Source organism: Sorex araneus, chromosome 2, assembly GCF_027595985.1.
Source record: "Sorex araneus isolate mSorAra2 chromosome 2, mSorAra2.pri, whole genome shotgun sequence".
Classification (NCBI taxonomy): Eukaryota; Metazoa; Chordata; class Mammalia; order Eulipotyphla; family Soricidae; genus Sorex; species Sorex araneus.
In genome coordinates, this window is record NC_073303.1 from 242,531,502 (window position 1) to 242,674,347 (window position 142,846).

The 142,846-nt window shown below is 46.8% G+C and overlaps 3 protein-coding genes and 1 long non-coding RNA gene across 14 annotated transcripts in view; all 4 read left to right on the forward strand.

The window, feature by feature from the left end:
• Window positions 1-6,176: 6,176 nt before the first annotated feature.
• On the forward strand, window positions 6,177-75,751 carry LOC101545779 (zinc finger protein 26-like). Its single transcript, XM_055125362.1, has 9 exons — window positions 6,177-6,257; window positions 11,443-11,526; window positions 12,984-13,110; window positions 14,548-14,628; window positions 15,641-15,717; window positions 17,587-17,847; window positions 62,570-62,633; window positions 74,094-74,177; window positions 75,626-75,751. Exons 2-8 carry the CDS (start codon window positions 11,461-11,463, stop codon window positions 74,129-74,131), a joined length of 714 nt encoding a protein of 237 aa, XP_054981337.1. The 5' UTR covers window positions 6,177-6,257; window positions 11,443-11,460; the 3' UTR covers window positions 74,132-74,177; window positions 75,626-75,751.
• On the forward strand, window positions 44,686-50,845 carry LOC129401940 (uncharacterized). 2 transcript variants are annotated; one of them, XR_008628458.1, is made up of 3 exons: window positions 44,686-45,080; window positions 49,749-49,829; window positions 50,794-50,845. It is a non-coding gene; the product is annotated as an uncharacterized LOC129401940 (long non-coding RNA). The 2 variants fall into 2 exon arrangements; XR_008628457.1 differs by lacking the exons at window positions 44,686-45,080; window positions 50,794-50,845 and adding exons at window positions 46,610-47,977; window positions 50,036-50,093.
• Window positions 75,752-98,868: 23,117 nt separating the features above from the next.
• LOC101546310 (zinc finger protein 883-like) lies at window positions 98,869-113,724 on the forward strand. Of its 2 annotated transcripts, none has more exons than XM_055125140.1 (7): window positions 98,869-98,930; window positions 101,150-101,242; window positions 103,697-103,975; window positions 105,297-105,325; window positions 106,502-106,585; window positions 107,874-108,000; window positions 111,733-111,871. In XM_055125140.1, exons 3-7 carry the CDS (start codon window positions 103,942-103,944, stop codon window positions 111,762-111,764), a joined length of 306 nt encoding a protein of 101 aa, XP_054981115.1. In that variant the 5' UTR covers window positions 98,869-98,930; window positions 101,150-101,242; window positions 103,697-103,941; the 3' UTR covers window positions 111,765-111,871. The 2 variants fall into 2 exon arrangements, with proteins under 2 accessions (XP_054981115.1, XP_054981114.1); XM_055125139.1 differs by having other exon boundaries at window positions 98,879-98,930; window positions 107,874-108,056; window positions 111,733-113,724.
• A 3,338-nt stretch (window positions 113,725-117,062) lies between these two features.
• The window catches only part of LOC101542609 (zinc finger protein OZF-like), a 35,608-nt gene continuing 9,824 nt past the window's right edge, over window positions 117,063-142,846 (forward strand). The window contains exons 1-9 of one of the 9 annotated variants that reach the window (XM_055125131.1): window positions 117,063-117,642; window positions 117,916-118,364; window positions 118,570-118,667; window positions 124,403-124,504; window positions 125,050-125,118; window positions 129,897-129,997; window positions 134,759-134,852; window positions 138,380-138,463; window positions 139,741-139,867. In XM_055125131.1, coding sequence (XP_054981106.1) covers window positions 129,978-129,997; window positions 134,759-134,852; window positions 138,380-138,463; window positions 139,741-139,867 — 325 coding nt within the window. In that variant the 5' untranslated portion in view covers window positions 117,063-117,642; window positions 117,916-118,364; window positions 118,570-118,667; ... (1 more) ...; window positions 125,050-125,118; window positions 129,897-129,977. Of the gene's footprint in view, window positions 118,365-118,569; window positions 118,668-119,318; window positions 119,870-124,402; window positions 124,505-125,049; window positions 125,131-129,896; window positions 129,998-132,796; window positions 132,853-134,758; window positions 134,853-138,379; window positions 138,464-139,740; window positions 139,868-142,846 lie in introns of those variants that run through there. The other 8 variants (XM_055125128.1, XM_055125136.1, XM_055125129.1 and 5 more) reach the window with 8 other exon arrangements.

Here is a 142,846-nt window from a genome sequence, read left to right on the forward strand (position 1 = left end):
AGGATCACCATTGGGCACTATACCTTTATTGATTTTATTGAATTATGTAGTTTGGGGGATACAGCTGGTAATGCTCATGGGTGACTCCTCCTGCCTCTGCACTCAGGTGTCACTCGTGGCAGGACTCAGGGAACCACATGTAGGATGCTGACAATCAAACCTGTGTTGGACACATGCAAGACAAATCACTGCACCCACTGTTCTATGTCTTTAGCTCCTTTGTACAGAGCTTTTATTTTATTTTTTTAATTGTCAGTTTTGTGCTTCAGCATGCAGAATTCATATCTTACATTTGTATCTGAGCTCAGGCATAATTCCTGGCAGTCCTGATGTGGGGACCCTATGTGGTGTTGGGTATTGGCCCCAGCTTAACTGCTTGAAAGAAAAGCATCCTATCAATGGTACTTTCTTTTTTTTTAATTTTATTAGTAAATAACCGTGAGGAACAATTATAAACTTATGAACTTTCATGTTTCTATTTGGTTTTCATCCCTACACCCATGCCCATTCTACTCCACCAATGTTCCCAGTATCCCTCCCACCATCCTCAACCAACCACCACCAACCCACCCTGCCTCTGTGGCAAAGAATTCCTTTTTGTTCTCTCTCCTGTTGGATATTGTAGTTTGCAATAGAACATGGCCATCATGTTTGGTCTCTAGTCAATTTTTGGTACGCAGCTTTCAACCTGAATGGGTCCTCCCAACATTCTCTACTAGGTGTTCCCTTCTCTGTCTCTGCTGCCTTTTCTCCCGCATGTGAGGCTAGTTTCCAAGTGTGGGGTCAGACCTCTTGTTTGTAATCTCTACTACTCTTGGGTGTTAGTGTCTCATTCTGCTACTTTATATTCCACATATGAGTGAGATCTTTTTATGTCTGTCTCTTTCTTTCTGACTCATTTCACTCAACATGATGCTTTCCATGTTGATCCACTTATAAGCCAATTACATGACTTCTTTTTTCTAACAGCTGTATAGTATTCCATTGCATAGATGTAGCAACGTTTCATTAACCAGTCTTTTGTTTTGAGGCACACTGGTTTTTTCCAGATTTTGGCTATTGTAAACAGTACTGCAATGAACATAGAAGTACAGATGTCATTTCTACTATACCTTTTTGCCTCTCCGGGATATATGCCCCAGAGTGGTATTGCTGGGTCAAATGGGAGTTCAATTTCTAACTTTTTGAGAATCGTCCATATTGTTTTCCAAAAGGGCTGAACCAGTCGGCATTCCCACCAGCAGTGAAGGCGAGTCCCTTCCTCCCCACATCCATGCCAACACTTGCTTTTGTTATTTTGGATGTGGGCCAGACTCTGTGGTGTGAGATGATATCTCAGTGTTATTTTGATCTGCATCTCCCTAATGATTTGTAATGTAGAGCATTTTCTCATGTGCCCCTCAGCAATTCAAATTTCTTGTTTGAAAAAGTTTCTGTTCATTTCATCACACCATTTTTTTATTGGGTTGGCAGTTTTTTCTTGTGGAGTTCAACCAGTGCCTTGTATATCCTTGATATTAACCCCTTATTGGATGGGTATTGGGTAAATATTCTTTCCCATTCCTAGGCCCTCTTTGTACTTTGGTCGCTGTTTCTTTTGAGATGCAGATGCTTCTTAGTTTGAGATAGTCCCATTTATTTATCTCTGTTTTCACTTGCTTGGCCAGTGTCGTGTCATCTTTGAAGATACACAATAGTACTATCTTCGCAAACCCTATATGACATTATTTTTTCCCCAGAAAAAGAATTTCTGCATTAGCTGATAATTCTGAGCATTCCCCACTGTCCATATTTACCAGACCAAGGGCATCCATTGCTGTTGTGAATACCTGCAGAAAGGTGGTTTTCAGGGACCAGCTGCAACAGGTTTTCAGTGTATCACTCTAGGGGCCAGTGCAATAGGACAGACAGAAAGGCATTTGCCTTGTGCCCTGGCATACCACAGATGCCCCTCAGCATCATCAGGTATGGCTCCACTCCCAGCCCCCAGATATCTCCAGAATTTGTCTTGACACATGAGCATTATTTGAAATTTGGGGGCTGGAGAGAATCTCTCCTGCAATTTCTTTCCCCTATTTGCTATTAATTTGGAGCTGGTCAGGGACTCTGCCCTTCTTTTCATGTCTCTGAGATGCAGGGGAGCCCTGATGTGTCCCCCACCAGTAAAGCAGGTGCTGAGCCCTCTGAGCTCCTCTCCCTGGGTCTATCTAACTACCAGGGGAGCAGATGGAGTTGAAGTTGGGGCCAGATCTGGCAATGCCTGAGTGTTGCTCTCTTCTCAGTGCTCACGGAATTGGAGGACAGTGGGTACCATGGCTTCCAGCTGGCCAGTATATTCTCCTGCCTGGTGTGCGCTCTCCTGCCTCTATGTTCCTATCTTCATTGGTAGTTCTTAGATGTGAACATTCAGGAACACATTCAACAAAAGACTGTCAGGAGTAGAATAGAGACTTGTACGCTCTGAGCAAAATTATGGACTTAGACCATGAAGATTTGTGCTAGGATAAGTGTAAGTGATCTTCACGTTTTCCTTCATAATAACACATACCCAGAAGAGAAGTATCATGTATAATCACTGAAAACTGGCTGTAATCTCTGAGCACTTCCAGTGTGGGCCCCCTCCCCCAAAAAAACAAAGCGAAGACTGACCCTGGAGAATATACTACTGAATTTCACACCTGTGCTGCTCATGGCAGATAACTTTCTCTTTGTCTTTATTTTGGGGGCAGGGGCATTGGATGTGGGGGCTTGTGCCAAACTGTGAGTTCAGCATAATACAGCACATATGTCTACACACAACTTTGGGTCACCCCCTAGACATTGAATGTCCCCTTCTTGTCCCTAGTGTCAGGGGTTATGGGGTCCAGCGGAGGGTCGGGAGTGTTTAGTGTTTTGTGCCACATCCAATGCCGCTCTTTTGTGTCCCACTGAGACTGTGCTCATCTGCTACTCTCTGCAGTGCTGCAGTGCTTGCTGGACCAGTGGTGCTGAGATTGGCCATGGGGTGAGTGTGTTCTGCAAGGCTGGCACCTCCAGAATTGTCCTAATATAGCTTCCTTACATTGCAGCATAGCTGCCTGCCTTAGACTGATTTCTGGGGCCCCTCAGCTAGGAGTGTGCGTGGACCTGGTTCTATCCAAGAGGAGAGGCCCTAGTCCCCTCTGGGACCCTTCAAGGTCCTGTCCTTTTGTCCCAGATAACAAGTTGGGGTCATGGTCTAACTCCTGCCCCCTGTGTATGTATTCTCAGAACATGGTAATCATCCCTGTCTTGACCGTTACCTTCGTCCTGGAGGAGTGGACATGCCGACAAGCCTCTCAGAGAAAGCTCTACAGAGACGTGATGCTGGAGACCTACCAGCACCTTGGGCTATCGGTGAGAGCCATATGGTATATGGGGAGCATCCTGCCGGCAAAGACCTACATAAACTCCTGGGTTGCTGCCAGCATGTGTGTTCAACAGGGGTCGTGATCTAAATAGCTCCTTCCACTTCTAAATCAATTTACTTCTTGTAGTACACATTTCACTGTGTTTTTATGGGATTGGCTTTTGCTTTTGTTCTGGGGTCAAGCCCACACTCCAGCTCCCCTGTGCTAAATGATTGCTCCTTGGAGTGCTCAGGGATACTGGAGCTACTGATTATTGAACCTGGTTGCCAGCCTTCAGCGATTGATGCCTTACCCCCAGTACAATTATACCATGCCATCAAGTTCAAGAATTTTGTTTTCTTCACCCATACATAGTATATAATACCAGGAGGTTTTCTTCATGGCTGGGAAGCTGGCCTCACATGCTGTGGAAGAAGGCAGCCCAGATAGAGAAGGGAACACCAAGTAAAATGTGATTGGAGACCCCTCACGGGAAGGGAGATGTGTGTTGAAAGTAGATTAGAGACTGAACATGATGGCCACTCAATCCCCCTATTGCAAACCACAACACCCTAAAGGAGAGAGAGAACAAAATGGAATGCCCTTCCACAGAGGTGGGGTGGGGTCGGGGAAGTTTGATTGGAGGGTGGTATGGATACTGGGTTCATTGGTGGTGGAGAATGGACACTGGTGGAGGGATGGGCTCTTGAAAATTGTATGAGGGAAACACAAGCATGAAAATGTATAAGTCGGGGCTGGAGTGATAGCACAGCGGGTAGGGCGTTTGCCTTGCACGCGGCCGACCCGGGTTCGATTCCCAGCATCCCATATGGTCCCCTGAGCACCGCCAGGGGTAATTCCTGAGTGCAGAGCCAGGAGTGACCCTTGTGCATCGCCAGGTGTGACCCAAAAAGCAAAAAAAAAAAAAAATGTATAAGTCTGTAACTGTACCTCATGGTGATTCGCTTTGGAAAACAATATGGACGATCTGCTTCTCCCTGATGATTAGTTACGAAGAGCATTTTTTATGTGTCTTTTGGCTGTTTGTATTTCTTCCTTGAGAAAGTTTCTGTTCATTTCTTCACCCCATTTTCTGAAGGAGTTGGTGTGTTAGGTATCTGCAGATGGAGTTATTTCCACTTGTGCCTGTTCATTGAGTTTAAAAAATCTCTTAGGGGCTGGAGCACAGGGGGGAGGGCATTTGCCTTGCATGCTGCTGTACTGGTTCGATTTCTAGCATCCCATATGCTCCTCTAGCCCTGCAGGGAGTAATTGCTGAGTGCATGAACCAGGACTGACCTATGTGTACTGCCGGGTATGACACAAAAAAGCAACAAAAAAAAAAATCACCTTACATACAGGGTCCTTCGTGGTGCATTTTTTTTTAAATCAGGGACAAATTCAATGGCTCAGGCACCCATTAGTCACGTGAATAAAGGATAAAGTGGTGGCCCAGTGTGGCAGGGGGACTCTAAAGGCCCATTTTGATGCAAGACAGAGTGACCACCCATGTGCTTCCCGCACCTGCTCATATCCGCACTGTGTGAGGCGGGGCCACGCCAAGTTGGGGGGCTCTTTTGAGCTTGTTTTTCACTGGTGCCCCCATATCCAGGAGGTTCCTAGGCGTAGTGGAGGTTTAAGGAGGATGCAGAGCTTTTTTTTTTTTTTTATAATTTATTTACTTTTAATTAGAGAATCACCGTGAGGGTACAGTTACAGATTTATACACTTTTGTGCTTATACTTCCCTCATACAAAGTTCGGGAACCCATCCCTTCACCAGTGCCCATTCTCCACCACCCGTAAACCCAGCGTCCCTCCCACCCTCCCCACTCCCATCTCCCCCCCACCCCACCCTGCCACTGTGGCAGGGCATTCCCTTCTGTTCTCTCTCTCTAATTAGCTGTTGTGGTTTGCAATAAAGGTGTTGAGTGGCCGCTGTGCTCAGTCTCTAGCCCTCATTCAGCCCGCAACTCCCTTCCCCCACATGGCCTTCAACTATAATGTAGTTGGTGATCGCTTCTCTGAGTTGCCCTTTCCCCGGAACGTGAGGCCAGCCGCGAAGCCATGGGGTCAACCTCCTGGTACTTATTTCTACGGTTCTTGGGTATTAGTCTCCCACTCTGATATTCTATATACCATAGATGAGTGCAGTCTTTCTATGTCTGTCTCTCTCTTTCTGACTCATTTCACTCAGCATGAAACTTTTCATGCCCAAGGATGCAGAGCTTTGAGTGGTGCAGTGGGGACTGTGCCGGAGCGCAGGGGTCCCCCCATGTTGCCACTATCGCCTCCAGCTCTGCGATGGGGCAGCGGCGGGTGCAAGTGGGTCTGAACACGGCCCTTGGGTTCGGGTACTGCTAAGGGCGGGGTGCTTGGCCGGCCAACACTCCTGTCATGGGCTTCGCTGAGCGCTGTCCTGAAGCTTTTATACTTGACATAGATGCTGTAAAATCTGCAGATTCATGTTCGGGGACATGGCTACAGACCTCTAAAAGCAAGAGACCCTGTTGCCATCTGTCATTTTCATTGGCTGCTGTGATGGGCGGCACCTTTTCGGAGGAGTGGTCGGCTCCGCGAGAAGTTTTGACCCATGAAGATTTCACTTGGGGGTTATTTTTAGTTCCTTTGTGGTTTTGAGGGGGTAGGAAGAGAGAAAACACCCCAAGATGCTCAGAGATTACACCTGGCTCTGTGCTCGAGAATTATTCCTGGCTGATCCAACCCCAAAACCGGGGAAAACATTAACATTCCTGGACTGGACAACTAGGATCCTGGCCCTTTAAAGCTCCGACCGGAAGTGCAGTGACGTCACGGAATCCAGGCCTTGTTTCCTAGGAGTCTTCCGCATTCCGGGCTGAAATGCGTTTCTGCGGACCTTGCTGCTGAGGTGAGGAGCGGGAGAGCAGCAGGGAAGGAGGTACCAAGGGAAACAGGGGTTTTTCCATGCCGGCCGCAGAGTGGTCGCTCCGAGCGCCCAAAACCTCCGCCGTCTTTGCCTTGTGGGCGGCGGGGTCTATGGGGTCGCTCCGAAAATGTGGCCGGGAGTGGCGGCTCCTCACCCCGGACCCACCGGGTGCCTCTGCCGGAAGGTTTATCTCATTTATTCATTGGCTTTATGAAAACAAGGGCGTTTTTACTGAAGAGAGCTTATTTCTAATAACGCATCAGAGGGGACGCTAGTCCCGTGAGGAGGGCGCTGGACTTACATGCAACCGACCGGGTTCTACCTCCGGGACCCTACTGGGTCCTGGGATCACCACTAGGGATGAGCCCTGAGCTTCTCCCCGGCCCGCAATAAAAGATCCAGGCTGCGTAGAGGAGGCACGTGGTCCTGCAAGAGGAGTTTGAGTGGAGAAGCTTGTTTTAAAGTTAGGAACAACGGGAAAAAAACTATTTTTCTTTTTATTGTTTTGTTTTGCTTTTTGGGTTACTCCTGGCTCTGCACTTTATCACCCGTGGCGGTGCTCAGAGGACCGTATGGGGTGCTGGAAATTGAACCCGGGTTCGCTGTGTGCAAGGAAACGCCCTAGTCTCTTTGCTATCGCTCCAGCCCCAGCCTTTTTAAATGTAGATGTAATCGTGCTTGAGGGTCAAATCCAGTGTTGCTTAGGGCCTAATCCAGCTTCTTTTGTTCTGGGATCCCTCCTGAGGGTTGGGGCCCACATGGAGTATCAAGATGTGAGGCCAGTGCCCTTTCCTCTGACCTTTCCTCCTTAGCCCCAACCATAGAGAAAGTGTCAGCCAGAGGGAGCCTCCGTGTCCCCCAGATCTGAGGGGCCGCGTGCAGCCACCGCCAGGTTAGTTCCACTTGCAGCATCCATGTTGGTCCAGGGGTGGGGTAGGGGAACATTCAGGAGTGTCCCCAGATTGGCCCTTTGCTGGCCGCCTTTCATTCCTTAGGCTGAGTACAGACGGGGCTAAAGTGCCAATTTTTCTCATCAAAGGGACCTGCAGGCACCTTCTTTGCTTCAAAAGAAATATCTCCTTGAGCCACGGCCAGTACTGTTCTGGGGTCACTCCTGGCTCTGCACTCAGGGATCTCTCCTGTTGGTAGTCAGGGGATCCTATGGGAAACCGGGGAGCAATGCGGGTCAGGTGCGTGCAAGCAAACGCCCTCTCAGTCTAGGAGCCGCCTGCCCTAGGATGGTGGGGGGCGAAGGCTCATTTTTCACGTGCTTGGGATTCAAAACCATGTCCTGGATCTCTTTGATTTCCACGTTTTAACACATGTAGTAAATTCCCAGGGTTTGAGGAGATGCAGAACTTTTATAGAACACAGAAGTGGAGGTTGGGGGATGCATCAGGGTGGGTTTACTCCTCCTGCCTCTGCACTCAGGCAGCACTCCTGGCAGTGCTCAGGAACCTCTTGGGATGCCAGTAATGAAACCCGAGCAGGACGCTTGCAAGACAAGCACCTCACCCACTTTACTATTGTCTCCAGCCCCTTTGTTCAGGAAATTTTGAATTTATTATTGTTTTTTAAATGCAGTTTTGGGGCCACAGCACACAGTGCTCAGGGCTTATACACTTGGATCTCAGCTCAGGCATGTTCCTGGAAGTGCTGGGGGGAAACCATGGGCTTTTGAAAATTGAACCCAAGTTAGCTACCTGATGAGAAGCATCCTATCAACTGTACTACCTCTGCTAACCGTTTATGATTTTATTTTGCCCCAGAAAAAAAAAAATTCTGCTTTCCCTCCCGAGTTTTTGAGCACCATCTCATCCCCAGTGTTCATCTTTCCCAGCCCATGGGCGCCCCCTGCTGTTCTGGTGAATATTTGCAGAAATGGGGTTTCTAGGGACCAGAAGCTGCCACAGGTTTTTTTTTTTTTTTTTTTTTTGCTTTTTTTGGGTCACACCCGGCAATGCACAGAGGTCATTCCTGGCTCATGCACTCAGGAATTACCCCTGGCGGTGCTCAGGGGACCATATGGGATGCTGGGATTCGAACCCGGGTCGGCCGCGTGCAAGGCAAACGCCCTACCCGCTGTGCTATCACTCCAGCCCCCATGCCACAGGTTTTTTAAATGTCTCACTCTAGGGGTCTGTGCTGTGGTACAGACAGGAGGGCGTTTGTCTTGCACTTGCTGACTAGGTTCAATCCCCACCATCTCATAGAGTCCCTCGAGCCATCATCTCCATCTGTGTCCTACAAAATAAAGTGAAAATAAATAAAGGGCGCGAGTCATAGTACAGCAGGTTGGGCATTTACTTTCCAATTTGCAGAACTGGGTTTGATCCCTGCACCTCATAGGGTCCTCTGTCCATTGCCAGAAGTGGCACAGAAATCAATAACTATCCAAAATTAATGATGAGCTAGAGTGTTAGAAATGCTTGTAGGACACTTGCCTTACATTTTGTTGCCCCGCATTTTATAGTTTGCTCTGAGCACAAGTGGCTCAAACCACACAGCACCTGACCCCAATGTAAAAGTCTCCAGGATTCTAGAATTTGGCTTGGTATATAAGCATTCTTTGAACTTCCTTTGTGGGGGATTGGATTTATACGACTATTTTTGTTTTTGTTGTTAGTTTTTTCTTGTTGTTGGTTTTCCCCATTTTGCTACAAGTTTGTAATGGTCAGGGACTGCCCCTCTGTCCATGTGTCTCTGGATACAGGGGAGCCATGTAGCACCCCTGGTGGTAAAGCAGATTGTCAGGCCTCTGAGCTCCTCTCCCTGGGTCTATCTCACTACTCAGGGAGCAGATGGGGTGGGATTTGGGGCCACACCTGTCATTGCTTGAGGGCCACTCGCTGCTCTGTGCTCAGGCTACCAGAGAAAAATGAATACCAGGGAAGGCCCCATGCTTTCAGCTGGCCTGTATCCAATCCAGCCAGGTGTACCCTTTCATTCCTACCTTGCTTGAAGTAGATGTAAACGTTCTTGAATATATTCAACAAGAGTCTGTCAAGATTAAAAGAAGGAGTTCGAGACTGAACAAAATTCTGTGCTATCACCATGAAGCTTTTAGACCAAGTGTCATTTTCCTCTCCTTTTTCTTATGCAAAGTCACATACCAAAACCTGAGTCAAATCGTGCACTCTGAAAACCTGGCCTTTAAGCCCAGAGCTCTGCTGGGTGTGGCTGCAAAAGATAATTAAATCTCTAAACTGAACCTTGAGAATATGTCCCTGGATTTCACACCTCTGCTGTTGGCAGATAACTTCCTCTTTGATTGAGCTGGGTGTGGTTGGGAGTGGAGATGGGGATCTGCCAAAGCAGCAGAGCACATGTATCACTCCTCTGGGATTCAGGGTGTAGAGTTGAGTCTGTAGCATGCATGGGAAGTGCCCTGCCCACTGGTCTGTCTTCCTGGCCCCTGCTGGCAATTCAAACCTTCTGATTTGTAGCCTGAACTTCCAGCTCAGGGTCACATCGGCAGCTCCTCGGTGTCAGCAGCCCTGCCATGGCCTCTACCAGCTGAGCATCATCGCTGCCCCCTTCGTGCCCGTCTGTGTCCTTCTCACAAGGTTCACAGGATTTACATAGAATTAGAATTCCTGGGGTCAGAGAGAGGCCAGGAGTGCAGGCCCTGGCCTTGCAAGCAGCCTACCATGGTACAATCTCCAGCAAAACGCAGTGCCCTCAAATACCGCCAGTAATAGGCCCAAAGTTTTGCTACTTGTGTCTCCAAAACCCAAACCTGTGCACTATAAAACTGACTGGGAGGAGTTGAAGCATAAAATCCCTTTTTTTTCTGTTGGATTTGGAGCCATACCTTGTAGATGCTGCTTCTGGTACCTAGTGGGATGCTAGGGACAGAACCTTTGATCAGCACTTGCAAGACAAGTACCCTAGCCGACTGTCACTGTCATCCCATTGCTCATTGATTTGCTCAAGCGGGCACAAAAAACCTCTCCATTGTGAGACTTGTTGTTACTGTTTTTGGCATATTGAATACTAAAATAGCTTCCCAGGCTCTCCGACAGGAATGGCAAAGTTGAACTCGGGTCGACCGCTTGCAAGGCAAACGCCTTACCCACTGAGCTATTGCTCCAGCCCTTAGTTATACTTAGTATTAAGTATAAATTTATTAACATTTAAGAAAATGTATGATTATGTTTCTAATAAGTTTCCTCTTTGAAGACTGCACTACTACAATGAAGCACCAGTATGTCACAGTATGTGAATTTAGAAATACCATACTACTACTATTACAAATTCTACTACTATTATTACTACATACTACTACTGGCCTAGTTAATGGTCAGCAGACTATAGGTCCAGTCTTTCAAAAAAGTGACTTATTTTTGGTTATTTGACATACCCCATGATGTTCAGGTGTTACTCCAAGCTCCGTGCTCCCTTTATATCCCTTTATTCTTGAGGACCCTTTGAGGTGATTGCAATTGAAAGTAGGTCGAGCATGTGCCAGGAAAACACCCCCTGCTTTGTGCTGTGTCTGTGGATATCATTAAAGAACTTCTACACTGGTTAATTGCCAGGCAGTCATGAAATTAGATGTTCTTGGTTTTCTGTAGTACAGAACTTTTTTTCAATTTATTTTACATTGTTAGTACATAGTAACATTCGAGCGAGCACCAGTACATAAGTTTTTTAATTGGTTTGGTTTTGTTTATTAGTCTCAGGCAATTGTGCTCCTAGCTTACTCCTGACTGTCTTCTCAGGAATCACTCTTGGTAGACTTGGGGGATCCTATGGTGTGTGGGGTCCAAACTAAAGTCAGCTGCGTGCAAAAGCAAATGCTGTATCTGTTGTGATTTCACCAAGGCTCCAGAAACTAATTTTTATCTGTTCTGCTAGGTTTCTGTTTAGATGTTATAACATTTTCTCTTAGAGTGGACCCAGGGGCCTGAGAGACAGCACAGCAGCAGGTCAGTGCTTGCCTTGCCTTCCCTGAGAGCAATGGTCAGCCCAGATTCCAATCTGTTTCTGAATCCCCTAAAGAGGAAGGAGCATCTGGCAAGGTCTCTCCTGGGTGTTTCTGTAAACTGATGACCAAGGGTGAAGCCAGTCAGATCAGATTGTTTCTGGATCCAATGCAGGGACTTCTGCTCAGGGTCATATGAGTTTTGCTCCTCTCTGGTGCTCACAATTTTGACTTTTCCAGGTCTTTGTCAAAGTTTCCATGGGGATCCTCAAGAATAACAGCCTGAAGAAGATGGTGTTGCTCCGTGTGTCACACTGTTATAAGGTAGGAGAGAAACGCAGTAAGACTGTACAGTGACAGGAGCACACAGGCCTCCAGGGTGGACTATCTGGGAGTCGTTTCAAAAGGAGATGTGGGATGTGGCCCCAGTTGGAGTGCCCCATCCTACTGTCTGTGACCACTTTTCTTCATGTTCATTTGGTTTTCTGTGTTTGCTTTGGAGTGACACCTAGTGGCTCTCAAGAAGGCCTCCCAGTTTAGTCAAGGTCAATTGTCAGTCCAGTTCTCCTGTACCTTATGGATGACGGGCAAGTATGACTTTTTTGGGGTTTTGCCTTTTTTGTTGGTTGGCGGAGTGGTTAGTTGTGGGGGCCACACCTTGTGATTCTTGGAATTACCCATTCTGACATTGTACCTGCAGTGCTTGGGGGACCGTATGGAACACAGTTATTGACACATACCCACTGACTCTTACTCCAACCCTCTGCTTTGTTTCTTTTTGTATTTTTTTTCTGCCACAGTGGAGGGGCTCGGCGCTTCTAAGAGAAGGGCTTGGGATTCACACCGGGGGGGGGGGGCAAAACGGGCCCCAGGGTGTGCTGGCACCTATTATGATGGCAGATCCCATAATTTGCGATTCCCCTATTTTATTTTCCCACTCTGGAGAGCCTCGCCTGCTCCACCACAGTCTTGGGTTAAAACACTGCTGTGTGTTACATTTTGAGCATGTGCCATTCTCAGTGAGAGTGATCAGAACTTCTCTGGGGCCGATTGAGTTCTTGTGGGTCAAGTAACTTTTACCTCCTTCTAAAGGGATTTGGCCCAGCCCTGAATTGTGAGTTCAGAGTCCTACCGGCACATATTTCCAACCCATAGCTTTGACTTTCTGACTAGACATTGTGTATCACCTCATTCCTAGAACAGTAATGTGAGATGTATTGTAGGGCAGGGCGTGTCTAGTATTTTGGTCCAACCTAGTGTTGCTTCTATTTATTTTTTACTTTTTGGGTCACACCCAGTGATGATCGGTTGTGGCTTGCTCCTGGCTCTGCACTCACAATGGCTGTTGGCGGTGCTCAGGGGATCATATGGGATGACAGGGATCGAACCCAGGTCAGCAACTGGCAAGGCAAAGGCCTTAGTAGCTGTACTGTTGCTCGGCACTCCATACTGTTGCTTCTTTTCAGTCTTGCTGGGCATGTGTTCAGGTCTTACTCTCTGCAGTTCTGGGACCACTGGTCCACTGGTGCTGGGCTTTGCCACAGAGTGTCTGTGTAAGGCCATCACCTCCAGGAACCTTCTAGAGTAGCACCTTAACATTGCTGCAAACCTGGCTGCCTTAGAGTGATTTCTTGGAACCGTAAGCCAGGAATGTACCTGGTTACTTATCCCTCCCAAAGAAACGCGGGAGATGTCCTAAGCCCCTGTAGTGCCGTCCTCATGGCTGTGAAAACAGAGTGGTGACTGGCACTCTCTCCCATCTCCTGTGTCTGTCTGCTCAGGACATAGTGACCTTCTCTGATGTGTCCATGAACTTCACCCAAGAAGAGTGGACATCCCTGGATGCCTCTCAGAGAAAGCTCTACAAGGATGTGATGCTGGAGACCTACCAGCACGTGCTGGCCATTGGTGAGAGCCTTGTGGGGTGCACCCTGCCAGCACAGACGTACTTAAACGCCTGGGGTTTAGCCGGGTCTGTGTGTTCAACAGGGGCCATGAACTGAACAATTCATTCCAGTGCTAAATCAAGTTCTTCTTGTTTTACACACAACTTCACTGTATCCGTTTTGGTTTGATTTTGGTGCCAAGTACACATTCCACCTGGCTGTGTGTTAAATGATCATTTCTTGGGGTGCTTGGGAACCGTAGGGCTGCTAATGATTGAATTCAGTTTCCAGATTCAATAGTCAGAGCATTACCACCAGTACAATTGCACCATTACTTCAAGTTCAAGAATTTTATTTCGTGGGGCCGGAGCGATAGCACAGCGGGTAGGGCGTTTGCCTTGCACGCGGCCGACCCGGGTTCGATCCCCAGCATCCCATATGGTCCCCCAAGCACTGCCAGGAGTAATTCCTGAGTGCAAAGCCAGGAGTAACCCCTGAGCATTGCTGGGTGTGACCCAAAAAGCAAAAAAAATAAAAAAAGAATTTTATTTCGTTTTGATTTGGTTATGGGGATTCACTGAAAATGCTCAGGAATTACTGCTGGTTTTGCTCCGGGAGCATATGGGCTGCAACGGATTAAACCGTATTTGTGCAAAGCACAGGTTTCCTGCCCTCTGTAATATCTTCCCCAACACAGACCATATAGAATGGTAATGATGCCACTAGGATTGAGCTTGACCAAGGCAAATATCCACCTGATGGGCCCTGTCCAGGTCTGTTGATTTTTTTAACCTTTTTAAAAAACAGTGGGTCGAGCCATCTCTGTCTAATTTAGGGTTTCTTTTGTACTTGGACTTACTGCACTCACTGTCACTGTCATCCCATTGTCCATCGATTTGCTCGAGCAAATCGGGCACAGTGGGCACCAGTAACATCTCCATTGTGAGACTTGTTACTGTTTTTGGCATATCGCATACGTCACAGGTAGCTGTACTCAGTAATCACTTTTAGAGGGACTCAGGAAAATCCATATGGTGCCAGGATAGAAAAATACCTAGAGTGGAGTGCAATTGTCTTGGAGGAAGTAGAGGCAGGTTCAATCCCCGGCATCCCATATGGTCACCAAGCACTTCCTAGGTGATTCCTGAGTACAGATTCAGGAGTGACCCCTGATCATCTCTGGTGTGGACCTGACAAAGTTAAATACAGTGCTGGCATCAATCGCATGTCACCTATGCATGAGTCCAGTGCTATATTTCTTGCACAATTATCTGGTCTCTCCTATTTCAGTCTTAAATAAAAATCTGGGCTCTATGTCACTGATAACCAGTAATCTGCAGCACATTAAAAATGGTGATACTATTTCATTGCCTTTTGAGCAATTTTCCTGATTTCATATGGACACATGGGATTAACCTGTTGCCTTTTCCTTGTCATTGATCCTTGTCTCTGGGAGCAGGGCATTCCGAGGGGAAGCCTGCGGTGATCTCCTGGCTGGAAAGAGTCGCCCTGACGCCAGGGACGAGAGATGTTTATGCAGGTGGGTGTATGAGGATTCTCCCTGACCCCACTGCTTGGCAGTGTGTGGGTGTCCTGAGCGCGTGTCAGACAAGTGACTCTGTTCAGGGTTCGGGCTCCTCGATCCAGGTGTCTATGCTGCGCTCACGCTGCTCTTCTTCACCTTGGACTTTCAGTCACAGAATAACTGTGAACTTGGGTTTTTGCGTTTGTTGTTTTTCCTCATATTTCATGTATGTAGAATAGTCCACGGGATTCAGATCCTTTTTGATTCCCCGTCTGTGCCTCACCTGCCTCGCTGGACACCCTCCAATGTACTGCCTTGGGTGCCCCTTCCAGGATAGCTGGGTGACTCTCTGCCTTCTATGTCCTGTTTATCTTTGCCCTCAGATCATTACACTGGTTGTCAAATAAAATAAGAATTTTTCACTTGTTTTGTATTTGGGCTCCATGATACTCGGCTTTTCCTGGTAGTTCTCAGGTTACTTTTTCTTTTTTTTTTTTTTTTATAGGGGTGATACCAGGCTCTGCACTCAGGAATTACTCTTTCGGTGCTCAGAACACCATGTGGGGTGCTCCAGATGGAACCAGGGTCAGCTGCATGCAAGGCAAATGCACTACCCAGTGTAACCTCAGTACAACCCCTCGTGTTACTTTTGGCAGTGCTCAGGGATCACATTCACAGTAGGAAAATAACAGACTTGATTTTCTCTCTCAACCGACTAAGAAAAGTTTTTGCCTTTACGTTCAAGTTGTGAAGCACTGAACCCATAACAAAGCTAGACAGGACCAGCCCTGTAGAACAGAGTGGAGGGCACTTGTCTTGTGATCAGCTGACCTGGTTTCAATAAGGAGCATCCCTTATGATTCCCTAGAGTTCAGGGGTCTGGTCTAATAACAAAACCCCAAAAAAAGCTAGTGTATGATTGCCAAGATCCTCATGGAGATCCTCAAATAGTTCTTCCACCTCCTCTGCCTGTTCAGCTACTTTGCATTCAACTAATTCTTACCTTGTGGATTGTGTTTGATTTCAGAAATGCACCCCCAGCTTCAGGATGTGGCGCTGCCACAGTTTGATTTGGGAAAGGGATCATCTAATTCAAGTGAGCTGGTAAGATTGACACATTAAAAATAAGTATTTTTACACTGGCTGTATAGCTCAGTGGACCAAACGTAGGATTGGAATGGTGGAGGTTCAGACTCCAACGGAACACTATGTTTACAGTCTCCAGATACGACAGTGAGGAACGCAAAGCCAATTCTGGGAGGAAAGGGGCCATAGCCTCACTGGGGATAAAATCAGTAAGCTCAGAAACTACAGAAGTTTTTGTTTTTCACATTGGTGAAATATTGTATCTTGTCATTTGATAGAATGTACGCACAAGCATCAGATTGTTTCAAAGAACTTATTGGTTGTCCACTTCATCATGCAGTGGGAAGAAAACTTGCTTGACCGAGGGATAGAAATCTGGATTTCCAGCTCATAGAGTCCCCATAGCCCCACTAACATAGGTACCTAAGATCTGGTGGGTGTACCCCAGCCCAAAAATTAATACAAACAAGACTAAATGCAAACAAAACTGAAAGAACAAAAAAGTCATTGGTGCAATAGAGGAATCCTCTTGTGGCCACTGAACTGCGTCTCAGCTGTGTGGATGTAGTGTTGCCTTCAAACATGAATCCCCCGAATCAAACTGAGGTAGAACCGAACCCAGTTTTGGGCCCCTTTTATTTCCACTGGAAACTGGTGCTTCAGTTTTCTATAGATGGTGTTAACTACACTTAATTTGGTTGTTCATTGAAATAAAAAACATGTACACAACTTATGACCCTCATTGGTCAATTTTGCAAGTCAGCCTTGAAAAACGTTAGACCGGTTAATGCAAACTTTCTGAAAACATTCAGAGTTGGATTCATGTGTTTCAAATGTCATAAAACACAGCTGCCATGTTGGAGTATAGTTCTAAGCTTCTGAGGTTTCACATGTGTTTTTCTCCCACACAGAGAGCTCAGGGTATTTGAATTCGAGGCACACAGTGCTCCCCAGGCACACCCAATTCCTTGACGCTTTTTTCACATGGGAATTCATTGATCCCCAAAAAAATATGTGCTACACATAAGCCTCCATTGCACTTCATTCCTTTTACCCCAAAAGGCGGGTCGCAGCAAGGGACTTGGGTGGACCTGAGCAAGCCTTAAGCTAACCGGGTTTTGAAAAGGGACAGCCTGAGCACCAAAAGTAATATGATAAATGAAGAACACAGTCAATGTAACAAATTCTTACATGACCCACAAAGAGGTAACTGAATAAAGACCCGTTGGAGTTAGGGAAAAATAGCCTGGCCTTTGAAATGTGGAGTGTGAAATATAGAGAAATGTTCCCAGGAAAGGCCACCATTTTGGCTTGATCTACAGTATAGAGAAAAGTCTTTATCACTTTCTAGGGTCATGCAAAATAACTAGAAATATTTTAAAGAAGTAAATCGCATACAATTGTTTAAATGGATTACTTGCAAAGAAAATAAGAAAGCAATACACCTTTAGAAGGAATCTGGCCCTTTGACAGATCTCCAAGGAGGAATCTAGAGTGGAATCTAGAGTTCTGGAGCCCCCAGCTGATATTTCTGTCCTTGGGTGCATGTCATAGAGGAACTTCCCCTAAAGTTTCTTTATGTGTGTGCATTGATATATTAATGTTCCAACAAATGTATGTATAATTGTTGCCCTGCAAGCCTTCATGATTTCTCTATGATTAACACTATGATAGGAATAAATGGCCCCTGAATTTACAACCAGCCATGGCCCCATTGGTTCATCTAATGTGGGGTGACAGGTACTCATCAGCCCAGAATGTACCAAGAGGGCACAGGACAGTATGGTATGGTGAATCAGAACATGACACTGCCTGGCTGAATTGTTTTAGACATGGGGATTTGATGGGATAGAGCAATATTTGAAATCCTTCTCTTCTGTTCTGCAGAGAAGCAGCCGTTCCCAGTGGAATGCCTCTGATCCTGTGCACTGTGACAAATTTTCAAGTGAGCAATCCTGTCTTCATCCCCTTGGGGATGCTGAGATAGGCAGGATATCCTCTGAGGGTTATCGGAAGGAAGAGAGCGACCTCACTCCAGAGAAGCCCTCCCCTGGGAGAACCTCCTTACAGTCTACTCTGCACAAACCTCAAACACAAACCCAACCAGTGGCTCTGCGCATGGACAGTGGAAGAGGAGCACTTTTTATAGTAAGTCCTTCAGGCCAACAGGCCCAGATGCAAATCAACGATGTACTGAACCCGTCCAAGTGTAAGAGTTGTGGGGGAGCTTTCCCCTGTCCTTGGCACTATGGTGTTCCTTTTGAAACACTCAGTGAACAGAATTTCCAGGAATATCAGCAGTGTGGACAAAAGTTGGATCAAAAGTCATCTTCTGGTGACCATACTTCTACAAAAGCAGGAGACAAACCACATTCATGTGAAGAATGTGGGAAGGTCTTCCGTCAATCCGCACATCTTATTCGACATAGGAGAATTCACACTGGAGAGAGACCTTATGTTTGTAAGGAATGTGGGAAGGCCTTCCGTCAAGATTCATGCCTTTTTCAACATAGGAGCATTCACACTGGAGAGAGACCATTTGTTTGTATGGAATGTGGGAAGGCCTTCCGTCGATCCTCATATCTTATTCAACATAGGAAAATTCACACTAGAGAGAAACCTTATGTTTGTAATGAATGTGGGAAAGCCTACTATCGTTCATGGGACCTTTCTCAGCACAGGAAATTTCATTGTAATGAGAAACCTCATAAATGTCAGGAATGTGGGAAGGCTTTCACTCTGCATTCAGGCCTTAATCGCCATATGAGAAATCATACTGGAGAGAAACCTTATATTTGTAAGGAATGTGGGGAGGCCTTCACTCAACCGTGGTTCCTCGCTAAGCACAGGGTAATTCATGGAGTAGAGAAACCTCATCAATGTCAGACATGTGGGAAGACCTTCCCTCTGCACTCTTACCTTACTGCACATATGAAATATCATAATGGAGAGAAACCTCATCAGTGTCAGATATGTGGGAAGGCCTTCACTCTACGCCCTGACCTTACTGAGCATATGAGAATTCATACAGGAGAGAAACCATATGTATGCCAGGAGTGTGAGAAGGCCTTTAATAGTTCCTCAAAACTTTCTCAACATAGGAGAATTCACACTGGAGAGAAACCATATGTATGTCAGGAGTGTGAGGCGGCCTTTCATAGTTCCTCAAACTTTTCTCAGCATAGGAGAATTCACAGTGGAGAGAAACTATATATATGTAAGGAATGTGGGGCGGGCTTCAAATTTCCAATATCCCTTACTAAACATAGAAAAAATCATACTGGATAACTTGATCCAATGCGGTCAGAACAGGACCATTCATTCCATCAGATTTTCTCTGGACAGCTAAGATCTGGAGTGCTACAAAAGTACAGCAAAGGAGTTCCTATTCCTGCGTCCATGGGACAACGTTTCCATGAGGTCAGTCAGTTTTATAAGGAAAAGTCACACGCTGATTATCACCAGTGGGAAAGCTATAACAGTTGCCTTGTGTTTGAATTTCGTGTATTTTAACTTGTAAATAATGGGTCTTGGTGATGGAAGCAGGAGGAAGGTGACTAAATAAACAGGTGCAAAAATACCCCTTCCTTGGAATTTTCATGACTCACCACTACATCATTATTTGCTCTCACTCTGGCTTGGCCCAGATAAACAGGTTAGCGGGAATCATGGCAGAGATCAACCATGATGCTGCAGTGAATCCTTTGAAAGTGAAAAATGGGCAAACCTTCATTTTCCATGACTTCCTGTGTTAGGTTTTGGGGAGTCACACTGCATGCGTTCAGTCTATACTGTTGGCCCTCACTCAGTTATACTTACAGGGGCTTGAAATCCAGGTCCGCCATGTGCAAGCAAGCACATTGTCTTCTCTTATCATTTCTACACTTTTTATATACATAATTTTGTTTATTTACCTGTATGCTGTAGATTGATGCATTAAGTATCTAATGAATTGTCCTGGGAAGGCTCTTGAGTAGGGTGGGTTGGAGACAGTTGCAATGTAATTCATTGTGCACAGGAAGACTTCTTTTTTGCTGTTTTGGGTCACACCAGGTTATGCTCAGGGATTATTTCTTGCTTTTGAAACTCTGGAAGAGGCCCCTTGAGTTAAATGTTTTCCAGATGGTGGAACATGGAGAGCCCTCTGCTTCCCCATTTTAGCACACAATTCCATTCAGCTGTGATTCCTAACAATAAAAGTCGGTCACATTCCTGGACCCCACCCCTCTCACTTCAGTATTCTTAGGAGAAAAAAGAACTTGCATTTGGAAGCAGTTAAACCAAACCATCAAGAAGTCATCAGAATTTTAAAAATGAGGGGGCTGGAGCAATAGCACAGCACATAGGGCATTTTCCTTGCACGTGGCTGACCCGGATTCAATTCCCAGCATCCCAAATGGTCTCCTGTGCACCTTAAGGGGAAATTACTGAGTGCAGGGCCAGAAGTAACCCCTGTGGATCACCGGGTGTGGCCAAACCAATAAAGAATGTTAAAAATGATTAAGGTTGTCCAAAAATCCACATAAGGCTATAAAGTTACCATATTGTTTTGCTGTCCGTTACTTATATGTATGCCTGCATTCTTAGGATTCTTGATACCCTAGTATTTATTCACTGAACAATACTTTGGGGGTAGGGGCATACCTGTCAGTGATAAGGGGTTACTCTTGGCACTGCTTCGGCCACCATTTAGCATACCAGGGATGGACTCCCGGTGACCAAGATCAATGCAAGTGTTAAGCTTCTAGACTATCCCTCCTGGTTCAATTCTGATATTAAATTGTGTTTCTGAAACTGCCACTTGGGGTGTTCCTTGTAGGTGAGAGTTCATTGATCAAGTGTTGTCAATGGATAGCGAATTGACCGGACAGTGCTCTCTGATGTTCTTAACAGACTTTGCTCCTGTTCCAGTGTCTCTCCAGCTTTCTGGGCTGCTTGGCCAGTTCCTTGCATCTCCTGGGCTGGCTGGGAGTCACTGCTTTCACCACATCTCGATTGAAACTCATTGTCCCCTTCCCCATCCAAACTCGACCTTCCTCTTACTTTGCGTCAGTTGGCAGGTGATATTTCTTTTGGCCCTGTGGCAAAGCATTAGTTCAACTGAGAAGTTTTGCATCAGGCCTTCTTCCCACAGCCCCCACTGTGTGACCGACCACTCCAGCAGCAGCCTCTACACTCCTTTATCTGAACCGATTCCAGTTGCATCACAGATTCACTGGGTTGGTCAAAAATGTTCTCCAGCACCTAGAGCCTGGCCCTTTGAGAGCCTTGTAGAAAAGGAAGTGACAAGACATACAGGCCTGTGATTACCTGACTGGACTGTGATTAACTGACAGGAATGAGTGTGATATTATCCATGGTCACAGAGTGAGTAATATTTCCTTATCACTACATTATCACTAGTGGAGGAGGTCCCTGAAAAGATTGAGTAAAAAAATCACTTGTCATCCCGTTGATCTTCAGTTTGCTCGAGTGGGTGCCATTAATGTCCTCATCCTTCCCTGTTGCATGCTACTTTAGCCCAGTAGTATCTGCTCCCTCCAGCAACACAAAGAGCCTCAAACTTTTGCTCAAAGTTTTGACAAAGAAGTCTGACCATCTCAGACTTCTGTAGATTGTCTTTGTATTCTGGTCACTGTATCTTTTGCGGTGCAGAAGCTTCTTAGTTTAATATAGTCCCATTTGTTTATCTCTGTTTCCTCTTTGTTGGTCAGTTGCCTGACATCTTTGAAGAAACCGTTGGCTTCAATATCATGGAGAGTTTTGCCGACCTTCAATGTACCTTATGGTTTGTGGTCTGATGTTGAAATCTTTAATCCATTTTGATCTGACTTTTGTGCATGGTGTTAGTTCGAGGTCTAAGCCCATTCTTTTGCATGTGTTTGTCCAGTTGTGCCAGCACTATTTGTTAAAAAGGCTTTCCTTGCTCCACTTCACATTTCTTGCTCCCTTGTCAAAGATTAGATGGTCGTACATTTGGGGTTGTGTGTAGGGATATTCCACCCTGTTCCATTGGTCTGAGGCTCTGCCTTTGTTCCAGTACTATGCTGTGTTGATTATTACCGCTTTGTAGTAAAGTTTGAGGTTGGGGAGGGTGATGCCTCCCATCGTCTTTTTTCCCAGAATTGTTTTAGCAATCCGTGGGCGTTTGTTGTTCCATATGAATTTCAGGATTGCTTGATCCATTTCTTTGAAGAGTGTCAGGGGTATCCTTAGGGATCGCATTGAATCTGTATAATGCTTTTGGGAATATTGCCATTTTGACAATGTTGATTCTCTGTAACCATGAGCAGGGCATATGTTTCCATTTCCTCATGTCCTCTTTTATTTCATGGAGTAGCATCTTATAGTTGCTTTGTAGAGGTCTTTTACTTCTTAGTTAAGCTGATTTCGAGGTACTTGATTTTCTAGGGTACAATTGTGAATGGGATTGCTTTTTTCATGTCCCTTTCCTCTGTCTCATTGTTTGCATATAGGAAGGCCATGGATTTTTGGGTATTGATTTTATAGCCTGCAACTTTACTGTACAAGTCTATTGTTTCTAAGAGTTTCTTAGTAGAGGACTTAAGCTTCTCTAGACATAGTATCATATCGTGGGCAATAGTGAAAGTTTGATTTCTTCCTTTCCTATCTGGATGCCCTTGATATCTTTTTCTTGCCTAACAGCTATCGCAAGTACATCCAGTATTATATTGAACAGAAGTGGTGAGAGTGGACATCCTTGTCTTGTCCCTGAACTTAGAGAAAAGGTCCTTAGTTTTTCCCCATTGAAGATAATGCTTGCCATAGGCTTGTGGTAGATGGCTTCGACTATCTTGAGGAACGTTCCTCCAAAACCCATTTTGGTGAGGGTTTTTTCATCAGGAACAGATGTTGGATCTTGTTAAATGCTTTCTCTGCATCAATTGATATGATCATATGGTTTTTATCTTTACTTTTGTTGATATGATCGACTATATTGATTGATTTCTGAATGTTAAACCATGCTTGCATCCCCAGGATGAATCCCACTTGGTCATGGTGTATAATCTTTTTGATGAGTTATTGGATCCTATTTGCTAATATTTTGTTGAGGATCTTCGCATCGGTGTTCATCAGGGATATTGGTCTGTAGTTTTCTTTCTTAGTGGTGTCTTTGTTTGCTTTGGTATTAGGGAGATATGTGCTTCATAGAAACTATTTGGGAGAGTTCCTGTTTTTTCAGTTTCCTGGAAAAGCTTGAGGAGAACTAGCAACAGGCCTTCTTTAAATGTTTGGAAGAATTCGCTAGTGTATCCGTCTGGACCTGGGCTTTTGTTTTTGGAAAGACTTTTGATTACAGTTTCAATTTCCTTAATATTAATGGGTCTATTTAGCTATTCCAAGTCATCTTGATTCAGTCTTGGGAGATTGTAGGAGTCAAGGAATTCATCCCTTTCTGTTGGTATACAACATCCCATAATCCGAGGCCTAGCTAGGCCTGGATGTAAACGGTTTATGTTTTGGTTACTGTAACTTTAAATGGCGGTTACTGTTTCCGTTGGTTGATTTGCATATTCACCTATGTGGCTGGATATGATTGGTTTGTATGTTAATTTTATAAATAAAAGGAGGTTAAACAGGCTGCTCTCGGGCAGGCCATAACACAAAACCTCCGGAGGCAGTCCTGTGATCCTCCCCCAAAAATGTGTATTTCTTCTGCGAGTAAAGTGCCTCTGACTCTCTGGTAAAATTGCAACATTGTTGCAACACATTTCTTTTAGTTTCTCTTGTTTCGTGGCATATAGACTTTCAAATTAGTCTCTGATGATCTTTTGAATTTCATGGTTTCTCTTGTGATGTCCCCCTTTTCATTCCTGATTTGGTTTATTAGGGTTCTCTCTCTCTTTTTCTTTGTGAGTCTTGCTAGTGGTTTTTCAATTTTGTTTATTTTCTCAAAGAACCAGCTCCTGGTTTCATTGATCTTTCGGATTTTTTCTGGGTTTCCATGTCGTTAATTTCTGCTCTAGTTTTTATTATTTTCTTCCTTCGGTCTGGTTTGGGTTCCTTTTTCTGGTCTTTTTCTAAGGCCTTGAGCTGTGAAGTCAAGCTATCTGTGTAGGCTCTTTCTTCCTTCCTAAAGAATGCTTGCAGACCTATAAATTTTCCCCTTAACACAACTTTAGCTGTGTCCCATAGGTTTTGGTAGCTCGTGTCTTCATTCTCATTTGTTTCGAGGTATTTGTTGATTTCTTCCTTGATTTCCTTCCTGACCCACTCATTGTTCAACACTGTAGGCTCCCTGATTCTTGATTGTTGACCGAGGTTGGAACTCTGGATTCCTCCTCTCATTTGAGTGAAACGTGATACTCCAAGCACAGCTCTTTTGATTCCTCTTTGCGATGCCCAAAAGCGTTCTCATGCTGTTTGTGTAGGGCTTAGGTGTCTCTGAGACGTATGTGAGTGCAGGAAGAATGTTTTAGTAAAAAAGATATGCCTAGAGTGGAGGTTCTTTGTCCTCTTAACCACATCTTCAATGCTCTTGAAGGCGTTCTACATTGCTCTCTTCCTCCTGCGCAGTTCTACTGCCAAGTTGTTCCTCATGTTGAGTTCTCGACCCAGGTATACATAGCTGCTGCATTTGAAGATGCTTGCTCTCTTGAGAACAAATGGAAGGTCAGGGACTAGTTTCTTTTTTTTTCTTTTTTTGGGTCACACCTGGCAATGCACAGGGGTTACTCCTGGCTCTGCACTCAGGAATCACCCCTGGCGGTGCTCAGAGGACCATATGGGATGCTGGGAATCGAACCAGGGTCGGCCGCGTGCAAGGCAAACGCCCTACCCGCTGTGCTATTGCTCCAGCCCCGGGACTAGTTTATTTTTCATGAACATTGTTTCGCTGAGATTCAGGTGCAGTCCAACCTTTCCACACTCGAGGTGGAAATCAGCCAGCATTTCTGCTGCTTGGCTAATGTTTGGTGTTATTAGATCGATGTCAGCAGCAAAGCAGAGGTAGTGTAGTTGCCAACCGTCTATCTTCAGTTCCATTCCTTCCCATTCCAGTTGTCACATGACTTTCTCGAGGTGGCACTGAAGAGTTCGGTGAAATGGTATCACGCTGCCAAATCCCTCTCTTTACGTCAATGATCATTTCATTGTAGAATGGTGAGATCCTGGTGGTGAATCTGTAATACAGCTTGCAGAGGATCTTGATGTACTGAGTTTGAAAGCCCTGTTTGGCTAGGAATTCAATGACTACTTCAGTCTCAACAGGATCAAAGGCCTTCTTTATATTCATGAACATTATACAGAGCGGCATCTTAAACTCGCATGAAACTTCAATGAGCTTGGTCACTGTGTGGATATGGTCGATCATTCTGAATCCTTTTTGGAACCCGGCTGGCTCGCATGGTTGTCCTTCATCTAGTGTTCTGCCTATTCTGTTCAGGATGACTTGAGTAAACAACTTGTAGATGACTGAAAACAGGCAGATTGGACGATAGTTGCCAATGTCATGAGTGTCTCTTTTCTTGTACAACAGAATGGTCCTGCTGGTTTTCCACCGTGACGGAACTTTGCACTCGGACAGGTAGTGTGTGAAGAGCCAAGCCAGTGTATTGACGAGTACTGGTGGCAGATTCTTCAGGTGTTCGGTTCTAACCTTGTCTGGACCAGGTTCAGTATGTGTCTTTACCGATGAAATGACATGTTGGATTTCAGAAGGGAGGACGTTGGATACGACATATCCATCCTGCGGAATTTGGTATGTGGGCAGGTGGACGTGGGTGCCAAAGAGATCCGAGTAGGAGTCGTGAATAATCCTCTCCAGTGCTCTTCTAGAAGTTGTGCTAGATGCATCAGGACATCGCAGGGCAGTCATCTTTGTCTTGTAGTTGGCAAAGGACAGGTGAGTACTGGGAATACTTTTCCCAGATTCTGCTGCATCGGCCAACACTGCTGCTCTTCTCTCTTTAAAGTCTTCCTTTATCTCTTCTTTGCACAGCTTGGCGAGCTCGGGTGTTAGCCTGTGATTGCCTGAGGCTTATGCCAAAATACCTTGGCGAATGAGCTCAAGAAGATCCGAAGACAGGCGTCTGTTTGTGGCTTTCAAACTCTCGGCATTTGTGCAGTCATGGAGGTGCTGAACCAGGCGATGATATTCCTCATCAATATTTTCAACAATGGTATCTTCCCACATTGCCGCAATAGTGCCAAACAGCTCCCAGTTGGTGGTCATTCTGGGAGTTCTCTTCTTAATCTTAAATTTTGCAGTTCTTTCCCCTCGCTCTATGAAGTAGAATCTTGCAGGAAGTAGATGGTGGTCCGATCCCATTCGTAATTTTGGGAAACAGCGACATTGGTCAGGCAAAACCTTAGATTGAATATGATGTGGTCAATTCATCGTGGAACAGTCCAACAGGAGACTCCCATGTCCAACGTTTAGATTTGGCCTTCTGGATCTGTGAGTTAGCATGGATGGTCTTGGTCGACATGATGAATTCAGACAATCTCTCTGTTCGTTTCATTCTAAGCCATGGTTCCTGATGTGGAGTTCTTCAGGCGACCTTCTCGGTCCTATATTAGCATAAAAATCACCGACAATAATCTTGTAGACGGTATGGTTTTCTTTATAGAACTTCTCCAGCTCTCCAGCTCCATGTAGAACTTCTAAATTTCTTCTTCATCGTAGTTGGATGTTGGTGTGTAGACAAAGAAGATAGAAACGGCCATCAGTGAACAACATCGATTCAAGCATCATTGTCCAATTCGGGTTGTTAGGCATTCAAATGAATCAATGCTCATGGCTAACTTTGTGTTGACAAGGACTATGACGCCACCAATGCCTCTGTTGTTGCATATTCCTTGGAACAGTTCTTCTCCAGTGTCGAAAATGGTGTGATATGATCGATGCCTTCTCATTTTGGTCAGACCACGGATATCGTAGTTCATCTTCTGCGCTTGCACCATCAGGGCCTCGACGGTTGCTTCCAATGCCATTGTTCATGTGTTGCAAATACAGTCATTTTAGTTCTTGTTCGTTTGGCAGTCTAGTTTGTACCTAAGATGTTATCAGATTCTGCTTGCTCATCTTTCTTAACACTTTTGTATTGGGGGGCATTTTCGTTGTTAGGAAATGAGGCCCACTGTTGTTACTGTTTTTTGCATATCGATTGCATCACAGGTAGCTTTCCAGGCTCTGCCATGCGGGCGGGATACTCTCGGTAGCTTCCCAGGCTCTCTGAGAGGGATGGGGGCTTTTAGTGCGGCCTCCAATTGTCCTTACAGGTGTTCCCATGGTTCACACCATATTTGAACCCCATCAAATATGGTGCGGAAATAATGGAAAATGGGTACTAAGTGTCTTACGGTGTGTCCAGAAAGTGGCCTGGAGCCGTGCAGTGTCTGGGTAGTGAAGGTAGTGGAGCTGTCGACCAGTGAGTATTTATCTGGCGCCAGTAGAGTGGTACTTTTGGGTTTGATCCCTGGGGCACTGAAGATTGGAGGAGGCAAACAGAGGATCTTGTTTCTGGTTCTTGTTGAGCCTAGAGTTCAAGGATGCAAAATTCTGTTTTACCTGGTTCTCTGGGGCTTCACTCATGCGTGAGGTTCGGTCCAAGTGTCCGGAAAGCAGCCTGGAGCATGGCGGTAGCTGTTTAGTAGAGGTATTAGAGGTCAGCTGGTGAGGTATTTATCTGTGCCCGTAGGGTGGGGCGTCTGGGTTTGATTCCTGAGGCACTGAAAATTGGAGGAATCCACAGAGGATCTTGTTTCCAGGTCTAGGGCCTCAGGTCTCCTTGAGCCTGGAGTAAACAAAACATCATGAATAGCTGAATATTATTGCCTAGAGATTTCTGAACAATTTGGTGTGTGGGGGGTGGGGGTGTTGGTGGGACAGGGCTGGATCATGACCCTGGAGACTGTGTATAAAGAAATCTGTGAATTTTATTCCCTTAGGGAAAACAAAAGCTTTTTTTCAGTCCCTCTCTCTTCATCTATCCCAGACTCCCATATGTCTGGGTCTTGATCCTACCCCAGGAACGGGGAAAAGTGAAGCTTTCTGACCACAAAGAAGATGGTTCGGAATATTGGAAGCTGTTAAAGCTATGACCCTTTAAATCTATGACCAGAAATGCAGGTGTCATCACTGAATCAGGCTTTGTTTGTTTTTCCCCCATTGGTCTTTGTGTTGGACACATGCAAAACAATCACCACACCCACTGTTTTATGTCTTTAGCTCCTTTGCACAGAACTTTTATTTTTTAATTGTTAGTTTTGTGCTTCAGCACGCAAAACTCTTATCTTACTATTGAATCTGAGCTCAGGCATCATTCCTGGCAGTCCTGGTGTGGGGACCCTATGTGGTGTTGGGCATTGGCCCAGCTTAACTGCTTGAAAGAGAAGCATCCTATCAACGGTCCTTTCGTTTTATTTAATTTTTATTAGTAAATCACCGTGAGGTATAGTAACAAACTTATGAACTTCATGTTTGTATTTGGTTTACATCCTTCCACCAGTACCCATTCTCCTCTACCAATGTTGCCACTATCCCTCTCACCACCCCCACCCCAACTCCCACCACCCCATCCTGCCTCTGTGGCAAAGCATTCCCTTTTGTTATCTCTCTTCTTGGATGTTGTAGGTTTGCATTACAGGTATTGAGGGGCCATCATGTTCGGTTTATAGTCCACTTTGGTACGCGGCTTTCAACCTGAGTGTGTCCTCCCAACATTCTCTACTAGGTGTTTTCTTCTTTCTTCTCTGTCACTGCTTCTCTTCCCCCAGCATGTGAGGCCAGTTTTGAAGCTGTGGGGCAGACCTCCTGGTTCTAATCTCTACTACTCGTGGGTGTTAATGACTCATTCTGCTACTTTATATTCCACAAATGAGTGCGATCTTTCTATGTCTGTCTCTTTCTTTCTGAGTGATTTCATTCACAATGACCCTCTACATGGTGATCCACTTATAGGCCAATTTCATGACTTCATCTTTTCTAACAGCTGCATAGTATTCCATTGTGTAGATGTACCATAGTTTCTTTAACCAGTCTTCTGTTTTTAGGCACTCTGTTTTTTTCCAGATTATGGCTATTGTAAACACTGCTGCAATGAACATAGAAATGCAGATGTCATTTACACTATACCTTTTTGCCTCTCCGGTATGTTTTCCTAGAGTGGTGTTGCTGGGTCAAATGAGAATCGTCCATATTGTTTTCCAAAATGGCTGAACCAGTCTGCATTCCCACCAGCAATGAAGGAGAGTCCCTTTCTCCCCACCTCCACGCCAACACCAGTTGGTTTGGTTTTTTGGATGTGGGCCAGTCTCTGTGGTGTGAGATGATATCTTATTGTTGTTTGGATCTGCATCTCTCTCATGATAAGTAATGTAGAGCATTTTAGCATGTTCCTCTCAGCCATTCAGAGTTCTTCTTTGGGAAATTTTCTGTTCATTTCATCACCCCATTTTTTTTATTGGGTTGGCAGTAGTTTTCTTGAGTCCAACCAGAGCCTTGTATATTCTTGATATCAACCCCTATCACATGGGTATTGGGTAAATATACTTTCCTGTTCTGTAGGCTGTCTTTGTACTTTGGTCATTGTTTCTTTTTGAGGTGCAGAAGCTTCTTAGTTGAAGATAATCCCATTTATTTATCTCTGTTTTCACTTGGTTGGCCAGTGTCGTGTCATCTTTGAAGATACACAATAGTACTTTATTTGCAAACCCTATATGACATTATTTTTTCCCCAGAAAAAGAATTTCTGCATTAGCTGATAATTCTGAGCATTCCCCACTGTCCATATCTCACAGACCAAGGCACACAGTGAGTTGGTGAGTTGCTGCAGAAAGGGGTTTCCAGGGACCAGCTGCAACAGGTTTTCAATGTCTCACTCTAGAGGCCGGTGCAGTAGGACAGACTGGAAGGCATTTGTCTTGTGCACTGGCAAACCATAGCTCCTCCTCAGCATCATCAGGTATGGCTCCACCCCCAGCCCCACATATCTCCAGAAGTTGTCTTGACACATGAGCATTATGTGAAATTTGGGGGTGTGGGAGAATCTCTCCTGCAATTTTTTCCCCAGTTTACTACAAATTTGGAGCTGGTCAGGGACTCTGCCCTTCTTTCCATGTGTCTCTGAGATGCAGGGGGGCCCTGATGTGTCCCCCACCAGTAAAGCAGGTGCTGAGCCCTCTGAGCTCCTCTCCCTGTGTGTATCTCACTACTAGGGGAGCAGATGGAGTTGAATTTGGGGCCAGATCTGGCAATTCAGGAGTGCTGCTCTCTTCTCGGTGCTCAGGGAACTGGAGGACAGTGGGTATCATGGCTTTCAGATGGCCAGTATATTCTCCAGCCTGGTGTGCTCTCTCCTGCATCTATGCTCCTACCTTTATTTGAAGTTCTTTGATGTGAACATTCAGGAATACATTCAACAGGAGGAGAAGAAAGACGTGGACGCTCTGAGCAAAATTGTGGACTTAGACCATGGAGATTTGTTCTAGGATAAGTATGTTTTCTTCTTTTCTTTTATAAAATCACATACCCAGGACATAATTATCATATATAATCACTGAAAACTTGGCCTGTAATCCTGAGCACTTACAGTGTGCCCTCCTCCAAAATACCCCAAAGAACTGACCCCGGAGAATATACTACTGAATTTCACACCTGTGCTCTTGGCAGATAACTTTTCTTTGTCTTTATTTTTGGGGCAGAGGAATTGGCTGTGGGGACTTCTACCAATCGTGAGTTCAGAGTAATACAGGCACATATGTCCACACACAACTTTGAATCACCGGTTAGACATTGAGTGTTCCCTTCTTGTCCCTCGTGTCATATTGGGTCCAGCGGACCCCATAGTGTTTTGTGCCACACCCACTGTTGCTCTTTTGTGTCCCACTGAGTCTGTGCTCAAGTGCTACTCTCTGCAGTGTTGCAGTGCTTGCTGGACCAATGGTGCTGAGATTGGCCATGGGTTGAGTGTTTTGTGCAATGCCTGTACCTCTAGGAATGTCCAAATATAGCTTCCTCACATTGCAGCATAGCTGGCTCCCTTAGACTGATTTCTGGGGCCCTCAGCTAGGAGTGCGCGTGAAACTGGTTCCATCTGAGAGGAGAGTCCTCAGCCCCTTTAGGACCCTTGGAGTTCCTGTCGTTTTGTCCCAGAAAACAAGTTGGGGTCAGGCTGTGAATCCTGCCCCCTGTGTATGTCTACTCAGGACATGGTGATTTTCCCCAACTTGGCTGTTACCTTCATCCTGGAGGAGTGACATGCATACAAGATTCTCAGAGAAAGCTCTAATAGACATGATGCTGGAGTACTACCAGCACCTGTGGGCTCTCAGTGACAGCTGTATGGTATGAGGAACACCCTGCAGACACAGACCTACATGAACTCTTGGGTTGCTGCTAGCATGTGTGTTCAACAGGGGTCGTGATCTGAATAGTGTCTTTCATTTCTAAATCAATTTACTTCTTGTACTATACACTTCACTGTGTTTTTTTGGGGATTGGCTTTTGCTTTTGTTCTTGGGTCGAGCCCACACTCCAGCTCCCCTGTGCCAAATGATTGCTCCTTGGAGTGCTCAGGGACTCTGGGAATACTTACTATTGAACCTGGTTGCCAGCTTCAGCAGTTGGTGCCTTAGCCCCAGTATAATTGCACCGTGCCATCAAGTTCAAGAATTTTGTTTTCTTTTAACTTGCTTTTGGGATTACACAGCCAATGCTCAGGTTTTATTCTTGTCTATTTATTTAAGAATTACTCCTGACTGTGCTCTGGAACCGTCTGAGCTGCCCAGTTGTATGTGTGGGCTGCACATTTGCTTCCCCGCTACAATATCTCTCCCACACACTTCATTTATTTCTTTGGACTCGTCCCTTCAGACGCTGCTCTATTTCAGTGCTCAGGGTCACTTGAATGATGCTTGGGAGAATTCATCAGGACTCAAAGCTTGCTCCTCATTCTTCACTCAAGGGAATCATCCTTGCTGGCTTGAAGGACCCTAGGGAGTGTTGGGAATCGAAGCTCGATTAGCCATGAGCAAGGCAAGTGCTGCATTCCTGTGCTGTCTGTCTGGATTTTTTTAAAATTTGGATGTCTTGCCATCTTTGGCCATTTTTGGACTTATTAAGCTCTTGGGTTTACATCCCTTAGTGATAACTTTGACAGGGCCTCAAGAGAGTCCATGTGGTGCTGGGCCTACAGTGATAGTAGAGCAGGAAAGGTGATTGTCTCATAAGCAATGGACATGGGCTCAATTCCTGGCATCCCATGGGTCCCTGTGAGTTTTTGGGTGGGGGTCTCCAGTGGAAGAACACAGAGACAGAGGAACACAGGTTTATGATCAGAAAAGCCCGTTTAATGCAGAGCTGAACGTATATCACAGAAAATCTGAAGAAGGTTGAGATACAGGACTGCATTTCGGTGTCAGGGAAATTTAAACTTGATCTGAGCCGAGAGGCCAAGAAGCGATGTGTGAGGGTCATTTACGGACATAAAGCGTTGCAATGGAGCCAAATCTCTTTGGCGGATTAACTCAGAAGACATTCTGTCTGACATCTCTATGGTTTACTTTCCTTTACTTTTATACATTCAACAATTAAGTTTATTTCTTTGTTTTGTTTTTTTTTTCTTTTTGGGTCACACCCAGCGATGCTCAGGGGTTACTCCTGGCTTTGCACTCAGGAATTACTCCTGGCGGTGCTTGGGGGACCATATGGGATGCCGGGGATCAAACCCGGGTCGGCCGAGTGCAAGGCAAATGCCCTACCGCTGTGCTATCGCTCCGGCCCCAGTTTATTTCTTATAAATACTTGCAGTTATTTGGACCAAGTACAAGCGGGGCCCTGAGGGCAAACAAGATTTTTACTGTAAATTCCAGACTAAGTCTTCAGGCTGGTTCAGCTTTGTCTTCTCCTTGGGAGTCCTGTTCCTTAAGTCATAACACTTTCATCAAGACTGTGCTTTGATGCTTTCTAGACTGTCCCTTTTTGATGCTGAGTAGCATTGCTGCTCTCCCCAGATCATTCCAAGACCCACATTAGAACACTCCTTTGTTGGGTGTTAGGCACTATGGCAACAGAAGCTTTGTCACTAATCTGTTATTCTATATCTGTGGGGACAGGACATTCTGGGTGAAGCTTTAAGTGATCTCCTGGCTGGGAAGAAGAGCTCGGAGGCGTGTATGCAGCTGACTGTCTGAGGACCATCCCTGCCTCAAGCCTGGGCAGTGTTGGCGTGCCCTGAGCACATGGAATTAGCACTGCCAACCCCGGTGGCCTCAGGCTCCTGGATGCAGGCCTCTGTGCTGCTCTCACTCTTCTATTGCCTTGTCTGGACTCTCCTTCAAACTGACCCTGCACTTTACTTTCTTGGCATTGTCATTATTCATCCTGATGTGTCGGTCCCTAAGATTTACAGCTCTTGGTCCCCCCAGCTGTGCCTTACCTACCTGGCTGCACTCCTACAGTGTTGGGGTGCCTGCAAAATATCATCTGCTTTTTTCTGTAGTGAATTGTGCATATTGAAAAAAATAATATGTGAAAGGCAGGCCTTGGCGACGGCTCTCCCTCTTACCACCTGTGTTCGGTGGTCTCGTGCTGCTCCCCCCACACTGGGCCACAGATGGCGATAGTCAGGCAGGCGAAGGAAGGAAGGAACGAGGGCCAGGTGGTTGGTATCAATTGCAGTTTATTCCAATGTCATATTCATTCCCTTCTGTTTCTTCTGCTTCTCTCTCTCTCTCTCTGCATCGCCCAACCCACTTTTACACAGCCTACTTTATATTGAAATCATGTCCATGACCATGCTCTTGACTTATAGTTAAGTATTGTGGCACTTTGGTCTGGCCCATTTCGATGCCAGGGTAGCTCATAGCTTTCCCTGGGTTCTTGCCGTCCCTGATAGAAACCTTTCTTTTGGGATGCTAGGAACTAAGAACAACTGAGGCTTAAGTCATGAAAGCAGATATCCAGTAGTGAATATTATTCGGAGTCAATTGACTCCTAAATTGCAAAAGCATAGTATTAATTATCTTCTTGTGTCTATACAAAAAAGACAATGCTTTAAAGTAAACTATGCAAAAGACATAAGAGAAGGATAAAAGTAATATTTAACTTACAAGTTCAGTGTCCTTAGAAAGATCTGACCTCACTGGTTATCAGAATCTGATTAGGGGGAAAAGTGATTCACTGGTTGGGGAGGAGAGCACAGAGAAGAGGATAAACATAAACAAGGGTATGGAAGTGACTCAGGAGCACTGCATTGGGTTTAACCCAAAAACCTAAGCCCCCTGTTTCAAGGGAGAAAGGACAAAGCAATGTTAACCTGCACGAATGAGTCAGCCACCGTACCAAAGCTAGTTTGGGCCTGAGTATAGTGGGGACCGTACTTACCTTGAACTTGGCCAGCCCTGTTCAATAACCTGCATTCCACACATGCCCTGAATATCACTGGGTCTGGTCAAAAGCAAAACCTGAACATCTTGTGTGGATTGCCATGCTGCTCACAGTGATCCTCTAATTAGATCTTCTGTTTGTTGTGGGCCTGTTTGGATTGTGAGAACCATCAAGATGTCCTCCACCCAAACTGTCTGAGTCAACTCCATTTCTTTCGTCAAATTCTGCTATTGTGTATTGCATTTGATTTCAGAACTCAAACCACCGATTCAGGTTTTGGCATTGCAGCAATTTGATTTGGGAATGGGGCCACTGAGTATGAGTGAGCTGGTCAAATTTGCAAATATGGAACAGATATTATGGTGGCACATACTCAGTGGATCAACAATGTAACTTTTAAGGTGGACGACAGGGCACTGAAGAGAGAAATCTAGAACCTAATGCTTGGGATAAAGACCCTTAGCTTCCCTGGGTGGTGAAATCACTGCTGAAAAGTTAAATAAATTTCCATTTTTTTCTGTATCAAAAATGTGATAGTTTATTTGATTGAAGCTGGTAATTGTAATTGTTTCAAAATAACTAATTTGGGGTTGGAGTGATAATACAGTGGGTACTTACTTTGCTTTGTATGCAACTGACCTGGGTTCAATTCACGGAGTCCTATATGGTCCCCTCAGCAGTACCAGGAGTATTTGCTAGTGCAGAACCAGGAGTAACCCCTGTGCGTTGCCAGGTGTGACCCAAACATAAAACACACACACACACACACACACAAAACAGGTTTGAGGCACTAGTGATACTGCAGTGAGAAGGACATTGCTTTGTATGAGGATGGACAGTCTGTCCCAAGACTCCATTTGGACCCTGGAGACTCTCCAGGATTGTCCCTGAGCACTGCCTGGTGTGGCTCTAAATATACAAACTACAAAACAAAAGGACCAAAAAATGTATTGAGGATCTGGAGTGATAGCACAGCGGGTGGGTGCATTGCAAGTGGCCAACACGGGTTCGATTCCCAGCATTCCATATGGTCCCCTGAACACCGTCAAGAGCAATTCCTGAGTGCAGAGCCAGGAATAATCCCTGTGCATCGCCGGGTTTGACTCAAAACGAAAAACACATGTATTAATCTGAGAGCCATGCATTTATATTGAGATGTTTTCAAAGGCCTCTGTGATTTATCTCAGCTTTGTGGGGATGCAGTGTTGCCTTCAATGCATGCATCAGACACTCCACACTGAGCTTGAACCGAACCCTGTCTCGATTCTATTTTATTTTCTCTTGGAATAGTGTGTTAGCTTTCATTTTTTAAGTGAATCACCGAGAGGGTACAGTTACAGATTTATAGGTTTTCCTGCTTCTGTTCCAGTCATACAGTGCTCGAGAACTCATCCCTCCACCAGTGCCCATTGTCCATCACTGATGATCCCAGTATTCCTCTCCACCCCCCAGTCCCATCCCCTCCCATCCCACCCCACCTCTGTGGCAGGATTCCCTTTTGTCCTCTCTCTATATATATCCTTTTGGGTGTTGTGGTTTGCAATAGAGGTATTGAGTGGCCATCATGTTCAATCTATAGTCTACTTTCGGCATGCATCTCCTATCCCAAGCAGGTCGTCCAACCACTTTACTTCATGTTCCCTTCTTTATCTGAGCTGCCTTTTCCCCCAGTATGTTAGGCCACCTTCAAAGTCATGGAGCAACCTCCTGATACTTATTTCTACTAATTTTGGATATTAATCTGTTTTTTCTATTTTATATTCAACAGATGAGTGCAATTTTTCTATGTCTGTCTTTCTCTTTCGAACACATTTCACTTAGCATGATACTTTCCATGATCTACTTACAAGCAAAGTTCATGACTTCATCTTTTCTAACAGATGCATAGTATTCCATTGTGTAGATGGGCCAAAGTTTCTTTAACCAGTCATCTGTTCTTGGACACTCGGGGTTTTACCAGATTCTGGCTTTTGTAAACAGTGCTGCTATGAACATATGAATGCAAATGTCATTTCGACCTTACTTTTTTGCCTCTTCTGGATATATTCCCAGAAGTAGTATTGCTGGGTCAAATGGGAGCTCAATTTCTAATTTTTTTTTTATCACCATGTGGAAAGTTACAAAGTTCTCAGGTTTATATCTCAGTTATACCGTATTCAAACACCATCCCTTCACCAGTGCCCATATTCCACCACCAAAATCCCCAGTATACCCCCCGTCCCCCACCCCAACTGTATAACTGATTAATTTCACTTCATTTTCTCTTCACCTTGATTACGTCCCATATTTCAACACAAAACTCACTATTGTTTTGGGAGTTGTGCCCCCAAACAAGATAGCCCTACTAAGGAAGCATTTGATAATTAGTTTTCCATTAAAAGATTGTATGTTTTCAGGTTTTAGAAAAGGTCTAAAGGCCGAGTTAGCGGCCGCACAGCTCAGATGTGTCCCAGTCCCGCATCCCGGAGCCGTGTTAGTTGCTGTTCAGTGTCGCCAGGGCTCCATTTGGAGAAGGTGTACCTGCTGTACCTCCTCCGTCCGGCTCCCTGGTATTGTTGGCCCCAATTCGGGTCCGGAGCATTTTCCGGGCCGCGTTGCTCACCAGAATACCTGGCCGCTTCCACAATTTCTAATTTTTTGAGAAGCGCCCATACTGTTTTCCAAAAGGGCTGAACCAGTCAGCATTCCCATCAACAGTGTAGAAGGGTCCCTTTCTCTTCACATCCATGCGAACACCTGTTGTGTTTGCTCTTTTGGATGTTTGCCAGTCTCTGTGGTGTGAGGTGGTATCTCAGAGTTGTTTTGACCTGATCTTCCTGATGATTAGTGATGAAGAGCAATTTTTCATGTGTCTTTTGGCCATTCGTATTTCTTCCTTGAGAAAGTTTCTGTTCATTTCTTTGCCCCATTTTCTGATGGAGTTGGTGTGTTAGGTTTCTGCAGGACTTATTTCCACTTGTGCCTGTTCATTGAGTTTAAAAAATCCGTTAGGGGCTGGAGCACAGCGTGTAGGGCATTTGCCTTGCATGCTGCCGACCCGGTTTGATTCCTAGCATCCCGTATGGTCCCCTAGCACTGCAAGGAGTAATTGCTGAGTGCATGAACCAGGACTGACCTCTGTGCACTGCTGGGTATGACCCAAAGAGAGTAAAAAAAAAATCACCTAACATACAGTGGCCTTCGTAATGCGTTTTTTAAAAATCAGGGATAAAGTCAATGGCTCAGGCCCCCATTAGTCACGTGAATAAAGGATAAAGTGGTGGTCCAGTGTGGCAGGGGGACTCTGAAGGCCCATTTTGTTGCAGGACAGAGCACCTCCCATAGCCACACTGTGTGAGGCGGGGCCGCACCAGCTTGGGGGCACTTTTGAGCTTGTTTTTCACTGGTTCCCCCATATCCAGGCGGGTCCTGAGGCGTGGTAGAGGTTTATGGAGCATGCAGAGCTTTGAGGGGTGCAGTGGGGGCTGTGCACAGGGGTCCTAGTGTGAGTGCCTGATCCTGGGCTCCCCCCCCATGCTGCCACTATCTCCACCAGTTCCGCGATGGGGCAGCGGCGGGTGGGAGTGGGGCTGAACACAGGCCTTGGGTTCGGGACACGCTAAGGGTGGGGTGCTTGGCCGGCCAACACTCCCAACATGGAACTCGCTGGGTGCTGTACTGAAGCCTTTAGCCTTGACATAGATGCTGTAGAATCTGCAGATTCATGCTGGGGGAGCAGGGCTACAGCCCCCTAAAGGCAAGAGACCCTGTAGCCATCTGCCATTTTTTATTGGCTGCTGTGATGGACGGGGCCATTTCGGAGGCGTGGTTCGCTCGGGTGGGAGTTTTGACCAATGAAGTTTTCATTTTGGGGTTATTTTTAGTTGTTTTGTGGTTTTGAGGGGGTAGGAAGAGAGAAAACACCCCAAGATGCTCACAGCTTACTCCTGGCTCTGTGCTCTAGAATTATTCCTGGCTGTACTCTGAGATCTAGGATGCTGAAGCTTGATCGGGGTCAGCAGGGCAAGCGTCCTACCTGCTTTACTGTCTGTTTCACCCCAACACTGGTGCTTTTTCCAGATCAGGAACTTCTACTCCCTCATGTTCAGTTGCAAAATATCCTCTATTCTTCATCTCTCCCTGACTGAGCGATCCCTGGATACTGGCTCTTGGGATGAGTATAGCAGGTAAAGGATTTAAATTTTTGTTTTCTTTTTCCTTACTTGCTTTCTTTTTTTTTTTTTTGGCTTTTTTGGTCACACTTGGCGATGCACAGGGGTCACTCCTGACTTTCCACTCAGGAATTACTCCTGGCAATGCTCGAGGGACCACATGGGATGCTGGGAATCGAACCCAGGTCAACTGAGTGCAAGGCAAATGCCCTACCAGCTGTACTATCGCTCCAGCCCTTTTTTCTTTTTCTAGATGGAAGATGTTTTTATTGTGGGGAGAGGGACCTTGTTACAGGGGTCACTCCTGGTTTGCTAGGATGAAAGTTACTTTGAAAGGGCCAGAGCCATACATAATACAGCGAGTAGGGGTCTTGCCTTGCATGCAGACAACCCAGGTTTAATTCACTAAACCAAAAACCTTCCAGGACTGATCCCTGAGTACAGAGATAGGAACACCCCTAACACTGTTGGTTCTTGCCAAAACATACATACACAGGAAGTATCTGACAGCAGAGACAGAAGTATAAGTATTCTGGAGAAACCAAATACTCCTGCAGCATAAACCGCTGGGAAATGTGATTTTTCTTTTTTCCTTTTTTTGGGGGGTCACACCCAGCGATACTCAAGGGTTACTCCTGGCTTTGTACTCAGGAATCACACTTGGTGGTGCTCTGGGAACCATACGGGATGCCGGGGATCGAACCCTGGTCTGCCGAGTGCAAGGCAAATGCCCTACCCGCTGTTCTATTGCTCCATCCCCTGGGAAATGGGATTTTAAGAACCCACTGTTTGACTTTTGAAATGTGTTACACTAAAATCTGTCTTTGTACTTGGAATTTTTTCTCTTCTTGGATAGGGTTTCAGTTTGTTTTTTCTGTATTTTGGAGGTACACCATACAGTGCTCAGGCATTACTCCTGACTCGAGCTCAGGGATCACTGCTGCTGGGGTTAAGTGAGCATCGGGTGCCTGGCTACAGGACTTGGGTCAGCAATCTGCAAGCTCATAATACATGCTGTATTATCACCCTGACCCCCAAGATAGAATATTTATAGTTAACAGGTAGACACCCATCATGGTCCTTAGTCAAAGACCTCTATAGTAGGATAATTTTGTTGTAGAACACGCAGTGTTTTCAAATATATTCCTGCACAACAGGAGCGAGTGCTGGATGAGACTCATGCAGATGTGCTGACTCAGGGTTGTTGTGATTCAGCACCCAGACCAAACCGGGTCCGGCGGGATTGAGCTGGGGTTTTGTTTTTGCCCAGCTGGGCCCAGGAGTGACCCTGGTCCTCAGGAGAGAGCGCCCAGTTGCTCATCCCTGTGTGCCCTGTGGGAGGGAGAATGAAGTTTTGTCCATGCTGAGTGCCTTTGGCTGGCCCCATGGCAGATTCACTTTCAGGGTTGTGGTTGCCTTTATACCAGCCTGCAGGGGGCGTGACGCCCTGAGCAACTGGGCTCAGAGTTAGAACTTGGCGGAGTCTCTGGGGACCTTTCTATGAAGCCCAGCGAGGAATCCCAGGGCTGAGTCCAGGCCTCCTGTCTCCACAGGCAGCCTGGATCCCAACTCGCTTTTGCAGAAGTAGGAGAGGAAGGAGCATGTGGCAGTGTCTTCCCCAGATGGGTCTGTGAGCTGGTTCTTGAGGGTACAGCTGGTCAGTGTGTATCCGGCTCCAGTGCAGGGACTTCTGTCAGGAGCTTTGGTTTGTGCACCTGTCTGGTGCTCACAGCTCTGATTCTCCCCCCAGGTCTTTGCAGTGAGCCCCCTGCTGATCCTTAGAAATAACAGATGCTGGAGATGATGGAGACACGCTGTCTAACAGACTATCTGTAGATGAGGGAGAATGACACAATGACATGTCATAGTGACAGCAGTGTCTTCAAGGACAACTGAGTTTTTTCAGGAGGGAGCCCTGAATAGACTACTGACATATTCTCAAACTCTCAAACTTTCTCCTTCTTGAGGCCAAGTTTGTGTCTGTTTTGTTGTATTTGTCTTTTGGGCCACACCCAGAGGTGCTCAATGTGTACCCCCAGCTCAGTGCCCAAGGATCACTCACTCCTGCCAAGTCTAGGGGATCTTATGAGGTGTCAGGGGCCCAAGTCTGACTTCTTGGATCTGTTTTGTTTTGTTTTAGGAGGTGATAAGGAGCCACACCCAGCAATTCTCAGGATTCCTCCTGGCTCTGCATTCTGGCATTATACCTGGCAGTGCTCGAGGGACCATATGGACAGTGGGGATCACCAGCCTACCCACTTTCTCCAGGTCCATTGTCCTCTTACTCCATCCTGATGCTTTGTTTTCTTTTGTATTTATGATTGCGCGAAAGTGGAGGTGCTCAAGGCTTCCTCTTGGCTCTGTGATCCTGATTCACATCCCTGGACATGCGTTTCCCCTATGTTGTTGTTCCTGCTCTGGAGAATCTCACCTGCTCAGTCATACAGTTTCATGTTCTCACACTGCCATGGCCACAGTTCTGGACATATGCTAGTCCCTGGGAGAAACAGCAAGGGATCTCTGGGGCTAGCAGAGGCATTTGAGGTCAAGACCCTTTTACCTCTTCAACAAGGATTTGGAGTTCTGTGGTGAGTTCAGAGTCCTACAGTCCACACACAGCTCTGAGTCACTCTCTGGACATTGAGTGTGATCCTTATCATCCGTACAACAGGGAGTGTGGGGATATGGCCTGGGGGAGGGGGAGTTTAATATTTTGATCTGGCTCAGTGTCACTTTTCTTGGGTTCTTCTGGGTGTGTGCTCAGGTGTTTGTCTCTGCAGTGATTACTGGATGAGTATTCATGGGGTTTGTCCTTGAGGTGACTGCATATAAGATGGCGCCTTCAGGTAACATCTAGCATAGTGTTCTCATTTCATTGTAGTAGATCTAGCTTCCTTAGAGTAATCACTGATGCTTTCAATCCAGAGTGTGGGGGTGAGGGTGAAGGCTGGTTCCTCCCGACAGGAGTGGGGAGAGCGGAAGGCCTTGAGATCCTCTAGGGCACTGGGTTGTCTCATCTTATGCTCCATGGAATGAGGTGTGATGGCCTCCTGCCCCACTGTGTGTCCTGGCTCTGGATGTGGTGACCTCTCTCAACACAGCCGTGAGCTTCACCCCAGAGGAGTGGACATGCCTGGACCCCTATTAGAGGAAGCTCTACAGGGACATAATTCTGGAGATCTACCAGCATCTGTGGGCCATCAGGGCTGCCGCCAGTACCCAGATGGACCTATTATGGGCTTCCAGCGGCTGGGCCAGGTTGTGTTAGACAGGGTGCATGATTTTCATGGATCAGGAAGTTTGACAGCCATGAGAATAGCCTTTTCTCTAGTTCCCTCTTATTTTTTGAACCAGACTTCACTCATAGTTTGCAATGACAGGCCCCAGTAATCACTTGCATGAAACCAGATCTGCTACAATTAAGTGAGGACACTGCTAGAAGGTCCCTGGAGGTGCTGGCATGGCATACAGTCACCTCAGGGAAAAACACCGTTGATGCTCATGGGTTCCTTTTGACTATCCACTGAGGAATCACTTTTGGTGGGCATGGGGAACCATGTTGGATGCCCAGTACAGTATCAAACCCGGGTCAGCCACATGCATGAGAAGTACCCTACGCGCTGTGCTACCACTCGGGTTCCTCTAAATCTTCCCTTCATTGACTAAATAAATTTGCTTTGGGTCAGTGCAATAGTATAGGTTGTATGCCATTGGCCTTGTGCACACCTGGCCCAGATTACATTCTCGGCATCCACATGTCCCTGAGCTCCAGCATGAGTATTTCCTCAGCACAGATCCAGGAATAAGCCCTTGTCATTGCTGGTCATGACCCCCCAAAAAACAGAATTAATTTACTTCTGTTACTACACTATTCCTTCTATTATTTCAGTGTTTTGTCTGGAGCAATAGCACAGTGGTAAGGCATTCGCCTTTCATGCGACCAACCTGTGTTCTATTCCTCCTCCCCTCTCGGAGAGCCTGGCAAGGTACCAAGAGTACCGCGCCCACACTGCAGAGCCTGGCAAGCTACCTGTGGCGTATTGGATATGCCAAAAAACAGTAACAATAAGTCTCAGACTGAAAGACATTACAGGTGCCCGCTCAAACAAATAGATGAGCAACGGGATGACAATGACAGTGACAGTGATTTTAGTGTTTCAGTGTTGTTTTGGGTTTTGTTTGGGGTCATACTAAGTATTCTGTCTGGGTGAGTGTCAAATGACCACTATTGGCAGTGCTCAGGTGACAGTGGGGTGCCGGACATTGCAACCTGGTCAGCAGCTTGCAAAGCACGTGCCTTTGCCACTGTACTACCACACCAGGTCTCAACTACATGTATTTTTTGTTTGGTTTTTAATGCTGTGATTCTGAGGCCACACCAGGTAATGCTCAAGCTGACTCCCAGTTCTGCATTCAGGAATCCTCTTAGCAGTTCTTTGGAGAACATATTGGATGTGGGGGACAGAACCTGTATCGGCCACATGCAAGGCACCGCCCTACTCGTCATAGAGTCTCTCCAGCCCCGTTTTTATTTTTCAAATGTCATTATATTTATTTGGGGTGTTGATTGGGACACGCCTGACTTTGCGAAGGGGTTATTTCTAGCTCGACCCTCAGGAATTAGTCCTGGCAGTTCTCAGGGGACCATGTGTGATGCTGGTGTTCGAGCCCAGGTAGGCACATACAAGAGAACTTTTTTAATATGTAAGAAGGCTTTTCTCTGTGCCTTCTTACATATTAAACAATTAAGTTTATTTTTTTTACTAATATTTGCATTTATTTGGATAAACACAGTAAGAGATATGGGTTCCAAAACTTTGTTCTCTGGGCTCTGAGGCAAGCCTGCTGGGCTTTACCTAAATCCCAGTCTGGGTTCTCAGGCCATTTCAGCTTGTCCTTCGCCATGGGATCTGACTATTAAGTCATAACAGCTTGCATGTGTGCCATCCTTTCAAGCTTTCTCGACTGCCGCATTTTGATGGAAGGGTAGTTTGGCGGCTCTCTCCAGGTGTATCCCATCCCATGGCAGGATCTCCTTTTGTGCGGTGTTAGGAACTATAGCATCCAAGCCTGAGTAAAGTAATTATGATGGACACCCAGTAGTAGATGTATTTTAGAGCTATCCACTCCTAAATATTAGGAGCATAGCATTACTGGTCTTTTGTGTTTAAGTAAAGAACATTGTTTTGTAGAATAATATGAAAAGGCTATAGGTAAAGTAGAAAAGCAAGTAATTCACTTCAAATACAAAGTTTAGAACCACCAGAAGTTTTGGCTGATACAAAACCAACTGACTCTTGGAATATAACAATGAACGGTAAAGCACAAATGAAAGGGTAAATATAGAGTTGGGATTTGGGGTGCTGATGAGAGCATTGTAAACTTTTGGGAGGGGCAATTCACTGATAAAGCCTAAAACACTAAGTGTTAATATCCAGCAAAAACCTAAAGAAACACTGTTATTTTTTTCACACCAATGAAATACTGTGATTTTTTTTTTTTCTTTTTGGGTCACACTTGGCGATGCACAGGGGTTACTCCTGGCTCTGCACTCAGGAATTACCCCTGGCCGTGCTCAGGGAACCATATGGGATGCTGGGATTTGAACCCGGGTCGGCCGCGTGCAAGGCAAACGCCCTACCCGCTGTGCTATCTCTCCAGCCCCATACTGTGATTTTTATTCTATAGATAGTAAGCCCCCGGCGCCATGTAATCCCAGCAATGGCCAACATCCAGAAACTATCAAACTAAGACATCCTATAGCCAAGTTCTCTCTCTCAGAGAACCTGGCAAGCTACCGAGAGTTTCCTGACCACATGGGAGTGCCTGGCAATCTCCCCATGGCATTCTCTTCATGCCAAAATCAGTAATTATGATGGGTCCCTTTCCCCTGATCCTGAAGAGCCTCCAAATTGGCACTGTTTGGAAGGATGAGTAAAGAGAGGCTTCTAAAATCTCTGGGCCAGGACGAATGGAGACGTTGTTACTGAGACCGCTCGAGAAAATCGACAATCAATGGTATGATGAGGAGGAAGAGGATGATGATGACAATGATAGTAAGCACAAGTGGTAATTGGTTAAAAGAACTGATTTGTGGGTCTTAGTGATAGTGCAGTGGGAAGGGCACTTGTTTTGCAGGGAATGGAAACCTTTGCTCCATCCCCAGCATCCCATACAATCCCCAGAGCCCCACCAGGAGTCATCCCTGAACACTGCTTGGTGTGTCCTCTCCGCAAATGAATACAAACATGAAAACACAGAGGAAAAAAAGCTCACTGACCATGAGAAGCTCATTGACCCTGAGAGTAATGTGCTTGTGCTGAGAAGTTTTAAGTGGCCGCAGCGGCCCATCTAGACGAGTTACGCCTAGACCTGCTCGGGGCAGTAGTGTTGCGTCCAGCTTTGCACACATGGGGACATTACCCCCAAATGAATCAATAAACACAAAACATTATGAATATCTGAATATTATTGCCCTGTGATTTCTGTGTGATAATTGTGGGGATGGGAGGTGGGTGGGACAGGGCTGAGGCATGGTCATGTAAGTTGTTTGCAAAGGAATTGTTGTGAATTTTATTTACTAGTGAAAACAAGTAACAAACTTTCTCCTCCATAGAAGGAGTAACCTCCTATGGAGGTTACATTTGTCAGCCCCTCACTCACATCTATCTCAGACCTGGCTACTCCCAGATGTTCAAGGCATCTGGTCCAACCCCAGAAAGGGGAAAAACATTAACATTCCTGGCCTATACTACTAGGAACCTGGCACTTTAAAGCTCCGACAGGCAGTGCAGTGACGTCACAAAATCCAGGCCTTGTTTCCTAGGAGTCTTCCGCATTCCGGGCTGAAGCGCGTTTCTGCCGACTTTGCTGCTGAGGTGAGGAGCAGGAGAGCAGCAGGGAAGGAGGTACCCGGGGGAACAGGGGTTTTTCCATGCCGGCCGCTGAGTGGTCGCTCCAAGAACCCAAACCTCCGCCTTCTTCGCCATGTGGGCGGCGGGGTCTACGGGGTCTTTCCGAAAATGTGGCTGGGAGTGGCGGCTCCTCACCCGGGGCCCACCGAGTGCCCCTGCCGAAAGATGTCTCATTTATTCATTGACTTTTATGGAAACAAGGGAGTTTTTACTGAAGAGAATTTATTTCTAATAACGCATAAGAGGGGACGCTCGTCCCATGAGGAGGGCGCTAACTTACATGCAACCGACCGGGTTCTACCTCCGGGACCCTACTGGGTCCTGGGATCACCACCAGGGATGAGCCCTGAGATTCTCCCCGGGCCGCAATATAAGACCCGGGATGGGTAGAGGAGGCACGTGGTCCTGCAAGAGAAGGAGTTTGAATGGAGAAGCTCGTTTTAAAGTTAGCAACAACGGTTTTTGTTTGTTTGTTTTCTTTTGGGTCACACCCAGTGATGCACAAGAGTTACTTCTGGCTCTACACACAGAAATTAACCCTGGCAGTGCTGGGGGGACCAGATGCTGGGAATCGAACCCAGGTCGGCTGCGTGCAAGGCTCCAGCCCAGGAAAAACCTTTTTAAAGTTAGAAAATAACCCGTTTTTCCTTTTAAATGTACATAATCGTGTTTTAGGGCCACATCCCGTGTTTCTTAGGGCTGAGTCCAGGCTCTTCTGCTCGGGGATCCCTCCGAGGATTCAGGGCCAACATGGGGTGTCGGATGTGAGGCCAGTGCCCTTCCCGCTGACCTTTCCTCCAGCCCCCAAGTAGAAAAGTGTCGGCTAGAGGGAGCCTCCGTGTCCCCCAGATCTGAGGGGCTGCGTGCAGCCACTGCCATGTTAGTTCCATTGCTGGGACACTTGCATCCCATGGCGGTCACAAGTTGGGGTAGAGAACTTTCAGTAGTGTCCTCAGGCTGGCCTTTTGCTAGCCACGTTCCATTACTTCGGCTGAGTACAGTCGGGGCTAAAGTGTCCATTTTTCTCATCAAAGGGACCTGGCGGCACCTTCTTTGCTTCAAAAGAAATATCTCTTTGAGCCACAGCCAGTACTGTTCTGGGGTCACTCCTGTCTCTGCATTCAGGGATCTCTCGTGTTGGTAGTCAGGGGATCCTATGGGAAACCGGAGAGCAATGCGGGTCAGGTGTGTGCAAGCAAACACCCTCTTATTGTTCGAGCTGCCTGCCCTATGATGGGGGGGGGGGGGGGAACGAAGGATCATTTTTCAAGTGCTTGGGATTCAAAACCATGTCACGGGGCTTTTTGATTTCCACGTTTTAGCACATGCAGTAAATTCTAGGTGCTTGGGCAGATGCAGAACTTTTATAGAGGGGCTGGAGTGATAGCACAGCGGGTAGGGCATTTGCCTTGCATGCGGCCGACCTGGGTTTGATTCCCAGCATCCCATATGGTCCCCTGAGCACCACCAGGAGTGATTCCTGAGTGCAAAGCCAGAAATAACCCCTGTGCATCGCCAAGTGTGACCAAAACAGAAAAACAAACAAACAAAAAAACCCAGAACATTCATAGAACACAGAGTTGAGGTGGGGGATGCATCAGGGTGGGTTTACTCCTCCGGCCTCTGCACTCAGGCAGCACTCCTGGCAGTGCTCAGGAACCTCTTGGGATGCCAGTAATGAAACCCGAGTAGGACGCTTGCAAGACAAGCACCTCGCCCACTTTACTATATCTCCAGCCCCTTTCTTCAGGAAATTTTGAATTTCTTATTGTTTTTTAATTACAGTTTTGGGGCCACAGCACACAGTGCTCAGGGCTTACACTTGGATCTGAGCTCAGGCATTTTCCTGGAAGTGCTGGGGGGGGAAACTATAAGCTTTTGAAAATTGAACCCAAATTAGCTGCTTGAAGAGAATCACCCTATGAACTGTACTATCTCTGCTAACCATCTATGATATTATTTTGCCAGAAAAAAAAAATTCTGCTTTACCTGCCAAGTTTTTGAGCACCATCTCATCCCCAGTGTTCATCTTTCCCAGGCCAGGGGTGCTCCCTGCTGTTCTGGTGAATATTTGCAGAAATGGCGTTTCTACCGGCACATATGTCCACACAAAGCTTTGACTTTCTGACTGGACATTGTATATCACCTCGTTCCTAGAACAAAAATATGAGATGTATCATTGGAGAGGGCGTGTCTAGCATTTTGGTCCAACCTAGTGTTGCTTCTTTTTATTTTTTACTTTTGGGTCACAAACAGCGATGATCAGGTGGGTTACTCCAGGCTCTACACCCAGGAATCACTCTTGGCGGCGCTCGGGGGACGATATGGGATGATGGGGATCGAACCCAGGTCAGCCCCATGCAAGGCAAATGCCCAAACAGCTGTATTATTGCTCCACTCACCCCGAGTGTTGCTTATTTTCAGTCCAGCTGAGCATGTGCTCAGGTCTTACTTTCTGCAGTGCGGGTCTGGGCCACTGGTGCGGGTCTTGGACATAGGGTGTCTGTGTAAGGCCATCACCTCCAGGAACCTTCTAGAGTAGCACCTTCACATTGCTGCAGACCTGGCTGCCTTAGAGTGATTTCTTGGCACACTGAGCCAGGAATGTGCATGGAGGCTGGTTCTTCCCGAAGGAACAGGGGAGATGTCCTGAGCCCCTCTAGTGCCGTCCTCTGGCTGAGAAAACAGAGTGGGGACTGGCACTGTCTCCCGTCCCCTGTGTCTCACTGCTCAGGACATAATGACCTTCTCTGATGTGTCCATAAATTTTACCCAGGAAGAGTGGACATCCTTGGATGCCTCTCAGCGAAAGCTCTACAGGGACGTGATGCTGGAGACCTACCAGCACCTGCAGGCCATTGGTGAGAGCCGCGTGTGGCGCACCCCGCCAACATAGACCTTCTTGGACTCCTGGGGTGTGGCCGGGTCTGTGTGTTCAACAGGGGCCGTGATCTGAATAGTTCCTTCCAGTGCTAAATCAAGTTCTTCTTGTTTTACACACAGCTTCACTGTATTTGTTTTGGTTTGATTATGGTGCCAAATACACATTCTACCTGGCTGTGTGTTAAATGATCATTTCTTGGGGTGCTCTGCGACCCTGGGGCTGCTAATGATTGAACTCGGTTGCCAGCTTCAATAGTCAGAGCACTACCTGCAGTACAATTGCACCATTCCCTCAAGTTCAAGAATTTTGTTTGTTTTGATTTTGTTATGAGGTTTCACTGAAAATGCTCAGGAATAACTCCTGGTTGTGCTCCGGGAGCATATGGACTGCAGGGGATTAAACCATATTTGTGCAAAGCACAGGTGTCCTACCCGCTGTAATATCTTCCCCAACACAAGTTGTTTATTTCTTAGGGCTTCAGCTATCAGGTCCTAATCTATTTCAGTGTTTGGGGTTACTTGCAGTATCTCTGGGATAATGATACTTCAGCATGACTCAGGGTTTGCCCCGGGACTCTGCACTCAGGGATCACTCCTGGCTGATTCATAACCCTACAGAATGTTAATGATCCAACTGGGATTGACCTTGACCTGGCAACGATCCACCTGATGGAATCCATCCAGATCTGTTGATTATTTTTTTTTTTTTTTGCTTTTTGGGTCACACCCAGCAATGCTCAGGGGTTACTCCTGGCTTTGCACTCAGGAATTACTCCTGGCAGTGCTTGGGGGACCATATGGGATGCCGGGGATCGAACCCGGGTCGGCCGCGTGCAAGGCAAACGCCCTACCCGCTGTGCTATCGTTCCGGCCCCAGATCTGTTGATTTTTTTTTTTTTTTGGTTTTTGGGTCACACCTGGTGATGCACAGGGGTTACTCCTGGCTCTTCACTCAGGAATTACCCCTGGCGGTGCTCAGGGGACCATATGGGATGCTGGGATTCGAACCCGGGTCGGCCGCGTGCAAGGCAAACGCCCTACCCGCTGTGCTATCGCTCCAGCCCCCCTGTTGATTATTTTTAACGTTTATTTTTAACGTTTTTTTAAAAAATAGTGGGTTGTGCCATCTCTGTCTAGTTGGAGGTTTCTTTGGCTCTTGGACTTACTGCACTCACTGTCACTGTCACTGTCATTCCATTGCTCATCGATTTGCTCGAGCGGGCACCAGTAATGTCTCCATTGTGAGACTTGTTGTTACTGTTTTTGGCATTCGCATAAGCCATGGGTAACTGCACTCAGTGATCACTTTTAGAGGAACTCAGGAAACTCCATATGGTGCCAGGACAGAGAAATATCTACAGAGATGAGGGCAATTTTATTGCAGGAAGTTGAGGCAGCTTCAATCCCTGGTATCCCATATGGTCACCAAGCACTTCCCAGGGGATTCCTGAGTACAGAGTCAGGAGTGACCCCTGATCATCTCTGGTGTCGACTTGACAAAGTTAAATACAGTGCTGGTATCAATCGCATAGAGGCCAGGGCTATATTGTTTGCAGGATTTTCTGGTCTCTCCTCTTTCACTCTTAAGTAGAAACCTGGGTTCTATGTCACTGATAACCAGCAATCTGCAGCATATCAAAAGTGGTGAGACTGTTTCATGCCTTGTGAGGAATTTGCCAGATTTTGTATGTACACATGGGATTGACCTGTTACCTTTTCCTTGTCCCTGATCCTTGTCTCTGGGAGCAGGGCATTCCGGAGGGAAGCCTGCGGTGATCTCCTGGCTGGAAGGAGGAGCCCTGAGGCCGTGGAGGAGAGGTGTGTGTGCAGGTGGGTGTCTGAGGACCCTCCCTGGCTCTGATGCTTGCCAGTGTGTGGGTGTCCTGAGCGCGTGTCAGACAAGTGACTCTGTCAGGGGTTCGGGCTCCTGGATCCAAGTGTCTGTGCTGCACTTACGCTGCTATTTTTCTCTTTGCACTTTCAATCACAGAATAACCGCGCACTTTGTTGTTTTCCCTCATCTTTCTTGTATATAGAATAGTCCACGGGATTCAGATTCCTTTTGATCCCTCATCTGTGCCTCACCAGCCTGGCTGAACAGCCTCCAATATACAGCCTTGGGAGCCCTTTCCAGGAGCATCTGGGTGACTCTTTGTCTTCTATGTCCTGCTTCTCTTTGAAGTCAGATTGTCAAAAATAATAAGAATTTTTCACTTGTTTTGTTTTTGGGCTCCGTGATACTTGGCTTTTCCTTGCAGTTCTCAGGTTACTTTTTCTTTTTTTTCCTTTTTTGGGGGTGATACCAGGCAATGCAACTGGGGTTACTCCTGGCGGTGCTTGGAACACCAAACGGGATGCTCCAGATGGAACCAGGCTCTGCGTGCACTACCCAGTGTAACATCACTATAGCTCCGCTCCTCGGGTTACTTTTGGCAGTGCTCAGGGATCAGCCTCACAGAAGGCAAAAGACAGACTAGATTTTCTCTCTGAAACCCACTAAGAAAAGTGTTTGCATTTATGTTCAAATTGTGAGCCTATAACAAAGCTAGACAGGACCAGCCCTGTAGGACAGTGGGATGGCACTTGTCTTGTGATCTGCTGACCTGGTTTCAATAAGGAGCATCCCATATGGTTCCCTAGCGTTCCTGGGTCTGGTCTACAAACAAAACCTGAAAAAGCTTGTGTGTGATTGCTAAGCTCCTCATGGAGATCCTCAAATAGATCTTCCACCTCCTCTGCCTATTCAGCTACGTTGCATCGACTAATTCTACCTTGTGGATTGTGTTTGATTTAGAAATCCACCCACAGCTTCAGGATGTGATGCTGCCCCAGTTTGAATTTGGAATGGGATCATCTAATTCGAGTGAGCAAGTAAGATTCACACATTCAAACTACGTATTTTTATGCTGGCTGGATAACTCAGTAGACCAAGAATAGGATTAAAAAGGGGAAGGTTCAGACTCCATCCTACCACCATGTTTACAGTCTCTGGATATGATAGGGAGGAACTCAAACCCTAATTCAAGGAGGAAAGGTGCTGTAGACTCGCTGGGGTTAAAATCAGTAAGTTCAAAAACTACAGAAATTCCAGTTTTTCACATAGGTGAAATATTGTGGTTTGTCCTTTGATAGAAAGTAAGCACAAGGGTCAGATTGTTTCAAAGAACTTGTTGCTTGTCCACTTCATCATGCAGTGGGAAGGGTACTTGCTTTATCCGGCGATATAAATCTGGGTCTCCAGCTCATATATTCCCTAGAGCCGCAGCAACATTGGTCCTAAGATATGCTTGGTGTGCCCCATGCCAAAATAAATGCAAACTAAACTAAACTCAAACAAAACTAAAAGAAGAAAAACGTCATTGGTGCAAAGAGGAATGAATCCTCTTGTGGCCCCTGTACTGCATCTCAGCTGTGTGGATGCAGTGTTGCATTCAAAATGAATCCCTGGTTTCACACTGAGCTAGAAGCAAAACCAGTTTTGGGTCCCTTTTAATTCCGCTGGAAACTGGTGCTTCAGTTTTCTATAGAGGGTGTTAACTCAACTTAAATTGTCTGTTCATTAAGATAAAAAGCATGTACACAACTTATGACCCCTCTTTGGTCAGTTTTGCAAGTCAGCTTTGACGAAACATTAGATTGTTTAATGCAAAATTGCTGCACATATTCGGAGTTGGATTTGTGTGTTTCAAATGTCAGAAAGCACAGCTGCCGTGTTGGAGTATAGTGCTAAGCTTCTGAGGTTTCACATGTGTTTGTTTTTTCTCCCACGCAGAGAGGTCAGGTTAATTGAATTCCATGCACACGGTGCTCTCCAGGCACTCCCAATTCCATGATGCTTTTTTCACATGGGAATTCATTGACCCTGAAAAATTATTTCCTCCAGGGAATCCATCTTATGCACTTGACTTAAGCCTCAGTTGCACTTCATTCCTAACACCTCAAAAGGTGGGTCACAGCAAGGGACTTAGATAGGCCTGAGCAAGCCTTAAGCTATCCTGGTTTTGGGAAATGGACAGCCTAAGCACCATAAGTAGTATGGTAAATGAAGAACACAGTCATAGAACAAATTCTTACTTGACCCAAAAAGAGGTACCTGAATGAAGACCATGTTGGAATTTCAAAAAACTAACCTGCCCTAGAAGTGTGCAGTATGAAATATAGAGAGATGTTCCCAGGAAAAGCTACCCTTGGGGCTGGAGCGATAGCACAGCGGGGAAGGCGTTTGCCTTGCACGTGGCCAACCAGGGTTCGATCCCCAGCATCCCATATGGTCCCCTGAGCACCACCAGGAGTAACTCCTGAGTGCAAAGCCAGGAGTAACCCCTGTGCATCACCGGGTGAGACCCAAAAAAAAAAAAAGCAAAAAAAGAAAAGCTACCCTTTTGGTTGGATCTAGGGTATAGATAAAAGCCTATATCACTTACCTGGGTCATGCAAAATAACTAGAAATATTATAAAGAAGTAAATCTCATACACTTGTTTAAATGGATTATTGGCAAAGGAAATGAGAAATCAATACACCCTAGAAGGAATCTAGCCTTGGGCAGATCTCCGAGGAGGAATCTAGCGTGGCTTCTCGGAGTGCTGGATCCCCCAGATGATATTCTGTCCTTGGATGCATGTCCTAGAGGAACTTCCCCTAAAGTTTCTTGACCTGTGTGCATTGTTTATGTTAATGTTCCAACACATGTATGTATTATTGTTGCCCAGCAAGCCTTCATGATTTCTCTCTAATTAACGCTATGATAGGAATAAATGGCCCCTGAATTACCAACCAGTCATGGCCCCATTTGTTCATCTAATGTGTGGTGACGGGCACTGATAAGCCCAGAATGTAACAAGGGGCCACAGGACCCCACAGGACAGTCAATCAGAAGATGAAACTACCTGGGTGAATTGTTTTAGACATGGAGATTCGATGGAATAGAGCAGTAATTGAAATCCTTCTCTCCTGTTCTGCAGGGAAGCAGCCATTCCCAGTGGAATACCTCTGATTCTGTGCACTGTGACAGATTCTCGAGTGAGCAATCCTGTCTTCATACCATTGGGCATGCTGAGACAGGCAGGATATCCTCTGAGGGTCATTGGAAGGAAGAGAGCGACCTCACTCCGAAGAAGCCCTTCCCTGGGAGAAGCTCCTCACAGTCTGTTCTGCACAAACCCACCCAGTGGCTCAGCCTATGGACTCTCGAAGAGAAGCACTGTTTATAGTGAGTCCTTCAGGCCGAAAGGCCCAGAAGCAAAATAACGATGTACTGAACCTGTTCAAGTGTAAGAATAGTGGGGGAGCTTTCCCAGGTACTTGGCACTATGGTGTTAGAAACCCTCAGTGGACAGAATTTCCAGGAATGTCAGCAGCATGGACAAAAGTTGAGTCAAAAGTTACCCTGTGGTGACCATACTTCTATCAAAGCAGAAGACAAACCACATTCATGTGAAGAATGTGGGAAGGTCTTCCATCAATCTTCAAACCTTAATCAACATAGGAGAATTCACACTGGAGATAAACGTTATGTTTGTAAGGAATTGTGGAAAGGCCTTCTCTCAATCAGGGGGCCTATCAAATCACTGTAAAAGTCATAGTAAAGAGAAACCTCATAAATGTCAGATATGTGGGAAGGCTTTCATTCTGCATTCTGCCTTACTAGCCATATGAGAAATTATACTGTAGAGAAACCTTATGTTTGCAAGGAATTTGGGGCGGGCTTCAAATTCCCATCATCCCTTACTAAACATAGAAAAAAATCATACTGGATGACTTGACATAATGACAATCCCTATGGTGAGAACAGGACCATTCATTACATCATGTTTTCTCTGGACTGTTTGGATCTGGAGTGCTACAAAAAAGTACAGCAAAGGAGGTCAAAATTCTGCATCCAATGGACAACTTTTCCATGAAGTCAGTCATTTCTATGAGGAAAAGTCACATGCTGATTATCACCCGGGGTCAGCTATGCCAGTCACATTGTGCTTGAACTTCTGTGTATTTTAACTTATAAATAATAGGCCTTGGTGATGGAAGCAGGAGGAAGGTGACTAAATAAACAAGTACAAAAATGCCCCTTGCTTAGAATTGTCATGACTCACCACTACATCGTTGTTTACTCTCACTCTGGTTTGGCCCAGATAAACAGGTTTGTGGGAATTTTGGCTGAGAGCAACCACCATGCTGCAGTGAATCCTTTGAAAGTGGAAAAATGGGCAAACATTTTCCATGGCTTCCTGTGTTAGGTATTGGGGAGCTATGCCACATAGGTTCAGGCCTTACTGTTGGCCCTGGCTCCGGTATATTTACAGGGGCTTGTAATCAAGGTAGCCTTGTGCAAGCAAGCACACTGTCTTCTGTATCATTTCTACACTTCTTGTATACATATTTTTGTTAATTTATGTGTATGCTGAAGATGAATACATTAAGTATCTAATGAAAGTTGTCCTGGCAAGGCCCTTGAATAGGGTGGATTGGAGACAGTTGAATTGAAATTTATTGTGCACAGAAGGACTTTTTACCTTTTGGATCACACCCGGCGATGCTCAGGGGTTACTCCAGGCTTGGCACTCAGAAATTATTCCTGGTGGTGCTCCAGAGACCATCTGGGAAGCTGGGAATCGAACCCTGGTTGTCTGTATGCAAGGGAAATGCCCTACCTCCTGTGCTATCTGTCCAGCCCTCACAGAAATACTTTTTTTGCTGGGACTTAGAAACTGTGATAGGGGCTCCTTGATGTTCAGGGGTTACCCCAGGCTTGGCACTCAGAAATTATTCCTGGTGGTGCTCCAGAGACCATCTGGGAAGCTGGGAATCAAACCCTGGTTGTCTGTATGCAAGGGAAATGCCCTACCTCCTGTGCTATCTCTCCAGCCCTCACAGAAATACTTTTTTTGCTGGGACTTAGAAACTGTGATAGGGGCTCCTTGAGTCAAGTGTTTTCAGGGTAGTGGGAACATGGAGAGCACTCCACAACCCCCATCTCAGCACACAATTCCATTCATTTGTGATTCCTAACAATAAAGGGCGGTTACATTCCTGGATCTCCCCCCTCTCACTTCAGTATTCTTAGGAGAAAACAGAACTTGCTTTTGGAAGCAGTTAAATCCAACCATTTAATAGTCATCAGAATGATAAAAATGAGGGGGCTGTAGCAATAGCACAGCAGGTAGGGCATTTGCCTTGCACATGGCTGACCTGGGTTCGATTATCAGCATCCCATATGGTCTCCCGAGCACCGCAAGGGGAAATTCCTGAGTGCAGATCCAGGAGTAACCCCCTGCATCACCTGGTGTGAACACCCCAAAAATGAACCATAAAAATGATTTAGATTCTCAAACAATCCACATAAGGCTATAAAGTGGCCAGTATGTTTTGCTGTTCGTTAGCTAAATGTATGCCTGCATTCTTAGGATTCTCGATACCCTGTTATATATTTACTGAACAGTACTTTGGGTGCAGGGGCATACCTGTCAGTGATAAGGGGTTACTCCTGGCACTGCTTGGGCTACCATTTAGCATACCAGCGATGGACTCCAGGTGACCAAGATCAATGCAAGTGTTATAACTTCTAGACTCTTCCCTTCTGGTTCATATTCTGATTTTAAATAGTGTTTCTGAACTGCCACTTGGGGTGTTCCTTGTAGGTGAGAGTTCATTGAACGCGTGTTGTCAAGGGATAGTGCATTGACTGGACAGTGCTCTCTGATGTTCTTACCAGCCTTTGCTCCTGTTCCAGTGTCTCTCCAGCTTTCTGGGCTGCTTGGCCAGTTCCTTGCTGCATCTCCAGGACTGGCTCTGAGCCACTGCTTTCATCCCATCTCGATTGATGACTTCCCCAAGAAACTCATTGTCCCCTGCCCCATCCACTTTCTGCCTTCCTGTTTTACTTTGCGTCAGTTGGCAGGCTTTTATCCTTTTGACGCCTGTGGGAAAGCATTGGTTTAACGGAGCAGTTTTGCATCAGGTCTTCTTCCCACAGCCCCCACTGTGTGATCTACCACTCCAGCAGCAGCCTCTACACTCCTTTATCTGAACCGATTCCAGTTGCATCACAGATTCACTGGGTTGGTCAAAAACACTCTCAGCACCGAGAGACTAGCCATTTGAGAGCCTTGTAGAAATGGAAGTGACAACACACACAGGCCTGTGATTACCTGACTGGAAGGAGGAGCTCTGCGACCAAGGAGGAGAGACTTTTGCAGTTGAGGGCCTGAGGTATTTCCCTGGCTTGGGACCTGGGTGGTGTGTGAGTCCCTCATGTGCTGCTGACCCCAGAGCTCTAGGGCTCTTGGATCCAGATTTTTGCTTCCCACTCACGTTCCCCTTTGATACGCTGCATTTTGCTTTCTTTGCTTTGCTCCATTCTTCATCTTTTTGCATCCATGAGATTTGGGACCCTTCCTTTCCAGTCTTTCCCTTACTTCTGTCTGGTTGCCTGCAGTGTCAGGGCGCCCTTTTCAGGGGCAGCTGAACCCCCACCTGTCCTCTCTGTCACCAGGCTGTCTGTGCACTTTCATCATGAGTATGTTTTTGAGTATATTAAATTCATTTCCTCCCTGTTGGCCTGGTGTTGCTTTGGGGCTATTCATGGTTATTCTCAGGGGTTCCTTTGGGCGATACTCAGGGATCAGCCCCTGTCACCCTTATGCAAGAAAGATGGGCTAACTGCTGTTCTCTCTCTGACACTCTAAGTGATATTCTTCCACCTTTATGTTAAAGAGTGAACACGTGTGCCCGTAACAAAGCTAGAAGTACAACAGAGTGGGCGCTTGTAGTACATGTGACTGATCAGGGTTTGATCCACAGCATCCCATATGATTCCCCAAATATTACTGGCTCTGGTCAAATAAAAAAAGCAGAAAGCTAGTGAGGATTTTCAGGCTCTTCCATGATCCTTCCAAAGGATCTGTGGGCCTGTTGGGACTGTGAGAACCATAGAGATGTCTTTAATCTGCTCTGCACATTAAACCAGGTGACACTCAATTAATTATTATTTTGCTTTTCTGATTGGCTTCAGAACTCAAACCACAGCTTCAGGATTTGCTGCCATTCAAATTGCATTGTTGTGTGTGGTCACCAAATACAAGTGAGCTGGTAAGAGTGACACATTCAAAATAAAAATTATTATGCCATCAGGATAGCTGAATGGAGCAAGCATGTGATTTGAAAGACGGGGACCATGCACCATCCCCACCACCACATCTATGGTCTCTCAGCACTGAAGGGAGCAAATCCAGAGCCCAGTGCTAGGAATAGAGGGCACTTTGGGTGTAAAAAACTTTCTTTGGGTGCTGACACCCCCAAAAATCTGTTATTTTTCATATCAAAGAAACGCTGTCACCTGGGATGTCAAGGCTCCCCTATCATCATATTCTGTATAGGCCCTCAAATGTTTGTGGGGTCAACACCTGAAACTGCCAAGACATAGAGAGAATTATATTTGGAAGAGTGTTTTCACACCCGCTGGCGGGCTGTCCTAGGCAAGAGCAGCATCCTCCGAGCAGAATTACAGGCTTTTGGTTAGAAAAACCCGCATCCAGGCACAGCTGTCATTTTTAAGCACGTACACATTTAATTTACTCACGAGGCCCATATCCTGGCACCCGTAAGCACAGTAAAGCAGGCATTGTTGCAAAGAAAAAGTGATTACACAAAGCAATCACAATTGATTTTTTTTTTTTGCTTTTTGGGTCACACCCAGCGATACTCAGGGGTCACTCCTGGCTCTGCACTCAGGAATTACCCCTGACCGTGCTCGATTCCCATATGGGATGCTGGGAATCGAACCCTGCTCAACCGCGTGCAAGGCAAATGCCCTACCCACTGTGCTATCACTCCAGCTCCACAATTGATTTTTAATCACCTCATTTTGGGGGACCCTAACCCATGGTTCCTATTTGCATTCTGTGATGAGCTGAGTTCTCAGTAGAGCAGTTACAATAAATTTAGTATGTTTATGGAATAATTCTGCTAACAAAAATAAACTTCTAAACTAAACTTCATATTCTTACTATAACACATCAAATCATCATAGCTGAACAATGGTCAACATGTCTGAAGAAGAGACTATATTTCTTGCCCACTGATTCAAATTTTGAAGAATTTTACTCTTGCTGAATAGTTTAGTATTTATCTACGAAGAGACCTCTCAGCTGCACAGCAGTTAAGAGACTTTTCATTCATGTGTCCTATCCATTTAGAACACTGTTGAATTCACTGTACTGTCGAACTTGAGCACTGTTTGAAGAGTTGCTGAGCACAACTCTCCAGAAGTAAGGAGAGTACCAATGCCTCTGAATGCACACACACAGGAATTTAACTTCCATGAATATTTTCCCAGTCATCACCAATCCCTGAGCCCCCTTCTGGGCCAACCCTGAATCCATCTGGTCCACGTGGTTGACTTAGTTTCACCTCACTCCTATAACTGTGAATAAGAACAGGTGAAGCAAATCAAGAACTGGAAGTTCAGTGAGATATAAACAAACATTGTGGCTCAGAGAAATGTTCCAGCTGGGAAATTGCTGGCCCAAGTTTCATTCATAGTATCCCAGAGGGTTCTTGAGCCCAGTGTGGAGTGATCCCTGGGCACAGAGTCAGGAATAAGTCCTTACCATTCATTACCTTATCACCAGTGGAGGGGGTCCCTGAAAGAATTGAGTACACAAATTATTTGTAGCACTTGTTATCCCATGGATCTTCAATTTGCTAGGGTAGGCACCAGTAACGTCTCCATTCGTCCCTGTCGCATGCTAGTGTAGCCCAGTAGTATCTGCTCGCTCCAGCAACACAAAGAGCCTGAAACCATTTTTTCAAGGTTTTGCCAATGAAGTCTGACCATCTTGTAGGTTGCTGGCCACGCAGTCTTTTGATGTCCTGTGGAATCCAGTCGTTAACAGCTCTATTTCAGCGGTCAGCTCTAAATTGCATTCGGGAAGTTTCAGAAACAATGAAAATAAGGACAAACAAAACAAAAAGTGTTTTCTTTTTAAATTTGTTTTTAATTGTGTTTCAGGGCAATACCCGGCATTGCTCAGGGCTCACTCCTGCCTCAGGTGACCCCATGGGGTGTCAGGACAGGAGTCAAGCGTCCTCCACGCTGACTTACCATTCTGTTCCCCAACCAAAGAAAAAGTGTCAGAGCCAGAAGGAGCCCCAGTTTGCCAGCAGATCTCATGGAACATGTGTGACCACCACGGTTTTAGCTCCGTTGCAGGGACACCTGGAGCCCAGGGGCAGTCACTAGCGGTAGGGCATGGGGTCATCCCTGGAATATCCCCAGGCTGGCCTACCTACATCACGAGCTCACCTGGCCACCTTTCATGTCTTAGGCGGTTTTAAATGGAGTCAATTATAAAAGGTTTCCCTCATCAAGGAGTCCTTGGGGCTCATTCTTTTTCCTTTTGTGGTAGAAGTTTTGGACCTCACCTGGCGGTGTTCAGAAGTCACTCCTGACCCTTCACTCAGGAGTCACTCCTGGCAGTGGCCAGTGTCCCCCATGCCCTGGTCAGCCTCATGAAGACATATACTCATCCCGCTGTCTGGTGAAAGACGGGGGACTGGCTGTGTTTTTCATGTAGTTGGGGCTTAAAATTACTGGGCAGAACATTTCATTTTCAATTGTTCCTGGTTCAGCCATAAGGATCGGGGCTTCAGGGAGGTTCAGAGCTTTTATTCTTTCTCCTGTCTTTTTTTTCTCCCTTTGTTTTCTTTTTGCTTTAAGGGTCACAACCTATGATCCTCATGGAGCTCTGTAGAGCCTCTCAGAGAAAGCTCTACAGAGACATGATGCTGGAGACCTACCAGCACCTGTGGGCTATCGGTGAGAGACGTATGGTATGAGGAACGCCCTGCCCACAGAGACCTCATGAACTCCTGAGTGTCTGCAGCATGTGTGTTCAACAGGGATCGTGATCTGAATATTTCCTTACATTTCTAAATCAATTTACTTCTTGAACTATACCTTTCACTGTGTGTTTTGGTGATTAGCTTTTGCTTTTGTTCTGGATCAAGCCTACACTCCAGCTCCCTGTGCTAAATGATTGCTCCTCGGAGTCCTCAGGCACGCTGGGGCTACTGATTATTGAACCTGGTTGCAGGCTTCAGCGGTTGGTGCCTTACCCCCAGTACAATTGCAACATGCCATCAAGTTCAAGAATTTTGTTTTCTTCACCCAAGAATAGTAGTATATAGTACAAGGAGGTTGGCTCCATGCCTGGGAAGCTGGCCTCACATGCTGTGGGAAGAGGCAGCCCAGATAGAGAAGCGAACACCAAGTAAAATGTGATTGGAGATTCCCGCGTGGGAAGGGAGATGCATGCCGAAAGTAGACTAGAGACTGAACACGATGGCCACTCAATACCCCTATTGCAAACCACAACACCCAAAAGGACAGAGAGAACAAAATGGAACACTATGCCACAGAGGCAGGGTGGGGTGGGAGGAATGGGATTGGGGCGTGGGAGGGATACTGGGTTCATTGGTGATGCAGAAAGGACACTGGTGGAGGGTTGGACTCCCGAACATTGTATGAGGGAAACACAAGTCTGAAAATATGTAAATCTGTAACTGTACCATCATGGTGATTCACTAATTAAAAATTTATATACTTTTTTAAAAAATTTTATTTTCTTTTCTTTTAATTTGGTTTTGGGATAACACATGACAATGCTCACGTTTTATTCTTGGCTATGTATTTAGGAATTACTCCTGGCTGTGCTCTGGGACCGTCTGAGCTGCCCACAGTATGTGTGGGCTGCACATTTGCTTCCCCGCTGTAATATCTCTCCCACCACAGTTCATTTATTTCTTTGGCTCGTCCTTTAAGACGCTGCTCTATTTCAGTGCTCAGGGTTACTTGAATGATGCTTGGGAGAATTCATCAGAACTTAGTGTTTGCTCCTAGGTTCTGCACTCAGGGATCATTCCTGGCCGGCTTGAGAGAGCCTAGAGAATGTTGGGAATTGAAGCTGGATTAGCCATGAGCAAGGGAAGTGCTGCATTCCTGTGCTGTCTGTCTGGATACTTTTTTTAATTGGGATATCTTGCCATCTTTGGCCATTTTTGGACTTATTAAACTCTTGGGTTTACAGCCCTCAGTGATAACTTTGACAGGGGCTCAAGAGAATCCATGTGGAGCTGGGCGTAAAGTGATAGTAGAGCAGGAAAGGTGATTTTCTTGTAAGCAATGGACATGGGCTCAATTCCCGGCATCCCATAGGGTCCCTGTGAGTTTTTTGGGTGGGGTCCCCAGTGGAGGAATATAGAGAGAGGGGACCACAGATTGATGATCAAAATGGCCAATTTAGGCAGTCTGGTGAGCAACGCGGCCGGAGAAATGCTCCGGACCCGAATCCGGGCCAACAACACCAGGGATCCAGACGGAGGAGGTACAGCTGGTACACCTTCTCCAGATGGAACCCTGGCGACACTGAGCAGCAACTAACACGGCTCCGGGTTGCGGGACTGGAACACATCCGAGCCGCGGGGGGGCACTGGAGTGGGGCAGCGCCTGCCCAAACTCCAAATGGTCCCGGTCGCCGGAAGTCACGCCCTCGACCCACCCTCGGCGCCATCTTCCCACCTTCAACAGAGAAGAGGCCAGGCAGTCTGGTGAGCAACGCGGCCGTAGAAATGCTCCGGACCCGAATCCGGGCCAACAACCTTTTCTAAAAACTGAAAATATACAATCTTTTAATGACAAACCAATTATCAAATGCTTCCTTAGTAGGGCTATCTTGTTTGGGGGCACAACTCCCAAAACAATAGTGAGTTTTGTGTTGAAATATGGGACGTAATCAAGGTGAAGAAAAAATGAAGTGAAATTCATCAGTCATACAGTTGGGGTGGGGGACGGGGGGTATACTTGGGATTTTGGTGGTGGAATATGGGCACTGGTGAAGGGATGGTGTTTGAATAATGTATAACTGAGACATAAACCTGAAAACTTTGTAACTTTCCACATGGTGATATAATAAAAATTTTTTAAAAAATGGCCAATTTAATGCAAAGCTGAAAGTATATTACAGAACATCTGAAGAGGGTTGAGATACAGGACTGCATTTGGGTTTCAGGGAAATTTATACTTGATCTTAGGCAAAAGGCCGAGAAGCAATGTGTGAGGGTCATTTTCAGACATAAAGTATTGCAATGGAGCCAATTATCTTGGGGGGATTAACTCAAGAAGACATTTTTTCTGACATCTCTATGGTGTTTATTTTTCTTTAGTTTTACATATTCAACAATTAAGTTTATTTCTTATTAATACTTGCAATTATTTGGACCAAATGCAAGTGATGCCCTAAGGGTAAACAAGATTTTTACCGTAAATCCCAGACTAAGTTTTAGGCTGTTCAGCTTTTCCTTCTCCTTGGGGGTCCTGTTCCTTAAGTCATAAGACTTTCATCAAGACTGTGCTTTGATGCTTTGTACTAGACTGTCCCTTTTTGATACTGAGTAGCATTGCGGCTCTCCCCACTTCCTTCCAAGAGCCATATCAGAACACCCTCTTGTTGGATGTTAGGAACTATTACAACAGAATCTTTGTCACTAGTCTGTTATTTTATTTCTGTGGTGACAGGACATCCTGGGTGATGCCTTCAGTGATCTCCTGGCTGGGAGGAGGAGCTCAGGCGTGTGTTCAGGTGAGTGTCTGAGGACACTGCATGGCTTGGGCCCTGGGCAGTGTTGGGGTGCCCTGAGCGCATGGGAAATTAGCTGCTGACCCTGTGGGCCTCAGACTCCTGGATTCAGGCCTCTGTGCTGCTCTCACACTTCTATTGCCTTGTCTGGACTCTCCCTCAAGAATGACCCTGAACTTTACTTTCTTGGCATTGTCATTATTCATCCTGATGTGCCAGTCTATAAGGTTTACAGCCCTTGGTCCCCCCCCCCCCCCATCTGTGCCTTACCAGCCTGGCTGCACTACCTACAGTGTTGCGGTGCCTGCAAAATATCATCTGCTTCTTTCTGTAGTGAATTGTGCATATTCAAAAAATAATATGTGAAAGTAGGGCCTTGCCGGCCGCTTTCCCCCTCACCACCTGTGTTCAGAGGTCTCGTGCTGCTTCCCCCACACTGGGGCCACTGATGGTGATAGGCAGGCAAAGGAAGGTACGAGGGCCAGGTGGTTGGTATCAATTGCAGTTTATTCCAGTGTCATATTCATTCCCCTCTGGTTCTCCTGCTTCTCTCTCTCTCTCTCTCTCTCTCTCTCTCTCTCTCTCTCTCTCTCTCTCTCTCTCTCTCTCTCTCTCTGCTTCTCCCCTCCCACTTTTACACAGCCTACTTTATATTGAAATCATGTAGGGTGGGGATACAGAGGTGGTGTTGAATATTAACCAATCAACAGAGGTAAGGCCACTCCTCCAGGATATGAACTCAAAGACAAAATCTTATCTAAGTCAATTACTCCAGATTACTAGGGGATCTGCTCAAGGACGGGATTCCATCCAGGGTGTGTTGCTTCCTTCTTTCTTCAGCTAGTAATCCACTTAAATAGTTGTAGTAAATTTACTTCTAATATTTCTGGGAATGCCATTTTGTATGAGTACGGTAAGAGATATATCAAGCATTAAGTTTGGTTCTTCCCGAGGACATCTCACTATAGATTCCAGACCACAGTCCTCAGGCCAGGTTAGTCTTCCAACCCCAGCAGGCTCCTTATTCAGTTATCTCTTTTGGGTCATGACAGTTTGTCCATGACCATGCTCTTGACTTATAGTTAAGTATTGTGGCACTTTGGCCTGGCCCATTTCGATGCCAGGGTAGCTCATAGCTTGCCCAGGGTCCTTGCAGTCCCTGATTGGAACCCTGCTTATGGGGTGCTAGGAACTAAGAGAAACCATGGCTTAAGTCATGAAAACAGATATCCAGGAGTGAATATTATTCAGAGTCAATTGACTCCCAAATTACAAAAGCATAATATTAACTATCTTCTTGTGTCTATGCAAAAAAGACAGTGTTTTAAAGTTAACTATGTAAAAGACATAAGAGAAGGATAAAAGTAATATTTAACTTACAAGTTCAGTGTCCTTAAAAGAATCTGACCTCACAGGTTATCAAATCTGAATTGGGGGAAAAAATGATTCATTGGTTTGGGAAGAGAGCACAGAGAAGAGGATACAAATAAACGAGGGTATGCGAGTGACTCAGGAGTACTGTGTTGGGTATAACCCAATAAACCTAAGCTCCCTGTTTCAAGGGAAAAAGGACAAAGCAATGTTAGCCTGCAGTGAATGAGTGAGCCACCGTACCAAATCTAGTTTGGGCCTGAGTAATAGTACAGTGGGGAATGTGCTTACTGTGCACTCTGCCAGCCCATTTCAATAACCTGCATCCCATACATGGCCTGAGCATCACCAGGTCTGGTCAAAAAGCAAAACCTGAACATCTTGTGTGGATTGCCAGCTGCTCTAAGTGATCCTCTCATCAGATCTTCTGTTTGCTGTGGGCCTGTTTGGATCGTCAGAACCATCTAGATGTCCTCCACCCACACTGCCTGATTCAACTACGTTTCTTTAGACAAATTCTGATATTGTGTATTGCATTTGATTTCAGAACTCAAACCACCGATTCAGGTTTTGGCCTTGCAGCAATTTGATTTGGGAATGGGGACACTGAGTATGAGTGAGCTGGTCAAATTTGCAAATATGGAACAGATATTATGCTGGCACGATACTCAGTGGGCCAACAATGTCACTTTTAAGGTGGAGGACTGGGCACTGAAGAGAGGAAATCTAGAACCTAATGCTTGGGGTAAAGGCCCTTCGCTTCATTGGGTGGTGAAATCACTGCTGAAAACCTAAAAAAATTTCCATTTTTTCTGTATCAAAAATGTGATATTTTATTTGATTGAATCTGTAATTGTTTCAAAATAACTAATTTGGGGTTGGAGTGATTGTACAGTGTGTACTAACGTTGCTTTATATGCAACTGACCTGGGTTTTATTACCGGAGTCTCATATGGTCCCCTCAGCACTACCAGGAGTATTTCCTGAGTGCAGACCAGGAGTAACCCCTGATTGTCGCAGGGTGTGACTCAAAATTTAAAAAAAAAAAGACTGGTTTAAGAGCACTAGTGATACTGCAGTGAGGACATTGCTTTGCATGAGGATGGACAGTCTGTTCCCAGACTCCATTTGGACCCTGAGGACCCTCCAGAATTGTCCCTGAGCACTGCCTGGTGTGGCTCTAAAAATACAAACTACAAAACAAAAGGACCAAAAATATGTGTTGAAGGTCTGGAGTGATAGCACAGCGGGTAAATGCTTTGTACGTCGCCAACACGGGTTCGATTCCCAGCGTTCTATATGGTCCCCTGAACACTGCCAGGAGAAATTCCTGAGTGCAGAGTCAGGAATAACCCCTGTGCATCGCCAGGTGTGACCCAAAAGAAAAACACATGTATTAATCTGAGGGCCATGCATTTATGTTGAGATGTTTTCAAAGGCCTCTGTGATTTGTCTCAGCTTTGTGCGGATGCAGTCTTGCCTTCAACGCATGCATCAGACACTCCACATTGAGTTTGAACCAAACCCTTTCTCGAGTCTATTTTATTTTCTCTTGGAATAGTGTGTTAGCTTTCATTTTTATTTAGTGAATCACCATGAGGGTACAGTTACAGATTTACATGTTTTCGTGCTTGTGTTTCGGTCATACAATGCTTGAGAACTCATCCCTCCACCGGGGCCCATTGTCCATCACTGATATTCCCAGTATCCCTCCCACCCCAATCACATCCCCTCCCATCCCACCCCGCTCTTTGGCAGGGCATTCCCTTTTGTTCTCTCTCTCTCCTTTTGTGTCTTATGGTTTGCAATAGAGGTATTGAGTGGCCATCATGTTCAATCTGTAGTCTACTTTCAGCATGCAGCTCCTATCCTGAGCAGGTCGTCCAACCACTTTACTTCGTGTTCCCTTTTCTATCTGAGCTGCCTTTTCCCCCAGCATGTGAGGCCGCCTTCGAAGTCACGGAGCAAACCTCCTGGTACTAATTTCTACTAATCTTGTGTAAGAAACTAAGGCTCGCCGAGGGGCGAGTGCACTCTCGGGCTCTCTAGGCGGCTCTGTCTCACCGCCCGCGTCCGGTGCCCCAGAACCGCTGTGTGTGCTGTCAGTCGAGGACAGGCGACGGAAGGAAGAAGGAAGGCCAAACTGGTTGCTCGATCCATTTATTTCATTCTCTCCCTCCACTTCTCTCCCGCTCTCCTGTATCTCTCCCCGTGGATCTGCCCCGTGGATCTGGCTCGTGGATCTGGCCCCCTCAACCCACTCTTACAGCCTAGTTAAATCTCCACAGCATGAGGGGGTTGGGGCATACACATAGGTGTGGTCCCCATCAATAGGGTAAGGTTCCTTTCCCTTAGGGGATGCTTCTCCTAGGACTTAATTCTCTTTCAGCAGGAGGATCCACCCAAGGGCGGAGTCCCATGAATGTGTTTCTCTTCTCCTCAGCCAGCAAACATATAAGAATTCATAATATTAATCATTTTGTATGGACACAATAAGAGATGCAGTAAAGCCTATAGAATTGCTCTCCTGGGGCCATCTCAATCTCAGACTACAGTGCTCAGGCCAGATCAGTCTTTCCTATCCCTGGCAGGGTCCCAGTCTCATAATTACTATTGGATCATGACAGCATTTGTCTATGATCAAGCTCTTAACTTATAGTTAAGAATTAGGCACTTTGGCCAGGCCCATCTCGATGCCAGGGTAGCACATAACTCACCACTTGCCCTGGATCCTTCCTGTCCCACGTCGGGGACCCTACTTTGGGGTGCTAGGAACTGAGGGCAACTGAGGCTTAAGTGGAGAAAGCAGAGGCCCGGGAGGGAATAATATTCGAGGCCAATTAATTCCCAAGTTATAAAAACATAATATTGTCTTCTTGTGTCTATACAAAACAGACATATCAAAACAGACATAGCTTTAAAGTAAATTATTCAAAAGGCACAAGAAGAGGAGAAAGGCAATATTAACTTATATAATATAAATTCAGTATCCTAGGAAGGTCTGACCTTGCAAATTATCAGTCAGATTAAGGGAAAGCCGTGGATTAACTGTTTTGGGGAAGAGAACATGGAGAAGTGATTATAGCTAAACAGAGGGATGGGAGAGATTCGGGAACACCTTGATGGGTGAGACTGGGGTAAGCCTAAACTCTGGGTAAAACCGGGAAAAGCTACTTGTGGCAAGGAGGGAAAGGGCAAAGTAATGTCATCCTACAATCTTGGATGTTAATCTCTGTTTCTTCTATTTTATATTCCACAGATGAGTGCAATTTTTCTATGTCTGCCTCTTTCGGACGCATTTCACTTAGCATGATACTTTCCATGATCCACTTACAAGCAAAGTTCATGACTTCATCTTTTCTAACAGATGCATAGTATTCCCTTTTGTAGATGTACCCAAATTTCTTTGACCAGTCATCTGCTCTTGGACACTTGGGTTTTTACCATATTCTGGCTATTGTAAACAATACTGCGAAGAACATATAAAGGCAAATGTCATTTCAACCATACTTTTTTGACTCTCCAGGATATATTCCCAGAAGTGATATTGCTGAGTCAAATGGGAGCTCAATTTCTTATGTTTTGAGAAGCATCCATAGAGTTTTCCAAAAGGGTTGAACCTGTTAATATTCGCACCAACAGTGTAGAAGGGTCCCTTTCTCCCCACATCCACGCCAACACTTGTTGCGTTTGCTCTTTTGGATGTGTGCCAGTCTCCGTGGTGTGAGGTGGTATCTCAGAGTTGTTTTGATCTGCTTCTCCCTGATGATTTGTTATGAAAAGCATTTTTTATGTGTCTTTTGGCTATTTGTATTTCTTCCTTGAGAAACTTTCTGTTCATTTGTTAACCCTATTTTCTGAAGGAGTTGGTGTGTTAGGTTTCTGCAGAGGGAGTTATTTCCACTTGTGCCTGTTCATTGAGTTTAAAAAATCCCTTAGGGGCTGGAGCACAGGGAGGAGGGCATTTGCCTTTTATGCTGCCATACCGGTTCAATTTCTAGCATCCCATATGGTCCCCTAACCCTGCAGGGAGTAACTGCTGAGTGCATGAACCAGGACTGACCTATGTTTACTGCCGGGTATGACACAAAAAAGCAAAAAAAAAAAAAAAAATCACCTAACATACAGGGTCCTTCGTGGTGCATTTTTTAAAAATCAGGGACAAATTCAATTGCTCAGGCCCCCATTAGTCACGTGAATAAAGGATAAAGTGGTGGCCCAATGTGGCAGGGGGACTCTAAAGGCCCACTGTGTTGCAGGACAAAGTGAACCGCCCATGTGCTTCCCGCACCTGCTCATATCTGCATCTGCACTGTGTGAAGCTGGGCCACGCCAGCTTGGGGGGCTCTTTTGAGCTTGTTTTTCACTGGTGCCCCCATATCCAGGAGGTTTCTAGGCGTGGTAGAGGTTTAAGGAGAATGAAGAGCTTTGAGGGGTGCAGTGGGGACTGTGCCGGAGCGCAGGGATCCCGGTGTGAGTGCTTGATCCTGGGGTCCCCCCATGCTGCCACTATCACCTCCAGCTCTGCGATGGGGCAGCGGCGGGTGCAAGTGGGTCTGAACACGGCCCTTGGGTTCGGGTACTGCTAAGGGCGGGTGCTTGACCGGCCAACACTCCTGTCATGGGCTTCGCTGAGCGCTGTCCTGAAGCTTTTATACTTGACATAGATGCTGTAAAATCTGCAGATTCATGTTCGGGGACATGGCTACAGCCCCCTAAAAGCAAGAGACCCTGTTGCTATCTGTCATTTTCATTGGCTGCTGTGATGGGCGGGGCCTTTTCGGAGGAGTGGTCGGCTCCGCGAGAAGTTTTGACCCATGAAGTTTTCATTTGGGGGTTATTTTTAGTTGTTTTCTGGTTTTGAGGGGGTAGGAAGAGAGAAAACACCCCAAGATGCTCAGAGCTTACATCTGGCTCTGTGCTCGAGAATTATTCCTGGCTGATCCAACCCCAAAACCGGGGAAAACATTAACATTCCTGGACTGGACAACTAGGATCCTGGCCCTTTAAAGCTCCGACCGGAAGTGCAGTGACGTCACGGAATCCAGCCCTGTTTCCCTAGGAGTTTTCCGCATTCCGGGCTGAAGTGCGTTTCTGCCCTTTCTGCTGACTTTGCTGCTGAGGTGAGGAGCGGGAGAGCCGCAGGGAAGGAGGTACCAGGGGGAACAGGGGTTTTTCCATGCCGGCCGCTAGGTGGTCGCTCCGAGCGCCCAAAACCTCGCGCAGTCTTTGCCTTGTGGGCGGCGGGGTCTATGGGGTCGCTCCGAAAATGTGGCCGGGAGTGGCGGCTCCTCACCCCGGACCCACCGGGTGCCTCTGCCGGAAGGTTTATCTCATTTATTCAATGACTTTTATGGAAACAAGGGAGTTTTTACTAGGAGAACTTATTTCTAATAACGCATAAGAGGGGACGCTCGTCCCGTGAGGAGGGCGCTGGACTTACATGCAACCGACAGGGTTCTACCCCCGGGACCCTACTGGGTCCTGGGATCACCACCAGGGATGAGCCCTGAGCTTCTCCCCGGGCCGCAATAAAAGATCCAGGCTGCGTAGAGGAGGCACGTGGTCGTGCAAGAGAAGGAGTTTGAATGGAGAAGCTGGTTTTAAAGTTAGGAACAACGGAAAATAACCAATTTTTCTTTTTATTGTTTTGTTTTGCTTTTTGGGTCACACCTGGCATTGCACAGGGGTTACTCCTGGCTCTGCACTTTATCACCCGTGGCGGTGCTCAGAGGACCGTATGGGTTGCTGGAAATTGAACCTGGGTTGGCTGCGTGCAAGGCAAACGCCCTAGTCTCTTTGCTATTGCTCCAGCCCCAGCCTTTTTAAATGTAGATGTAATCGTGCTTGAGGGTCAAATCCAGTGTTTCTTAGGGACTAATCCAGCTTCTTTAGCTCCTGGGGGTTCGGGGCCCACATGGGGTGTCGGGATTTGAGGCCAGTGTCCTTCCCGCTGACCTTTCCTCCAGCCCCAACCATAGAGAAAGTGTCGGCCAGAGGGAGCCTTAGTGTCCCCCAGATCTGAGGGGCCGCGTGCAGCCACTGCCAGGTTAGTTCCATAGCTGGGACACTTGCAGCATCCTTGGCGGTCACAGGGGTGGGGTGGGGATTCTTCTGGAGTGTCCCCAGGCTGGCCCTTTGCTGGCCGCCTTTCATTCCTTAGGCTGAGTACAGACGGGGCTAAAGTGTCCATTTTTCTCATCAAAGGGACCTGGTGGCACCTTCTTTGCTTCAAAAGAAATATCTCCTTGAGCCACGGCCAGTACTGTTCTGGGGTCACTCCTGACTCTGCACTCAGGGATCTCTCCTGTTGGTAGTCAGGGGATCCTATGGGAAACCAGGGAGCAAAGCGGGTCAGGTGCGTGCAAGCAAACGCCCTCTCAGTCTAGGAGCCGCCTGCCCTAGGATGGTGGGGGGCGAAGGCTCATTTTTCACGTGCTTGGGATTCAAAACCATGTCACGGAGCTTTTTGATTTCCACGTTTTAACACATGCAGTAAATTTTGGGGGCTTGGGCAGATACAGAACTTTTATAGAACACAGAGTAGAGGTGGGGGGATGCATCAGGGTGGGTTTACTTCTCCTGCCTCTGCACTCAGGCAGCACTCCTGGCAGTGCTCAGGAACCTCGTGGGATGCCAGTAATGAAACCCAAGTAGGACGCTTGCAAGACAAGCACCTCATCCACTTTACTATTATCTTCAGCCCCTTTGTTCAGGAAATTTTGAATTTCTTATTGTTTTTTAATTGCTGTTTTGGGGCCACAGCACAGTGCTCAGGGCTTACTTACACTTGGATCTGAGCTCAGGCATGTTCCTGGAAGTGCTGGGTGGGAAACCATGGGCTTTTGAAAATTGAACCCAAATTAGCTGCTTGATGAGAAGCATCCTATCAACTGTACTACCTCTGCTAACCTCTATGATTTTATTTTCCTCCAGAAAAAAAAAAAGTTTTCTGCTTTATCTGCCAGGTTTTTGAGCACCATCTCATCCCCAGTGTTCATCTTTTTCAGGCCATGGGCGCCCCCTTCTGTTCTGGTGAATATTTGCAGAAATGGGGTTTCTAGGGACCAGGTGGACAGGTTTTTTTTAAGTGTCTCATTCTAAGGGTGTGTGCAGAGCTACAGCTAGGAGGGTGTTTGTCTTGCACTTGCTGACTAGGTTCGATGCCCACCATCCTGTAGAATCCCCAGAGCCATCGTCTCCTTCTGTGTCCCTATAAATAAATAAAAAAAAAAGAAAATAAATAAAGGGCACAAGTCATAGTACAGCAGGTATGCTTTCCATTTGGCAGAACTCGGTTTGACCCCTGCAACTCACAGTGTCCTCTGAACACTTCCAGAAGTGGCACAGAAATAAAAAAAAAACTATCAAAAATTAATGATGAGCTAGAGTGTTAGAAATGCAGGTAGGCGCTTGCCTTACCTTTGTTATCCCGCATTTTATAGGTTGCTCTGAGTGTGTGGCTCAAACCACAACAGCGCCCGACCTCAATGTAAAAGTCTCCAGGATTCCAGAATTTGTCTTGACATCTGAGCATTCTTTGAACTTCCTTTGGGGGGGGTTGGATTTTACCACTATTTTTGTTTTTCTTGTTGTTGGTTTTCCCCATTTTTCTATGAGTTTATAATGGTCAGGGACTGCCCCTCTGTCAATGTGTCTCTGGATACAGGGGAGCCATGTTGTATCCCCAACGGTAAAGCAGTTGCTCAGCCCTCTGAGCTCCTCTCCCTGGGTCTGTCTTACTACTCGGGGACCAGATGGGGTGGGATTTGGGGCCACACCTGACAGTGCTTGAGGGCCACTGGCTGCTCTGTGTTTAGGCTACCAGTGAATAGTGAATACCAGGGAAGGCCCCAGGACTTCCAGCTGGCCTACATCCAGTGCAGCCAGGTGTACCCTTTCATTCCTACCTTCCTTGGAAGTTTGTATATGTAAACATTTTGTAATCTACTCAACAAGACTCTATCAGGATTAAAAGAAGGAGTTGGAGACTGAACAAATTTCTATGCTATCAGCATGAAGCTTTTAGACCAAATGTAATTTTCCTCTCCTTTTTCTTATGCAAAGTCACATACCAAAACCTGAGTCAAATCGTGCACTCTGAAAACCTGGCCTTTAAGCTCAGAGCTCTGCTGAGTGTGGCTGCAAAAGATAATCAAACCTCTGAACTGAACCTTGAGACTATGTCCCTGGATTTCACACCTCTGCTGTTGGCAGATAACTTCCTCTTTGATTGAGCTAGGTGTGGTTGGGAGTGGAGATGGGGGTCTGCCAAAGCAGCAGTGCTCAGGGATCATTCCTCGGAGATTCAGGGTGTAGAGTTGAGTCTGTTGCATGCATGGGAAGTGCCCTGCCCACTGGTCTCTCTTCCTGGCCCCTGCTGGCAATTCAAAACTTTTGATTTGTAGCCTGTACTTCCAGCTCAGGGTCACATCGGGAGCTCCTCGGTGTCAGCAGCCCTGCCGTGGCCTCTAACACCTGAGACTCATCGTTGTCCCCCTTCATGCCCGTCTGTGTCCTTCTCACAAGGTTCACAAGATTTACATAGAATTAGAATTCCTGGGGTCAGAGAGAGGCCAGAAATGCAGGCCCTGGCCTTGCAAGCAGCCTGCCACGGTACAATCTCCAGCAAAATGCAGTGCCCTCAAGTACCACCAATAATCGGCCCAAAGTTTTGCTACTTGTGTCTCCAAACCCCAAACCTGTGCCGTATCAAACTGACTGGGAGGAGTTGAAGCATAAAATACCTTTTTTTTCTGTTGGATTTGGGGCCAGACCTTGTAGTTGCTGTTTCTGGTACCTAGTGGGGTGCTAGTGACAGAACCTAGATCAGCCCTTCAAGGCAAGTACCCTAGCAGACTTTCACTCTCATCCCATTGCTCATCGATTTGCCCGAGCGGACACCAGTAATGTCTCCATTGTGAGACTTGTTACTTTTTTGTCATATTGAATACTAAAATAGCTTCCCAGGCTCTCTGAGAGGAATGGAAAAATTGAACTCGGGTCAACTGCTTGCAAGGCAAATGCCTTACCCACTGTGCTATTGCTCCCGCCCTTAGTTATACTTAGTACTAAGTATAAATGTTAGCATGGAAGAAAATGTATGATTATTTTTCTAATAAGTTTCCTCTTTAAAGTCTGCACTACTGCAATGAAGGACCAGTGTGTCACAGTATATAAATTTAGAAATACCATACTACTACTACTACTATTACTACTACTACTACTATTACTACTACGTACTACTGCTAGCCTAGTTAATGGTCAGTAGACTATAGGTCAAGTCTTATAAAAAAAAAAAAGTGACTTATATTTGGTTGTTTTTCATGCCTGGTGAGCTCAGGTGTTACTCCAAGCTCTGTGCTCACTGATCCCCTTATGTATAGCTTGAGAACCCTTTGAGGTGACTGCAATTGAAAGTGGGTCGAGCATGTGCCAGGCAAGCACCCCCTGCTTTGTGCTGTGTCTGTGGATATCATTAAAGAACTTCTACACTGGTTAACGTCCAGGCAGTTATGAAATAAGATGTTCTTGGTTCTCCGTAGTATAGAACTTTTTTTCAATTTAATACATTGTTAGTACATAGTACATAAGTTTTTTAAATTGGTTTCTTTTGTTTATTAGTCTCAGCCAATTTTGCTCCTCGCTTACTCCTGACTGTCTGCTCAGGAATCACTCTTGGTAGAGTTGGGGGATCTGATGGTATGTGGGGTTCAAACCAGAGTCAGCTGCATGTAATGCAAATGCTGTATCAGATTTGATTTCACTCAGGCCCCAGAAACTAATTTTTATCTGTTCTGCTAGGTTTCTGTTTAGATGTTATAGCATTTTCTCTTAGAGTGGACCCAGGGGCCTGAGAGACAGCACAGCAGGTCAGTGCTTGCCTTGCCTTCCCTGAGAGCAATGGTCAGCCCAGATTCAAATATGCTTCTGCATCCCCTAAAGAGGAAGGAGCATCTGGGTGTTTCTGTGAACTGATCACAAGGGAGAAGCCAGTCAGATCAGATCGTTTCTGGATCCAGTGCAGGGACTTCTGGTCAGGGTCATATTAGTTTTGCTCGTCTCTGGTGCTCACAACTTTGACTTCTGCAGGTGTTTGTCAAAGCTTCAGTGGGGATCCTCAAGAATAACAGCCTGAAGAAGATGGTGTTGCTCCATCTGACACACTGTCCACAGGTAGGAGAGATGCGATGAGGCTCTACAGTGACAGGAGCGCACAGGCCTCCAGGGTGGACTATCTGGGAGTCCTTTCAAAAGGAGATGTGCGATGTGGCTTCGGTTGGAGTGCCCCATTCTACTGTCTGTGACCACTTTTGTTCATGTTCATTTGGTTTTCTGTGTTTGCATTGGAGCGCACCTGGTGGCTCTCAAGAAAGGCTCCCAGTTTAGTGGTCAGTTGTCAGTCCGGGTCTCCTGGGCCTTATGGATGATGGGCAAGTCTGACTTCTTGGGTTTTTGCCTTTTTTGTTGGTTGGGGGAGTGGTTAGTAGTGGGGGCCACACCTTGTGATTCTTGGAATTACCCATTCTGACATTGCACCTGCAGTGCTTGGGGGACCTTTATCAAAAATAGTTATTGCCACGTTCCCACTGTACTCTTACTCCAGCCCTCTGCTTTGTTTCCTTTCGTATTTTTTTTTTTTTTTTGCCTCAGTGGAGGTGCTCAACGCTTCTAAAAGAAGAGCTTGGGATTCACACCTGAAGGGCATCATGGACCCCAGGGTTGCTGGCACCTGACTGCAGATCCTATAATTTGCAATTCCCCTATTTTATTTTCCCACTCTGGAGAGCCTTGCCTGCTCCACCACAGTCTTGGGTTAAAACACTGCTTTTTGTTTCGTTTTGAGCCTGCACCATTCCCAGTGAGAGCGATCAGAACTTCTCTGGGGCCGACTGAGTTCTTGTGGGTCAAGTAACTTTTACCTCCTTCTAAAGGGATTTGGCCCAGCCCCGAATTGTGAGTTCAGAGTCCTACCGGCACATATTTCCAACCCATTGCTTTGACTTTCTGACTAGACATTGTGTATCACCTCATTCCTAGAACAGTAATGTGAGATGTATCATAGGGCAGGGCGTGTCTAGTGTTTTGGTCCAACCTAGTGTTGCTTCCTTTTATTTTTTACTTTTTGGGTCACACCCAGTGATGCTCAGTTGCAGGTTACTCCTGGCTCTGCACTCACAATGGCTGTTGGCGGTGCTCAGGGGATCATATGGGATGACGAGGATCAAACCCAGGCCAGCAACTGGCAAGACAAAGGCCTTAGTAGCTGTCCTATTGCTCGGCACTCCATGCTGTTGCTTCTTTTCAGTCCTGCTTGGCATGTGTTCAGGTCTTACTCTTCTGCAGTGCTGGGACCGCTCGTCCACTGGTGCTGGGCTTTGCCACAGAGTGTCTGTGTAAGTCCATCACCTCCAGGAACCTTCTAGAGTAGCACCTTCTCATTGCTGCAGACCTAGCTGCTTTAGACTGATTTCTTGGGACCATAAGCCAGAAATGTACCTAGTGGCTTATCCTTCCCGAAGGAACAGGGGAGATGTCCTGAGCCCCTCTAGTGCCATCCTCATGGCTGTGAAAACAGAGTGGTGACTGGCACTCTCTCCCATCTCCTGTTTCTGTCTGCTCAGGACATAGTGACCTTTTCCGATGTGGCTGTGAGCTTCAGCCCAAAAGAGTGGACATGCCTGGATGCCTCTCAGAGAAAACTCTACAGGGACGTGATGCTGGAGACCTATCAGCACCTCCGGGCCGTTGGTGAGAGTCACATGGGGCGCACCCTACCAGCACAGACCTATTTAGATGCCTGGGGTGTGGCTGGGTCTGTGTGTTCAACAGGGGCTGTGATCTGAATAGTTCCTTCCAGTGCTAAATCAAGTTCTTCTTGTTTTACACACAGCTTCACTGTATTTCTCTGGGTTTGATTATGGTGCCAAGTACACATTCTACCTGGTTGTGTGTTAAATGATCATTTCTAGGGGTGCTCGGGGACCCTGGGGCTGCTAATGATTGCTCTGTTTCCAGATTCAATAGCCACAGCATTACCTCCAGTACAATTGCACCATTCCTTCAAGTTCAAGAATTTTATTTTGTTTTAATTTGGTTATGGGGATTCACTGAAAATGCTCAGGAATTACTCCTGGTTTTGCTCCGGGAGCATATGGGCTGCGGGGGATTAAATCGTATTTGTGCAAAGCACAGGTGTCCTACCCGCTGTAATATCTTCCCCAACACAGATCATATAGAATGGTAATGATCCAACTGGGATTGACCTTGACCTAGCAAATATCCACCTGATGGGTGCTGTCCAGATTTGTTGATTTTTTTAACGTTTTTAAAAAACAGTGGGGCGTGCCATCTCTGTCCAATTTGGGGTTTCTTTTGTTCTTGGACTTACTGCACTCACTGTCACTGTCATCCCGTTGCTCCTCGAGTTGCTCGAGCGGGCACCAGTATCGTCTCCATTGTGAGACTTGTTGTTACTGTTTTTGGCATATCGCATACGTCACAGGTAGCTGTACTCAGTGATCACTTTTAGAGGGACTCAGGAAAATCCATATGGTGCCAGGACAGAGAAATACCTAGAGTGGAGTGCATGTTTTGGAGGAAGTAGAGTCAGGTTCAATCCCCGGCATGCCATATGGTCACCAAGCACTTCCCAGGTGATTCCTGAGTACAGAGTCAGGAGTGATCCCTGATAATTTCTGGTGTGGACCTGACAAAGTTAAATACAGTGCTGGCATCAATCGCATGTCACCTACGCATGAGTCCAGAACTATATATTTTGCACAATTATCTGGTCTCTCCTATTTCACTCTTAAATAAAAACCTGGGCTCGATATCACTGATAATCAGTAATCTGCAGCACATTAAAAGTGGTGATACTATTTCATGCCTTTTGAGGAATTTTCCCGATTTCATACGGACACATGGGATTAACCTGTTGCCTTTTCCTTGTTATTGATCCTTGTCTCTGGGAGCAGGGCATTCCGAGGGGAAGCCTGCGGTGATCTCCTGGCTGGAAAGAGTCGCCCTGACGCCAGGGACGAGAGATGTTTATGCAGGTGGGTGTCTGACGATCCTCCCTGACCCCACTGCTTGGCAGTGTGTGGGTGTCCTGAGCGCGTGTCAGACAAGTGACTCTGTTTGGGGTTCAGGCTCCTTGATCCAGGTGTCTGTGCTGCGCTCACGCTGCTCTTCTTCACCTTGGACTTTCAAGTACAGAATAACTGTGCACGTGGGTTTCTGCTTTTGTCGTTTTTCCTCATCTTTCATGTGTGTAGAATAGTCCACGGGATTCAGATCCTTTTTGATCCCCTGTCTGTGCCTCACCTGCCTCGCTGGACACCCTCCAGTATACTGCCTTGGGTGCCCCTTCCAGGATAGCTGGGTGACTCTCTGCCTTCTATGTCCTGTTTATCTTTGCCCTCAGATCATTACACTGGTTGTCAAATAAAATAAGAATTTTTCACTTGTTTTGTATTTGGGCTCTGTGATACTCGGCTTTTCCTAGCAGTTCTCAGGTTACTTTTTCTTTTTTTCTTTTATAGGGGTGATACCAGGCATTGCACTGGGGTTACTCCTGGCTCTGCACTCAGGAATTACTCTTTCGGTGCTCAGAATACCATGTGGGATGCTCCAGATGAAAGCAGGGTCAGCTCCACCCAAAGGAAATACACAACCCAGTGTAACATCACTACAGCCCCTCGGGTTACTTTTGGCAGTGCTCAGGGATCAGCTTCACAGTAGGCAAATAACAGACTTGATTTTCTCTCTCAACCAACTAAGAAAAGATTTTGCCTTTACGTTCAAATTGTGAAGCATTGAACCCATTACAAAGGTAGACAGGGCCAGCCCTGTGGAACAGTGGGGAGGGCACTTGTCTTGTGATCAGCTGACCTTGTTTCAATAAGGAGCATCCCCTATGTTTCCCTAGAGTGCAGGGGTCTGGTCTACAAACAAAACCCCCAAAAAAGCTAGTGTGTGATTGCCAAGATCCTCATGGAGATCCTCAAATAGTTCTTCCACCTCCTCTGCCTGTTCAGCTACTTTGCATTCAACTAATTCTTACCTTGTGGATTGTGTTTCATTTCAGAAATCCACCCGCAGCTTCAGGATGTGGCGCTGCCACAGTTTGATTTGGGAAAGGGATCATCTAATTCGACTGAGCTGGTAAGATTAACACATTGAAAATAAGTATTTTTATGCTGGCTGGATAGCTCAGTGGACCAAGCATAGGATTAGAAAGGTGGAGGTTCAGACTCCAACCGACCACCATGTTTACAGTCTCCGGATATGACAGTGAGGAACTCGAAGACTAATTCTGGGAGGAAAGGGGCCATAGCCTTACTGGGGATAAAATCAGTAAGTTCAGAAACTGTCAGATTGTCCAAGAACTTGTTGGTTGTCCACTTCATCATGCAGTGTGAAGGGCACTTGCTTTACCCAGGGATAGAAATTTGGGTTTCCAGCTCATATGGTCCCCAGAGCCCCACCAACATAGGTCCCTAAGATCTGCTGGGTGTACCCCATCCCAAAAATAAATTCAAACAAAACTAAATGCAAACAAAACAGAAAGAACAAAAAAGTCATTGGTGCAATAGAGGAATCCTCTTGTGGCCCCTGAACTGCATCTCAGCCTGTGGATGCAGTTTTGCCTTCAAACAATAATCCCCCGTATCAAACCAAGCTAGAACCGAACCCAGTTTTGGGCCCCTTTTATTTCCACTGGAAACTGGTGCTTCAGTTTTCTACAGATGGTGTTAACTCCACTTAATTTGTCTGTTCATTGAAATGAAAAAACATGTACACAACTTATGACCGATCATTGGTCAGTTTTGCAAGTCAGCCTTGAAAAACGTTAGACCATTTAATGCAAACTTTCTGAAAACATTCAGAGTTGGATTCATGTGTTTCAAATGTCAGAAAGCACAGCTGCCGTGTTGGAGTATAGTTCTAAGCTTCTGAAGTTTCACATGTGTTTGTTTTTTCTCCCACACAGAGAGTTCAGGTTAATTGAATTCCAGGCATACAGTGCTCCCCAGGCACACCCAATTCCATGACGCTTTTTTCACATGGGAATTCATTGATCCCGAAAAAATATTTCCTTCTGGTCATCCATCCTATGTGCTACACATAAGCCTCCATTGCACTTTATTCCTTTCACCCCAAAAGGCGGTCGCAGCAAGGGACTTGGGTGGACCTGAGCAAGCATTAAGCTTCTCTTGTTTTGGAAAGGGATAGCCTAAGCACCATAAGTAATATGATAAATAAAGAACACAGTCAATGTAACAAATTCTTACTTGACCCAAAAAGAGGTAACTGAATAAATACCCTGTTGGAGTTAGAAAATAACTACCCTGGCCTGAGAAATGTGGAGTGTGAAATATAGAGAGATGTTCCCAGGAAAAGCCACCCTTTTGGCTGGATCTAGGGTATAGATAAAAGCCTTTATCACTTACTGAGGTCATGCAAAATAACTAGAAATATTTTAAAGAAGTCTAATACAATTGTTTAAATGGATTACTTGCAAAGGAAATGAGAAGGCAATACACCTTTAGAAGGAATCTGACCCTTTGGCAGATCTCCAAGGATGAATCTAGAGTGGATTCTAGAGTTCTGGAGCCTACAGATGATATTCTGTCCTTGGGTGCATGTCCTAAAGGAACTTCCCCTAAAGTTTCTTTACGTGTGTGCATTGTTTATGTTAATGTTCCAACACATGTATGTATCATTGTTGCCCATCAAGACTTCATGATTTCTCTATGATTAACGCTATGATAGGAATAAATTGCCCCTGTATTACCAACCAGCCATGGCCCCATTTGTTCATCTAATGTGGGTGACAGGCACTCATCAGCCCAGAATGTACCAAGGGGACACAGGACACCATGGGATGGTGAATCAGAACATGACACTGCCTGACTGAGTTGTTTTAGACATGGGGATTTGATGGAATAGAGCAATAATTGAAATCCTTTGCTGTTCTGCAGGGAAATAGCCATTCTGAGTGGAATACCTCTGATCCTGTGCACTGTGACAGATTCTTGAGTGAGCAATCCTGTCTTCATATTATTGGGGATGCTGAGACAAGCAGGATATCCTCTGAAGGTCATCGAAAAGAAGAGAGTGACCTCACACCAAAGAAGTCCTCCCCTGGGAGAAGCTCCTCACAGTCTATTCTGCACAAACCTCAAGCACAAACCCAACCAGTGGCTCAGCCCATGGACTGTGGAAGAGGAGCACTGTTTATAGTGAGTCCTTCAGGCGGACAGGCCCAGAAGCAAATCAACGATGTACTGAACCCTTCAAAGTGTAAGAATTGTGGGGGAGCTTTCCCTTGTTCTTTGCACTATGGTGTTCCTTTAGAAACCCTCAGTGGACAGAATTTCCAGGAATATCAGCAGCATGGACAAAAGTTGAGTCAAAAGTTACCCTGTGGTGACCATACTTCTACAAAAGCAGGAGAAAAACCACATTCATGTGAAGAATGTGGGAAGGCCTTCCGTCAATCCGCACACCTTATTCGACATAGGAGAATTCACACTGGAGAGAGACCTTATGTTTGTAAGGAATGTGGGAAGACCTTCCGTCTATCCTCACACCTTTTTCAACATAGGAAAATTCACAGTGGAGAGAGACCTTATGTTTGTAAGGAATGTAGGAGGGCTTTCCGTCAGTCCGCTCACCTTATTGAACATAGGAAAATTCACACTAGAGAGAAACCTTATGTTTGTAAGGAATGTGGGAAAGCCTACTATCGTTCATGGGACCTTTCTCAGCACAGGAAAATTCAATGTGAAGAGAAACCTCATAAATGTCAGGAATGTGGGAAGGCTTTCACTCTGCATTCAGGCCTTAATCGCCATATGAGAAATCATACTGGAGAGAAACCTTATATTTGTAAGGAATGTGGGGAGGCCTTCACTCAACCGTGGTTCCTTGCTAAGCACAGGGTAATTCATGGAGTAGAGAAACCTCATCAATGTCAGACATGTGGGAAGACCTTCCCTCTGCACTCTTACCTTACTGCACATATGAAATATCATAGTGGAGAGAAACCTCATCAGTGTCAGATATGTGGGAAGGCCTTCACTCTACGCCCTGACCTTACTGAGCATATGAGAATTCATACAGGAGAGAAACCATATGTATGTCAGGAGTGTGAGAAGGCCTTTAATAGTTCCTCAAAACTTTCTCAACATAGAAAAATTCACACTGGAGAGAAACCATATGTATGTCAGGAGTGTGAGAAGGCCTTTCATAGTTCCTCAAACCTTTCTCAACATAGGAGAATTCACACTGGAGAGAGACTATATATATGTAAGAAATGTGGGGCGGGCTTCAAATTCCCATCATCCCTTACTAAACATAGAAAAAATCATACTGGATGACTTGATCTAATGCTAATCCCTATGGTCAGAACAGGACCATTCATTCCATCAGGTTTTCTCTGGACAGTTGGGATCTGGAGTGCTTCAAAAGTACATCAAAGGAGTTCATATTCCTGCATCCATGGGACAACGTTTCCATGAGGTCAGTCAGTTCTATAAGGAAAAGTCACATGCTGATTATTACCCAGGGGCAGCTGTAACAGTTGCCTTCTGTTTGGACTTCTGTGTATTTTAACTTGTAAATAATGGGTCTTGGTGATGGAAGCAGGAGGAAGGTGACTAAATAAACAGGTGCAAAAATACCCCTTCCTTGGAATTTTCATGACTCCCTACTGCATCATTATTTGCTCTCACTCTGACTTGTCCCAGATAAACAGGTTAGCGGGAATCATGGCAGAGATCAACCACGATGCTGCAGTGAATCCTTTGAAAGTGAAAAATGGGCAAACCTTCATTTTCCATGACTTCCTATGTTAGGTTTTGGGGAATCACGCCGCAGAGGTTCAGTCTATTCTGTTGGCCCTGGCTCATGTATACTTACAGGGGCTTGAAATCCAGGTCCGCCATGTGCAAGTAAGCACATTGTCTTCTCTATCATTTCTACACTTTTTGTATACATAATTTTGTTAATTTACGTGTATGCTATTGATTAATACATTAAGTATCTAATGAATGTTGTCCTGGCAAGGCCCTTGAGTAGGGTGGATTGGAGACCGTTGCAATGTAATTCATTGTGCAGAGTAAGACTTCTTTTTTGCTTTTGGGGTCATGCCTGGTGATGCTCAGGGGTTATTTCTGGCTGTGCACTCAAGAATTACTCCTGTGTTGCTCAAGGTACCATCTGGGAGGCTGGGAATCGAACCCTGGTTGTCCGTGTGCAAGGCTAAGGCCCTACCTGTTGTGGTATCACTCCAGCCCCCAGAGAAAGACTTTTCCTGTGAATTTGAAACTCTGGAAGAGGCCCCTTGAGTCAAATGTTTTCCAGATGGTGGAACATGGAGAGCCCTCTGCTTCCCCATCTTAGCACACAATTCCATTCAGCTGTGATTCCTAACAATAAAAGTCGGTCACATTCCTGGATCCCACCCCTCTCACTTCAGTATTCTTAGAAGAAAACAGAACTTGCATTTGGAAGCAGTTAAACCAAACCATCAAGGAGTCACCAGAATTTTTAAAATGATTTGTCTTGTAAGCAGTGAACATGGGCTCAATTCCTGGCATCTCATGGGATCCCTGTGAGTTTATGGTTGGGAGTCTTCAGTGGAAGAACAAAGAGACGGGGGACCACAGATTGATAATCAAAGTAGCCCATTTAATGCAGAGCTGAAAGCATCCTTACAGAACATCTGACAGGGGTTGAGATACAGGACTGCATTTGGGTGTGAGAGTCATTCACAGATATAAAGTGTTGCAATGGAGGCAATTCTTTTGGGGTCATTAACTCAAGAAGAAGACATTCTGTCTGACATCTCTATGGCTTTTCTTTTTCCCTTTTGTTTTATATATTCAATTAAATTTACTTCTTATGAATACTTGCAGTTATTTGGATTAAATACAAGCTGGGCCCTGAGGGCAAGCAAGGCTTTTACCATAAATTCCAGACTAAGTCTTCAGACTGGTTCAGCTTTTCCTTCCCCTTGACAATCCTGTTCCTTAAGTCATAAGACTTTCATCAAGACTGTGCTTTGATGCTTTCTAGACTGTCCCTTTTTGATGCTGGGTAACTTTGTCACTCTCCCCAGGTCCATCCAAGACCCACCTCGGGAACCCCTTTTGTTGGGTGTTAGGAACTATGGCAATGGAAGCTTTGTCACTAATCTGTGATTTTATCTCTGTGTGGGCAGGGCACTGCTAAAGTCTCAGGGCTGAGATGAATGAAGACGTTACTGGTGCTTGCTGGTGTTAATCGATGAACAATGGGATGACAGTGATACGGTGACAGTGGGCAGGGCATTCTGGGGTGAAGCCTTCAGTGATCTCCTGGCTGGAAGGAGGAGCCCTGAGGTTAGGGAAGAGAAGCGTGTGTGCAGGTGAGTGTCTAAGGATCCTCCCTTGCTCCAGCCCTGGACAGTGTGGGGGTTCCCTGAGCACATATAAAATGCGCTGCTGACTCCGGGGTCCTCACACTCCTGGATCCAGGCCTCTGTGCTGCTCTCACACTTCTGTTCCCTTGCCTGGACTCTCCCTCAAGAATGATTGTGTGCTGGGGGCTGGAGCGATAGCACAGTGGGTAAGGTGTTTGCCTTGCATGCTGCTGACCCAGGTTCAATTCCCAGCATTTCATATGGTCCCCTGAGCACCGCCAGGGTTAATTCCTGAGTGCAGAGCCAGGAGTGACCCCTGTGCATCACCGGATGTGACCCAAAAATAAAAAAAAAATTAAAAAAAGAATGATCGTGGGGCTGGAGCGATAGCACAGCGGGTAGGGCGTTTGCCTTGCACGCGACCGACCCGGGTTCGATTCCCAGCATCCCATATGGTCCCCTGAGCACTGCCAGGGATAATTCCTGAGTGCAGAGCCAGGAGTAACCCCTGTGCAGAGCCAGGTGTGACCCAAAAAGCAAAAAAAAAAAAAAAAAAAAAAGAATGATCGTGTGCTTTACTTTGTTGGTGTTGTCATTATTCATCCTGATGTATCAGTTCATAAGATTCACAGTCGAGGGCTAGAGTGATAGCACAGCGGGTAGGCCATTTGCCTTGTATGCGGCCGATCCAGGTTCGATTCTCAGCATCCCATGTGGTCCCCTGAGTACTGCCAAGAGTAATTCCTGAGTGCAGAATCAGGAGGAACCCTTTGCATTGCCGGGTATAACCCAAAAAGCTAAAAAAAAAAAAAAAAAAAGATTCACAGCCCTTGGTCCCCTCGTCTGTGCCTCACCAGCTTGGCTGCACAGCTTACAGTGTTGGAGTGCCTGCAAGATATCTTTTGCCTTTTACTGTGAATAGTGAATGAGTGAGCCCGTAACAAAGCTAGTTTTGGCCTGAGTAACTGTGCTTACCGTGCACTCAGCCCACCCGGTTCAGTAACCTGCATCCCATATGTGTCCCGAACATCACCAAGTCTGGTCAAAAAGCAAAACTTGAACATCTTGTGTGGATTGCCATGCTGCTCAGTGATCTTCTCATCAGATCTTCTGTTTGCTGTGGACCTGTTTGGATTGTGAGAACTGTAGAATGTGGTGTTGCCTTCAATTCATGCATCAGGCGCTCCACTCTGAGCTTGAACCAAACCCTGCCTCAAGTCTATTTTATTTTTTTCTATTTTATTTTATTTTATTTTATTTTCTTGGAATGGTGTGTCAGCTTTCTGCAGAGGGAGTTATTTCCACTTGTGCCTGTTTATTGAGTTTTTTAAAAACCGGGGCTTGAGCGATAGCACAGTGGGTAGGGCGTTTGCCTTGCTTGCAGCCGACCCGGGTTCGAGTCCCAGCATCCCATATGGTCCCCCGAGCACTACCAGGAGTAATTTCTGAGTGCATGAGCCAGGATTAACATCTGTGTATCCCTGGGTGTGACCCAAAAGCAAAAAACAAAAACAAACAAAGAAATCACTTGACATACAGGGGCCTTCTTAGTGAATTTTTTATCAGGGACAAGGTCAATGGCTCATCCCCCATTTAGTCACATGAATAAAGGATAAAGTGGCGGCCCAGCATAGAAGGGGGACTCTGAAGGCCGGTTTTGTGGCAGAACTTGAGCAGCCTCCTCTGAGTGCCCTGCACCTCCCCATCTCCACACTGTGAGAGGCAGTTATGTGCCAGCTTGGGGGGCATGTTTGTGCTTGTTTTTCACTGGTTCCCCAGTATCTAGGTGGTTCCTGAGGCACGGCAGAGGTTTTAGGGGGACGCAGAGCTTTGGGGGGCTTCAGTGGGGCTGTACCAGAGCACAGGGGGTCGAGGGTGTGAGTGCATGATCCTGGGGGCCCCCTGCAGCCACAATCGCCAGCAGATCTGAAATGGAGTACAGGCAGGTGGGCACGGGGCTGAGTGCCAGCTTTCAGGCTGCGGAAGTGTCAAGGACGGGGTGCTTGGCCCGGTGACACTCCCAACATGGAACTTTGCTGGGCCCTGTCCTGAAGCCTTTTGCCTTGATATAGATGCGGTGGAATCTGCAGATTCATGTTGGCGGGCAGGGCCACAGCCCCCTAAAGGCAAGAGAACTTGTTGCTGTCCGTCATTTTCATTGGCTCCTGTTAGAGGTGGGGCCTTTTCGGAGGCATGGTCTGCGCAGTTGGGAAGTTTTGACAAATGAAGTTTTAATTTGGGGGTTATTTTTAGTTGTTTTTCGGATTTTGGAGCGTGGGGGGAGAGAACACACCCCGAGATGCTCAGAGCTTACTCCTAGCTCTGCGCTCAGGAATTATTCCTGGCGGTGCTCTGGGATCTGGGATGCCGAGGCTTGATCAGGGTCCGCAGGGCCCTGTCTGTCTGACCCCAACGTTGGAGTTTTTTCCAGATTAGGAATTTCTACTCCCTCATGTTCAATTGCAGAAAATCCTCTACACTTCATCTCTCCCTGACTGGGTGATCCCTGAATACTGGCTCTTGGGATGAGTACAGGAGGTCAAGGGTTTATTTTTTTCTTTTTCTTGAAGGAAGATGTTTTTATTGTGAGGAGAGGTAGCTTTGCTCAGTGGTTACTCCTGGTTTGCTGGGAAGAAATTTACTTCAAACGGGCCAGAGTCACAGTACAGCGAGTAGGGTGCTTGCCTTGCAGACCAACCCAGCTCTGATCCGCTGCATCTCAGTAAACCTCAAACCTTCCAGAACTGATCCCTGAGTGCAGAGCTAGGAACACTCCTGGCACCGTTGGTTCTGGCCCAGAGACACACACAAATCTACACATGCAGGAAATATCTGACAGGAATCAGCAAAGAAATGTGCTGATTCCGGGTTGTTGTGATTCAGCACCCAGACCAACCCAGGTTCCGCGGGATGGAGTTGGGGCTGTGTTTTTTTTCTCAAGTGGGCCCAAGAGTGATCTTAGTCCTCAGGAGAGAGCGCCCAGTCGCATTTCCCTGTCTGCCCTGTGGGAGGGAGAATGAAGTTTTGTCCATGCTGAGTGCCTGTGGCTGCTCCCATGGCAGAGCCTCTTTCAGTGCTGTTGTTGCCTTGATGCCGGCCTGCAGGGGGCGCTGATGCCCTGAGCATCTGGGCTCAGAGTCAGCTCCTGGCTGAGCCTGTGGGGACCCTCCTGTGGCGTCCAGCAAGGAGGAGTCAGGGGTTGAGCCATAGACTGAGCCCAGGGCCCCTGTCTCCACACGCATTTTACTTTTGCAGAAGTTGGGGAGGAAGGAGCATCTGGCAGTGTCTTCCCCGGGTGGGCCTGTGAGCTGGTTCCTGAGGGTACGGCTGGTCAATGTATATCCAGCTCCAGTGCAGGGACTTCCGGTCAGGACCCTGGGGGTTGTGCGCCTCTCTGGGGCTCATGGCTCTGACTTTTCCCCCAGGTCTTTGCACTGAGCCTCCTGCTGATCCTCGGGAATAACAGATGCTGGAGATGATGGTGACGCGCCGTCTAACACACTGTCTGCAGGTAGAAAGAGAGTGACATGATGACATGATGCAGTGACAGGAGCGCACAGGCTTTCGGGGACAACTCTGAATTGTTTCAGGAGGGAGCCCTGACTGTGGCTACTGACAGGGGTGCCCAACTCTCTCCTGTTTGAGGCCACGCTTTTGTCTGTTTGTTTTGCTGTGTTTGTCTTTGGGGACACATGCAGAAATGCTTAATGTGTAATCCCAGCTCAGTGCTCAAGGATCACTCCTGCAGGTCTAGGGGATCTTATGAGGTGTCAGGGTCCAAGATTGACTTTTTGGATCTGTTTTGTTTTGTTTTGTTTTGGGAGGTGATGGGGAGGCCACACCCAGCAAATCTCACGATTCCTCCTGGCTCTGCACTCCGGCATTGCACCTGTTAGTGCTTGGAGATCCATATGGGACGGTGGGGATCACCAGCCCTACCCACTGTCTCTGGACCCGCTGTCCTGATACTCCATCCTGCTGCTTTGTTTTCTTTTGTATTTATAATTGTGCCACAGTGGAAGTGCTCAGGGCTTCCTCTTGGCTCTGTGATCCTGATTCACACCTGACAGGCATCAGGGCCCGTGGGGTGTTTTAACCCCATATGTGCACTGGCAGCTGCAGTGACTCAGCCCCCAGGACATGCATTTCCCCTATTTTGTCCTTCCCGCTTGGAGAGCCTCGCCTGCTCAGTCACACAGTCTCATGTTCTCACATTGCTATGCCCATAGTTCTGGACATTCACCAGTCCCTGAGAGATGCAGCAAAGGATCTCTGGGGCTTACAGAGGCATTTGCAGTCAAGACACTTTTACCTCTGCGACAGGGATTTGGGGCTCTGTAGTGAGTTCGGAGTCCTACAGTTCACACACAGCTTTGACTCGCTTTCTTATCATCCCTAGAACAGGGATCGAACCTGGATTGGCCACATGCAAGGCAGCACCCTATCCACTATAGAGTGTCTCCGGCCCCTTATTTATTTATTTATTTATTTATTTATTTATTTATTTATTGCTTTTTGGGTCACATCCAGCGATGCACAGGGGTTACTCCTGGCCTTGCACTCAGGAATTGCCTCTGGTGGTGCTCGGGGAACCATATGGGATGTGCTGGGAATCGAACCCGGGTTGGCCACGTGCAAGGCAAATGTCCTACCTCCTGTGCTATTGCTCCAGCCCCACTGGCCCCTTTTTAATATTTTTAAATGTCATCTTATTTATTTGAGGGGGTTGTTTGAGCCACACACGACTGTGCTAAGGGGTTACTCCTAGGTCTACACTCAGGGACTAGTCCTGGAGGTGCTCAAGGGACCATATGGGATATCTGTGATTAAGCCGGGGTGGGCTGCATAGAAAGCAGGTGCCTGCCTTGTTGTACTGTCACTCTGGTCTTAAAGCTTTGTTTCATAGTGAGGATCATAGGGTTATATTGCCCTGACCATCAGCGGACATTTCTTTAGCTCTGTCCAGGAGAATGACGTGATCTCTACCACCTCTAGTTATCTGGGATGCACCGTTTCACAGCCCCAAGCATAGCAGAAATAATGCTGCCCCCTCCCCTCGCCCTTTCCTGTCACCATCAGGGTCACCATCACTGAGATAGGCATAAAAGTCCTTTAAGGCTAATTCAAGTGCCTTATCCTTTGTGCCACAGCCATTTGAGTTATGAGGTTTATGCCTTTCTCCCAAATATTCCACTGATCCTGCTATTGGAACATCCCATTGGAAGCGGAGGAGAAGACAGAGGGGGAATGTACAGTCTGGTTCAAAGGACTTCTGTGGCCATCCCAGCCTCCTGGGATGTTGGATATTAACCCCAAGTGTTTTAAGCTTCCTCAGTCAATTGCCCCTTTTCCTTCCCTCAGGGAAGTTTAAGAGCACTTCTAATCCCCTGAGTTTACCTTTAACCTTTCCTTTGTGCTTTACTTCTCTTCTGTTAGATAGGATATTCCCTAAATCGGGCTTGGTTACTCATAATGTTAAACCTCCTGGGGACTCTGGACCTTTTACTTTTTTTACGATTTTTATACATTTTATTTTCATAAAGTAGTTCACAATAGTCTATTACAGATAATATTCAAACACCCACCCCACCAGCAAGCATCTTCCCACCACAAGAGGGAAGTGTGTGAAGGTCGTTTTATTTCATTCTAGGGTCATTTATTTATTTTTTTTGTTTGTTTGAATTAAAACAGATTTCTTTTGTTTTTATTTTTATTTTTTAGAATGTTAACATAATATCCTTGTTAGGCTTATAATTTTTTTAATTTAATTTATTTTCTTGAAGCACCATGTGGAAAGTTACAAAGTTCTCAGGCTTATGTCTCAGTTATACAATACTCAAACCCCCATCCCTTCACCAGTGCCCATATTCCACCACCAAAAACCCCAGTATACCTCCCACCCCCCGCCCCCCGACTCCCGCCTGTGTAACTGATAAATTTCACTTCATTTTCTCTTTACCTTGATTACATTCCATATTTCAACACAAAACTCACTATTGTTGTTGGAGTTGGAGTTTCCCCCCGAAAAAGACAGCCCAACTGCAATTCTAGGATCATTTAAGCCTGTATATAAGAGAACACAAGCAAGTATGTTAAAATCAAACAAATGTGTGCTACTTTCAGTACATCAGTGGGCTAGAGTATAAGAGGTCTTGTGGCTATGAATGCAGCCATGTGCTCCAGGAAATACTGCATCGCTTTATTCTGGGAGTTTTTCTTTTTTTTAATTAGTAAATCACCGTGAAGTACTGTCACAGACTTACAAACTTTTGTACTTGTGTTTCAGTTATACAATGATCGAGTACCCATCCCTCCACCAGTGCCCATTTTCCACCATCAATGGTCCCAGCATCCCTCCCACTACCCCACCCTGTTCCCCCCCCCAGCTTTGTTTTATAGTCTCTGGATCTTGGCCATTGATGAGATTACATGGAGGGGGTGCATTTTATGGGTGTGACTTCCAAGCTACTGGAAAACTGGGGATCTGGGTGGAGGAGGAGGCCCAGTCTCAATCCGAGCAGGCTTGGAGATATCAGCCACGGGTCCTGCATACCTGGGTTTCTCTGCTGGTCCCTTCATAGTTGAGACTCGTCCAAGTGTGTGGACAGTGGCCTTAAGCAGGGGTGCGGCTGGATTCTGAAGGGTTTTGACTGCCAGGGTTCTGCTTGGGATGGGGAGGGAAACCTAACCCACCCCCTTCTGAGATGCCCTGGGAAAGACAGCTTGGCACAGGTGCGGGAGATTCTACATGACTCTGGACTTTGTATCTGTAGTGAATCATTTGCTTTTCTCTTTCCACTATAACCTTTTCATATTTTAGATAGAGCAATGTCCTTTACTTAAACACAGGAAGACTGTCAATGCTCTATTCCATATTAAAATATTGTTCTATTCTTTGGTAAAATAAAATATGAGAACCTTATAGAGGAAAGAGAAAAGTAAATAATTTGCCACAGATATAAAGTTAAGAGTCATTAGACATTTTGACTTTATGAGTAACTGGGAAATTTAGTAGCTAATGGAATTAGAGGTAATGCACAAGGAAAGGTAAAAGATAAATTCTGGGGATTAGGGAGCTTGTAAGAGCACTGTAAGATTCTCTGGGGGAGGAAAAAAAGGGCAATTTGTTGATGTAAACTAAAAAACGTGGTGACAGGGACCCCACACCAGCTGCTGGCACAGTAGTGTAGCCAGGAGGATGTTTGTCTTGCTTGTGGCTGATCCAGGTTCAATCCCAAGGAACAAAGAAAGGGAGGGAGTGAGGGGAGGAGAGAAGGAGGGAGGAAGGGATTGAGGGAAGAATGGAGACAGGGAGGGAGGGAGGGATTGAGGGAAGAATGGAGACAGGGAGGGAGGGAGGAAGAGAGGGAGGGAGGAATAGGACAGTATGGTGCTTGCCTAGCTCTCAGCCTCAGTTTCCAACATTTCATAGAATCCCCTGAATACTGTTAACTGTGGTCCCAATCACTCCCCTGCCCCCCCAAAAAAAGAAGTCTCACTCTAGAATATGTTTTGACATATGAGCATTCTTTGAACTTCTTTTGGGGGGATGGGGGTATCTTTTCTGCCTTTTGTTTGTTTCCCGCTTTTGCTATAGACTTAGACCTGGTCAGGGACTCTGCCCCTCTGTCCATGTGTCTCCGGATGCAGGGGAGCCGTGCCGCATCCTCCACCAGTAAAACAGGTGCTCAACCCTCTGAGCTCCTCTCCTGGGTCTATCTCACTGTTCAGGGAGAAGATGGGGTGGGATTTCGAGTCACACCTGGCCATGCTTGAAGGCTGCTCCCTGCTCTATACTCAGAGGACCAGTGGGTAGTGGGTATCAGGGAAGGCCCCTGGGTTTCCAGCTGGCCACATCCTCTCCAGCCTGGTGTGCAAGGCCAATATCCTACCAGACTATAGCTCTGGCCCCTAGATATATTTAATTTTGGCTGGAGGTCACACCCAGTGATGGTCGAGTTACTCCTGTCTCTGCTCATTGATCACCCCCTCATTCTTGGGGTCCTGTGGGCTAATGGGGATTGAACCTGATTGGCTGTGTGCTGGGCAAACACCCCATTGTTCTTGCTACCTCTGCATAAAATGTTTTTATACTGGGTAAAGTCCAAAAAGTTGTGAAATTAGATGTTCATTTTTCCTTTTTATTTCCTTTTTATTTTTATTTATTTATTTTGCTTTTTGGGTCACACCGGGCAATGCTCAGATATCACTCCTGGCTCTGTACTCAGAAATTACCCCTGGCCATGCTCAGGATGCTGGGAATCAAACCCGGGTCAGCCACGTACAAGGCAAACACCCTACCTGCTGTGCTATCACTCCAGCCCCATTTTTCCTTTTTAGTACTCAACTTCATTTTTCATTTGTGTGCTTTTGCTTTGGGCTCACACCCAGTAGTGCTCCCGGCTTACTCTGAGCTCAGGAATCACTCCTGGTGGGTTTGGGGACCCTTATGGGATGCAGGGATCAAACCAGGGTCAGCTGCATGCAAGGCAAGTAACCTTCTATGTGTTCTCTTGCTCTCGCCCCAAGACCTAATTTTCATTTGTTCTACTAGATTTCTGTTTAATATAACATTTTCTGTTAGAGTGGGCCCATGGGGCCTGAGAGAGAGGACAGCAGGTCAGCTGCTTGCCTTGCCTTCCCTGAGAGCAATGGTCAGCCCGGATCCCAACCCGCTTCTGCATCCCCGGAGGGGAAGGAGCGTCTGGCAGTGTCTCCCCTTATGTGTCTGCCTGTACCCAAGGGTGCAACCTGTCAGGGCATTTCTTTTTTCTTTTTTGAAGTAAATAGATTTTATTTGGAGGATTTTTAAGGTATGGAGGGGGAGAGAGAGAGAAACAGAGACAGAGACAGAGAGACAGAGAGAGAGAGAGAGAGAGAGAGAGAGAGAGAGATGCACTCAAAGAGAACACAGGCTTCTCGAGGGGCGGAGAGAGCCCCTACACATATCCTAGCATTAGACACAAAAGCATGAAAGTACACATCACAAGAGGGGAGATGCGGCCGACACATGTTACCAGGTTACACATGTTACAGGTCACCAGGGAGGTCGGGAGTGGTGATGGTCTTCTTTGGGCTAAATTAATCAGATTAAGGGAGAGATCTGAGAGTCTGAGGAACTGCGTGGGGCGGGGTCCAAACTCTTCAGGGTCTGCTGAAGGTCTTAGGTGTGTTTTCTGTATCTACAGGGTGGATCAGTTTTAGGATTTTTTTTTTTTGGGTCACACCCGGCGATACACAGGGGTCACTCCTGGCTCTGCACTCAGGAATCACCCCTGGCGGTGCTCAGGGGACCATATGGGATGCTGGGATTTGAACCCGGGTCGGCCTTGTGCAAGGCAAACGCCCTACCCGCTGTGCTATCACTCCAGCCCCAGTCTTAGGATTTTTCTCGCAGACGTTCTGTTGACCTAAATTTCATTGCCGAGGGCCTTTCCCTGCCTACCTGCCTATATCATATCCCCTCCCCCTTGAGATTACATCTTTAAGGGAGAATGGTTGAAGGTCCAGTCTTCTGGAGCTGCTTCATGCTGACAAAGAGGTGCTGACCCTGCCTAGATAAGAGGTGAAACTCATGCTACTTAGTTTTTAGTGGGCCCCAGGCGATGAATTGGTTGGGTTCCTGAAGTTATAATGAGATGTAACACACCTGTTTGCTGTGGGTCTTGTCAAAGGAAGCTAAGATCTCCGTCCTCCTAGGTTTCTTCACTGCATGTCCCTTCGTGGTCACCATCTGATGTCGGTGGGCCCCACGGGTGACTTATGTGAAGCAGGGAGGAGAAAGATGGTCGCTTTCTCCACATCCGCCTCTGCCACCTAGGACCAGGGTTACTGGGTTCTTGTCTAGCCTCACAGAAAGGAATTTCAGTAGACAGTGAATAAATAGATTTTATTTAGAGGATTTTTAAGGTGTGGAGAGGGAGAGAGAGAGAGCGAGAGAGAGAGCAACACACTCAAGAAAGAACACGGACTTCTCCAGGGCCGGAGGGAGCCCCTCCACACACCCTAGCATTAGGCACGAAAGCATGATGCGGACGACACATGTGTTCAGGCGCCACATGTGCTCAGCCGTGTGGGCGCAAGCAGCACATGGACTCTGGCAGCATATGCGCCTGTCAGGGCATTTCTTGCTCCAAAGCAGGGACTTCCAGTCAGGGCCCTGGGAGGTGTGCTTCGGTCTGGTGCTCATGACTCTGACTTCTCCAGGTCTCTCTTTTTTTTTTTTTTTTTTTTTTTTTGCTTTTTTGGGTCACACCTGGCGATGCACAGGGGTTACTCCTGGCTCTACACTCAGGAATTACCCCTGGCGGTGCTCAGGGGACTATATGGGATGCTGGGAATCGAACCTGGGTCGGCCGTGTGCAAGGCAAATGCCCTACCCGCTGTGCTATCGCTCCAGCCCAAGCACGGAACCTCTTGATGATCCTCAGGAATTACAGAGTCTGGAGATGTTGGTAATGCGCCGTCTGACACACGGTCCCCAGGAATAGGAGAGTGACATGATGACACCATGCAGTGACAGGGGAGCACAGGCTTCCAGGGCCATCTCTCTTTGGGAGTTTCAGGAAGTAAATGTGGGATGTGTTGCTGGTCAGTGATAAGTTTTGGGGTATAGGACTGCACGTAGCTGTGATTGATCATTTACAGAAGTAAAGCATTTTGTTTAGAGGCAATTCTCTTTTTTTTCCTTTTTTTTTTCTTTTTAGGTCACACAGGGGTCATTCCTGGCTCTGCACTCAGGAATTACTCCTGGCAGTGCTCAGGGGACCATATGGGATGCTGAGAATCGAACTCGGGTCGGCCGCGTGCAAGGCAAACACCCTACCCACTATGCTATCACTCCAGCCCCCTAGAGGCAATTCTCTTGGGGGGATTAACTCAAGGAGATTCTCTGTCTCCCAGGGACATCTCTAATGCTTTTCTCTTTCCCTTCTGTACATAGTAAACAATAAAGTTTACTTCTTACTAACACTTGCAGTTATGTGGATGAACACAGTAAGATTATAGATTCCAAAACTTAGTTTTCTAGGCTCTGAGGGCAAGCACACTGGGCTTTACTATAAATCCCAATCTAGGTCCTCAGACCATTTCAGCTTGTCCTTCCCCATGGGGTCCTGTGTCTTAAGTCAAAACAGTTTGCATCAATGCTATCCTTGTAGCATTGCTACAATCTAAAAAGCTCTAGATTGCCACATTTTGATTCCAGGGTACTTTTGCCGCTCCCTCTGAGTCCATTCCAGTCACACAGCAGGACCTCCTTTTGTAGGATGTTAGGAACTATGGCAACCAAAGCCTGAGTCAAATAATTATGACCAATACCCAGGAGTAGATACATTTCAGAGTCAATCAACTCCCAAATATTAGGAGCATAGCATTACTGGTCTTTCTGTGTTTAAGCAAACATTGTTCTGTAGTAAAATATGAAAAGGCTATAGGGAAATAGAAAAGCACTGTCCCTGTCATCCCAACACTCATCGATTTATTCGAGTGGGCACCAGTAACGTCTCTCATTGCGAGACTTATTGTTACTGTTTAGGGCATATCCAATACGCCACTGGTAGCTTGCCAGGCTCTGCCATGCAGGCACGATACTCTCGGTAGCTTGCCGGACTCTCTGAGAGGGGCGGAGGAATCAAACACCATTCAGCCGCATGAAAGGCAAATGCCCTACCACTGTGCTATGGCTCCAGCCCATAGAAAAGCAAGTAATTCAAATACAAAATTGAGAATCACTAGAAGTTTTGGCTGATATGAAATCAACTGATTTTGGGAATATAAGAACGAGAGGTTAGGGCTGGAGCGATAGCACAGCGGGTAGGGCATTTGCCTTGCACGCGGCCAACCCGGGTTCAAATCCCAGCATCCCATATGGTCCCCTGAGCACCGCCAGGGGTAATTCCTGAGTGCAGAGGCAGGAGTAACCCCTGAGCATCGCCAGGTGTGACCCAAAAAGCAAAAAAAAAAAGAGAGAGAGAGAGAGAGGTTAAAAAAAAAGAATGAGAGGTAAAGCGCAGAGAAAAGGTTAAAGATAAACTCAGGGGATTAGGGGTGCTCACAAGAATACTGTAAGCTTTTGGGTGGGGGAATTCACTGATGAAGCCTAAAACACTAAGGGTTAATATCCAGCACAAACCTAAAGAAATCCTGTTATTTTTCACTCCAATGAAATACTGTGATTTTTTTTTCTTCTATAAATAGTAAGCACAAGTGGTAATTGTTTAAAAGAACCTCTTTGTGGGTCCTAGTGATAGTGCAGTGGGAAGGGCACTTGCTTTGCATTGAATGGAAACCTTGGCTCCATCCCCAACATCCCATACGCTGCCCAGAGCCCCACCAGGAGTCATCCCTGAGCACTGTTTGGTGTGTCCTCTCCCCAAATGAATACAAACAAGAAAACACATAAGAAAAAAAGCTCATTGATCCTGGGCATAATGAGCTTGTGCTGAGATGTATTAAATGGTTTCTGTGGCCCGTCCCGACGAGTTGTGCCTGGGCCCATTTGGGGCAGTAGTGCTGTGTCCAGCCTTCCACACAGTCCCAGACAGTGACTTACAGGCCCAGAAAGAAGATCGTCAGTGACTCCCCGGTGAGGCATAGAGGACTCCTGAGAGCCAAATCTAAGAGATTTGGGGGCAGTGGTTCTGCTGACACACTGGGACAGCAAAGGTTTGAACAAAGCAAAGGCAAAGTAGCCATCCCCAGGGACCTGGAGTGCCCTCAAATCCCAGATAATCCCCCAAAAGTTATGGGGTGATGATCAAAAGACCCTACATGAAAATAAATATATTTAGGGGCTGGAGTGATAGCACAGTGGGTAGGTATTTTTGCCTTGCATGTGACAGACCCAGGTTTGATTCCCAGCATCCTGTGGTCCCCCGAACACCACCAGGAGTAATTCCTGAGTGCATGAGCCAGAAGTAACCCCTGTACATCGCCAGGTGTGACCCAAAAAAGCAATATATATATATATATATTTTTATTATTTAATTTAATTTTTTTTTTTTGCTTTTTTGGGTCACACCCAGCGATGCTCAGGGGTTACTCCTGGCTTTGCACTCAAGAATTACTCCTGGCGGTGCTTGGGGGACCATATGGGATGCCGGGGATCGAACCCGGGTCGGCCGCGTGCAAGGCAAACGCCCTATCCGCTGTGCTCTATATATATTTATTTTAAATAAAAAAATAAAATATTTTATTATTATGAAAATAAAATTTAGAGGCATGCATTTACACCAGCTGGCAGACTGTCCTGTCAGGCGAGAGAAGCAGCTTCACAGCACTAACACAAGTTTTTGATTAGGAAAAAATGTGTCCTGGCATATCTGTCATTTTTATAAGCACCCCCAAAATTAGTTTTAACCCAGCAGACGCATATCCTGCACCCAGTACATTTATGTAAGCACAGTGAAGCAAGCATTGTTATGGAAGTGAGAAAAAGCTATTACACAAAGCAAACATCTATTGATCTCTAATCACCTCCCTTTTGGGGGCCCTAACCCATTGTTCCTATTTGAACTCTGTGACAGGCTGGTGTCCTCATGGAGCAGTTACAAGAAATTCAGTATACTTATGGAAGAACTCAGAGAAATAAAAGTAAACTAAACTAACCTACCTTTATGTTCTTATTATAACAAATATCAAATCATCATAGACAAATAATGGTCAACATTCTGAAAAAGACACTTCCTCTAACACACCTGCTGTACAATTGCTCTTGTCCACTGGTTCAAATATTGAATAATTTAATTTTCGCTGGATAACTCTATGTACTACCAAACTACTAAAAGTCTACTCAACTGTACAGTAGTGAAGGGACTTCTGTTCATGCGTCTGATCCATGTAAAATCACTGCACTTTGGACTCAAGCACTGAAGAGTTGTTGAATAAAGTGATAGGAGTAGCTTGAAAGCACCAATGGCTGTGAACACAGACAGAGGAATATTGCTTTCACCTATAATACTTTCCCACTTATCACCAATCCCTGAGCCCCTTTCTGGGCCATGAGATTCATTTAGTTCCTAGTCCTCTCCTGTAACTATGAGAACATGAATAGTTGAAGTTACACCAAGAAGTGGAAATTCCGTACGATGTAAACAATCATGGGGTTCAGAAAGATACTCAGCGGGGAAGTAGCTGACCCAGGTTCCATCCCTAGCACCACTGAGCCCAGTCTTGAGTGATCCCTGAGCACAGAGTCAGAAATAAGTCCTAAGCACTACTGTATATGGCCCCCAAAATGAATCAATAAACACAAAACATTATGAATATCTGAATATTATCGCCCTGTAATTTCTGTGCATTTTGGGGGGAGGGGGAGGAGGAGCTTGGTGGGACAGAGCTGAGGCATGGTCCTGGCAGTTGCTTACAAAGAAATTGTTGTGAATTTGGACGATTCTCAAAAAATTAGATATTGAATTCCCATTTGACCCAGCAATACCACTGCTGGGAATATATCCCAGAGAGGCAAAAAAGTACAATCGAAACAACATCTGCACATGTATGTTCATCGCAGCACTGTTTACAATAGCCAGAATCTGGAAAAAAACCCGAATGCCCCAAAACGGATGACTGGTTGAGGAAACTTTGGTACATCTATACAATGGAATACTATGCAGCTGTTAGAAAAAAGGAAGTCAAGAATTTTGTAGTTAAGTGGATGGGCATGAAAAGTTTCATGCTGAGTGAAATGAGTCAGAAAGAGAGAGACAGACATAGAAAGACTGCACTCATCTATGGTATATAGAATATCAGAGTGGGAGACTAATACCCAAGAACTGTAGAAATAAGTACCAGGAGGTTGACCCCATGGCTTCGAGGCTGGCCTCACGTTCCGGGGAAAGGGCAACTCAGAGAAGGGATCACCAACTACATTGTAGTTGAAGGCCATGTGGGGGAAGGGAGTTGCGGGCTGAATGAGGGCTAGAGACTGAGCACAGCGGCCACTCAACACCTTTATTGCAAACCACAACAGCTAATTAGAGAGAGAGAACAGAAGGGAATGCCCTGCCACAGTGGCAGGGTGGGGTGGGGGGGAGATGGGATTGGGGAGGGTGGGAGGGACGCTGGGTTTACGGGCGGTGGAGAATGGGCACTGGTGAAGGGATGGGTTCCCGAACTTTGTATGAGGGAAGTATAAGCACAAAAGTGTATAAATCTGTAACTGTACCCTCACGGTGATTCTCTAATTAAAAATAAATAAATTATAAAAAAAAAAACAAAGAAATTGTTGTGAATTTTATTCCCTTAGTGAAAAATATCAAAACTCTCTCCTCCATATGCCGTCTCTTCAGCCTCTCACTCCCATCTATCCCGGATCTGGCGATCCCCGGATATCTGGGTCAACTGATCCAATACCAACAAGGGGAAAAACAAAAAAATATTCCTGACCTGGACTATTAGGAGCCTGGCCCTTTAAAGCTCTGACCGGAAGTGCAATGACGTCACGGAATCCAGGACCTTTTCCCTCGGCGTCTTCCGCGTTGGGGCCGAAATGCATCTGCACCGCCATTGCTGCCAAGGTGAGGAGCGGGAGAGCGGCAGGGAAGCGGGGACCAGGGGAACTGCGGGGTATTTTCTTGCCGGCCGCCCGAGTGGTCGCTCCGAGCGCCCCAACCCCCGCGGTCTCCGCCTTGTGGGCGGCGGGATCTGTCCGTGAAGGCGGCCGGGAGTGGCGGCCCCTCACGCTGGGACGCACCGAGCGCTCCCGCAGGAAAGATTTTATTTATTCATTGGTTTCTGGGGAATACGTACGAGGTAGTTTCTGCTGAGGAGAAACTTACTTAGAAAGATGCGTCAGCGGGGGACTCCAGTCTAGCGGGGTGGGCGCTGGCCTTGAAACGCAGCCGACCGGGTTCTATCCCCGGGATTCCACTCGCTCCTCGGATCACCTCCGGGGGTTGAGCCCTGAGCATCGCCCCGGACCCCCCATAAAAGACCGAGCTGGGCAGAGGAAGCATGTGGTCCTGCAAGAGAAGGGGTATGAACAGAGAAGCTTGGGGTTTTTTTTGTTTGTTTGTTTTGTTTTTGCTTTTTGGATCACACCGGGCCATGCACAGGGGTCACTCCTGGCTCATGCACTCAGGAATTACTCCCGGCGGTGCCCGGGGGACCATATGGGATGCTGGGAATCGAACCCTAGTCCGCTGCGTGCAAGGCAAACGCCCTACCCGCTGTGCTATTGCTCCAGCCCCCCCAAGCTCACTTTTTAAGTTAGAAACAACGGAAAATAACCAGAGACTTTTTCCTTTTTTTAATTTATGTGTCATTGTATTTTACACCCGCATCCTGCCTTGCTCAGGGCTGAATCCAGGCTCTTCAGCTCTTCAGGGATTTTCCTCCCCGCCTGGAGTTTGGAGCCCCCATGGGGTGTCGGGATGTGAGGCCAGCGCCCTCCCCGCGGACCTTTCCTCCAGCCCCCAACCAGAGAGAAAGAGTCAGAGCCGGGTGGAGCCTCAGTGTCCCCCAGATCTGAGGGGCCGCGCGCAGCTAACACCGTGTTAGCGCTATTGCTGGGACACTTGCAGCGCCCGTGTCACAGGGATGGGGTGGGAATCCAGGCTGGCCCTTTGCTGGCCTCCTTTCATTCCTTAGGCTGTTTACAGTCTGGGCTAAAGTACCAATTTTTTCTCATGAAAGGGTCCTGGGGGCACTTTTTTTTTTTCCTTTTTGGGTCACACCTGGCGATGCACAGGGGTTATTCCTGGCTCTGCACTCAGGAATTACTCCTGGCGGTGCTCAGGGGACCATATGGGATGCTGGGATTCGAACCCGGGTCAGCCGCGTGCAAGGCAAATGCCCTACCCGCTGTGCTATCACTCCAGCCCCAACTTTTCTTTTCTTAAAAAGAACTCTTTGAACCACGGCCAGTATTGTTCTGGGGCCGCTCCTGACTCTGACAGGGATCTCTCCTGTTGGTAGTCAGGAGATCCTATAGGATACCGGGGCGCAGCCCAGGTCATGTGCATATTGCAAGGCAAACAGTATCCGGTGTACAAGCCTCCTGCCTTTGGATGGGGGGACGAAGGCCCATTTTTCCATGCTTGGGGCTCAAAAGAATTTGGGGGATCATTTTGATTTTCACATGTTTTAACACATTCAGTGGATTCTGGGGGTTCCAGGGAGATGCAGAGCTTCTATTTTATTTTATTTTATTTTTTTGCTTTTTGGGTCGCACCCAGGAATGCTCAGAGGTTACTCCATGCTCATGCACTCAGGAATCACTCCTGGCGGTGCTCAGGGGACCATATGGGATGCTGGGAATCGAACCCAGGTCGGCCGCGTGCAAGGCAAACGCCCTACCTGCTGTGTTATTGCTCCAGCCCTGATGCAGAGCTTTTAGAGAACACTCAGTGGACGTTGGGGGATGCATCAGGGTGGGTTTACTTCTGCCTTTGCACTCAGGCATCACTCCTTGAAGTGCACAGGAACCTTTTGGGATTCCGGTAATGAAACCTGAGTTGGACTCTTCCAAGACAAGCACCTCACCCACTTTACTGTATCTTCAGTCCCTTTGTACAGGAAATTTTGGTTTTATTATTATTTTTTAATTGCAAATTTGGGGCCACAGCACACAGTGCTCAGGGATTACTCTTGGATCTGAGCTCAGGCATCATTCCTGGAAGTGCTGGGGGGAACCTATGGGCTTTTGAAAATGGAACCCAACCTAGCTGCTTGAATGAAAAGCGTCCTATCATTTGTACTATCTCTGCTGACCCTTTATCATTTTATTTTACCCCAGAAAAAAAATTTCTGCTTCACCTGCCAGTTTTTGAGCATCATCTCCTCCCCACTCTCCATCTCTCCCAGGCCAGGCGCGCCCTGTGCTGTTCTGGTGAGTACTTGCAAAAAGGCGGTTTCCAGGGACCAGCTGCCATAGGTTTTAAATGGCTCACTCTAGGGGTCTGTGTCGTGGTACAGACACCAGGGCATTTGTCTTACTCTTGGCTATCCTGGTTTCGATACCCACCAGCCCATAAGGTCCCCTGAGCCATCATCCATTAAGAAATTGAAATTAAATAAAGGGCTAGAGTGATAGTACAGCAGGTAGGGCATTCGTTTTCCGTTTGGCAGAACTGGGTTCGATCCCTGCACCCCAAAGGGCCCTCTGAGCATTGCCAGAAGTGCCACAGAAATCAGGGGGGGACCATATGGAATGCTGGGAATCGAACCAGCCGCGTGCAAGGCAAATGCTCTACCTACTGTGCTGTTGCTCCAGCTCCCAAATCAGAAAACTATTACATTTTATAGGTTGCTCTGAGCTTGTTTGGCCCAAACCACATAATTGTGCCCCCCCCCCCAAAAAAAAAAATAAAGTCTCACTCCAGGATTCCAGAATTTGTCTTGACACCTGAGCATTCTTTAAAATTCTTTTTGGCAGGTTGGAGTTACCCAACTGTTTTGTTGTTGTTGTTTGTTGTTGGTTTTGCCGTTTTTTCCACAAACTTGAGATAGTCAGGGACTCTGCCCCTCTGTTCATGTGTCTCTGGATGCAGGGGAGCCGTGCTGTGTCCCCCACCAGTAAAGCAGGAGCTCAGCCCTCTGAGCTCCCCTCCCTGGGTCTATCTCACTTCTCGGGGAACAGATGGGGTGGGATTTGGGGCTACACTTAACAGTGCTTGAGGGCCGGTCCCTGCTGTGTGCTCCAGGCTACCAGTGGACAATGGGTACCAGGGAAGGCTCCAGGGCTTCTAGGTGGCCCATGTCCAATCCAATCCAGTGCTCTCTCGTTCCTACTTTCCTACCTTCATTGAAAGTTTATAGATGTAAACATTCTGGAATATACTCAACAAGAGTCTGTCAGGAGGAAAAGGAGTTGGACACTCTGAACAAAATTCTATCAAAAAGCTATCACCATGAAGCTTTTAGACCGAGTATAATTTTCCTCGCCTTTTTCTTTTTTTTTTTTTTTCTTTTTCTTTCTGGATCACACCCAGCGATGCTCAGATGCTCAGGGGTTACTCCTGGAATTGCTTGGGGGACCATATGGGATGCCAGGGATCCAATCCAGGTTAGCGGGCATGCAAGGCAAATGCCCAACCTGCTGTACTATCACTCTGGCCCCTCCTCTCCTTTTTCTTATGCAAAGTCACATACTGAGTAATCACAAAAAAAGCCTGGCAGTGCTGGTGCTCTATCTCTTTCCTGGGGCTCTATCTCTCTCCCGAAGCCCCCACCCCCCTTAAGTAGTCTCACAGCTTCCCCCAGGGAGGTCAATGGCGATGGAAGTAATGAGGACCAAGCTGGTTGGTCTCAGTTGCAGTTTATTCCATTCGCATCTCCATTCTCCTCTGATTCTCCTCCTGCTTCTTCTCCCCCATGCTCCTTCATTCTCCTTCTCCCTCTGGATCTGGATCTGGATCTGGATCTGGATTCTCCCCAGCCCACTTTTAGAGCCTAGTTAAATCCCAAAGCATGAGGGGTTGGGGCTTACACACAGGTGTGGTCACAATCATTGGGGATACAGTTCTTTCCCTCAGGGATGCTGCTTCTAGGACAGATTCCCTTTCAGCAGGATACCCGCCCAAGAGTGGAATCCCATGGGTGTGTTTCTCCTCTCCTGTACAACAAACATATAAGCATTCATAATATTCATCATTTTGTATGGATACAGTAAAAGATATATTAAGCTTATAGGATTGCCCTCCTGGGATCATCTCAATCTCAGACTACAGTGCTCACGCCAGATTAGTCATTTCTATCCCTAGCAGGGTCCTAGTCTCATTATTACTTTTGACATGATCATGACAGCATTTGTCAATGATCAAGCTCTTAGCTTATAGTTGAGAATCGTGGCGCTTTGGCCTGGCCCGTATCAATGTCAGGGTAGCTCACAGCTTGTCCTGAGTCCCTTCAGTCCCTCGTCGGAACCCTGCTTTTGGGGTGCTAGGAACTAAGGGCAACTGAGGCTTAAGTCAAGAAAGCAGATGCCTGGGAGGGAATTATATTCAAAGCTAATTAAATCCTAAGTTACAAAAGCATAATATTAACTATCTTCCTTTGTCCATACAAAAAGAACATTGCTTAAAGTAAACCATTCAAAAGACACAAGAGAGGAGAAAGGCAATATTAACTTACAATACAAGTTCAGTGTCCTAAAAAGATCTGACCTTACAAATGAACAGAGTCTGATTAGGGGGAAAAGCTGATTAACTGGTTGGGGAAGAGAGCATAGAGAGGAGTTTACAGATAAACACAGTGGAATGGAAGTGCCTCAGGAGCACTGTGATAAACCTGAGCTTCCTCTGGCAAGGAGAACTGGATATACCAATGTTGTATGTTGTCCTAGAATGTTTAGAGCTACATTCCAATAAACACAGAGGAATGGAGGTGCTTCAGGAGCACTGTGATGGGTATTACCAGATTAACCTAAATTCTTCGTGGCAAGGGAGAAAGGACAAACCAATGATATCCTACAGTCTACCAAAAAATGAGTAAAATCATACAGTCTGCGAGAAGCTGGCGTGTCATCTCAGAGCTCTGCTGGGTGTGGCTGCAAAACAAAATCAAACCTCTGAATTGAACCTTGAGAATATGTCACTGGATTTCACACCTCTGCTTTTGGCAGGTAACTTCCTCTTTGTTTTAACTGGGTGTGGTTGGCAGTGGAGAGGGGCGTCTGCCAAACCAGCAGTGCTCAGGAATCACTCCTTGGGGATTCGGGGTGTATAGTTGAGTCTATTGCATGCATTGCCCTGCCCACTGGTCTCTCTTTCTGGCCCCTGCTGGCAATTCAAACCTTTTAATTTGCAGCCTGTGCTTCCAGCTCAGGGTCACATCAGGAGCTCCTTGGTGTCAGCAGCCCTGCCGTGGCCTCTAGCAGCTGCGCCTCATCGCTGCCCCCTTCATGCCCGTCTGTGTCCTTCTCACAGGGTTCACAGGATTTATATAGAATTAGAATTCCTGGGGTCAGAGAGAGGCCAGGAGTGCAGGCCCTGGCCTTGAAGCAGCCTGCCATGGTACAGTCTCCGGCACAACACAAGAGTCCTCAAGTACCGCCAGGAATAGGCCCAAAGTTCTGCTACTTGTGGCTCCAAATCCCAAACCTGTGCCCTGTAAAACTGACTGGGAGGAGTTGACGCTTAAATTATCCTTTTTTTATTCTGTTGGATTTGAGGTCATAGCTTGTAGTTGCTGCTTCTAATATCTAGTGGGGTGCCAGGGACAGAATCCGGGTCAGCCGTTGCAAGGCAAGTACCCTAGCAGACTATAGGTCAAGTCTTTAAATTTAGTGACTTATTTTTGGCTAGATGTCATGCCTGGTGATGCTCAGGGGTTATTCCAAGCTCTGTGCTCATTGATCCCTCTATGCTCTGCTTGGGGACCCTATGGGGTGATTGCGATTGAAATTGGGCGGGTGTGTGCCAAGCAAGCATCCCCTGCTCTGTGCTGTGTCTGTGGATATCATTTAAAAACTTTTACACTGGTTAATGTCCAGAAAATTGTGAACTTAGATGTTCTTGGTTCTCCTAAGTACACAACGTTTTTTCAATTTATTTTACATTGTTAGTACATAATCGTTATGTATTAATAATTTAAAATAAATTGAAGAAACGTTGTGTACTTAGGAGAACCAAGAACTGAGGAGTGTGCGTTACAGCATGAAAAACTGAGGTTTATTAATTTAATTGTAGGACCTTTGGGTTTGTAAGGCAAATGCCCTACCCACCCCCCACCCTCCGCCCCCACCCCCACCCCCGTACTATCATTCTGGCCCCATCTTTGGGTTTGTAAAAAAAGAGCCAAGTCTGTCTTGAACTTGAAGTCAATAGAGGAACTTAGTTTGGTTATATATTTTAGTGTATGGAACTGTGCTTTCCAGTGGTAAGAACTAGAAACAAAGCTGGTGAGTTTGTTCGTTATTCCTTTCCTTTTATTTGTGCTACCAGGACTGAACCCAGAGTCTCATATATGTCAAGTGAGTTTTCTACCACTAAGCTACATTCCCAGGACTACACACAGCCAGTAGGGCGTTTGCCTTGCACACGGCCGGCCCAGGTTTGATTCCTTCGTCATTCTCAGAGAGCCTGGAAACCTACCCATGGTGTATTCAATATGCCAAAAACGGTAACAAGTCTCACACTAGAGACGTTACTGGTGCCTGCTCGAGGAAATCGATGAACAATGGGATGACAGTGCTATAGTTAGTAATACTAACAGAACTTGTTTTTTTGTTTTGTTTTTGTTTTTTGTTTTTGGCTTTTTGGGTCACACCCGGCAATGCTCAGGGCTGACTTCTGGCTCTGCACTCAGGAATCACTCCTGGCGGTGCTCAGGGGACCCTGTGGGATGCTGGGAATCGAACCTGGGTCAGCTGTGTGCAAAGCAAAAGCCCTACCTGCTATGCTATCGCTCCAGCCCCCAGTAACAGAACTTTTTTTTTTTTTGCTTTTTTTTTGGGGGGGGGGTCACACCCAGCGTTGCACAGGGGTTACTCCTGGCTCTGCACTCAGGAATTACTCCTGGCAGTGCTCAGGGAACCATGTAGGATGCTGGGGATCAAACCCGGGTCGGCTGCATGCAAGGCAAACACCCTACCCGCTATGCTATTGCTCCAGCCCCAGTAACAGAACTTTTTAAAAGTGTGTGTGTGTGTGTGTGTGTGTGTGTGTGTGTGTGTGTGTGTGTGTGTGTGTGTGTGTTTATGAGTCTCAGCCATCAGCGCTCCTAGCTTTCTTCTGACTTTGGGCTCAGGAATCACTCTAAGTGGGCTTGGGGGACCCTATGGGATGCAGGAATCAAACCAGAGTCAGCTGTGTACAAAGCAAGTGGCATATCTTACGTGTTTTCCACTCAGGCCCCAGAAACTAATTTTTATCTGTTCCACTAGATTTCTATTTAGATGTTAAAAGATTTTCTGTCAGAGGGGACCCAAGGGGGCTGAGAGACAGGACAAGCAGGTTTCACTGCTTGCCTTGCCTTTCCTGAGAGCGATGTGCAGCCCGGATTTGAACCCACTTCTGCATCCCCTAGAAAGGAGGGAGCATCTGACAGTTTCTCTGGGTGGTTCTGTGAGCTGGTGCCTAAGGGTGTAGCCGGTCAGGGTCATACGGGTTGTGCTTCTCTCTGGTGCTCATGGCTTTTACTTCTCCAGGTCTTTGTCAAAGCCTCACTGGAGATCCTCGAGAATAACAGGCTGGAGAAGATGGTGTTGCGCCGTCGGACACGCTGTCCCCAGGTAGGAGGAGAATAACATGATGAGGTGCTACAGTGACAGGAGCGCACAGGCCTCTGAAGTGGACTGTCTAGGGGTCATTTCAGGAAGGAGATGTGGGATGTGGCTCCGGTTAGGTGCCCGATTCTGCTGTCCGAGGCCACTTTTGTCCATGTTTATTTGTTTTTGTGTGTGTGTGTTTGGCTTTCTGGGGACACCCAGTGGCTCTCAAGGAGGGCTCCCAGATTAGTGGTCAATTGTCAATCTCGACAGGTCTCCGTGACCTTACAGATGACAGGAGTCCAAGGCTGACTTCTTAGGGTTTTTATTTTTTTTTGTTGTTGGGGGGTGTGGTTAGGGGGCAGGGCCACACCTTGTGATTCTTAGAGTTAAGTTACCCACTCTGGCATTGTGCCTGCAGTGCTTTGGGGACCATATGGGACATGGTTATCGCCAGACCAACCCGCTGTTCCCATTCCCACTGTACTGTTACTCCAGCCTTCTACTCCGTTTCCTTTCAATTTTTCTTTTGCCACAGTGGAGGTGCTCAGGGCTTCTAAGAGAAAGGGCTCAGGATTCAACCTGACAGGCATCAGAGGCCCCTGGGTGTGCTGACTCTAATGATTCCAGACCTCATAACTTGTGATTCTTCTATTTTATCCTTCCCACTCTGGTGAGCCTCGCCTGCTCCGTCACACAGTCTCGGGTTCAAATGCTGCTGTGTGCATCGTTCCGGGCATGCACCATTCCTAGGAAGACTGATCAGAAGATGTCTGGGGCCAACTGAGTCATTGTGGGTCAAGTAACTTTTACCTCCTCCTAGAGGGTTTGGCCCAGCCCTGAACCGTGAGTTCAGAGTCCTACCAGCACACATGTCCAACCACAGCTTTGACTTGCTGACTGGACATTGAGTCTCCCCTTCTTATCCCTAGAACAGGGATGTGGGATGTATCATGGGGGAGGGGTGTCTAGTGTTTTGGTCCTTGTGTAGCCCCCTTTTCGGTCCTGCTGGAAATGTGCTCAGGTCTTACTCTCTGAAAAGTGCTCACTGCACCACTGGGGCTGGGTTGGCCATGGGGTATCTGTGTAAGGCCGGTGCCTCTAGGAAACTTCTAGTGTAGCCCCCTCGCATTACTGCAGACCTGGCTGCCTTAAACTGGTTTCTTGGGCCCATCAGCCAGGAATGTGCATGGAGGCTGGTTTCTCCTCATGGGAGAGGGGAGATATTCTGAGCCCCTCTAGTGCCGTCCTCATGGTTCAGAAAACAGGGCGCCAGGCCCAAATGCCTAACCCCATGTGTGTGTCCACTCAGGGTGCACTGACCTTCTCCGATGTGTCCGTGAACTTCACCCCGGAAGAGTGGACATACCTGGACTCCTCTCAGCGGAAGCTCTACAGGGACGTGATGCTGGAGACCTACCAGCACCTGCGGGCCGTCGGTGAGAGCAGCATGCAAGCCGACTGTGCCTGGACAGTTCTGCATTGGCACCTGGGGGTAGGCCTGAGCTGTGTGTTCCCAATGGCCGTGATTCTGATGGGCCAGATTATTGACCACGATGCACATAACTGTTTCACATGTTCGTTTCTCTTTTTCTGTTTTTGTTACTTGACCACAGTTGGTAATCCCAAGGCTTACTCCTGGGATACAGGGGATCTATCCAGGTCAGTCATGAGCATGGCAAAGCGCTCCACGTGCTGTGCTATCGCTCAGGTTCCTGTAAATAATTCCTTCCATGCTATATCAGTTTACTTCTGTTCATTGGAACAAGAATGTGACTTGAAAGGTGCAGTTCTGGCCACTACAGGGAGGAATTTTGCAGCCTAATGCTGGGAGTAGAGGGTCCATAGTCTCACTGGGTGCTAAAATCAGTCACTTTAAAATCTAAAGATATACTAAAGATATACCTATTATTATTTTTTTCTTGCCTTTTTTTTTTTTTTTTTTTTTTTTTTTGCTTTTTGGGTCACACCTGGTGATGCACAGGGGTTACTCCTGGCTCATGCACTCAGGAATTACTCCTGGCGGTGCTCAGGGGACCATATGGGATGCTGGGAATCGAACCCAGGTCGGCCACATGCAAGGCAAATGCCCTACCCACTGTGCTATCGCTCCAGCCCCTATTTCTTGCTTTTTCATTCACACATGGCGATGTGGATAGTCTACTTACGGCTCATCACTCAACACTTATTCCTGGTAGTCCTCAGGGTACCATGTGGGATGCCAGGGATCAAAACAGTACCGCCACATGCAATGGAAATGCTCTCCCTACTGTACTAGCATTCCAGCCCTAGTTCCTACTATCTTTAATTTTGAAAAATAGTGATTTTTCATTGGAAGAAAGTAAGCACAAGAGTTAATTGTTTAAAAGAACTTTTTCATTGCCGTGAGTGATAGTGCTTTGGAAACGCACTTGCTTTCCACAAAGATGGACACCTGGGCTCCATCTCCAGCACCCCAGCTGGACCCATGGGACTCACCAGCAGTGATCCCTTGTACCGCTTGGTATGGCCCACCTCAAAATAAGTACAGGGGCTGGAGCAATAGCACAACAGGTAGGGTGTTTGCCTTGCACACGGCTGACCCAGGTTCAAGTCCCAGCGTCCCATATGGTCCCCTGAGCACTCAGGGGTAATTCCTGAGTGCAGAGTCAGGAGTAACCCCTGTGCATCGCCAGGAGTACCCAAAACAAACAAAAAAATAAGAACAAACTACTGTTGAGTTTTCTCACAACTCAACACACAATACAGTACATAAGAAACGAGAAACGGTGGGCTGTCTCGAAGGCAGGCCTGCACGCAGGCGGGCATGAGCAGGACACGGAGGCGGTGTTCAGTGGACCGGGAGTGGCCTCCCCAGGAACTGAGATATTGGGCACAGATTCCCTGGCATCATCCCATCTCTCTCTTTACGGCGCAGTCCTAGTCATAGTTAAGGCCGTCGTCTCGGTCATCAGAGTTTCATCATCCTAGTCTCCTCCCAGACCTCAGTCTCCAAAGTCTCAGTTTTCCTCCTCATCTTCTTGTCTTCTCTTCACTGGCTGTGCTCTTTTTATCTTCTTCCTTTGTGCTTTACTTCTGTGTGTGCCCTTGTGCTCTTTAATATCTCCCTCTCTAGGGCTGGAGCGATAGCACAGCGGGTAGGGCGTTTGCCTTGCATGCGGCCAACCCAGGTTCAATCCCCAGCTTCCCATATGGTCCCCTGAGCATCGCCAGGGGTGATTCCTGAGTGCAGAGCCAGGAGTAACCCCTGTGCATCGCCGGGTGTGACCCAAAAAAGCAATAAATAAATAAATAAATGTAAAAATAAATAAAAATTAAAAAAAAATATCTCCCTCTCTATCTGACTGTCATCTCTGTAGTCTTTCTTCTGTTCGCTGTTCCCGGTCTCAGTCTCCTCTCTCCAGGCCTCAGTCTGTCCTCCCCAGTGTTGGTAGTCTGTCCTTTTCTAACTTCCGTCTTCTACTTCTAACCTTGGCGTGCGTTGTGCTCTTCTCTTAAGTCCTCTGTCTTCTGTCTGTGCTGTTGTGCTCTGTCTCACTCTTTCTATCTCCTGCTCTCTAGTTTGTCTTCTTCAGTCTCTGGTCTCTTCTGACTTCTTTTTTTTTTTTTTTCTTTTTGGGTCACACCTGGCAATGCACAGGGGTTACTCCTGGCAGTGCTCAGGGGACCATATGGGATGCTGGGAATTGAACCCGGGTCGGCCGCGTGCAAGGCAAATGCCCTACCCGTGTGCTATTGCTCCAGCCCTCTTCAGACTTCTTCTAACCCTGTGACCAGGGTGACCTTGACGACCTCTTAACCTCATAATCTTCTGACTTCTCCCAACCTTCTAACCTTGGCAACCTAACCACCTGACCTGACCTCCCCAGCGCCTTACGGCAGAGTTTATATAGAAATCATGTAGGGTGGGGATACAAAGGTGGGGTTGAACATTAACAAATCAACAAAGAGAGGTAAGGCCACTCCTCCAGAATCTCATCTAAGGAGATCACTCCAGAGTACTAGGAGATCCACTCAAGGGCAGGATTCCATCCAGAGTGTGTTGCTGTCTTCTTTCCTCAGCTAGTAATCCACTTAAATGGATGTAGTAAATTTACTTCTAAATTTTCTAGCAATGTCCATTTGTATGAACACAGTAAGAGATATATCAAGCTTAAAGTTTGGTTCTTTCTAGGGACATCTCACTGTATATTCCAGATCAGTCTTCAGGCCTGGTTAGTCTTCCTATCCTCAAAAGGGTCCTTATTCAGTTACCTCTTTGGGGACATGACAGAGTTTGTCTATGACCATGCTCTTAACTTGTAGTTAAGTATTATGGCGCTTGGCCCGGCCCATTTCAGTGCCGGGTTAGCTCACATCTTGCCCTGGTCCATCAGTCCCTTGTCGGGACCCTGCTCTTGGAGTGCTAGGAACTAAGGGCAACTGAGGCTTAAGTCAAGTAAATATGGATGCCCAGGAGTAAATATTATTTTGGAGTCAGTTGACTCCCATGTTACATAGCATAGCACCAATTGTTTTCCTGTGTCTCTACAGCAAGGACATTGCTAAATAAATCATACAAATGACGTAAAGGTAAGAGAAAAGCAATAAAGGGTTATTAGTTGTGCCTCAGTAGATCTGTTGTAGGAGTGGCTCAATAGACCTTAAGCTTCCTTAGGGAACAGCAAAGACAATCCAGTCATATCTAACAAACTACAAAACAAAAAAGAACAAAAAAAACCCTCATTAGTCCTAGAGAGGATTCGCTTGTGGTGAGATGTTTTCAGTGAACCCCATGGTCTATCTTGGCTCGTAGGGTTGCAGCCTTGCCTTGCCTTAACACTTGCATCATGGCTTCCATATTGAGATACAACTAAACGCAGACTCAGGTGTATTTTATTTCAGTTGAAACTACTTCGGTGTTCTGCAGACGGCCTTATGTCCATTTTATTTATCTTTTCATTCAGTTGAAAAAAAATGCAAACAAATTAATGACTGTGTATATACATTCAATTCTGTGCATCCTCCATGTAGAAATATTGGGTCATTCCATGGAAAAGCCATCCACGTGTCAGGAATTGCATTCCTTGTGGTGGAAATGTTAGAAACAAACCTGCAGGCCTCAGTTTCTTTTGTCAGGGAGACTCTTAAGGAATTGAACAGTAATTGGAATCCTCCTCTGCATTCTACAGGGAAGCAGCCAGCTCCGTTGGGATGTCTCTGATCCTGCGCTCTGTGACAATGTGCCAAGTGAGCAATCCTGCCCTCAGCCCCATGGGGATGCAAAGACAGGTGGAATGTCTTCTGTGGGTGATCAGAATGGAGAGAAAGACCTCATTCTGAAGAAGCCCTCCCCTGGGAAAAGCTCCTCACAGTCTGTTGTCCTTGATTTTTGGACACAAACTCCCCCAAGGGGGCAGTCCCAGGACTGTGGGAGAGGAGCACCATTTGTAGTGAATCCCTCATGCCAACAGGCCCACAAGCAAAGTCACCATGGACTGACCCCGTCCAAAATTACAGAATGTGCAGGAGCCTTCCCATGTCCTTGGAACTGGGATGTTCCCTTGGAAGCCCACAGTGGACAGAATCCCCAGGATTGTCAAGAGGGAGAACAAACTTTGAATCAGGTGTCATCCGAGTGTGATAGTTCAAAGATCCAAACAGAAGAGAAACCATTTATGTGGATACACTGGGGGAAGGCTTTCACTTCCCCCTCAAAACATGTTATATATAGGAGAGTTCATACTACAGAGAAACCTCATGCAAGTGAGGAATGTGAACACGCCTTTACTCTATCTTCACAACTTAGTGTCCACAGGGAAGTTCATACAGGAATGAAAACTTACTCGTGTCAGGACTGTGGGAAGGTCTTCACTTGCTACTCAAACCTTTCTCGTCACAGGAAAAGTCATTCTGGAGAGAAACCGTATTTATGTCAGGACTATGGGAAGACCTTTGCTAATTGCTCAAGCCTTTCTAAGCACAAGGAAAATCACACTGGAGAGAAACCGTACATCTGTAAGGAATGTGGGAAGGCCTTTGATTATCCCTCAAGACTTTCGTATCACATGAAAATTCATACTGGAGAGAAGGATTGTGTATGTCAGGAGTGTGGGAAGGCATTTAGCACATACTCCATGCTCACTGTACATGGAAGAATTCATTCAGGAGAGAAACCTTATGTGTGTCAGGAGTGTGGGAAGGCCTTTCGCAGAACTTCAATGCTTACTATACATAGGAGAATTCACACTGGAGAGAAACCTTATAAATGTAAAGTATGTGGAAAGGCCTTCACTCATTTGTCATCCCTTAATAGTCATATGAATACTCATACTGGAGAGAAGCCTTATGTATGTCAGGAGTGTGGGAAGACCTTTAGCACATCGTCAGTGATTACTGTACATAGGAGACTTCATACTGGTGAGAAACCTTATAACTGTAAGGCATGTGGTAAGGCCTTCACTCATTTGTCATCATTTAAAAGTCATATGAATACTCACACTGGGGAGAAGCCTTATGTATGTCAGGAGTGTGGGAAGACCTTTCGCGAATCCTCGTATCTTACTATACATAGGAAAATTCACACTGGAGAGAAACCTTATAAATGTAAGGCATGTGGAAAGGCCTACGCTTATTTCTCAGTCCTTAAAAACCATATGAATATTCATACTGGAGAGAAGCCTTATGTCTGTAAGGAATGTGGGAAGGCCTTCACCTGGAACTCAGGCCTTAGTAGGCATATGAAAATACACAGTGGTGAGAACTCTTAAGCGTTTAAAGAATGAAGGAAGGCCTTCATATTTCTCTCAAGCCTTAGGAAACAGTAAAATTCATACTGGATGATTCCATCCCCTAATAATAATCCCTAAGGTCAGAACAAACCCCCTTCAAAAAAATAAAAGTTTTGCTTGGACAAGGTTGATCAGAGGTTGCAAAGTGCAGTTGAGAAAGAAATATCCCCTGTAGCATGTGACAAGTTTCCAGTGACTTCAGTACTGTAAGGAAAAGGTAGTTGCAGATGATTACACATGTCTTGACATGGTAATGGTTACCATTACTTATGCCAGTATCCCAGCATTTGGACTTGACGTGTATATTAACTTGTAAATAATGGATCTTGGTGATGGAATCAGGTGGAAATTGATTAAATAAGAACTAAGTAAACGGGTACAAAAAATACCCTTTAATCGGAAATGTCACTGTCTCATTTTTTGCTCGGACTTTGGCTTGAATCAGAGACTGGTTTGTGGGGTTTATGGTAGAAATCAACCAGGATGTTGCAGTGAATCCTTTTGGAGTTGGAAAAACGGCAAACCTCCATTCTGCAGGCCTGCCTTTGTTATATTTTGAGGAGCCACACTTGCTTTGCTCAGGGTGACCTTTTGACTCTGAGCTCATCTATACCTGTGAGGGAGGACACAGGTATCCTTATGGGGATCTGGGTTTGGAATCTAGATTAGTCTTATCCAATCAAGCACCTACCTGCTGTATCAGCTCTGTACTCCTTGTGTTCATATTTATTAGATTTACCTAAGCATTGAGGAGAAGTATTTCTGAAAAATATAGGAAAATGGCCCTGCCAGTATTCTTTAATAGTGTGGATTGGAGAGAGTTGAAATCAACTTGACTTTGCATAGAAAGACTTCTGATGGTTCTATGAAAGGATGGAAGGGCCCATTGAACAAAATGTTTTACAAATGGTGGGAACCTGGAAGAGCGCCCAGATTCCCATCTCAGCAGCAGTAACATCAACTTGATGACTAACAATGAAGGGTGGACACATTACTGGATTCCACTCTCCTCATTTCAGTTATATTAGGAGAAAAGAAGACAAAATGTTTGCATTTTGAAGCAGTAAAATCTCAACTCTACTAAGACACCATAATGATTAAAACTGTTTTTGGTCTGTCTAAATGACCAAGTCTATAAAATGAACTGGTACGGTTTGGTGCCCATTAGCTCCTATGCGCCTCCATTCTTAGGGTTGATCTATACATGGGATTTATTTATTGAAGTATGTTTTATATAATTCATGCCATACTTGGCAGCTCTTAGGAGTTCATCCTGGTGTTGTTCTGGATGCCAGGGATGGAACTCAGGGAAACCATATCAACACAAGCATTAAGCCACAGTACTAACCCTCTGGCCCCATAATCTTGGTTGAAAATGTGTTTCTAAAACTGCATCCTGGGGTTTCCTGATAGGTAAAGAGTTTTTTAAGGGGTAGAGTGTTAACTGTACAGTGCTCTCTGATGTTCTTACCGGCTTTGGTCCTGTCCAGTGTCTCTCAGCTCTCTGGGTGGCTTCTAGGCCAGTTCCTCTCTGCATCTCTAGGGCTGGCTTCAGAGTCACTGCTTTCACCCCATCTTGATTTTGAAGACTTCCCGAGAAACTCACTGTCCCATGACTCATTCACAACCTACTTGCCTGTTTTGCCTTGAATCAACCTGCTTCTGTTTTTCCTGATGGACATGTGTGTGTGTGTGAGAAAATATAGGAAATATATTGTTTCGATGTTTGACCAGTATAGGATCAGGGTATTTCTCCTTGAATCAACCTGCTTCTGTTTTTCCGTGTGTGTGTGTGTGTGTGAGAGAGAGAGAGAGAGAAAATATAGGAAATATATTGTTTCGATGTTTGACCAGTATAGGATCAGGGTATTTCTCCTTGAATCAACCTGCTTCTGTTTTTCCGTGTGTGTGTGTTTGTGTGTTTGTGTGAAAATATAGGAAATATATTGTTTTGATGTTTGACCAGTACAGGATCAGGGTATTTCTCCTTGAATCAACCTGCTTCTGTTTTTCCTGGTGTGTGTGTGTGTGTGTGTGAGAAAATATAGGAAATATATTGTTTTGATGTTTGACCAGTACAGGATCAGGGTATTTCTCCGTACCTTGCTGCCCTGAACAGTGGTTGCCTCTTCTTTATCCGAGCCCATCTCCCTTGCAGCACACTCACCTGGGCTGGCATAATGGTCATCTGCACCTGGAACCTGGCAATTTATTTTATTTTTTATTTATTTATTTATTTATTTATTTTGCTTTTTAGGTCACACCCGGCAATGCACAGGGGTTACCTCCTGGCTTTGCACTCAGGAGTTACTCCTAGCGGTGCTCAGGAGACCATATAGGATGCTGGGAATCAAACCTGGGTTGGCCGCGTGCAAGACAAACACCCTACCCGCTGTGCTATCACTCCAGCCCCTGATACCTGGCAATTTAAGGCTCCTTGGTGAATGGGGTGATGTCACAGACAGGAGTCTTCTTCTTTTTTTTTTTTTTTTTTTTGCTTTTCGGGTCACACCCAACGATGCTCAGGGGTTTCTCCCAGCTCTGTACTCAGGAATTACTCCTGGCGGTGCTTGGAGTGGGATGCCGGGGATTGAACCCAGGTCGGCCGCGTGCAACACAAATGCCCTACCTGCTGTGCTATCTCACCGGCCCCTCAGACGGGAGTCTTCAAGGTGCACTTTTCCTTCCTGACGATGTCAAGTGGATCAGGCCGTCTCTGGGCAAAGGACAAAGTGTGTAAAGGACAAAGTGATACTCCTGTGGAAAGGGGACACTGAAGTCCAGTGTGTGGCAGGATGTGAGCACCTATCGCTTCCAGTCTCCATACTGTGACCAACGGGGCCGTGCCAATTTGTGGGGTGCTCTCATGCTTGTTTCTCACTCCCCTATCCCCAACATTCAGGCAGTTCCTGGGGTCTGAGTTTCTCCAAAGGTTTTAGGAGGATGTGGAGCTTTGGTGGATGCAGTGGGAGGATATAGTGGAGCACAGGGGTCTCGGGTCCGAGTGTATGATCCTTGGGGGCAGTTTTGCCTCTAACTCCATAAGGCAACGTTGCCTGTGCGCAGAGTGGGGGAGGAGGGGGTGCTGGGCTACAGGCCTTAGGGTGTGGGACCTGCCAATGGAGGGAGTCTTCTATGTCCCACCCTCCCAACACAGGGTTGCACTGGACACTGTCCTGCAGCTTTTGGTGTAGACATGCATATATAGAAGTGCCAGATCAATTTGAGGAACAGCTATTCAACCCCCCAATGGCCAGAGAAGACCCTATCAATGCCCATCATTTTCACTGGCTGCTGCCAGGAGGCAGGTCATCTTGGGTAATGGTCAACACATGTGGCCAGGGCTTGTAAATGAATTTACTTTTCTGACTATTTGGGGAGTTGTTTTTTTTTTGGGGGGGGGGCATACCTATAGGTGCCCAGAGGTTACTCCAGACTCTACCCTCAGAAATAATTTCCAACAGTGATTGTGGTTTCATATGGGATGCCGAGGATTGATCATTGTCAGTAAGGGAAGCACCGAATATTCTTAACTGTCTAGTCGGCCCCACTTTTGTATCTTCTTTCCTGATAAAGAATTTCTGGTCCCTCAAGTCAAGTTGAAAAGCATCCCTCCATCCATCAACTCCCTGACCCTGACTAGGCAAGCCCTGGATGGAGGGGTGAATATTGCATGTAAAGGGGTTATTTTTAAAGCAAGATAGTTGGGTTTTTTTTTGGGGGGGCGGTGGGGGTGATGAGATATTTGTTAAGGGATCAATCCTGATGTGTTGGAAAGAAATTTATTTAGAAAGGGCTGGAGTGGTAGTATTGCGGGGAGGGCACTTAACCTTGCACAAGGCCAATCCAGGTTCAATTACAGAATTCCAATGGTCCCCAAGCCACACTAGGGGTGATCCCTCAGTGCCAAGCTTGAAATAAGCCCTGGGCACTGCCTGTTGTGGCCTCCAAATCGAAACACACACACACACAAACACATGATAATTTTGTGAGCAGAATGTGGCTAAAGGTTTGTCCATGCTAAGTCCCTGTGGTTGTCTTCATGGCAGAACCACTTTGAGAGCTGTGGTCACTGTGGGCAGCCTTGAAGCTCAGCAAGTACTTAATCAAAGGAGCTCCTGGCCTAGGAGTCAGGCCCTGGCTGGGCCCATAAAGACCTTCCTGTGGGGCCCAGGGAGGATTTCTGGGTCTCAGGGCTGCAGTTTCCTGCCCTGTAGACAGAGCCCAGCACTCCTGTCCTGACAGACGCCCAAATTCCAGCCTGCTGTGCATCCCCGGGAGAGGAAGGAGCATCTGGCAGTGTCTCCCCAGGTGAGGTCATGACCTGGTACCCGAGGGTGCCTGCCATCAGGGCATTTCGGGGTCCAAGCAGGGCCTTTCCAGGTCAGGGCAGAGGTTTGTCCTTTCTTGGCTCACAGCTCTGACTTCTCCAGGTCTTTGTTTGGAGTCTAATGCTGATAACGCAGGAATAAAGGGCGGGACAAGAGGGTGCTGAGGCTTGGTCCTGGAAACTGCAAAAAAATCTTTGTGAATTTTATTTCTTTAATAAAAACATACTTTCTGCTCCGTATGCCATCTGTTCAGTACCTCACTCTTCATCTGTCCTGGACCTGGTGACCCCCAGATGTCCTTGTCACCTGTTTGAAGGCAAGAAAGAGGAAAACAATTTTCATTCCTTACCAGAAAGTACCTGGTCAAAAATACTTGGAGCCTGGCCCTTTAAGGCTGTGACTGGCAATGCAGGTGATGTCACGGAACCCAGTTCTTTCCCACCCTGCCCTCCACCTGCAGTGGCTTCAATTTCTGGGAAGAAGTTCCAGTCAGCTGCCTTGTTGCCGAAGGTGAAGAGCCAGGAAGGAGTGGGTATTGGAGTACCCAGGGGAATTGAGGGGTCCTGGAAGGCCGGTTTCCTCATGGGCCGCTGAGTGGTCGCTCCGAGTGCCCTGAACCTCCGCTGTCTCTGCCTTGCTCTGTGAAGGTGGCTGGGGTTGGCGGTCCCTCACCTGGGACACACCGAGCGCTCTTGTCGAAAGGTTTGTCTTATTTATTAATTGATTTTTAGGAAACAAGGGGCATTTTCCTGAAGAGAACTTAAGAAAGATGCATGAGGAGGGACACTAGTCGCTCGGGGAGGACGTTGGCCAGTCAGGACATTCCTGGCACCAGAGGGGGGACTTCCGGTTAGGGCCCTGTGGCGGTTCCCCTCTCTGATGCTCACAGCTCTGATTTGTCCTCCAGGTCTTTGGACAGAACTTCCTGATGCTCCCAGGGAATTAGAAGCTGGAGGCAATGGTAACGTGCCATACGAGGCAATGGTAATGGCAGACCATCCCCAGGTAGGAGGAGAGTGACAAGGCTTCCAGGGTCATTTGTCTTTGAGTTAATTTTGGAAGAAGCCCAGGGATGCGGCTACTGATTCGAGTGCCCAATGCTCTGCTGCTGAGGACACTTTTGTCTCTATTTTGTCATATTGGAGTTTGGGGGTCATACCCAGGGATGCTCAAGGAGTACTCATAGATCAGTTCTCAAGGATCCCTCCTGCCAGGTCTCGGGAACCCTTTGATGTACCAGAACAAGAGGCTGATTTGTTCAGGTTTGTTTTGTGAGGTAAGGTGAGAGGTGAAGTGAGGTGAGAGGTGAGGTGAGGTGAGGTGAGGTGAGGTGTGAGGTGAGGTGAGGTGAGGTGAGGTGAGGTGAGGTGAGGTGAGGTGAGATGAGAGGTGAGGTGAGGTGAGGTGAGGTGAAGTGAGAGGTGAGGTGAGGTGAGGTGAGGTGAGAGGTGAGGTGAGGTGAGGTGAGGTGTGAGGTGAGGTGAGGTGAGGTGAGGTGAGGTGAGGTGAGGTGAGGTGAGGTGAGGTGAGAGGTGAGGTGAGGTGAGGTGAGGTGAGGTGAGGTGAGGTGAGGTGAGGTGAGGTGAGGTGAGAGGTGAGGTGAGGTGAGAGGTGAGGTGAGGTGAGGTGAGGTGTGAGGTGAGGTGAGGTGTGAGGTGAGGTGAGGTGTGAGGTGAGGTGAGGTGTGAGGTGAGGTGAGGTGTGAGGTGAGGTGAGGATCACACCCAGTGATTCTCAGGGGTCATTTCTGGCTCTGTCCTCGACATTGCACCTGGCAGTGCTTAGGGGACCAGATGGGACAGTAGGGATCGCCCGTCCTACCCACTGTCCCCGGGCCCCACTGTCCGATTACTCTAACCTGCTGCCATGCTTCTTATTTGTTTTTGTCCCACAGGGGAAGTGCACATGATTTCCTCTTGGCTCTGCTCCAGATTCACACAGACCGGATTTAGGGGCCTCTGGGATGTGCTGACCCCATCCTGGAAGCGACAGGGACTCGGGCCCCAGGACATGCGTTTCCCCTATTTTGTCCTTCCAGCTCTGGAGAGCCTCGCCTGCTCCGTCACAGTCTTACGTTCACTCACTGATGTGCGTGCAGTTCTGGCATGCGCCAGTACCAGGGAGCAGAGGATCTGTGCAGCTGGCAGAGGTCTTCCAGATCAAGACACCTGCTTTGAAAGGGATTTAGGGCGGCCCTAAACCCTCAGGTCAGGGTCCTATGGCACACATATGCTTGCACAGCTTTGAGTCATTCACTGGACTTTGAGTGTCCTGTTCTCATCCCTAGTGATCATGGGCTGTGGCTTGCAGGGTGTGTGTGTTGAGTATTTTGGCCTCATCCAGCGTCACTTTTTTGGATCCTGCTGGGTCTGCGCTTGTGTTCCTCTCTGCAGTGCTCACTGGAAAAGTGGTGCTGGGACCAACCCTGGGGTGTTTTTGTGCAAGACTCGCACTCCCAGGAACCTTCTAGTATAGCATTCTCACATTTTAACTGATCCAACTGCCTTAGAGTGATCTCTGGGCCCATCCACCAGAGTTGCACATGTAATGTGGTTTCTCCCGAGGTTGTTGACCTTGAGCCCTTTGATGGCCCTGGGGTGTCCCATCCTCACTACCTAGAGCAGGGTGGCAACAGGCACTGCCCCCACCCCGTGTACCTGACTCAGAATGTTCCCTAACGTGGCCGTAAGCTTCACCTCCAAAGAGTGGATGTGAGGGGCTGGAGCAATAGCACATCGGATACGGCGTTTGCCTTGCACACGGCCAACCCAGGTTTGATGCATCCCATATGATCCCCCGAGCACTGACAGGAGCAATTTCTGAGTGCATGAGCCAGGAGTAACCCCTGTGCATCTCCGGGTGTGACCCAAAAAGCAAAAAAAAAAAAAAAAAAAGAGTGGATGTGCCTGCATGGATACCTCTCAGAGGAAGCTCTACAGGGACTGTTAGGACCAGGACCACCCTTCACTATTCAGAGAGACAAAGAGTCCAGCGGGATTGCAAAACACACACCGAGACTTTATTATTCCAGCTAGCTGGGACCAAGCTGTCCTGCTGAAGCAGGAGGCCAGAGCTCGACCCCGAGGGCTTACAGCAGAGGGTTTATATAGCCATCCTGGGCACACAGGCCTCAGGAGTTGGCAAAACAATAAACAATTCCAAAAGCAGAAATAGCTTCAAAAATTTCATAATGAGCAAAAGCATATAGAAAAAAACAGAAGTAACCTAAAATATTTCATAACAGAAGTAACCTAAAATATAATGAACAAAAGCATACAGGAACAATATATCAATATGACATTCCCAATTCCATACATAAACATGTGTACTGGTGAAGGGGTGGGTGTTTGAGCATAGTATGACTGAGACTCGATCCTAAAAGCCCTGTAACTGTTCTCACGGTGACTCAATTAAAAAATTAATAATAATAAAATTTTTTAATTAAAAAAAGAAAGAAAGGCATTTTCATATATTCAAGAGAGCATCCTATCAGTTAGACACATCAATTAGACACAGGATACAAGATGCAGGTGCCATCGGCAATTCCTGGCCTTCCAACTCCATGTCTGTGTAAACACCAGTTAGTTCCTTTATTAATTCAGTCATAAATCCTTCATGGCCAAGGCTGCTTCCCATCAAGTGGTACTGTTAAACAATTAGCTCAGTTAAATCATATATCCTCCCTGGCCTGAGCTGTCTCCTACAAACTTTATGGCCGGAGTGAGAAGAGACGAGTTCAGTCACTTCTCAAGTCCCCCCCTTTACTATGATCACACTGAAGAATCTGCCTCTCCCAGGACGTGATGCTGGAGACCTGCCAGTACCTGTGGGACAGACCCACAGGGCCTCCTCTCGTTAGCCTCTTGTTAGGACACAATTCTGGATCTCTGACCGCAGACAAGGACCACACAGGAATGCAGTTAGCAAGCGGGTAGTTAATTTTATTATTTATTTATTTATTTTGCTTTTTGGGTCACACCCGGCGATGCTCAGGGGTTACTCCTGGCTCTGCACTCAGGAATTACCCCTGGCGGTGCTCAGGGGACCATATGGGATGCTGGGATTCGAACCCGGGTCGGCCGTGTGCGAGGCAAACGCCCTAGCCGCTATGCTATCACTCCAGCCCCCGCAAGCAGGTAGTTTATTAAGCTGGCTAGCCAGGGTTGTGCACACACACACAGCGATACGCAGGTGCGAGGCAAGGCCCCAACCCAGGGTGCCGGGGTTACTTATATAGGCCCATGTCAGCCGTTACGGCGAAAGCCTGTGCATTCCCTAGCCAATAAGTTCATAATTCGACATGCTTCTCCCTCCAATCCCATTAGGCCCATCTGCTTGTCCAACCTATAGATTTACAGGTCACAATTGCATAAGCACCTGCACGGGTCCGAGAGCTGAGCCCGGGAGGCTATCTGTTTAGATTATACCCTTATATGGTCATAGCTCAGGAGCCCGCACATTCCTCTTGGAGCAAGCAGATAGCAGAGGCCTGAGTGGAAAATATACGGTTTTCATTGTCTTTGGCCCTGCCCAGGGCAGTCCTGCCCTAACACTGTGAGTTCAGAAGGGGCTGTGATTTTTTTTTCTTTTTGGGTCACACCTGGAGATGCACAGGGGTTACTCCTGGCTCTGCACTCAGGAATTACTCCTGGTGGTGCTCAGGGGACCATATGGGATGCTGAGAATCGAACCCGGGTCTGCTGCGTGCAAGGCAAATGCCCTGCCCGCTGTGCTATCCCTCCGGCCCCGGGGGCTGTGATTTTGATGGCCAGGATGTTTAACAGCTGTGGGTACTAATGTTTCTCTTGGTCCTCTCTTTTTTTCTGTTTTTATTATTGGGCCACACCTGGAGATACTCAGGGGTTACTCCTGGCTCTGTACTCGAGAAACACTATTGGTGGACTCTGGGGTCCAAATGGGATGCAGAGGATAGACTTGAGTTAGTCACATGCAAGGCAAGACACCCTATGCCCCGGACTGTCACTCAGGTTCCTTCTAAATAGTCCCCTTCTATTGCTGAATTAATATAGTTCTTGTGCTATACTGTAAAAAACATCTGCCAGGGGTGACAGGGCAGAGCCCTGGCAGCTTTCCCCATCAGCTGCCCCCTGGGTTTGAGAGGGATAGGTCCCGGGCCGCTCGCCCAGCCGGAGCAGCCCGGTCCATGGGGCAGACTGCAGAAGAAACGAGGGCCGAGCCGGTTGATTGATCAGTTACCGGTTATTCAATCTTCATCTTCGGCACTCCTAGCTCCTCTCTCTGGATCTACCTCAGCCACCTCTCTCATCTCTCTCCCCTCTTTTACTCTCTCCCCCTTGCCCCTAGGCTACACACAACCATGTAGCAAAATCAGCATAAGAAAGCCCTTCCTGAGGACAATCAGGTTCAAAGGGAACACAACCTAGGGGCATTCCAAAGCCCTTCCTAACTGCCAATAGGCAAAATACCTCTTAAAGGGTTTTTCTCCTTTCCTTAGTCCAAACACTCATTAACATCTTAATACTAGTTATTTTTGTATGAAAGTAGCAAGAGATACATTGAGGCTTGCAAGGCAGCTCTCCTGGCAACATTTTACCACAGATTCAGACTAATCTAGAGCCCAGGCCAGATTAATCTTTCCTAACCCTAGCAGGGTCCAAATCTAGTTATTACTTTTTGGATCATGACAGCATTTGTCCATGACCAAGCTCTTAACTTATAGTTAAGCACTAGGCGCTTTGGCCAGGCCCATCTAGATGCCAGGGTAGCACATAACTCACCGCTTGCCCTGGGTCCCTCGTCAGGATCCTGCCTTTGGGGGTGCTAGGAAGTAAGGGCAACTGAGGCTTAGGTTGAAAGAACAGATGCCCAGGAGGAAACTATCATGCAGAGTCTAATGACTCCTAGGTTACAAAAACATAGCATTTGCTATAGTCTTCCTGTGTCCATACAAAAGGGCATGGCTCTGAATAAACTATTGGGGGCGGGGGGGGGGGGGGGGCTGGAGTGATAGCACAGCAGGTGGGGCTTTTGCCTTGCACGCCAACCCGGGTTCAATTCCCAGCATCCCATATGGTCCCCTGAGCACCGCCAGGGGTAATTCCTGAGTGCAGAGCCAGGAGTGACCCCTGAGCATCGCTGGGTGTGACCCAAAAAGCAAATAAATAAATAAATAAATGAACTATACAAAGGACTCAAGGAGAAGAGAAAAAACAATATTTACAAGTCAACAGAACACAAAGACGTTATAAACAAATACAGAGGAATGGAGCACTGTGATGGGAGCAACCCACTATACCTAAACTACCTCAGGCTATGTTATCCTACACTATACTTCACATGAGTGTGTTCATTTTGCTTATGCTTTGGGTTTTGATTCAGAGCCCCGTCCACATTACTCCTGGCTGTGTGGTGAAGGATCACTCCTGGCAGTGCTCAGGGGTCCATGGGGGTGCTGTGGTTTAACCCTGTCAGCACCTTATAAGACTGGTGCCTTATCCACTGTTTTACTGCACCAGGGCTGCAACTTCATTTATTATTTTGTTGTTTTGTTTCTATTTGGCTTGGGGACTACACCTGACAATACTCAGATTACACCTGAGTATATATTTAGGAATTTCTCCCTGCAGTGCTCCAGAACCATGTGGATAAAAGGGATGAAATCCATGTTTGCGTGTCTGTCAGCCGTTGCCTTCCCTGCTCTACTGTCACTTGGGTCACAGATTCATATTTGTCTCTATTTTTCTTTTTTGGCATTTTAGGTCATACCTGGCTAGGTTCAGTGATTCTTCCTGGCTCTGTACTTAGGAATTACTTCTGGTGGTGCTCAGGGGGCCATATGGAATACCTGGGATTGAACCCAGGTCAGTCACGTGCAAGGCAATTCCTCCCTGCTGTACTAGCGCTCTGGGCCTGAGAAGTTCGTTGCTCTAGGCCCAAAAAGTTTGTTGCTTTGTGCCTCTCCCTGTCAGACGCTGCTCTAATTCACTGTGTGATTTCACTTCTAATGATTCTTGGGAGTCTTCAGCATGACTCGATAGATCTCTCTCTTTTTTTTTTTCCCCCGCTTTTTGGGTCACACCCAGCAATGGACAGGGGATACTCCTGGTTCTGCACTCAGGAATTACTCCTGGCAGTGCTCAGGGGACCATATGGGATACTGGGAATCGAACCCGGGTTGGCCACGTGCAAGGCAAACGCCCTACCTGCTGTGCTATTGCTCCAGCCCCTCGATAGATTCTTAAACCTGGGTCTTGTATCTCTGATAAGCACCAATCTGGGCATATGGAAAATGGAGATTTTGTTCCTTCCTTTTCTGTATTTTCCAAGGTTTAATTAGGGACACAAGGAAATTGACCTGTCGCCTTTTCCTTGTCACTAATATGGGCATTATTTTCTATGGGGGCAGGGCATTCTGGGGTGAAGCCTGCAGTGACCTCCTGGCTGGAAGGAGAAGCCCTGAGGCCAGGGAGGAGAGGTGAGTGTACAGGTGAGTGTCTGGCTCGGACCCTGGGCAGTGTGGGAATGCCCTGAGCACAGGTGAAACACGCTGCTGACACTCGGGGCCTTGTGCTCCAGTCCTCTGTGCTGCACTCACGCTGCCCTGGACTGTGTCACAGACTGACCCTGCTCTTTGCTTTCTTGGCTTTGTCGATATTTTTCCTCATCTGTCAGTTCAGAAGATTCACGATCCTTGGTCCCCACATCTGTGTCTTACCAGCTTGGCTGCAAAGCCTACCATGTTGATGTACCTGCAAAATATTTTTTGCCTTTTTTTTAAAAAAAAAAGTGAGTAAGTGAGCCCATAACACATTTACTTTGGTCCTGAGCGATAGTCCAGAGGCATGTATGCTCTCCATGCATGCAATAGACCCGATTCAATAACCAACATCCCAAATTGTCCCCAGAACATCACCGGTCTTATGAAAGAACAAAACCATAAAGCTAGTGTGGGATTGCCAAGCTCCTCACAGCGACCCCCTAATCAGATCTTCCCTTTGCTATGGAACTGTCTGGAATGAGAACTAGAGAGATATCCTGTCTGCACTGCTTCATTCAACAAATTCTTTATTTTTTTTTATTTTTTTATTTTTTGCTTTTTGGGTCATACCCGGTGATGCACAGGGGTCATTCCTGGCTTTGCACTCAGGAATTATCCCTGGCGGTGCTCAGGGGACCATATGGGATGCTGGGAATCGAACCCGGGTCGGCCTCGTGCAAGGCAAACGCCCTACCGCTGTGCTATCACTCCAGCCCCACATTCAACAAATTCTTAAATTTCATATTGTATTTGGTATCAGAACTCAAGTCATGTCTTCAAGATTTGGCATTGCAGCAGTTTGATTTAGAAACTGTCACCAAGGGCTCCGGCCGGCCGGGTTTTCGGCCCGGGCGCCCATGCCCCTGCAGAGCCGGTGGATGTGGAACAAGCGGGAACCAGAGACAGCTTTAGGAATTGGGGTTCCAGCAAGTGCCTGCACCCATGGATGGAGACTGTGAATTAAGCCTTTGCCCCACGCCGGCTAACGGAGGAAAGAACCTCCCTTCTGGGTCTCTCTCCCCTCCGGGAGAAGGCGTGGTGTCCGACATTTTGCGGGTCCATTGAGAAGGTACGAACTTGGTGGCGCGGAAAAAAAAAAAAAAATGTGTGCTTTGAACTTGAAACAGCCGCAGGATACAGAGCCAGCCCTAGTCGGGCCCGTGCTCGGCTCCGGCCGGCCGGGTTTTCGGCCCGGGCGCCCATGCCCCTGCAGAGCCGGTGGATGTGGAACAAGCGGGAACCAGAGACAGCTTTAGGAATTGGGGTTCCAGCAAGTGCCTGCACCCATGGATGGAGACTGTGAATTAAGCCTTTGCCCCACGCCGGCTAACGGAGGAAAGAACCTCCCTTCTGGGTCTCTCTCCCCTCCGGGAGAAGGCGTGGTGTCCGACATTTTGCGGGTCCATTGAGAAGGTACGAACTTGGTGGCGCGGAAAAAAAAAAAAAAAAAATGTGTGCTTTGAACTTGAAACAGCCGCAGGATACAGAGCCAGCCCTAGTCGGGCCCGTGCTCGGCTCCGGCCGGCCGGGTTTTCGGCCCGGGCGCCCATGCCCCTGCAGAGCCGGTGGATGTGGAATAAGCGGGAACCAGAGACAGCTTTAGGAATTGGGGTTCCAGCAAGTGCCTGCACCCATGGATGGAGACTGTGAATTAAGCCTTTGCCCCACGCCGGCTAACGGAGGAAAGAACCTCCCTTCTGGGTCTCTCTCCCCTCCGGGAGAAGGCGTGGTGTCCGACATTTTGCGGGTCCATTGAGAAGGTACGAACTTGGTGGCGCGGAAAAAAAAAAAAAAAAAATGTGTGCTTTGAACTTGAAACAGCCGCAGGATACAGAGCCAGCCCTAGTCGGGCCCGTGCTCGGCTCCGGCCGGCCGGGTTTTCGGCCCGGGCGCCCATGCCCCTGCAGAGCCGGTGGATGTGGAACAAGCGGGAACCAGAGACAGCTTTAGGAATTGGGGTTCCAGCAAGTGCCTGCACCCATGGATGGAGACTGTGAATTAAGCCTTTGCCCCACGCCGGCTAACGGAGGAAAGAACCTCCCTTCTGGGTCTCTCTCCCCTCCGGGAGAAGGCGTGGTGTCCGACATTTTGCGGGTCCATTGAGAAGGTACGAACTTGGTGGCGCGGAAAAAAAAAAAAAAAAAATGTGTGCTTTGAACTTGAAACAGCCGCAGGATACAGAGCCAGCCCTAGTCGGGCCCGTGCTCGGCTCCGGCCGGCCGGGTTTTCGGCCCGGGCGCCCATGCCCCTGCAGAGCCGGTGGATGTGGAATAAGCGGGAACCAGAGACAGCTTTAGGAATTGGGGTTCCAGCAAGTGCCTGCACCCATGGATGGAGACTGTGAATTAAGCCTTTGCCCCACGCCGGCTAACGGAGGAAAGAACCTCCCTTCTGGGTCTCTCTCCCCTCCGGGAGAAGGCGTGGTGTCCGACATTTTGCGGGTCCATTGAGAAGGTACGAACTTGGTGGCGCGGAAAAAAAAAAAAAAAAAATGTGTGCTTTGAACTTGAAACAGCCGCAGGATACAGAGCCAGCCCTAGTCGGGCCCGTGCTCGGCTCCGGCCGGCCGGGTTTTCGGCCCGGGCGCCCATGCCCCTGCAGAGCCGGTGGATGTGGAACAAGCGGGAACCAGAGACAGCTTTAGGAATTGGTTTCTGGCAGAATTTTCCCAGGACTTTATACAGAAATCCAAAACCGCGCGGACGCTGCCGCGTCCGCGCGACTTAACATTTATAATTGTCATCAATGTGAAAGTTTTCCATTTGAACAGGTCAGACTTGGGGGGGAAACTCCAAATAATAACAGTAAGTTTTTGTTGAAATATTGAAGGTTCTTATTGTAACAGCCACCTCTGGACTATGAGCTAAGCAAAAGCCCCACGCTGGCCAACGTGGCGTGGAGTACACCATACTATGAGGCGCAGGAAGGGGGATGAGGGGGAAAAATTTAAAAAAAAAAAAAAAAAAAAATGGAAAAGGAAAAAGAGAAAAAAAAGAGAGAGAGAGAGTTATGTCAACTATAGTGAGTTTTGTGTTGAATTATGGAATGTAATCAAGGTAAAGAAAAAATGAAGTGAAATTCATTAGTTATACAGTAGGGGGTAGGGGGTGGGGGCGGGGGGGTAAACTGGGGTTTCTGGTGGTGGAATTTGGGCACTGGTGAAGGGATGGGTGTTTGAATATTGTATAACTGACATATAAACCTGAGAACTTTGTAACTTTCCACATGGTGATTTAATAAAAATTAAAAAAAAAAAAAAAAAAAGAAACTGTCACCAAGTCCAAGTGAGCTGGTAAGATTCGCAAATTTGGAATCAATATTATTATGCAAGCGGGATAGCTCAGTGGACCAGGCATTGGATATTTTAGGTGGAGCACTGTGACAGAGTCTCCAGTCAGCACGGGGACCTCAGCCCCAGGGGGATGCTGAGACAGGTCGGAAGTCTTCTGATGTCATCAGAATGGAGAGAGCTACATCACTGTGAAGAAGCCCTCCCCTGTGTTGCAACATATATTGCAATAAGGTTTGGTTAGACAGTCTGAGGCATTAAGATATGTATGTGAAAGAAGTACTTTTCTTTCGGGAGGATCACATAACTGTCTCCGGAGTTGTTGCTATGGCTTGCGGGAGAGCAGCCTATTCAGCCCCCTTTTATTAACTAGCTTGATGTTCTAGCCAATGATATTCAGCCACATAGGCAGAATATGCAAAGCAGAGTCAGTTAAAGTGATAGTAACAGAAAAACAATTTCAATATCCAAGCCTAGCTAGGCCTGAGATTATGGGATGTTGTACACCAACACCCTGGTAAAAGCTCCTCACAGGGGCTGGAGCAATAGCACAGTGGGTAGGGTGTTTGCCTTGCACGCAGCCGCCCGGGTTCGATTCCCAGCATCCCATATGGTCCCCTGAGCACCGCCAGGGGTAATTCCTGAGTGCAGAGCCAGGAGTAACCCCTGTGCATCGCCAAGTGTGACCTAAAAAGCAAAAAAAAAGCTCCTCACAGTCTGTTCTCAGTCCATGGACATGAACCCCTGAAGTGGGCAGCCCCTAGACTGTGGGAGAGGAGCACTGTTTATATCAAGTCCTTCACACTGACAGCCCCGCAAGCAAAGTCACATGAGCAAAACCCATCTAAATGTAAGGAATGTGGGGAAGCCTCCCCGTGTTCTCAGCACCATGTTGTTCCCTTAGCAACCCACAGTGGACAGAATCCCCAGGTTTGTCAGCACCTAGGACAGAATTTGATTCCCATGCCACCCCAATGTGACCAAGTGAATATCCACACAGGAAAGAAACCAGATACATGTAAGGACTGTGGGAAGGCCCTCACTCAGCCCTCAGACCTTTGTAAATATAGGGTAATTCGTACTGGGAAAAAAAGAATATGCGTGAGGAATGTGGGAGTGCCTTTGCTTTCTCCTCACACCTTTTTAGGCACAGGAAAATTCATACTGGAGAGAAGCCTCATTAGTGTAAAGTATGTGGAAAGGTGGTCAGTCAATCCTCATGCATTACTGTGCATATCAAAACTCATACTGGAGAGAAGCCTTATATATGTGAGGACTGTGGGAAGGCCTTCGTTCATTCCTCAGGCTTCACTGGGCATATGAAAATGCATACTGGAGAGAAAACTTTTGTTTTTGTAGTTTTTTGTTTTTATTTGGGGTTTTTTGTTTTTATTTATTTATTTATTGCCTTTTTTTTTTTTTTTAGTCATAACCAGCAATGCACAGGGATTCCTCATGGCTCTGCACTTAGGAATTACTCCTGGCCGTGCTCGGGGGACCATATGAGATGCTGAGAATCAAACCCAGGTAGGCCACATGCAAGGCAAACGCCCTCCCCACTGTACTATCGCTCCAGCCCCGAAACCTTTTGTTTCTAAGGAATGTGGGAAGGCCTTTTCTCAGTCTCTATGGGTTCCTAAGCACAGGAAAATTCATAGTGGAGTGAATACTCATCCATGTCAGACATCTGAGACCTTCAGTCTGTCTTCATAGCTTACTCAGCATATGAAAATTCACAGTGGAGAGAAACCTCATTAATGTCAGACATGTGGGAAGGCCTTCCCTCTGTACTCAGGCTTTACTATGCATCTGAGAATTTACACTGGAGAGAAGCCTTATATATGTAAGGACTGTGGAAAGACCTTTATTGAATCTTCATGCCTTACTAGTCATAAAAATGCATACCAGTGTGAAATCTTGCGAGTATCAAGAATGTGGGAAGGCCTTTGTGTTCCACTCAGGACTTAGGAGACAATGTTTAATTCATTATGGATGACTGATGTCCTAATACCAAACCCCAAGTAAGAACAGGCCCCTTCAGTAATACATGGTTTATATAAGGAGGTGGGGTGCACCAATGTTGAGGTAAGAAGGAAATAATCCTGGTAGTGTGGAGCAATCTTCCCATGATGTCAGCACATAAGGGAAAGGTACTTGCTTATTATCACCCGGGTGCAGTCATGTCACTGTCCCAGCATTTGGACTTGTAAATAATGGGTCTTGGTGATAGAAGCCAGGAGGAAGGTGATTAAATGAGAATTAAATAAACAGGTACCAAATCCTTCCCTCACTTCAGGCTGTCAATGACTGTCTCATTCTTTGCTCTGGCTCTGGCTTGGTTCACAGACCCTGGTTTGGTTTGTGGGAATTTATGACAGAGATTAACCATGATGCTGCAGCAAATCCTTTGAAATTAGAAAAACAGGCAAACCACCATTCTTGAGGTGTACTGGTGGGTGTTTGCAAGAAAATCTTTGCAAATTTGTGGGGTCAAACTCAAAGGACCCCAGAACCATCATGAAAATAAAATTTGAGGAGTGTATTCACACCAGCTGGCAGACTGTCCTGTTAGGCAAGAGCAGCAGCCTCACAGCACTATCACAGACTTTTTTTTTTTTTTTTTTTTGCTTTTTGGGTCACACCCAGCGATGCTCAGGGGTTATTCCTGGCTTTGCACTCAGAAATTACTCCTGGCAGTGCTTGGGGGACCATATGGGATGCCGGGGATCGAACCCGGGTTGGCCGCGTGCAAGGCAAACGCCCTACCCGCTGTGCTATCACTCCGGCCCCCTATCACAGACTTTTGATTAGGAAAAACCATGTCCTGGTGTACTTGTCGTTTTTATAAGCACCTACAAAATTAGTTTTCAGCAGCTCCATATCCTGGCACCCAATAAATTTATGTAAGCATAGGAAAGCAAACATTGTTTCAGAAGTGAGAAAACGCGATTGCACAAAACAATCTACTATTGATCTTTAACCACCTCACTTTTGGGGACCCTAACCCATTGTTCCTATTTGCACTCTGTGACGAGCTGGTGCCCTAGTCGAGCAGTTACAGAAATTCAGTATATTCATAGAAGAACTCAGGGAACTGAAAAGTAAACTCTAAACTAACCTACCTTTATGTTCTTACTATAACAAACATCAAATCATCATAGCCAAATAATAATCAACATTTCTGAAAAACTTTCTCTCACACACATGCTGTACAATTGGTCTTTCCCACTGGTTCAAATATTGAATAATTTAGTTTTCACTGGATACTCTATCTACTACCAAACTACTAAGAGTCTATCAACTGTACAGTGGTAAAGGGACCTCTGTTCATGTGTCTGATCCATGTTAGTTCCCGGTCAAATTCACTGCACTGTCGACTCAAGCACTGAAGAGTTGTCGAACACAGTGATAGGAGTAGCTTGAGAGCACCAATGGCTATGAACACACACAGAGGAATATTGCTTACACTATAATACTTTCCCACTCATCATCAATCCTTGAGCCCCTTTCTGGGCCACGTGATTCACTGAGTTTCTAGTCCACTCCTGTCACTGTGAGAACATGAATGGTTGAAGCTACACCAGGAACTGGAAGTTCGGTGCGATGTAAACAATCACAGGGCTCAGAGAGATGGTCCAGCCGGGAAGTAGCTGACCTAGGCTTTATCCTTAGCACCCCAGAAAGTTCTCTGAGCTCAGTCTTGAGGGATCCCTGAGCACAGAGTCAGGAATAAATCTTCAGCATTAATGGACATGGCCCCAAAAAATGAATCAATAAACACAAAACATTATGAATATCTGACTTATCGTCCTGTGATTGATTTCTGTGCAGTTTTTGCAGGGGTGGGAGGTTGGTGGGGCAGGGCTGAACGTGGTCCTAGCAGTTGTTTACAAAGAAATTTTTTTTTTTTTTTTTGCTTTTTGGGCCACACCTGGCGATGCACAGGGGTTACTCCTGGCTCTGCACTCAGGAATTACTCCTGGCGGTACTCAGGGGACCATATGGGATGCTGGGGAATCATACCCGGGTTGGCTGCGTGCAAGGCAAACGCCCTACCCGCCATGCTATCATTCCCAGCCCCTACAAAGGAATCTTTGTGAATTTTATTCCCTTAGTGAAAAAAATCAAAACTTTCTCCTCCATACGCCATCTCTTCAGCCCCTCACTCTCATCTGTCCCGGATCAGGCGATCCCCAGATGTCACCTGATCCAACCCCAGCAAGGGCGAAAAACATTTAACATTCCTGACCTGGAATATTGGGAGCCTGGCCCTTTAAAGCTCTGGCCGGTGGTGCAGTGACGTCACGGCCTCCGGGCCCTTTTTCGTCGGCGCCTTCTGCGTTTGGGGCTCCAGTGCCTTTCCGCCGCCATTGTTACCGAGGGTGAGGAGCGGGAGAGCAGCGGGGAAGGGGCTGCCAGGGGGAACAGGGGCCTTTTCCACGCCGGCTGCCGAGTGGTCGCTCCGAGCGCCCCCAGCCTCCGCGGTCTTCGCCTTATGTGGGGCGGGGTCTCTCCTTGTAGGTGGGCGGGGGTGGCGGTCCCTCACCCAGGGACGCTCCTGCAGAAAGACTTTATTTATTCTTTGGTTTCTGGGGAAACAAGGTAGTTTTTGCTGAAGAGAACTAATTTAGAAAGTTGCGTAACCAAAAAAAAAAAAAAAGATGCAAAGATGCGTAGGCGGGGGACGCTAGTCTAGCAGGCTGGCCCTTTGCTGGCCGCCTTTCATTTCTTAGTCCAATTTTTTCTCATCAAAGGGACCTGGAGGCACTTTCTTTTCTTAGAAAGAACTCTTTGGGGGGCTGGCGTGATAGCGCAACGGGTAGGGCGTTTGCCGTGCGCGCAGCCGGCCGGGATTCGATTTCCAGCATCCCATATGGTCCCCCAAGCACTGCCAGGAGTAATTTCTGAGTGCATGAGCCAGGAGTAGCCCCTGTGCATCGCCAGGTGTGACCCAAAAAAGCAAAAAATAATAATAAATTAATTAAAATTTAAAAATAAATAATTTTTAAAATAAATAAAAATAATTAATAATAAAAATAAAAAGAACACTTTCTTGAATGTAATCAAAGTAGAGAGAGAATAATGTGGAAATCGCCTGCCACACAGGTAGGGGGAGGGTGGGGGGTGGATACTGGGGTTTTTGGTGGTGGAAAATGTGCACTGGTGAAAGGTAGGGTGTTTCATCATTGTATGACCGAGACTTAAACCGAAAACTTTGTTACTGCACTCACGGCGTTTCAATAATTAAAAAAAAAAATTAATTTTTTTAAAAAAAGAACTCTTTCTTTTGAGCCAGGGCCAGTACTCTTCTGGGGTCACTCCTCACTGACAGGGATCTCTCCTACTGGTAGTCAGGGGATCCTATGGGATACTGAGGTAAAGTCTGGGTCAGGTGCGTGCAAGGCAAACACCATCCCTGGGTACGAGCATCCTGTCCTCGGATGGTGGGGGACGGAGGCCCATTTTTCACATGCTTGGGGCTCAAAAGCATTTGGCGGAGCATTTTTTTTATTTTTACATCTTTTAACACATTCAGTAGATTCTTGGGGGCCCGGGGAGATGCAGAGCTTTTAGAGAACACAGAGGAGGTGGGGGACGCATCAGGGTGGGTTTACTCCTTCTGCCCCTGGACTCAGGCTTCACTCCTTGCAGTGCTCAGGAACCTTTTGGGATGTTGGTAATGAAACCTGAGTCCAACGCTTGCAAGACGAGCACCGCATCCACTTTACTAGATCTCCAGTGCCTTTGTACAGAAAAATTTGAATTTATTATTATTATTTTTTTTTAAATATTTCTCTTCATTACATTCTTTTTTTTAAATATTTCTCTTCATTACATTCTTTTTTTTTTAAATATTTCTCTTCATTACATTCTTTTTTTTTTTTTAAATTTTATTTATTTATTTTTTTTGCTTTTTGGGTCACACCCGGCGATGAACAGGGGTTACTCCTGGCTCTTGCACTCAGGAATTACCCCTGGCGGTGCTCAGGGGACCATATGGGATGCCGGGGATCGAACCCGGGTCGGCCGCGTGCAAGGCAAACGCCCTACCCGCTGTGCTATCACTCCAGCCCTTTATTATTATTTTTTAATTGTAATTTAGGGGTCACATCACACAGTGCTCAGAGCTTACTTACTCTTGGATCTGAGGTCAGGCATCGTTCCTGGAAATACTAGGGGGGAAACCTCTGGGCTTTTGAAGATTGAACCTGACTTAGCTGCTTGATGAAAAGCACCCTATCAACTGTCCTATCTCTGCTAACCCATTATGATTTTATTTTACCCCAGAAAAAAATATTTCTGCTTCACCTGCCAAGTTTTTGAGCACCATCCTATCCCCACTGTCCATCTCTCCCAGACCAGGGCGCCCCCTGCTGTTCGGGTGAGTACTTGCAGAAAGGGGGTTTCCAGGGGCTGGAGAGATAGATAGCACAGTGGGTAGGGCGTTTGCCTTGCAGGAGGCTGACCTGGGTTCCATTCCCAGCATCCCATATGGTCCCCTGAGCACTGCCAGGAGTAATTCCTAAGTGCATGAGCCAGGAGTAACTCCTGTGCATTGCCAGGTGTGACACAAAAAGCTAAAAAAAAATTTTTTTTTAAATGGGGGGTGTTTCAGGGACCAGCTGCCACAGCTTTTAAATGTCTCACTCTAGGAGTCTGTGCAGTGGTACAGCCAGGAGGGTGTTTGTCTTGCTCTTGGCTGACCTGGGTCTGATCCCACAGCCCATAGGGTACCCTGAGCCATCATCTCCATCTGTGTCCCTCAAATCAAAAAAATTGAAAATAAATAAAGGGCTGGAGGGGCTGGAGCGATAGCACAGCGGGTAGGGTATTTGCCTTGCACATAGCCAACCTGGGTTCGAGTCCCAGCATCCCATATGGTACTTCAAGCCCTGCCAGGACTAATTCCTGAGTGCATGAGCCAGGAGTAACCCCTGTGTATCACTGGGTGTGACCCAAAAAGCAAAATAAATAAATAAATAAAGGGCTGGAGTCATAGTACAGCAGGTAGGGCATTTGTTTTCCATTTGGCAGAACTGGGTTTGATCCCTGCACCCCACAGGGTCCTCTGAACATTGCCAGAAGTGGCACAGAAATTTAAAAGCTTTTATCAAAAATTAATAAAGAGCTAGAATGTTAGGAGTGTAGGTCAGGCGCTTGCCTTGCATTTTGTTGCCCTGCATCTTATAGGTTGCTCTGAGCGCGTGTGGCCCAAACCACACAGCTCCCACCCCGCCACCCCCCCAATGAAAAAGTCTCACGCCAGGATTACAGAGTTTGTCGACACCTGAGCATTCTTTGAACTTCTTTTGGGGGGGTTTGAGTTATCACGACTATTTTTGCTGTTGTTGTTGTTGGTGGTGGTGGTGGTTTTGCCTTTTTTGCTACAAACTTGAGATGGTCAGGGACTCTGCTCCTCTGTCCGTGTGTCTCTGGATGCAGGGGAGCCATGCCAAATCCCCAACGGTAAAGCAGGTGCTCAGCCCTCTGAGCTCCTCTCCCTGGGTCTATCTCACTACCTGATCAGGGAGCAGATGGGGTGGGATTTGGGGCCATACCTGACAGTGCTTGAGGGTCACTCACTGCTCTGTGCTCAGGCTACCAGTGCACAATGGATACCAGGGAAGGCCCCAGGGCTTCCAGCTGGCCGGCATCCAAGCTAGCCTGGTATACTCTTTTATTCCTACGTTCCTTGGAAGTTTGTAGATGTAAACATTCTGGAATCTACTCAACAAGAGTCTTTCAGGAGGAAAAGAAGGAGTTGGAGGCTCTGAGAAATTCTGTGCTATCACCATGAAGCTTTTAGACCAAGTGTAATTTTCCTTTCCTTTTTCTCATGCAAAGTGACATACCAAAAACTGAGTCAAATCATAGTCTGTGAAAATCTGGCCTATAAACTCAAAGCTCTGCTGGATGTGGCCACAAAACAAAATCAAACCTCCAAACTCAAACAAATAGCAGTACTCCTGCATTATTTTTAAAAAAAACAAAAAACTCTGAACTGAACCTTGAGAATATATCCCTGGATTTCACACCTCTGCTGTTGGCAGATAACACTCTCTTTGCTCTCACTGGGTGTGGTTGGCAGTGGAGAGGAGAGTCCGCCAAACCAGCAGTGCTCAGGGATCACTCCTTGGGGATTCAGGGTGTATAGCTGAGTCTATTGAATGCGTGGCAAGTGCCCTGCCCACTGGTCTTTCTTTCAGGCTCCTGCCAGAAATTCAGACCTTTGAATTTGCAGCCTGTGCTTCCAGCTCAGGGTCACATCAGGAGCTCCTCGGTGTCAGCAGCCCTGCCATGGCCTCTACCAGCTTAGCCTTATCCCTGCCCCCCTTCATGCCCGTCTGTGTCCTTCTCACAAGGTTCACAGGATTTTATAGAATTTTAATTTCTGGGGTCAGAGAGAGGCCAGGAGTGCAGGCCTTGGCCTTGCAAGCAGTTTGCCATGGTACAGTCTCCGGCACAACACAGAGTCCTCAAGTACCGCCAGGAATAGGCCCAAAGTTCTGCCACTTGTGGCTCCAAATCCCAAACCTGTGCCCTATAAAATTGACTGGGAGGTGTTGATGCATAAAACACCCTTTTTTTTTTTCTGTTGGAGTTTGGGGCCATACCTTGTAGTTGCTGCTTCTGGTACCTAGTGGGGTGCCAGGGACAGAACCCAGATCAGCCGCTGCAAGGCAAATACCCTAGCAGACTGTAGGTCCAGCCTTTATAAATAATGACTTATTTTTGGTTAGATGCCATGCCTGATGATGCTCAGGTGTTACTCCAAGCTCTGTGCTCATTGATCCCTCTGTGCACTGCTTGAGGACCCTGTGGGGTGATGGCAATTGAAACTGGGTCGGGCATGTGCCAAGCAAGCACCCCCCTGCTCTGTGCTGTGTCTATGGATCTCATTAAAAAACTTAAGGGAAGGCCTACCAAGAGGCTGGGTGGGGGTGGTTGGAGGGATGCTGGGACCATTGGTGGTGGAAAATGGGCACTGGTGGAGGGATAGGTACTTGATCATTGTATGACTGAAATGCAAGCACGAAAGTTTGTAAGTCTGTAACTGTACCTCAAGGTGATTCACTAATAAAAAATTAAAAAAAAAAACTTTCACACTGGTTAATGTCCAGAAAGTTGTGAAATTAGATGTTGTTGGTTCTCCTAAGTACACAACTTTTTTTCAATTTATTTTACATTGTTACTACATAGTAACATAACCTTTTTAATTGGTTTGTTTTTATTTATGAGTCTCAGCCAGCAGTGCTCCTCGCTTACTTCTGATTGTGCACTCAGGAACCACTCCTGGTGGACTTGGGGGACCCTATGGGATGCGGGGATCAAACCAGAAGTCAGCTGCATGCAAAGAAAGTGCCGTATCTGATGTGCTTTCACTCAGGCCCCAAAAACTAACTTTTATCTGTTCCGCTAGATTTCTGTTTAGATTTTGTAACATTTTCTGATAGAGTGGACCCAAGGCCTGAGAGACAGCACATCAGGTCCACTGCTTGCCTTGCCTTCCCTGAGAGCAATGGGCAGCCCAGATTTGAATCTACTTCTGCATCCCCTAAAGAAGGAGCATCTAGGGGCTGGGGCAATAGCACAGCGGGTAGGGCGTTTGCCTTGCACGCGGCCGACCCGGGTTCGAATCCCAGCATCCCATATGGTCCCCTGAGCACCGCCAGGAGTGATTCCTGAGTGCAGAGCCAGGAGTAACCCCTGTGCATCGCCGGGTGTGACCCAAAAAGCAAAAAAAAAAAAAAAAAAGAAGGAGCATCTGGCAGGGTCTCCCCTGGGTGTTTCTGTGAGCTGGTGCCCAAGGGTGTGGCAGGTCAGACCATTTCTGGATCCAAGCAGGGACTTGGTCAGGGTGATACGGGTTGTTCTCCTCTCTGGTGCTCACAGCTCTGACTTCTCCAGGTCTCTGACAAAGCCTCGGTGGCAGTCCTTAAGAATAACAGCCTGAAGAAGATGGTGTTGCGCTGTCTGACACGCTGTCCCCAGGTAGGAGGAGAGTGACACGATGAGGCACTACAGTGACAGGAGCGCACAGGCCTCCAGGGTGGACTGTCTGGGAGTCGTTTCAGGAAGGAGATGTGGGATGTGGTGAGGCCACTTTTGCTGTGAGGCCACTTTTGTCCATGTTCATTTGGGTATTTTTCTGTTTGGCTTTGGGGCGACACCTAGTGGCTCTCAAGGAGGGTTCCCAGTTCACTGGTCAGTTGTCAATCCTGACAGGTCTCTAGGACCTTATGGATGACAGGAGTCCAAACTGACATCTTGGGGTTTTTGCTTTTTTTATTGGGGGATGGGCAGGGGGTAGTTATTAGGGAGCAGGGCCACACCTTGTGATTCTTGGAGTTACCCACTCTGGCATTGCTCCCGCAGTGCTTGGGGAAACCATATGGGACACGGTGATTGCCAGACCTACCTGCTGTTCCCATACCCACTGTACTGTTACTCCAGCCTTCTGCTTTGTTTCCTTTAGTATTTTTTTTTTTTGCACAGCGGGGGTGCACAGGGCATCTAAGAGAAAGAGTTTGGGACTTACACCTGATGGGTATCCCAGGCCCTAGGGTATGCTGACTCTATAATGACTGCAGGCCTCATAACTTGCGATTCCCCTATTCTATTCTTCCCACTCTGGAGAGCCTCGACTGCTACACCACAGTCTCAGGTTCAAACGCTGCTCTTGTGTCTCATTCCGGGCATGCGCCATTCCCAGGGAGACCGATCAGAAGATCTCTGGGGCCGATAGAGTTATTGGGCGTCAAGTAACTTTTACCTCCTCCTAGAGGGATTTGGCCCAGCCCTGAACTGTGATTTCTGAGTACTGCTGGCACATATGTCCACCCACAGCTTTGACTTTCTGATTGGACATTGAGTGTCCCCTTCAACAGGGATGTGGGATGTATCATGGGGGAGGGCATGTCTAGTGTTTTTGGTCCAACCTAGTGTTGCTTCTTTTTGGTCCTGCTGGGCATGTGCTCAGGTCATACTCTCTGCAGTGCTCACAGGACCACTGATGCTGGGCTTGGCCATGAGGTGTCTGTGTAAGGCCGGCGCCTCCAGGAACCTTCTAGTGTAGCCTCCTCACATTGCTGCAGACCTGGCTGCCTTAGGCTGATTTCTTAGGCCCGTCAGCCAGGAATGTGCATGGAGGCTGGTTCCTCCCGAGGGGTGAGGGGAGATATCTTGAGCCCCTCTAGTGCCCTCCTCATGGCCGAGAAAACAGAGTGGTGACTGGCACTGTCTCCCGTCCCCTGTGTCTGTCTGCTCAGGACGCAGTGACCTTCTCCGATGTGGCCGTGAACTTCACCCAGGAGGAGTGGATATTCCTGGATACCTCTCAGCGAAAGCTCTACAGGGACGTGATGCTAGAGACCTACCAGCACCTGCGGGCTGTTGGTGAGAGCCACATGGGATGCACCCCGACAACATAAACCTTCTTGGACTCCTGGGGTGTGGCCTGGTCTCTGTGTTCAACAGGGTCTGTGACCTGAATAGTTCCTTCCAGTGCTAAATCAGTTTCCTTCTTGTATTACACACAACTTCACTGTGTTGGTTTTGGCTTGACTTTGGGGCCAAGTACACATTCCACCTGACTGTGTTAAATGATCATTTCTCGAAGTGCTCAGGGACTGTGGGGTTGCTGATGATTGGACCCTGTTGCCAGCTTCAATGGTCGGAGCATTACCCCCAGTACAATTGCACCATGCAGTCAAGTTCAAAAATTTTGTTTTGTTTTGATTTGGTTTGGGGGTCTCATCTAGGAATGCTCAGCGGTTACTCCTGGCTGTACTCTGAGAGCGTATGGGCTGCGGGGGATCAAACCCGTATTTGTGCAGAGCACAGGTGTCCTACCCACTGATATATCTCCCTCATCACAAGTTTGTTTATTTCTTTTTTTTGGGAGGGTCACACCCGGCAATGCACAGGGGTCACTCCTGGCTCATGCACTCAGGAACTATTCCTGGCAGTGCTCAGGGAACCATATGGGATGCTGGGAATCGAACTCTGGTCGGCCTCGTGCAAGGCAAACGCCCTACCCACTATGCTATCGCTCCAGCCACACAAGTTTGTTTATTTCTTAAGGTCTCACCCATCGGGTCCTGTTCTATTTCAGTGTTTGGGATCACTTCGAATATTTTTTGGAGACTTTAGCACAACTCAGGGTTTGCTCCTGGGCTCTGCACTCAGGGAACACTCCTGGCTGGATCAGGGGACCTTATGGGATGTGGGGATCAAACTTGGATTGACCGTGAATAAGGCAAAGGTCCAGCTGCTGTGCTCTCTCTGGATATGTTGATTTTTTAACGTTTTTAAAAATTGGGGGTCTTGCCATCTTTTCCATTTGGGGGTTTATTTTGCTCATGGGTTTTGTAATCACAAAAATGATCCTCGGGGGCTGCAGCTGCTGCTGGACACGTGTGTTCGTTCGGTGGCCATGAGCTGCCTCTCCGCCTCCACAGGGCTCCCCAACAGAGACACAGAGAGACGGGAAGACGGGGAAGCTGGGGACCACAGTCTGATGGTAAAAATGGCCCTTTTAATGTAGAGTTGCTAGCATACTTATAGAACATCATAGAACATCTGAAGGGGGGTTGAGGTCAGGACAGGTGTGATTGGTCATTTACATAGACAAACATTTGGCAGAGGAAATTCTTTTAGGGAGATCAACTCAAGGAAACACTCTGTCTCCCAGGGACAACTGCATTGCTTTTATGTTTCCCTCTAGTTGTATAAGTTATCAATACTTGCAGTTGTTTGGATAAACACAGTAAGAGACAAAGATCCCAACACTTAGTTCTCTGGGCTGAGAGCAAGCAAGGCTTTTACTGTAAATCCCAGACTAAATCCTCAGGCCAGTTCCGCTAGTCCTTCCCCAGGGGGTTCCTGTCTCTTAAGTTGTAACAGTTTGCATGAAAACCATGTTTTATGCTTTCTAGAATGTCCCATTTCACTGCCGGGTAGTTTTGCCACTCGCCTCGGTCCATCCCAGTCCCACGGCGGGACCTCCCTTTTAGGGTGTTAGGAACTACAGAAACTGAAGTCTGAATCAAGTAGTTATGACCAAGTAATTACACCCAGGAGCAGATATATTTCAGAGTCAATCAACTGCCAAATATTAGGAGCATAGCATTAATGGTCTTTCTGTGTTTAACCAAAGAACATTGCTCTGTGGTAACGTATAAAAAGGCTCTAGGGGAAACAGAAAAGCAAGTACAAATATATAGCACTTCAAATACAAAGCAGTATCAATACAAGTTCAGAATTATCAGAAAGTGGGGCTAGAGGGGGCCGGAGCGATAGCACAGCGGGTAGGGCGTTTGCCTTGCACGAGGCCAACCTGGGTTCGATCCCCGGCATCCCATATGGTCCCCCAAGCACCGCCAGGAGTAATTCCTGAGTGCAAAGCCAGGAGTAACCCCTGAGCCTCGCTGGGTGTGACCCAAAAATCAAAAAGAAGAAGGAAAAAAAAAGAAAGTGGGGCTGGAGCGATAGCACAGCAGGTAGGACATTTGCCTTGCACATGGCCGACCCGGGTTCAATTCCCAGCATCCCATATGGTCCCCTGAGCACCTTCAGGAGTAATTCCTGAGTGCAAAGCCAGAAGTAACCCCGGTGCATCGCAAGGTGTGACCCAAAAAAGGGGGGGAAAAAAAGGGATTGTCAGAAAGTTTTGTTTTACAAGCATTCGAGATTGACATGGGGAACTGTGACAATGAGAGATAAAATACAAGGGAAAGGTTACAGATAAACTTTAACTAAATTAGGGATGCTAGAAAGGGTATGTTAAATTTCTCTAGGAGGAAGAAAGGGGACAATTCACTGATAAAGCGTAAAGCACTTAGGGTTAATATCCAACTCCAACAACACAAAGGGAAGGCTGAAGATAGACTTTGACTAAATTAAGGATGCTAGCAAGGGCATGGTAGCATCCTTCTGGGTGCTTCTCTGGGAGGAGGAAAGGGGCAATTCACTGATAAAGCCTAAAGCACTTAGGGTTGATATCCAACAATGGGTTTACTGCACTCAGTGATCACTTTTAGAGGGGCTGAGGAAACTCCATATGGTGCTAGGGCAGAGAAATAATTACAGAGGGGAGGGCATTTGTCTTCCAGGAAGTTGAGGCAGGTTCAATCCTCGGCTTCCCATATGGTCACTGAATACCACCTGGGTGATTCCTGAGTACAGATCAGGAGTAACCCCTGAGCATCACTGAGTGTGGTCCTGACAAAGTTATATGCAGTGCTTGGATCAAATGCATGTCACTATATTTTGCAGGACCTCCTATTTCACTCTTAAATGGAAACCTGGGTCCTACGTCTCTGATAACCAGCAATCTGCAGCATATCAAAAGTGGAGATTCTAGGGGCTGGAGAG

Coding starts and splice junctions, on each gene's coding strand:
- LOC101545779 (XM_055125362.1), top strand. CDS start 11,461: ATGGGGATCCTCAAGAATAACAGCCTGAAGAAGATGGTGTTGCTCCGT. Junction 11,527..12,983: donor GTGTGTCACACTGTTATAAG/GTAGGAGAGAAA, acceptor CTGTCTGCTCAG/GACATAGTGACCTTCTCTGA. Junction 17,848..62,569: donor GAAGAGGAGCACTTTTTATA/GTAAGTCCTTCA, acceptor CTGTGGTGACAG/GACATCCTGGGTGATGCCTT.
- LOC101546310 (XM_055125139.1), top strand. CDS start 103,942: ATGTCACTGGATTTCACACCTCTGCTTTTGGCAG. Junction 103,976..105,296: donor CACACCTCTGCTTTTGGCAG/GTAACTTCCTCT, acceptor TTGTGCTACCAG/GACTGAACCCAGAGTCTCAT. Junction 105,326..106,501: donor CAGAGTCTCATATATGTCAA/GTGAGTTTTCTA, acceptor TTACTTCTCCAG/GTCTTTGTCAAAGCCTCACT.